The following is a 144,179-nucleotide window of genomic DNA, read 5'->3' on the forward strand; positions in this document are numbered from 1 at the left end:
GAACGCTGGTCGTTTTTCTTAAATTTTTTTTTCTGGGACTTCTATTGCGTGGGGTGAAGAACGAACGCGTGTTTCATAGGTCATTAGCGTTATGGATCCGTTTTAAGCGGTATTTACGCAAAATACAAAAATTGTTGCGTCGCTCCTTTAAGGACTGAACTTTTCGCGCGCCCTTAAATTTCGCGAATTCTTCAATTCGTGAAATTCGCGAAAATTAAGGGCTCGCGAACATTAAGGGTTTTACAGTAGTCCAAAATTGGTCTGATAAAAGAAAAATATAATGTTTGTCTTACGCTACGAGATGTATTCTTAAAATTCCTCCGAATAAAAAATAACGTCTTACTTGCCTTTGCTACAATACTATCTATGTGGTCATTCCATTTTAGATTATTCGAAAAATAAACTCCCAAATACCTGTGTTTATTTACCCGCTCAAGTTCATAGTTTTTTTATCTTATATGTAGCCATGCTAACAATAGATCGAGTTGACCGTAAAGTGAGGAGTGGACGCGACCACCTTGCCCAGACAAGTAAACCAAAAGAAGTATCGTCCGTACCCTCGAAGACGATACTCTTACCGCCGAATTCTGAAACCTCACTCAAACTACACTCAAACTGAAGGCCCCTCCAATTCCTCGAGGAAGGCGTGAGGGCCGGCGCTGGCCAACCGCGACGGCGGATCCGTCCTCGCGATTGGGCAGCGCCGGCCCTCGCGCATTCCTCGAGGAAGTGGAGGGGCCCTTCAGTTTGAGTGTAGTTTGAGTGAGGTTTCTGAATTCGGCGGTTAGCCTCGCGCCGGGCGCTTGTCAGCCGTGCCTTAAGAGCGTGCTGGAATGAAGTAGTGCACATCAAAGAAAATGAGAATTCGACCCCCCCCCGCGCGAGGCTGCATCGTCTGTTACGCGGGTTGTGAATTCGCGAATCGAGTGTGTACGGACCCTCGTTTGATGTCTGTGCATGTGGCCGGAGACGTCGAAGAAGTTGGAAAGGGTGAACGGCGTAAAAGACAAAACACGAATAAACATGAAGAGCTTTCTCCTGCCCGGGAGAAGAAGAAAAACACGATGAACGGTGACGGAGAGCCTACTCGGCGTTGTCTCACTTGATATTTGTCTTCCGTATATTTGTACATGCCTTGCCCGTTTTTCTAGTGGTTCTAGAGATCTGTCATACAAAATATTGTGTTTTCTTTTCGGCTATTTTCTCCTTCCTGATGCTCTCTAATCTGTTGAACTTGCTATCTTTATGCTGCTGGATGTTCTGCTCGTACTGCTCCGGTTACTGTAATATGGACATATTTTTAAAAAAGTACCGAGTAATTAAAGTAATCCGTTACCAATATTTTGTAACGAAATTACATTACAAGTTACTTCCGGAAACAAATTACGTGGCAATTACAAAATTACTTGAAAAAGTAATGGATTACAAGTATCCGTTACTTGTAACGGAATTTTTCCGAAGTCTGTAAAGGAATAAATAGTTTTCGAGCAATTATCATGCCGCGTCAAATCACTGCGCAATTTGGGTAGTTGACCAAAAATAATATAGTTTATTTCAGGTACAGCAATGTGGACATTTTTATTCATCTGCATTCTTAAAAAGTGGTATACTCAATAGGCAAAGATGTGACACTATTCAGTTTTATATCGAACAAAACGTGAAATCTCTTTTTCCGAAATAAAGTCCGATGATTTGTCGACGTTCGTGGACTTCACGTCGAGTTTAGATGTCTTTGCTGTGTTTTGCTCAAGCGGGAGAGTCCTGAAGGGGGGTGAGTGGGGATGGCGAAACCATAAAAAGCAAGGCGGAGTGCTTCTGTCAGGTGCCAGCTTACAAGATGCTCTTTCTCGCTTTTATTTTTGCCCACTATCCTTTTCGTTTTCTTTTTACAGATTGAAAGACTGGCCACCTAGATCATAACGAATGGTCTCTTGGGGAAAATTTCGTTTGCGGAGGAACTCTTTGCGGAAGAAAGATGGTGTACGTTGCGTCGGATTCACCCAGTCAGGCACGCGCCGAGAATACATGAGAGACCCATCTGTTTCGTGGCGTTCTTTGCAAATTTCTTTTTCCCCCGCCCAGTAACTTTAGTGCGTGGTCTGTCCCACTTTGCGAGTAAGACAAAGTTCAAGGCGTGGGAGCTCTTTTTTCCTTCTCGTTGTACTCCTCTTTTCTTCGTGTTCATTCACCAAGAAAGTGGGTTCCATTTCTTTTTTTTATATATCTTTCTTCATTTTTATTTTCTGTATATTTCATTCGCGCGCTCTATTAGGGTCTTACCAGGGTCTTACGAAGTGCTTCTGTTTGTATTGGTGACGAGATGTCTCGGTGGCTCTCTCTAATGGTTCATATATGTGACGTCGAGAACTTGATTATAAGTTGCCAGCGACAATCTCCACGGTGTGCGTAAAAGCCCGGTTAAAGCTTAAAGTCATCCTATTCTTAAACTAACAGCGTACAGTTGACAGTTTGGCATTATTCTTATCTCCAATAATGAAAGTATAATTCATCATACTCAAGATGTAATAGTGAGCTTTTGGGTAATCATGAAAGGCCGACCACAGCGACGCGTTTGGTCGCGCACGTCGTCAGTAGTCACTGGAAGGATGAGAACGGTAGCACGTCCGTTTCGGATGCCTGTAGCCTCCAGCACGCGCCCGCCGCCTGCCGACGTGCTCTGAATGCGCCGCGAAGCTTGAAGCTCACGAATACGGACAGATGACCCCCGCCCGGCGTTGTTTTTCTTACCTTCGGCAGAACAAACGAAAGACCTACTAGAAAACAATAGACAGGCGAGCTAGTGAATTTTGGATATTCCAAGACCTTATAGAACGAATAGTTTAGACAAAACAAACTGGCGTGTTGCAAACAAATCGGGGAGGCTGTCAATTATAGTACAAAAACAAAAACAAAAAAAACAAAAAACATAATAAGTTTAGGTTTTTAAAGTGGCAGCTGGCGTTTTGAGAAACGGTTCGCCAAATGTTTACGGGAGGTTCTTTCTCAAAAGTGTTCCTGTATGCTTTGACAAATTGTTTCTTTCCCAGTCACCGGTATTCGCAGTGTTAACGATCGATAGTCGACAGTACAAATGAAAGATGATGAAACGCTTACTCGCTTTTCTTTCTTTTCTGTGTAGGTACTACGCCATCATGTACCCGCTGAGCTTCCGTTGGACGCGGAAGCGCGGTCCGCACATCATCCTCATCATCTGGGTGGTGGCAGGCCTCTTGTCCAGCGTCCAGTTCGTCCACGGCAGAGCCACAGAGTTCACCTGGGCGGGGGGCACTTACTACGACTGCAACGAGAACTGGGAAGAGAGCTCGGGAAAGGTACTTTAGAAGCCTTCAATCGTCTTTGCCATTTCTTTAAACTCTAGCTTTTTAGGCCCAACTACGATCAAGGTCATGTCGGCAAGGTCACGTACAGACCGTTACTCAAGTGCAAGGTCGCCTACTTAGGGTCATGTAATAACGTGGCTGAAGTGCAAGGTCGCGGATCAAGATCACGTAAGCGCCGGTTGCGCAAGCTCCATGTGCGTAATCGGCGGTCGCCTAAGCTCATAACGGCAGGTAGCTGAAGGCGACGCGACCTGACATCTTTGACGTCGTCCTCGAGTTCGTCCTAGATGCCGCTTTAGAGGTCGTCCTCAACATCGTCCTAGACGCCGTCCTTGATGTTGTCTCGATGTGTGCAAGGCATATTACAAACATTTCATCAGTGTAAAATTTTCCAATTGTTTCCATTAACGATGTTCCTGTAAAGCTACCATATTTCATCACGTTGGGTGGAATGAACGTGCGTGTAGTTTGTTGCGTGAAGGCGAAGGGGGATAACGCTAAGGGGTATAGTGCCTGTCACGCAGTGCCCATGATGATCTTGTCTAGAACTCCAGCATCGTCCAAGCCCGCGCATAATCCCCAGGGAGTCGGAATTTTACGGCTGCCGCTTATGAAAACATTCCTGACGCTTTCTCCGCTCCCCTCCCGGCCCCCAAACACACTCACACGTTTGGACAAGTCTCAAAGAATAGGAATAGGTGACGACCTTTATTTCCAAACTCATATACTTATAAGGCATGTAATGGAGCGTTGAAGGAGGGATCATTTAAAACTATTTAGAAGACATCAAACCGCCGTTTGGGGGATGTGATGAACCTTTATTTTGTATCGATTTTCCCGGTACATTCAGCCAGACTTGTGCCCGTTACTTGTAAAAAGTAATTAATTAGAATTACAATTACTTGGCTATCAAAGTAACGAATTACCGTTACAAATTACTGGCTTTAAAATGTAATCGATTAATTACTTCGTTACTTTACTCGATTACTTTTCAATTACTTTAAGAAATACATGCAAAAACGCGATTTTTCACTTATTATTCCTGTATGCGGTAATAAGGGAACTTATTAGCTATACGTAGACAAATATTACTAGCAGCAAATAATGTAAAAAGTTGTTTAAGTTTTGTGTTTAGTATTTATGCACATCAAGAGCAGTTGGCGTTGGAAGTTAAGGTCGTTCATCTTTCCTCTCTTTCGAGAAAAAGAGGAAAAATGAACGGCCCTGACCAACCTGATTGGACTGCACGAGCGCGCGTGCTTGGCAGTGTCACTGAAAGCCCGGAGCTCGCTTTTATAGCTTCTGCTACGCTCACACTTAAAGTGGAAACCGAGTATGGTTCGTTTTAGAAGATCAAATATTTTACCAAATCGCACACCCATATCGCTCATGTCACAATGGTATGCGTAGAAGCAGCATTATGAGCTTATGCGAAAATACAATTTGCGTAAACTCCATCAGCAACTCGCCGAGGCTCCTCTGAGCTCAAATAAATATCAATATATTTATAAACTGTTCGAAACGTACTTTACGTCATACGTCAGCAAATACACTCGGGCTGAAAAAAAAAAGGCAATGTTGCGAGTGTAAATTTGGGATGCAAACGCCTCATTACGAAATACACAAAATCTTATTTTCTAAATCACTGCCTTCCACAAAAAAAAAAAAAAAAAAAAAAAAAAATTAAAAAGCGCTTATTTTTGCGTGTTTCAGTCGGTTCGAATTCGTGGACTTCACAGATAAAAGAAGCTTTCTTTCGGGGAGACAGAGTAGACACTGAAACTCTTAATTCTCAGTTCCTTTGGTGCCTTTCAGTTCATAATATGGCGTTGTCGTCACATCATGTCTCTTGCACTGTCGCCATGATTCTCCAAAGAGGGCCGTGGAGACAGTGCAAGAGACATGCTGAAGGCTCACTGCTGGTACCTCTCGCGTATTTTTAGCCGTGGATCAGCGAGCTAGAGGCGGGACCTCAGTAGAAAATATTTAACAGCAGAAAAAAACAATCCATATAGATAAAACATTCCTACATAAGTAGGAAGAGAAAAAGAGAGTTTAGAGAAAGACAGGATTTGACAAGGGCTACACCCTACTAAGACGACAAAAACGCAAGGTTCTTGTAAAAAAAAAAAAAAGCTAAGTAAGAGAAACAGAAAAAATTCCCAGAAAACTCATCAGCGGGTGTGGTGACCATTGTGAGTATCGTTCTCCAAGACGACACTAGGTTCGCTTGTAGGCTGAGCTATAGGGTTCTGGTGTTTGTCTCTACTTGACCAGAAAGATGGAAAACTAGAGTCTCCAACACGGGAAGGAAACGACATGCTTTCTTTGCCGTGTAACAAGAAAAGATAAGAAAAATGTCACGTAAAAACATCAGAAGGCACTGGAGTTTTAAAATCCTCCTTGGAACTGGACGGCATCTGGCCTTTTGTCCCGTAAAGCCCCGTACTTGGAACTCACGGCGACTTCGACTCCTCCCCCGCACAAAGCGCAAACAAGCAAAAATAGGAGGGGAGGCTGACTCCCCACCGTCCCCCATGCACACGAAGTTGTAGTGGCTACTGTTTTTATTTAAAGAAAAAGACGCGAAGGAAAGCTATTAGTTGAACTTCAAACTTATTCACGGGGTGTTGCTTATGCCTTAACTCACGTCCTTCCGCTTCTGAAATCGGAGCGCGGGCAGGGACTGGATCGCACAAACTTCCCGATAATGATCTTAGCAAAAAGAAACAGCAGACGCAGCAGACCCACCCCACAATTCCAGTTTGGGAGATCCGTGTCATGTGACATTTTTATGGGCCATTACTCTTCTATTCTTCTTTCGCCCCACTCCGAATCAAGTGCCCAAGGCTCAGAAGGGGCTTCTCTTTTAGAGAAAAAGCAACCGAGACGCGACGTTTTTGCATCGTGTAAGCGACCCTACGGTTGTCTTAAGAAACCTCTTTAGCTGTGTGAAAACTCCCGTTTTCTTTCTTTGTCTACTTTTGTCGGGGCCCTCCTCTTGTTATCGTGCTAAGGGGACAGCAGAGTCAACTCCCCCCTCTATTTCCCTCTTTCCACCTTCTTTCTTTCTTTACCGAGATCCCGTCACAAGCTTTTGGGTTCAGTCTATGTGCCCCCCCCCCCCCCTCCTCCTCTTTCCGCCCCAACTCGGTGGCGCTACTCAAAAATCATATTGTTACAATTATGCTTCAGTTATTAAAAAAAAATCGAAATAACAAAAGAATGCAACGAGTAACTTGTGGTAATCCGTTACTAAAAAAGTAATGAAATTACGTTAGAAATTGCATTTCTAGAAAAGTAACGGATTAATTACAAAATTACTCAAAAGTAATTAATTACAAGTAATCCCGTTACTTGTAACGGATTACTTCCAAGTCTGCATTCAGCTGAGAGATCGGGTGCATAAGTCACGTGGCGCAAATATTTATACTCGATTTAGTGTTGTGACATTTGATGGATGTATCACGTGTCGTCAGGTCACGTGCCTTCAATTGCCTTGCTAAATTTAGCGGGAAAAATGAATTGGTGTATATGTCACGTGACATCAGTTCAAGTGACGTCAATATTTCCACTAAATTTAGCTAGGAAACAAAGTTAGTGCACGTCTCATGACGTCATCTCGCGTGAAATCAAAATTGCCACTAGATTTAGCGAGGAAATTGAATTGGGGTATAGGTCGCGTGACATAAATTCAGGACACATGACCTAAACACCACTTAAGTTTCCCTGTTAAATATAGCGGGAAATAAACGGGTGGAGGGACAAAAGTTTACAGTTGCAGGGTTCCGGTAAAAAAATATTTCATGCCTTAAAAAAAAAAGAATGTTCCAGTGGTGGTGTGAAACCGTAGAACCATACACAATTAATTCGTTCGCGCAAAGCATTGCCGTGTATCCACACCTGCCGCGAAGTCTCAGTGTCCTCAGATAGCAATGTCAATTCTACTCTCAGTGTCCTTCAAGCACACTTTCACAAGTCCCTGCGTGTGTACTATTGCCCCGCGATAACTTCCAAACACCAATATTGAATGTCAATTTTCATCAGTAACACACGGTAGCCGCTATTATGCTTCAAAGGTCACGCGTTGTCACCGGCAAAAACAGGTCTAATCAGTTGGCACCGAGACTGCGTGATAATTGTAGCCCGATAGCGCTTGCGATTCAATTGGCTAACCTGAACTTTCAATGATTGAACTTTCAAGTGTATCACGGAGCGGTATACTCGTTAGAACTTCTTAGAATGGATCATACTCTCATACACATAACGCTGTAAGCAAGCCCCTTACGCGTAGTCTGCCAGACTACGCGTACCATTATGAAGCTGGTTATGATGCGCCTCTAGTCATGCCTTTTCTCGGATCCGAACAATCACCCCTGACATCAACGATACCCCTTGCATTATGCATAATTAAAAACGCATTCCCGTTCATTAAGACGCGCCTTATAGGTCTTGCATATCCGGAAAGTTTGCGTGACGCAAAAACTTCCCCCTCTAACCTTGTGGCTGTTCGACGCGAAAGTAATTACGAGAGTAAGTCTGCTCCGCCGAGGAGGGTCATTAATATTAGGTCAAATCCGCACTATTCGACGCATTTCCCGATTTCCTTATCTAGTGAAGCCCACCTTTCCCCCGCGTGGCGTGCTTCTCTCGGGATTTGCGGTTCTTCCCTAATCGCGTCGGACACCACTAGGTGTCGCGCCGAGATGAGCCCCAAACCAGTGTGCCTAGATTTTGGAGGATGTCCAACATTTTGACCGGGGTCACGGAGTTTATGGACAACATTTGCAAGCTGTGAGTTAATGACCAAGACGTTGATCGTCTCCGAGCGTCTCCGCAAATACTTTACTAGTGGCAATAGGGAGTTTTTGTAGACTGTTTTCCCTACTCCGCTAAGCTCTCCGCAACGAAGACGCCGCCAGGGCGCATGCGCGCCTCTGGCCTTGTTTGCAGAGTTTCGGATTTTGTAGCGGGTTGCAGAGAGCGCTGCGGGACGGAAGAAACGATCTACAAAAACTCCCTAATATACGACACTCCCCGTGAAAACCGTACGCTCGGCGTGGGACGTTTGGATGGCTGGGTGTGTTACAGCGTCGGGTTTTTTCCCTTTTAAAGGGCCGGTAACCAAAAGCCATCTCTCGGTTTAATTTTTTGACCACCGGGCGTCTATTTGGTGTGCGCGCTGTTCGATTGCGGCACCCTAATCTTTTCTTTAGTGAAAAAAAAAATCATGATGAAAATAATCTTCTATTGAATTCGAGGTATACAAATACGCGGCGTGACCTTAATGTCTCCTTCGGCTCCACCGACTTTAAAATGAGCACAAAGTATGTTACTAGCATAGGCAACACTTTAGCAACTCGATAAGCGGGTGTAACAGTAAAATATTTAAATGAGTACTCATCGAGCAGCTCTTTAATCTGCCGGACACGGTCATTACTGCGATGGTGCCAAGGAGTGTGGTCAGCCGTAATCGCCTTTTACAGCAGTGAAAGAAAATCACTGCGAAGGAAACTTTGGCGACACAAGAGAAGCGTTTAGCAGGCAGGTTTAAAAGTAAAGTATTGGTAATGTAACAGTTGCGAGAGCACCCAACGACAAAGAAACGGTATTAAGCAAAGTGTTAGGTATCTGCCTCCCCGCCGTTCGATCCCCACCGCCCCCAGCCGTTTCGACCTGGATGAGTTTCGTACCGGCAGGCGTTCGTGTAATCACTACTGCGTGATGCATGGTAAAAACCCCAGTTTAGCGGTAGTACTGCACTGGCTAGATTTCTCATCTACAGCTAAGCGACCGGTCACCCGTTGAGGCGTACCAACATCAAGGCTGTATAAACATACAAAGCAAGCCAATTTTGCCTCTGCATCCGCTTTCCTTTCTTTTCACGCGACAGCTCGGCGCACGCGCTCTTGCGACGAATCTGCACGCAGGAAGCATTCTTCCTTAAAATGCAAACCGTCTTCATGGTTTTCAGTTGCTCCCTCTCTTAAATCTAGGCTCTCTGCCCCAAACTGCGATATTGACACCAGCTCCTAAATTGGGAATTTCTGCGTCAAAGAAGCCCTCGAGAGCTACTATGCAATCCACATGGAATCCCGCGTCTTTGAAGTCCACCAAAGAATTTTTTTTTACAAAGAGTTTGCTACAACAATGCTTGCGAAAGATAGCGTTCCGCCTCATTAAAGTTGATGGTACCTTGGCGGACGCCGGAAAATAAATTGAAAAGCTCTTAAAGTCTTCTAGTAGAAAATGAACGCAATTACTTTTTTTTTCGCTGTGTGTGTGTATGTGTGCTTATCACACACAAACACACAATGACCCTGGCGTCCGAAAAACATTCCACTTAACTTGGATGGAAGCTTTTCAGGAATCCCGAGCCGCCCTTGGGAGCTAGAAATGAAGTTGATGGTGTGAAAGGGTCGTATAACCGGAGTTAAGCCGTGGCTTGAATTCGAGCGCTTTTCGACAACCGTGGCTCAATTGCTTTCAAACTGCCTTGGAAGGCAAGGGGTGCCAAATTTTGAGGTTCCAGTGAGTTTACGGTTTGTTTTGGTATTTCCCCTCATCGCATTCTGGGACGCGAATATGGTGTCGTCAGGTTATTAGTTCGTCTATTTTTTTCTTCATTTGCTCTATATTTATAGCTTGTGTGGACGTTGTTGTCGACCTCGACGTGGTATTAATACCCTTTTCTCGTGGAGCTATTTACCGCAATGGCGTGCGAGCAACCTTACACTGTTTCTAACATCATTGGCGCCGCAAAAACGGGGACGATGATGGTTAAGATGATAATATTAATGGTTGCGAGTCGCCGCACACTTGACTTTTTAGAGCGCAGCTATTAGGCGCCCGTTTCCGGCTTAAGCGGCGTCGGCGTCGCCGTCGCTGTCGCCGTCGCCTTCGGCGTAACCGCGAGGTCACGTGACCCCCCAAGGTCACCCCCAGGTCACGTGACCCTCAAGGTCACGTGAAACCCCAGTGGTCACGTGACCCCCAGAGGTCACGTGACACCCAAGGTCACGTGACTCCCCAAGTCACGTGAGCCCCCTCCCCACGAAGTCACGTGACACCCCCCGAGGTCACGTGAACCCTCCCCCCGAGGTCAGGTGACCCCCCCGGAGCATATTCAAGAATGAGGGGAGGAGGAGAAGGAGGAGGAGGAGGGGTCTACCCTCCCCCAGTACCCTTCCCTCCTCCTCCTCAAGAGCTGCGCTCCAATTCGGCGTTACAGGGAGTTGTAAACGGCTTTCACTTTTTTTAAAGCACTGCCCCATGTAAAATTAATTTGGTGTACAAATTGTTTAGGGACGTTGGAAGCAAGAGAAATGCTTATTTACTACTCACTAAAATCCAGCGTCTTGCTGATTACAAGTTGTGATATTTTCCTCTAAAACTAAATCTTTTTTTAACCTGCCAAAAATGTAAAAATACGACTTGTTTTTTTAGAGCGCAGCTTTTAGGCGCCTGTTTGCAACTTGAGCGGCGTCGGCGTCGCCGTCGCTGTAGGCGTAACCGCGCGGTGCATTATGGGACATTTCCCATGACGCACCACGCGGGGAGGAGGGGAGGAGGAAGGAGGAGGGGGAGGGGAGCACGAAGGGAAGAGGAAGAGTAGGAGCGCGAGGAGGAGGAGTAGGAGAGAGGGGAAGGAGGAGAAATGAGGAGGGGGAGGGAGGAGGAGAGGAGGAGCTTGAAGGATGGGGGAGGAGGAGGTGAAGGATAAAGGGAGGAGGAGGAAGCGGAGGGAGGAGGGGAGGAGGAGTAGCATGGAGGATGAGGAGGTGACGAGGAGGGATGTGCGGTATACCCTCCCCCAGTACCCTTCCCTCCTCCTCCTCAAGAGCTGCGCTCCGATTCGGCGTTACAGGGTGTTGTAAACGCCTTTCACTATATTTTTTTCTATTTTTCCCACCTATCAATTTAACGTACAATCATATATTGTTAATAATGAAATTCAAGTCATGAATATTTTGTTTCTTAGGCTTGTGTTGAACTAAAAGTTTGGTTTATGCAGGCATGTATTTTATATTTTCTGGCACAACAACTGTTAAAATATCGCAGATTTTTGTCTCGTTTTATAAATGTGATAGTTCGTCCATGTACCAGCTGCTACTCCTAATGTGCTCTTCAACAATTTTAGGAATATGTGTTTGTTTTTAGAGCGCAGCTTTTAAGGCTCCATGGGACGAATATGCCGCTAAAAATCGATGAATTTTGCCCGGCGGCTTCTGCTCCGCGCGTGGAATCAGCACAGTGGCTGCTACGTCGCGCGCAAGGCGAGCGTGCCGTCAAGCGTCGTTCGTCAGTTATTCGTCCCATGGAGTTCAGCCTTTAAGGCTGAACTCCATGGGACGACTATACAGCGAAAAAGTGACGAATTTTGCCCTGCGGCTTTTGCTCTGGGCGTGGCATCAGCAGAGTGGCTGCTACGTCGCGCGCAAAGTGAGCGTGCCGTCAAGCGTCGTTCGTCAGTTATTCGTCCCATGGAGTTCAGCCTTTAAGGCTGAACTCCATGGGACGACTATACAGCGAAAAATTGACGAATTTTGCCCTGCGGCTTTTGCTCTGGGCGTGGCATCAGCAGAGTGGCTGCTACGTCACGCGCAAAGTGAGCGTGCCGTCGGGCGGCGTTCGTCAGTTATTCGTCGCATAATTCATTGCCGTCGTCGTCGCCGTCGGCGTAACCGCGCGGTGCATTACGGGAAATGTCCCACAATGCACCGCGCGGGACCCTCGTGACGTCACTCGTGACATTTCCCATGATGCACCACGCTGGGAGGAGGAGGAGGGGGAGGAGGACGAGGGCGAGGGGAGGAGGAGGAGGAGGAGTGGAAGGGGAGGAGGAAGTGGGGAGGGGAGGAGAAGGGAGAAGGAGGGGAGGAAAAAAGGAGGGAGGAGGAGATGGAGGAGGGGGAAGAGCAGGAGGAGGAGAGGAGGGAGGGGAGGAGGATGAGAGGGGAGGAGCTTAAAGTAGGAGGGGAGGTTTAGGAGGAAGAGGAGGGGAGGAGGAGTAGCAGGGAGGATGAAGAGATAAGGAGGAGGGATATGCTCTCCCCTCAGTACCCTTGTGGCGACAGAAAGACGTTTGCCAGTTTAAAAACAAATATTATCACCACAATTATCAAAGGAAAAAGGAGCTGCTAAAAATCCATCCTGCTGCCGCCGTGATCCCAGCCAGTCTCGCCGTTCGGGCAGGGCTCGCGATTCATGTCTGGTACGCGCCACTGCGTGCGTCACACGGCGTTGGATCACTGTCACGCGTCTTGGCGTGGCAGGCATTCCTGTAGTTATCGCTTGTCCGCTACACCCTTGCCTCCTCTTCCTCAAGAGGTGCGCTCTAATTTGGCGTTACAAGGTGTTGTAAACGTCTTTCATTTTTTTTTAACATCAACTCTAGAGGTATAGTGATCGGCTCATGATCATGCTTTCACGATATTTCAGGCATATACCACAGAGATGGCATAAATATTGAACAGTGTGCTTGAAACAATTAGTGTTCAACTTTACTTAATCTGGGTTGAATTTGCACAATTCTTCGTAGATTAGAGCGCAAACGTCCGACCCACTGCTTTCAGTACGACGGAATATGTAGGCGGCTCTGGGTATCACCATCTTCACTGGTAGAGAAAATAGCATATTAAAAAAGAATATGCATGACAAAACAAAGAAAATGCAAATGAGGCTTATGGTGGACAATTGAAGAAATGCGCGAAGAGTAACAATGACGGCTAGGACAATTCATTCCTAAAACTATAATAGCATTTATATATTTTGGAGAAAATCTCAGCAAATGCACATCTTCCGCAATATCTAGGATCGTAAAAGTAATAATAGCTGCAGATATAAGCATGCAATCGGTGCCGGCGTTACATTTTTATAAAGTTTTCAATTGGCTGATTGATTGGACCAATAACTGTTTCTGGCCTTGATGTCGCTTGTAGTCAAGTGATATTCGAAAAACTCATGGGTCTCCCAAAAAGGTTCCTTTGCATAGATGCCGCCCGCTCCCCCCTCCCCCCCCCCCCTTTTCTCCTCCTTCTTTCAGTCTGAAGGAGAAGTTCAAATAAGCCAAATTAACAAGAGTGTCTGAACTTTTGAGAACCCTTTCATTTAAATAATCGTTAGAAGGATCTGGACAAAGAAAACGTTGCTTTAAACTTGTGCATTTGCATTGATTATTGTCCTTCGAATCGTCGCACAAACGCTAAGGCGGAACTCTCTCCTTTCAAATGCCGTTTTAAGTATTGGCGTCTCTGTTTTTTCTTGTTCGGAATAAATGCAGCGCGGAGCGGATTTGAATCGATCACTCGCACACTCACTCTAAGCTGCATCGCTTGGTAAATCAGGCAGAGTTCTGCTCATTTGATAATGAATTATGCAGAAGTGTATACAGAGTCACAGATGGGGAAGTGCTCCTTGAATTTTGAATAGGAGGGTAGCCTCGAATCGACAAATAAAATTCGAAGGAGCTTCTCGATTTGCGTCGCATTGTTCAGAATGCACGATACAATTTTTTTTTTTTCAGCACCCTGCCTTGTCTGCTGCTGCCAAATTAGCGCGAGGACTGGGTTCTCGGGGAGTCCCCTTAAGACTTAATTTCAAGAGAGCTGCGTAGCGCTGCTCGAAGCTTCGAGAGAATAATTCCATGACATTGTGTACTCGAGTGCCAAGGATGAACGAAGGACTTTGTATCATGAGAGAACAGATTATTTTATTTTGTCGCAGTAAGATGTGATAAAAAAGTATACAAAAAATGGAAGCCGATTACAACTCCCTGTAACGCCGAATTAGAACGCAGCTCTTGAGGAGAAGGAGGGGAAGGGTACTGAGGGGAAGCTATATCCTTCCTCCTTCCTCCTCACCTCCTCATCCTCTCTGCTACTCCTCCCTCTGGGCGGCGTCGCCGTCGCCTCACGAGGGTCACGTGACCTCAAAGGGGTCACGTGACGTCCCTGGGGTCACGTGACCGCACGGGGGTCACGTGACCCCTATGAGGTCACGTGACGATGACGATGCGGATGTCGATGACGTTATCAGTGACGTCACTGATGTCGTGATCAATGACAATGTCGATGACGTCATCAGTGACGTCATTGATGACGTTATCAGTGACATCACGCTTCCCATAATGCTCCGCGCAGTTACGCCGACGCCGACGCCTGTCAAGCCGCAAACGGTCGCTTAAGAGCTGCGCTCTTGAAACCTCTGCGAGTGAACGCGTCAGGAATTTATGTTATGGTCACTGACAGCTTAATGAACGCAGGGTATATGCGAACCTTCGAACGGTTTTCTTATTATTTGCCTGCAGCCAATCAAGAGTGCGGCGTAAGCTGATAGGAAACCGAAGAACGAATCACAAAGCGAGAAGTGTGGACTTAACATGACACACCCTGAGGTTTCTAAGCGGTCAGTGACTGCAAAACTGTTTTTAAAACTTCCGCTTTATGCCAATCAAGGAAGACTTAACCTGCATCGTGCAGTGATCGTCACACGAATGATAGTAGACGGCGCTCGAATTGAGTCACACGTGTCGTACGTAATTAAAATTTTGATTACGGCATCTGTCGAACTGCGGCGTGCAGTCTGCTACTCAACTGCACCTTATAGGACGGCGCAGACTTCAATGAGAAGTCGTTCGTACCTGAAAATGATTATTCAAATGACCGCTTTCTCGCACGCGCACGTAGTCACTTCTGAATATTTCAAGTAGTAAGTGATCGTCTTTGGATTTATCAAAGCGGACCATTCCTTTATGTCACTGGAACACGTAAGCTCACTGAAACACCCCACGGGCTAGCGCATCTTCACTTCCTCCATAAATTGTATCACTGTCATCCCACTGTCAGAAGTTTCTTCCGGTAGGCTCCTTTATGCACGGCCCTCTTTCCGCCTCTACAACTCCCGTAATTTTCGGCGCAAGTCAAGTTCAACTAACGTATAGTACAACAAACCCTTTCTGTCGATTACAGTTCCGGACTGTAACGGACTTTCAGAGCCGATAATTTTTCATTACTGCCCCCAGTTATTGCGCACGAACAACTCTGTAACAAAAATAGCCAATCCGTGTTAGAATCGCCACCCACACGAAGTAAATACGCTATTCTTGACCGCCTTGTACTGGCAACGTGATACAACGGCGGCAGTGACATCTTGCGCCTTGCCGCGCTTGATTCGCAAAGAGCACGCACCGCCATGGACTCCTATCTAGGACTACCAGTACTGCGCCTGTACCACCTAGAAGACCAAAGGCTGCGCCTTTTGATCCTAAACATGATCACTGAATGAATGGTTGAATGAGAACGGTTAAACCCTTTTAATCCGTCGCGGCTTGTTCCACCTAGCTTCTAAATCTAACAATGAACTAATCTCATATTAAATTTTCATTTTACGTTCGCCCCTGGGGCGGGTCGGAGATCTACCGATGATAACATCATGTGCAGGCCTTGTCTTTTTGCGGGTATTGGCTGAGCTGGGTCGATGATTACGTGTTCACCCTCATATGGATCACGTCTGCGTGCTACACCCCGTCGACTGCGTGCGAATAAATTAATTGGACCGAATTATGTGGCGAACGCTAGTGCAGAACACATTTCCGATATGTGCGCCGCATATGTGATGAGGTATTAATAAAATGCGCAGACGAACTTCCAATTGTTAAGGGACAGCGTTTTCACGTTCTGTGGGTCAGTTAGAGCAAAGGACGTCACTTGTCCAGAAGGACGCCTGCACGTCGACGGCACGTTGTCACGTACCTCGCTGTGATGTTCTAATTGGCTCGCCGTAGCCGTGGATGTCATCGTTTGTAAAGTTCTTTGGCGACGCAGAGCATAATCATTTCATTAGCGCCGACGCTCATACCTTGAAATGAACGGGTGTTATGCAGACGCACTACAATTCAGGAAATCGCTACTGCGTAAAGCACGATATCGACACCAAAGTTTCACCAAAAAAAGACTATGAAGCTTGGTTTGCACAGCGAGGCATAAACGCAGGCTCACTTTTCATTGCATATAAACGTGCAAAGAAACAATATATAAGATTTGTACCAACAAAGTTTTATACACAAATCACAATGGTAATCAAGAGGACCGGACTAGTAAAAAAATAAAAACCTCTTGTCCACCATTCTACTTTGAATATATTATTTTCGGTTGCTTATTTTAACGAGCCATTAACTGTAAGTAATACAATGCCGGTGTCAGTGATTTATTCCTGGACGATTATTCCTTCTTCACTTTAACACATACTGGGAATGACTAAGCTACGAGGTTAACCCGTCATAACCAGAGAATAAACAACAACCACAACAACAACAACAACAACAGTAGGCGTGAGTGGTTGGAAGCGGATAGCGATGCGTCATTCATAATATTTTGCAATGCCAGTGACACTCACGAGATACGGGTTCTATTTGAGGAGTTGAAGGTAGAAATGACGCTAGACTATTCGATCTGAAACAAAAAAGAAATACTGACACACCCTTAATTATTTATATGTATCAACTGTTTTTTTTTTTATCTCAAGGACACGGTTAGCTTTTATGGAAATGTCTTCTATTGGCCCGTTGACCAGAATTGTCTCGATACCTTCTCTTCAGGTCTACACGGCGGTGATCTTCACGGTGACCTTCATGACGCCCATGCTGGCGCTCACGTTCACCTACACGTCCATCGGCTGGAAAATGTGGAGGCACACGTCTCCGGGCAATGCGGACGTGCAGAGAGATCAGCAGCAGTTCTCCGCCAAGATGAAGGTGAGTGCATCCCTTTGCCGGCTGTTGCTCGAATTTTAGTGCAAAAGCATTAACTGTCTCATGGAACGAGCTGATGTCACCAGTCTGAAGCGCGAAAGCGTCTCCTAGTTTCTGCGATCCCAATAAGAGCGATTCGCCTTCGGTTTCATTGGTTGGCGCGAGTCGATGGGGCTCCCACTGGCCGCTGCGCCATGACCTCCGAGATCCCGAAGCGCGCGCGCGCTAATTAATGCGCAGCAGACGACAAAGGGAACGGACGAGCGGCTTGCGTGCTTTCGCATTCACAACTCATAAAAAATGCTAGGTGTACCTCGAGTTTTTTTTTTTCTTTTTTTTTTTATGTCTGATGTGGGAAATCCGTCTACGCACCCATGTATCTCTTGGTCCTTCGTGCCTATTCGATGAAACGGAGAAAATTAGCTCATTCGGACGTCGGTTACTTTAAAGGAAACGTGTAAATGTGAGTTGAACACACTGTATAACAATTCCTAAGGAATGCATAGTAAGATATGAACACTAAAATGCATATTTTCACTCGCGAAATGTCGGACGCAATGAGACAAGCACAAGAAGAAGAAAGATAGTAAAGTTATTGCAGCGGGGTTGGTCTTATAATTATGCAAAGTATATCCGGTGAAATAGTCGTGTTCATTTCTCGGAAGGGCAAGCCTACTAAATTTACTCGGTAGGTTGAGCGCGGATTATTTTTCTCAAATTACACTTTTCGTCGAGGCTGAGAGCTATGAGGGAGCTTGTAGATATATTACATGCACCATTTTTTTGCTCATTCAACTTGTTACAAAGGAAATTTATTTTCGAAAATCTAAACATTTAAATATTTATTTAAAAAAAAATAAGAAAAAAACGCTGTTGTTTTGATTTTCTTTTCTCAATTTTTGTGTGTGCAGCACCGAGTAAGAAGCAGTTCACTTACTCGGGGGAGTTTCAGCGTCAAAGTATTTTATTTGCCATTAGTGTCAAGACACTTGTGCGTTTCACTAAAATCGAATGAATTGTGCACATTCATTCGATACACGGGCTAGTATCATTGAGGTATGATCCACCTCGCCTCATCATGACAATGGACATTAAAGTGAGGCCGTCTATCGCCTTTAAAGTGCAACCCCGGTCAATTCCGAAAACTCAGATGTAACGGGCGATTATCGTGTCAAAACTACAAATACAGGGCTCTATTCCGTTCGTTTTGCGAAAAGTTAAACAGTATTCTTGCAATCCTCGTTTAAACTAAACTCACAAAGCGACACCGAAACCTTGCCCGCGGCAGGCAACATTAGTCCCACTCGTCAACTACTGGACATCACGTTTTAAGAATACGTCGGCCATGTCAAAAAAAAAAAAAAAAAAAAAGAGCGGCAGACGGCGCCTCATACTTTCTTATTTCTCTCTCGTCCTTGAGTTCCGCACCTTGAAAAATAAGAAACAAATTAATTCTTCCCGTTGTGGACGTTCTGCGAAGCGTTGGCTGTGTACACACAGCGGCGTTGACTGCGCTGCTCCGCACGCCGCGCGTCGCCCGCTAGATCGAGCGGTTTGGGTGACCATGGAGCCGCTCCGACTTGGTTGGACGGTTTAATAAACTTTTAGGCGGAATTTCTTCGTAATATCTTTTTACGTGTAAGCTTTTCAGATGATACGATGTAGGACCGCGTTGTTTCCTCAACACTGAAATTTGACTGTAATTGTCCTTTAATAGAAGACCAAAACTCAGAGTACTTGCCTCTCTTCTGACGAGCAGAGCCGTTGTTTGCGCTCAAAATCCCAGCACCTGTAGTTCTAGGGATATCACGATATATACACGCAATGGAAATCGAAGAGCCAAGATAGTGCGAATACATACACCTAAATTCAGAAACCCGAGGTCTTAAACATTACCGTGTCACGTTACCTTAAACTTCGGAGATCCACAAATTCACCTGTAGAGCTACTAAATAAGTACCGGCATTCCACTCCCCGATTTTCTTGTGGGCGCCGCCATTTTGGCCCTGGCTGCAGAGTGGACGCCATTGACGATCGTTGCACTTCGGAAATGAAACTTCCCGAGTTCTAGATACGGTGTGGGGAAGCTCAGGCGATATCGTTTTGCCCTGTGCAGACAATTTTGACATTTCATAAGGACAAAAACAAAAAAGAAAAACGCTTCCTGTGATTTCAGAAAATGTTTAAAATAGCTGGAAGTAATCATTTTTATAAAAACGATGGCTTTAGTGTCTTAACTATGAAGCATAACTGTTTTGATGGCTCTACAGTTTTCTCCAAAATGAGCCGACTATTTTTGTAAACACTGTCTAACCTCCTTCCATTTAATTACAATGTCTACCGCCGAGTCAGTTTGGGTGTTCCGGCTCAAAAGTGTAGATAGCTTAATCGCACCAAGCAATACTTGGTGCTTTTTTTCTTTACCCCTGAGACTATAAATCTGTGTAAGCACGCGTCTTAAAGCGGACATCTGTGGACGTTCTCCAGAAATGTTCAGAGACAATGAAGGTTTCTGTGGTCCGTGTTACGAGCTTTTTCTCTTCATCTGTGCGCCTTTATGGCGCTGTCCCATTACGTAAGCATAAAACACAAAACAAAAACAAAAAAAAAACTTAAAAAAAAAACAAAAAAACATAAGGGTTTTTCTATGGACGGATGTCACGCGGAGCAGTCTGTTTCGAGATGAAAGCATGATTATCGCGTTTTTGTGCTTTGTTCAGTTCGAGCTTAGAATACGCGGATGAAATTACGCATAATTCGATATCCTGGCAAAGTCATTGTTTTATTTTGTAGTCTTATGAAGATTCACCTACACCAGTGGTCTCAAACTCATTTGAGTGTGGGGGCCAGACAGCCCACACCGGAAAGGTCGAGGGCCAAGCTAAGACAGGGGCGGTGGGGGGGGGGGGGGGGGGGGAGGGGGGGTAGAATATTTTAATTAGATGTGACCGCCTGACCTATGCTTTTTGTAAACTCACATTTTTGCCAGTGACATTTTTAAATTTTATTTGTTTATGACTACTTTGGGACCTGCCCTGATGTGATAACAAGAATTAAAATGATACCGCCCCGCCGACGTGCTGACAATTTTAATAGAACAAGATAGCAAGTAATCTGTCGTTCAGTAACCCTACTGAACGACAGATTACTTGCTATCTTGTTCTATTAAAAAAACGTTGTTGGGCTAGTTGGTTCATCTTAGTAAAACATATAAAATAGCACAAGAAAGACAAAGACAATGTTAGCGCCTGTCCTGTATATTTCTTGTCCTTGTGTTTTTCGGGCTATTTTATATGTTTTACTAATCTGTCGTTCCCAGCTCAACATGTCTTTAAGAAACAATCAGTTAATTTGACAGTTCTTGCATTCCTCTCAATTGCTATTATAACACTCTGAACAAATACTCGTTTTCTAATGGTGATATTTTTTTGAAGGCGAGTATTCCGAGCTCATAGATTTATCTTTGGCACTTGCCCCTGCTAAGCGAGAGTTTGCCCAGCCGACATGCATCCTTCAACGAATAGCTCGCGCTGGCATACTAGCAGCGGAATTTTGCGTACATTACAAAAAGCTGGGAAGCAAGAAATAAAGCGAAACAAAGGGCAAATGAACACATGTAAGTATAAAATATATTAATATGTTAAAAGAGCAGAGGTATTTTTCGAGCAAAAATAAATCGACGAGATGAGATTACTACGACGCGGGTCATTTCTAGCGCTCGAGACATATAGAAACCGGGACTCGCAGCCGGTTGCCCTGCGGGCCGCTTCCCAGCGAGTCGAGGGCCGCATGCGGCCCGCAGGCCGCGTTTTTGAGACCCCTGAATTAGACGGACAATTATTCCCGACACGCGGATTAAAATCCAATCGAGAATCCACGTAGACACTTCCGTGCTGCCTCCTACAGGATTTCAAATGGCAGAACTTTGCCTAAAGTGTGGTTTCAAATGCTGGCTCGAGAAGCGGTCCTTCAAGCTCAAGAAGAGGGGCGAGGGCTTAGCGTCTCCTGCGACGCTTGGCAGACTTTACATAGAAACTTCATTGACGCTGGCCTTACGCAAGAAAAGAAAAAAAATCAATTTGTTCAGAGTGTTTTAAGTCAGGTCTCGCTGTTTTGGACACCGTTAATATAAATACCCTGCTATATGTAGAGACAAAAAGTTTTTTTTTGCGAGGGTGTGGGTTGGGATGGGGGAAGGGAGGAGGTGTTTATGTTAACGAGACATCACGGTACCTATCACGACGCGTTCCACATAACTGGTAGGGAAACATCGCTTATGCTTTTACCTAAATATGTAGGAAGCATTACGTTACGTAAATTGTCAATTCGATTTATCTCCGCTAGCGTAGAGAGCGCAGGTTTGACGTTTCAGTTTAAGTGCATAAAAAAAGAAATGTAAGACGTTTACAATTCTCTGTAATGCTGAATTAGAGCGCAGCTCTAATTCGGCATTTGGCGACAAATTTTCGCTAAATTTCTCGCCAAATTTAGCGGGTAAATTTTTCCGCTAAAGTTAGCGAGGAATTTTTCGGCTAAACTTCTGTTTGCTAAATTTAGCGGGAAAATTTTTCCACTAAGTGTAACGCGGAATTTTTTCCGCTATGTTTAGCAGGAAATTTTCTCCGCTAGATTTAGCGGGGAAATTTTTCCGCAAAATTTAGCAGGGAAATTTTTCCGCAAATATTAGCGGGAAATATTTTCCGCTAAATTTCGGGGAAAGGTTTCTCGCTAATTTTAGCGGAAAACATTCCCCGCTAAATATAGCGAAAAAAATTCCCCGTCAAATCTAGCGGAAGAATTTCCCAGCTATATTTAGTGAAACAAATTTCTCTCTAAATATAGCGGAAAAAATTCCCCGCTAAAACTAGCGGAAAATGTTTTCCGTGGACTTCAGCGAGGAAATTTTTCGACTAAACTTAGCTGGGAAATTTTTTTTTAAATTTTTTTTGCTAAATTTAGCAGGTACACTAGGGAGTTTTCGTAGATCGTTTCCGCTGTCCCGCAACGGCTCTCCGCAACCCGCTACGAGATCCGGGTTTCTTCAGTCAAGGCGAGCGGCGCGCAGGCGCAGGAGTGGCTTCTTCGTTGCGGAGGGCTTAGCGGAGAAGGAAACGCAGTCTACGAAAACTCCCTATTGTTCCGCTAAATTTAGCGGGGAATATTTACCGATAAATGTAGCGGGGAATTTTTTCTAGTAAATTTAGTGGGGAAATTGTTCCTCTAAATTTTGCGGAGAATTTTTTCCGCTATGTTTTGCGGGGAAATTTTCTTGCTAAATTTAGCGAGAAAATTTCCCCGCCAAATTTAACGGGGATATATTCCCGCTAAATTTAGGCGCCCAGTGACGTCACTCGTGACCGTCGTGACGTCACGTGCAACGTCCTTATGGGAACGTCTCATAATGCGACGCGCGCTTACGCCGACAGCGACGGCGACGCCGCTCAAGCCGGAAGAGCTGCGGTCTAAAATATTTCGCAAAGCGTTGAGAGAGAAGCCCCCCTTTTCCTTCTCTCCCCCCTAGACACAGGAATAAATCAATGCTGAAAGCAAGTCGTCTGCTTCTTGCACAGGGGTTGTGGTGACGTCAGAACGACACCGAGTTCTGATTGGCTTTGATTGGATTGATAGTGGGTAGACCTTAATGCTAGATGCCTCGAGGTCTACCCACTATTTTTTTTAGAGTGCAGCTCTTAGGCGCCCGTTTCCGGCTTGAGCGTCGTCGCCATCGGCGTCGGCATAACCGCGCGTGGCATTATGAGATGTTTATGATAATGACGTCGCACGTGACGTGACGTATGACGTCACGAGGGCAACGAGTGACATCACGAGGGTGACTAAGGACACGAATGACGTCACGAAGGTCACTTATGAAGGTCAAGACCTTCACAGTGAAGGTCACTCGTGAAGGTCACGACGAAGGTCAGGACCTTCACGAGTAACGTCATGATGGAGGAGGAGTGGAGGAGGAGGTGGGTAGGAGGTGAAGGATAGAAGGAGGAGAGGAGGAGGAGGTACGGAAGAGCAAGAGGGGAATACCGTCTTCTCCGTACCCTTCCCTCGTCCTCCTCAAGAGCTGCGCTCTAATTTGGCATTACAGGGAGTTGTAAACGTCTTTCCTTTTTTTTCAATCAGCCAACAAGACTTCGGCGTCATTCTAACGTCACCGTGACTTCTGCGCAAGAACATACGACTTGCTCTCCGAATAAGATTCATTTCGTTCCTAAGGTGTGATGGTGTTTACAGAATTACATAATGTTTTTAAGCGAATAAGAAGACTCTTGATACGGGAAAAGATACTCATTTCTTGGAAGCGTGCTAACTCTATTTCGCTACAAGATCGTGTGTAGCAGATAGATGGATGGCTAAGCTCGTCAAATCGGGCTGCGCTTGTGCCACCTAATCAGTTTCTTTTGTAGCATAGTTAACTTTAACGTAATATATGAAACCTTTAATGTTGAGCCCCTCTATAGCATCACCACTATAACACTTTCATCCATGTAACAGAAACTACTCTCAGGAAATGCCTGGACGTAACTTTCATCATATGATCGACTGGAAAAAAGAATAATAAAACAATAAAGCACAAACACGCATATTGGTAGGGAAACATCGCTTATGCTTTTACCCAAATATGTAGGAAGCATTACGTTACGTAAATTGTGAATTCGATTTTCCGGCCAAAAAGCAAAAACGCATCAATCACAGCGCCATTATTATACAACTCTACTAATATTGAATTCGTAACATCGTTTAAAACTCTGGGAGTAACATTCTCTGAACACATGACGTGGGAGCACCATATAAATTTAGTTTGTACAAAGCTAGCACGTGCTGTTAGGGTCGTTCAGCGTCACAGATTTATACTTCCCACCAAGGTAAAACTATTGCTGTACAACTCTTTGTTTTATTCACATTTCAGCTACGGGTACCTTGCTTGGGGGACGACACAGGTCTGACCAACTTAGAAAAAATACATCGACTACAAAAGAAAATGATACGCGCTATTTGCAACTCCCCTTATCAGTCTCATTTATCAACTATATCTTTCGAAAGCTTTCCGTAATAACAATTTTCGATTTATACGATTACAGGCTAAGTCTAAGCTATATATGTGACATAAAAAGAGGCACTTCAGACTTGACCTCACTCGCGTTCCTGACTAAAAACACGAAAGCATATGAAACGCGCTGCAGAGACTACTGGAAGGTTGAAAAATGCAGAACCAACTATGGAACCCCGATGATGAAATATCTACTCCCAAAGTTAATTAACAGTCATATTGAACAAGAAACTGACTTACGCAACATTTCCGCGAGAAAACTGCGCTTAAGTTGTGCATAATTTTGCTTCGTCCTTGTCCTTGATTTAATATTGCTTCCATTTGCCTCTTTCCGCGACTGACGATTTATGTCTGAAGAGTGATTGTATTCTTGCTAATTCCGTGTGCGCTTATTTTTACGTTGTATTTACTACGCATTGCATTTAGACATTTTTTATTTTTTCGCGTTTATTGTGCTAGCTTTTTATACCTGGCGTTGAATGTTTCTCTTTTTTTCTTCTATTTTGTTACTTGCCCGGCATTGGCCTTTTGACATTCTTTTTATACCGGTTTTTGTTTTTACATGCTACGCATTTATAGCGCATATTTTTATTTTTTCCTTGACTCTTTATATTTATTCCTTTTATAGCTCTTTTTAGATGTTATAGGACTTTTTAGAAAGTGGACGTTGCAATTTTTTGTTTCGTTTTTGGCACTTTGTGTTTCTTAGTGTTTTTTTTTTATCATGAATATTTTCTGTCTGTGATTGCTCTGCGAATTTGTAGGTCACCAATGACCTAGTGTGATTACCTTGTAGGATGGCTCCTATGTTTCTGCATTTCTGCATCAGTGACTCGATTTTGCTCCTTATGTACACTAACAAAAACTTTTTGCTCAACCACTGTCTGTAGGGGGTCGAGGACACGTCAAGCTACTCTATAACAGCTGTTTACCTCGGTTTCCCCCATCTTTAATGGAAATAAAGGCAATTAATTATTATAATTATATTTTCCGCTTAACTTATGCCACCAGTCAGATAGCCTCTGGTCGGGTATGTTGGCCTTCCGAACTTCTATTTTTTAATCGCTGTCCTTAAAGGGATGCTGAACCAAACATTTCAGTGTCCATAATACGTGGCACACGATCTCTCCACGAGCCAGCGGCCGCTGGTGTACGTGAGCATACGCAACGAAATTGACGTCATAGTCCTCCCTTCACGCTTAAGATGACAGGGAAATGTGTGGGCTCCGGGGAAAAGGGGAATAAAGTGACCGGCCTTTCATGTAGACACTGAGGTCTGGTGTAAAAGGTGGACAATTAATAGGGCTAACAAGCACGTTGCTTTAACTTGCAGTGATGAAAAGCCGGTCTTTATTTTCCTTTTCTCGGATACCATTCGTTTCACTGTCAAAGTCAACATCAAAGTCAAATAGGACGTTTAGTGTTTATACAGCGTAAGGTCGGTCTGCCAGGATGGGGCGACACTGGTTTACACTGTAGATGAGCATTTTCGCAAGTGCAGTACGACTGCTAACCTGAGGTCTTTAACGTGATCACGCAGTAGTGATGCTCGACCACACGCCGGTATGATGCTCATCCAGATCGAAATGGGCAGGGGTGGGGCTCGAGCCCAGGATCCCTAAGTTCTGTAGCACTAGTATTCGCTACTCGCGCGTCGAGCTGGGAGTGCGCTTTAGCCCTCTCGGCCACCGATCCCCCCCTCATGTTTCACTATCATCTTAGGTGTGCATGGAGGCACGACGTCGATTTCGTGTCGTGTGCTTGCGCACGCCAGCGGCTGCTGGCTCGTGGAAAGTTCGTGTGCTACTTATTATGGACACTGCATTGTTTGGTTCAGTATCCCTCTAAACCTCGATGCACTTACAATATCAGTCTCTCCTTCAGAAACTTCAGAGCGAAACCCTTTACAATAAAACGACCCCTACGCTTTTAGCGTGTCATGCGGAGCACGCGCGCTCGTGTCGATAAAAAGAGAATTCAAGACAGCGTGCGCGCTTTTATCACTTCAGCCTCGCGCGAACTTCGCGTGTTAGATGCACGCTTGTTGTTGCTTTGGAGGAACTGTTTTAAACTGAGAGCTATGTAGGATCTGCCCCTTCGCAGCTTCACGCAGTGCCACATTCACACAGCAGTAAGGTCACGCATAAACATGCGTTGGTGCGATTTCAAAGTTTTTGGCGATTTTCTCTAACCGAGCTCAATAACTACACAAAAACCGCAAACATGGTTTTTGTTAAAAACATATTCGCGATTTCACTACCACAGACGCATCTCTGCGCAATTCTTGCAACCCTTAAGTCTGATTTACATAGAATGTGTTCGTGCCGCGAATTAGTAGCATTAATCTACCGCAGATGCGTAAACCCGCGTTTACTTTCTCATTAAAGTAAATTGCTGAAGCACTTTTCAGGAAATCCGAGTTAGCAGCGGGCTTCTATACTCCACCGGTGGCGTCACTTTTGCTTGTTTTTCTTTCCGCTCTCGCGTTTTCCTACCCTCGGTGCGCCGCAACGGGCGGGTCTACATCAAAATTTGAGTTGGCTCTTACGACAGTCCTACTAATAGAGCGAAAGAAAACCTAAGAGACATCATTTTTAAGGTGTCGACTCGTACATTACAACTTTTACTGTTTGTTAGAATTCAAGGATATCTTCAGATTCCCTTTAAATATTGCCAGGGAACATAAAGCCGAGGTCACACCGCTCGTACACCCTACAAGAACAAAACACGGTCTTCGCTGCAGGCATGATAACAAAATTATCTACGGGCCTTCCTCAAGCACTACTGGAAGCATGTCTGGTTTGTGCATATATGTATGCTTTGAAACAAGGCTGCAGGAAGCTTTTGTGTGACCAATGAGACAGGACGGTTGTACGAAGGAGAAACACGGTTCAGACAGTGTCTGCAAACTGCCGTGTGTATTATATATTAGCAGCGTGCCCGCGGAATTACAAAACGTTGTGACGAAACAGCAACAAACGCCTCTGGTGCATGCGGCTAAATGCTAGACCACAGGTTTCCAAAATTGTGGACTTCCACGAAAAAAAGAAAAGTTTGAACACCAAAAGATAAGTTAATTCGCTAAAACACCCGCGACTCTTTTTTCGCGGATGTGAGTTATAATACTATAGCCACTGTGACACGTTGGATGAGGCGCATTTGTTTTACTGAGTATTTGCCCCGCCGAGAAGTGCGGTGCTGATAATGCTGTTTATAGCAGTCCATGCGCGGCTACGAATATTTCAAAACCACAAAAACTAATCTTTTTTTTTTTTTTTTTTTTTTTTACGAAAGACGTCGTTATTGTGGAATCTCAACTGAGGTCGCTCCATATAAATCAGGCTTTCTGCTAAATTTATGCGATTTAATATATTTAGATCCGATTCACTTCATGCGATTTTACTTGCAATTTCACACTCACGAGGACACTCGAGCGGCAAAAACAACAATAAAAAAAGACGTGGTTTACTCAGTGGTGCTCAACATTGCAACTGCAAAATCGCTACCGAAATTGCACCGTCTGAATCAGGCTTTTGTAAAAATAATAATCTTAAAGGCAGTTACATTCTCACGGTCCCAAATACTTTCATTTTGTAACACCTATCGAGAGAATATCACAAGGTTCTGGAATGCAGTGGGTGGGAGTACAAATAAGGCTATTAAAATAATCGTAGATCGAAGACCATGTATTTTTTCCTTTTTAGTATAAAGCTTTTAAGCAATATGTTGTTAATAGTCGATTGAAAAAAAATTCCGTGGAAGCTTTTAAGCAGGGTTGGGCAAAATACATGCAAATATGTATCGAAATACAAATGCAAAATACTTCGTCAAAAATGTATTTCATTACAAATCTAATTACATTTCCCAAAAAGCATTTAAGTACAAGATACAAATACAACCAAATGTATTTGGTCTCCTCCAAATACTTTTCCAAATACATTCCTCAAAATTTGCGTCAGCGATTTCAGGGCGCCTGCAACGGGTTTCTGGGTACCTCATTTTAATTTTGCATCGCACACTCGGGAGTTAGTGTGCGAGGCTCTAGTAACGTAATAGAAATATAATCACAAAAAAATGTAATGAGCTTGGACGTAATAGGTGGAAAAAGTACAAAGCTTCGAGCAGCTTTTTTTTGTCGATTACATTTTGGTATAGACCAACGAAGAACCGAGACGACCAAGACACGCAGCACTAGCTAGAGACTTTTTTATTGTTGCAACTCGCACTAGTTACAAAAATCTGGACGACTCGGCATGTAGAATGTTCCAGGCTAAAATATGTATGGAAATCAGGCTGGAAAGCATCACAAGTTGTAACAGGCACTTATTTAGCCAGTCTGCTTGTGAACGTCGATTTCGTCACTATTCTTGCCCTAGACTAGCACCGTAATCACAAAGTCACTAAACGCTTGTGCTTGATTGAGAGACACTGCATTCGGTGCAGAACATAGTTTTCTTCCTGCTCTGGACAGTGACAATAAATTAGAGGGATGTATTTTCGCCTACAAAATTGTATTTAATTACAATTGTATATGAAATACTCACATTTTAGTGTTTAAATACACACGCCAAATACATTACCCAATTTGTAATTAAATACAAATGCAAAATACACAAAGTATTTGAAATACGTATTTAAATACTTGTGCTTGAAATACTGCCCATATCTGATTTTAAGTATCAATCGGCGTTTTTATGAAACTTAGATTCGACAATCGAAGGCAGTGTTTGAAAAAGTCAAGTTTGTTATACTCGTTGCCACCTCAACAAGAAAAACAAACACGTCTCGCGAATGGTTCGTAGGATGCGTTAAATACTTCCTACAATATTTCATTGTAAACAAGTAAACACGACGATTGTTGTGTCTAAAAAATGATATTTTTATGAAATAACGGGTCATACACCTTGAATCCTCAATCAAGTATTTCAATGCGTCACATAAAAGGAGAAACGGAAAAAATGTACACGCACGCGTGGAGCCGAACCTTTATTTGTTGTGGCTGTTGAGGCAAAATGGAGCATAGAAAATTCAATTTGATTGCGTAAGCATACCTTCAAATTCTTTTTAGATAAAACAAAATACGGTTTGCATAGTGATGCCTATATTTCTTCTTCGTACTGCACGGCCTTTAGAGAACATGCTAGAGTCTCCATAATCTGAATCTCGCATTGCAGCAGATTGTTTTAACGTATCTCGACAATTTAAAAATAGCGCACCTCCCTCCTTTTCAGGATCTCAGCCTTAACCCTAGTATGTTGAACTGTAGGATGGGGGGCAGAGGCTATATCAGGCATTGTACGTGCCTTTATCTCTGCACCCTCTGCGGTAACTAATCCGGAAAACAAAGAAAGGAAAACACATTCGAACAATCCTAAGTCATTATGCGTTCATGTTGAACAAAATCGGAAATAAAGACGCCAGGAATCCGGCGGAATTGAGGAGCATTGGTTCAATTAGGCGCTCCAAATGGAGCTGAAATGAGCCATATCTGGCCGTTCACCGCTCCTGCCGTTCAAGGATTCGAGAAACTCCCCAAATTCAATCGATTTTTTTTTTTCACTGTGATTTTAGCTTTTAAGAAGGTCCAATTTTGCGGAGACCAGATCCCGGAGACAAAACGAAAATGAGAGCAAGATTGTCGCCGGAAAGGGAGGGGCACGCCGCCAGGAGTTTGGGCAGACGGTGGCCTTAACGATCGGTTCGCAGGCACGTCGCTCGGCGGGTGGATTCAATTACTCCGCTGCGTCTGGTGCCGGCCCCGACCACAGTGAAAGCCATTAGGGACACGAACGCGCGCACATACGCACTAGGGGCGAAAGTGTTGGTTCATATGGATGTGCGCGCGCCAAAATATATTGAGGATTACACTCAGAAACGCACAGGCATAAATACACGCCCACTCACATGCACAAACACGAACATGCATATATGAACCTACGCACAATCTCTCACCGACGGACGCTCTATTACACGTGACACAGCACGCAACTCACCTTGCACACACACACATTTACACATACACACAAGGGTGCACATATGAACATGCACTCATTCTCTCAGCTATAGATGCTCTATCGCACGCGCGATTACTCTCTCTCTCTCACACTCACACACACACGCGCGCACACAGACACACACACAGAGTCAGCACACGTGCGCACATGTACAAAGACACAGGTATACACTTTACGAACGCGGACGAAACAAACGCACACACCTGGATATACCACATGCACGCGCACAATTCTTTATTTATTTATTTATTTATTTATCTCTTGATTTCACTTACTACCAGTCCTATGGAGGACTATAATAGGTGTGGGTTATTCAAAAATACAGAATACAATTGACAATAGATCAACAATAATAAAGAAGGCTATTACACTGCATAAAAATATTACACAGTGCAAGTTTGTTATCAATGAAATCACTACCACAAAAACACACAAACTATACGACATGACTCAAGAAGCCTATAGTCAGATACAGACACGTAGCCAAGATTTTGATTCGGGGGGGGGGGGGGGGGGGGGCGCCCGTGACAAAATGCTGTATGAAGGGGAGGGGGGAGATAAGGTCCCAGCAAAATGGAAGATTCCGGGGGGGGGGGCCCATGCCCCCCCCCCCCCCCCCGGGCTGCGTGCCTGGTCACATACTACCTAAGAAAGACAGGGCGTGGGAGAAAAGAGCGCGTACACGAAAAGCCGTAGTAGAAAGGAAGTCGCCCTTTCCCCTTCAGCTCTCCTACGTGCGCGCGTTTTCCCCCTCGCCCTGTCTTTCTTAGGTTGTATCTTACTATAATAATACCAGGAAGCGTCATAGTAGGAATCGATTCACGCGCAAAACGACCAAAATGACTGACAAGAAACAAGTCTCGGGGAGTTGATTCCAATCGCTGATCGTCAGAGGAAATAATGAATACATAAAACAATTTTTCAGGCATTGGTGCTGTTGGAGTGTGTGGCTTTGTTTATTTTTAGATATTCTTGACTCATGCATTGTTAGATAGCAAATTTTGTTCATTAAGAGCATATCATTCTGTATCATAAACAAAAATTTCAGTGTTTTGTTCTTCCGTCGATATTTAAGTAAGGGAAGGTTTGCCCTTGAATGTAGAAAAATCCAGTCTCCGGAACCTTTACAAAAACATAACGCAGAGCCAGGCGCTGCACTCTCTCTAAATTTATCACGTCATAATGTGTGTGGGGATCCCAAACCTCTGCCGCGTACTCTATAGTGGTGGTCGCACCAACGATTTATACGCTGTTAGTTTAGTATCAATAGAACTTTGTTTCATGGTTCGTCGCTGAAGTCACAGTCTTGAATAGCCTTCTTAATGATGGGAATAATGTGGGACCCCCAACGAAGGTTGTGAGATATGGTAGCGCCTAGGTATTTGGTTTCTGAAACACAGGTCAGTGGTTCCCCGTCCAGGGTGTGCTGGATGTTTATGCCTTCATTTTATAGGTGACGGTCACAAAGAGTGACATATTTAGTGGTATTTGCCACTCCTGACACCAGTCACTGATCTTATCTAAACATCGGTTAAGATTTATCTGATCCGAATTATTTTTAAGTTCGGTAAAAATAATGAAATCAGCGGCGAATAACATAGCCTGCACGGTTGCGTTATTCGCCTAAGTATGAATAGGTTATTCGCCTAAATTAAATACGAATAAAAGCACATGCCCCAGAACAGACCCCTGAGGGACAGCAGATTGAACTTCACACATATTCTATTCTTTACCATTTATGTTTACAAACTGCGTTCTCCCACTTAAAATCTATTCAATTCATTCTATAAGCCTAGAATGTTTAAGCATTAGTTCTAAATTCATTAGTAATTTTCTGTAAATGACTTTATCGAATGCTTTAAAATCTAAAAAAATTTCGTTCACCCGTCCTTTTCTATTAAAAAAAATGAAAGCCGTTTACAACCCCCTGTAACAAAGAATTAGAGCGCAGTTCTTGAGGAGGAGGAGGGAAGGGTACTGAGGGTCACGTGTTCTCGGGAAGGGCGGGGGGGTTTACGTGACCTCGGGGGAGGGGACCACTTGACTTGGGGAGGGGTCGCGTGACACCCCCCCCCCGAGGCCACGTGACCTTGGTGGGGTCACGTGACCTGGGGGGGTGTCACGTGACCTCGGGGGGTCACGTGACCCCCAAAGAAATTTTTCCGGTAGATCTTTTTCCAGTAGATTTAGCGGGCAAAGTTTTCGCTAGATTTGGCGGGGAAGTTTTTCCGCTAAATTTAGTGGGGAAACTTTTCCGATAAATTTAGCGGGGAAATGTTTCCGCTAGATCTAGCAGAAAAATTGTTTCGCTAGATCTAGCGGGGAAATTTTTCCGCTAGGTTTAGCGGGGATATTTTTCCCCTAGATCTAGTGGGGAAATTTTTCCGCTAGATATAGCGGGAAAATTTTTCCGCTAGATTTAGCGAGGAAAGTTTTCCGTTAGATTTAGCGGGGAAATTTATTCGCTGGATCTAGCGGGGTAGCGGGGAAATTTTTTCGCTGGATCTAGCGGGGTAGCGGGTAAATTTTTCCGCTAGATTTAGTGGGGAAATTTTCCCGCTAAATTTAGCGGGGAAATTTACCCATAATGCACCTCGCGGTTACGCCGACGGCGACGCGGACGCCGACAGCGACGCCCATGGTGACGCCGACGCCGCTCAAGCCGGAAACGGGCGCCTAAGAGCTGCGCTCTAAAACTTCCGAAATGTTATTAACTATTTCGAAGAGCTGTGTCGTGGCGGATAAGCCTCGCCAAACATCGTGTTTGGTAATCATCAAGCAATCGATAGTCTGATAAAAAACGACGTATATGTACTGCTACTACATGTCCCAAAAGTTTCCCGCAGGTTGATGTCAATGATATGAGTCTGTAGTTCTCTACGAATGATGCATCACCGGATTCCAACATTGGAATGACTTTGGCCCGCTCCCATTCGAATGGCACTATCCCCTGAGAAAGCGATATTTGAAAGATTATCAATAGATAATTACTGAGTGACTCTGCGTATCTTCGCAAGAAAGCATTTGGAACTTCATCCGATTGAGGGGACTTCTTAGTATCCAGATTTAGTTACAAGTTAAAAATACATTTTTACGTTAACTTAGGGTCAGCATTAGCGGGTACGTTTTCCGGCAAAGAAAAAGCTAGTGAACTGCCGTCGTCACCTAAGAACACGCTCGAGAAATATTCATTGAAGCAATTTGCAACATCAAATTCAATGTGTATCACGTGGACATCAATATCAAGTATCTTCATACTGCTCTTCCGTGGAGAAAGTTGTCCATAAAATTTAGCAGGGGGGAAGTCATAGATCGGTTCATCGTTTTATTCTAGTATATATATATTTGGCATTTTTAATCACAGCTTTCAAATTCCTACTCAGTAGATGTAAGTTATCACGTTTGTGAGTATTAGGTGCTTGTTTGCTATAGAAACGGCACCGCGAGATCTTTCTTTTTTGTTGAATAATTTCTCTATTAATCTATGGTTTGTGCTTGGCTTTCATCTCATTTCTTGTGAGGACATAATTTTCCAGACATTCTGCAATTATGTTTCTAAAGTGAAGCCACACGTGATCAATATGTAATGCAGGATTTTCAGTCAAGGGCTTAAACTCGTCGAAAGCCAGTTCTAGTTCGTCAAGCACTCCCTCATTGTCTGCTCTGTCGAAGTCTTTTTACGTAAACAAACGCGCGTTCCCTCATTCCAGGCACTACCTTGCACTCGCATGAAGTTGGCAATATTGAGCCACTAACAAAGAGTGAGTGTAATATTGAACTCGATTGACCTTGAATCCGCGTGAAGTCTTCAACAAGCTGGGTAAGGTTATTAGTAAATATTGCCGCGCGCGCAGCTGGCCAAGTAGGCAGCGCGCGCGTGGCCTAACGGTTATCGCGCTTGCCTTACACGCACGCAGAAGGCCAGGTTTCGATTCCTGGCCGCGGCTACACATTTTTGTTGACAGTGTAATTTGATGTTCTGGTGAATTCGAAAACCATCTTGCTGATTCGAGGTTAGAATGTTCTACGCGCCGAACCTTCTACGCCGAACGATCCAGAAACCCACGAGGGTACATAAGGGATTCCGCAAGGCGAGCGGAGTCAATTTCGCCCCAGCGTTCGACTCTGCTGCTACGCCGACTTTGACGCCCGCGGCGCTCTGTTATTAGGGAGTTTTAGTAGACCGTGTTTCCCCCTCCGCTAGCCCTCCGCTACGAAGAAACCGCCACTGCGCCTGCGCGCCGATAGTCTTGGCTGTAGAGTTCCGGGTAGCGGAGGGGCTTAGTGGAGCGGGAAACACGGTCTACTAAAACTCGCTAATATCTTTTGTACCCTTTTATTTTTGGCACAAGTTCGCCACATGAAACGTTTATTTATTCCTGTTTATTTCTTGTTTATTAGTCACCACCCGTGACAATATCAAGTCTAGAAAGGAAGAAGGGCTCACTGATTCTCGGGAGGTCAATACAAAGCCACACCAATCAGTGTTATGGAGATGAAATTTCCAGCAATAATAGCTGTCCTGTTTTGAACCTCTAATTTAGAAAAAAAAAATTCTTGCAACTCCCTCACAAATTATATTGCCATACTAGGAGGTCTGTATATTATTTCAAGAATTATTTCTGCCTCACCCACTTTAAGTTTACACCATTTCTTCTGTATGTTTGAGTTTCCTTGACTGTCAGTACAAACCAAGGAATTCCTGACAACGATAGCCACTTCACCACCCCTATTTGTTCGATCACTTCGAAAAATAGTATATGTTGGGGAATGAATTCACAATCATATACAAATTAATGCAACCATGTCTCAGTTATTTTTGCAACGTGATGAATATGCGCTATTAAACTGTGCTCAATGTCAACAACTTCATTCGTAATACTTTATGCATTTCAGTTGATCACTATCAAGTCTTGATCACCAAAAGTTTACGTCGTTGCGCTCTCCTTTCTGCGAAGTTATTTCCTCCTTGTCATTGCTATCTTCATTCCAGTCGTTTGCTGCGTCCCCTATTTTTAACTTATCAAACGACAGTGTGACTCTTTCCTCTTTAGCTTTATTTTCGCTGGCACCGTTACAGAATTTGTTTCCGCAAGTTTCGAACATAGGCAGAAAAATCCTCGATAACAAAAATAGTTGTACTTTTAAGTTTTCGAAAATTTCGAAGGGCATGTCTAATTTCCAGAAGGTTTCTAAGCATAAAGAAGCTAGACCGTGCCTTCCCTTGCTGATTTCTGCCAAGTCTGTGAATATTTTCCACACTTTGTTTACTTCTAGGACCATGTTGTATTTGAAAACGTAGTATTTGAATACCGCGTTTATTAACATATGCTCAGTCCCCTGGCCAGCCTCACTGACGCCGTATAGTACAAGGTCGTCGAGTCTACTTCTCTTTCCTAATTCATCAACCTTTCGTTCGAGTTTTCTATGTCTTCCGAGGATCTTATCTTCTCTTCTGATTGCTCAAATTTTGCAGGAAGGCCTTTCAGAACAAGTATAGACGTTTGAATAACTTCAAGTCGCATATCTAAAGTTCCTATCTTTTATTTTAACTCCCTGATGTCAGCTCCTATTTTGTTTTGCCCATCATGCACTTGTTGCAATGGATCGGACTTGGGATGAGATTTAGAGGTCCAGGATTTAGTTCAACATTTCCGTTTAGTTGCAGTAGCAACCGCAACATACAAAAACACTCGTTAATTATTTTTAAAAAGTAGCCGGACCTCGGCAGCACTAAACACAAGTAAGTTTCGCCACGTGGTGGCTTAGCCTTAGAACAATAACGGTTTCTACCAACCTGCGTAAAGGACACGAGCGGATTATTCATCCCGTTCGGATTAGTACCGCCAAGCCCACTGAAGCCGGTGGTCGCATGCTCCTGATGTTTGTAGAGCGGCGATGACGTCCTAGAGGGCGTTGCTGCGGTTCCTCGCACACTCAAAATTTAGCTCAGACGCACTCACACGAACGCGCAATTAAAAAACTCAGGTGCACAAACAAACGTACTCGCGAAAAGTCAATTACCCTTCTAGACAGAGCCAGCTGCTACGAACGTATACAAACGCACATTCGGAGAAATATATAACACCGTGACGTGCCGCAATTCTGACCCTTGATTGTTTCTGTAAGGTCACGACCTTGGTTGAAGTTCAGGGAATCTCTCCTCGTTCATCGTTACCGTGGCATTCCGCTGCTTTGAGGCGAAGATCTCCCGGCAGACTGAGTGGAAAAGCTCCAATCGCTTGGGACCTGCTATATATGGGATATCCTGAGAGGCGGCTTCGGGGAAACTTGGAATGCCAGCTTTTTTTTTTTGTTTTTCTGGTTCTCTGGCTTCGAATGAACGAGTGAGACCCACGACGTATTCCCGCAGACGACCCTCGGTTCCTCCCGCTCAGATGGGGATACCACGAACACTTTCCTGTGAATGATCTTGCTACGCACAGATGGAGATTGTTCCGAGAGACGGCAAAACATAAAGCACAAAGAGTTATAACTTCCAAGGCTATATTGAAGGAAGAAAGATGACTGTTTTTGTAAGGTTAACCGAAGGAGCAAGAAAATTAATAGGCCCATCGTACTCCGAAGCTTGGCAGTCTCAAGTGCGGTAGCAGTTGCGATAGGCAAGAATCGATTTCAATTTCAAAGTTAGGCTCAAAGTAAATACAAAGTGCTCTTTATACTTGGCGTTTTCAAAAGCACGCGGCGCATAAACATAGTTCAAGGAATCATGCAGCTTTGTGACTTTTCGGGATGCAGCCATGCCTCTGTTATTACGCTCAAAAAGATGTCACTTGATTTTATACAGGGAAAGCTGGGCACTTGAACAATGTCGGACTTTCCTAATTTATTTTTTCTGTGTTAGCATATTAAAGTAATAAGCTTAGAAAAAAATAACTTGTTTTGGATCCTTGGAATATTGGTCCGTTGGCTCATCTCTCTTGACGAGCAATAAAAGCCAGGCTAAGCACCTAACTACTAAATTGTCTGGGGGGTTTTACACACACAAAAAAAGCAACATAAAATGCTGTTTCATATGATAAAGTGGAAGTGCACAGATTGTGAAGTCAATTTTTTTTTAGTGTATTTTACGTATTTGGGGCACTTTATCGCGGTAAGCCATTTTTCGCTTCCCATCCTTTTGATTTGGGGAAGCCATGGTGGGACACAGAAGGAGCGCATTTTCTTTGGGGTATCGTTTTTCTGTTAAAGTCTGCGGGGAAATTGAATTGGTGTCTAATGGTAGGCAAATTCAAAACTTATTATATTTGGAGGAAAAACTGCGTGGTTACACTCCTGCGTTACACTTTTTATGCGGAGACTGATTTTCTTCTTTTAAGTTACATGCGTCCCTAATCACAATCTGCGTAAAACAATCTTTAAAAAATATTCAAACGTAAAAACACGTTTTCAAAGGCAAGACGCAGCAAGCACAGAGGTGTTGTTTTATAAGTCCGTAGTTAATGTTATGTAACCGAATGCGTAACAGATGTCTCTTAACTTTTCTCCGTACCACGTGAAAAAATTGTGATTTTTGAAGAATAAAAAGAACTTTTTTATATTAAGAGTTATTCAGAATATATATAATGATGATACAACAAAATATAGGCAAAACGCTCACCTTTAGAAGAAAAAATACACTAATGTCTGTAAACGAGTTGTCGAACTTAGTGTAAAATTAAAATAGATGCAACATTTGTAAAAAAAAAGAAAAGAAGTTTAAACATTTGCGGCTGATCAAATTATACTTTGACATTACAACAAATCTAAATATACGAAGTGCGCCCCCCATGCACACCATTTTTACTTCTGCAAGTTAGAGAGATCTCAATGAAAGTGTTTTTTTGTTTTTTTTTTTTGGTACGTCGGTAAGCGTGCTTTATGGCGTCATGCAATTAAATACATTGCCGCTTGCAGATCTACGTACATGTCCTCCATAATATATTTTTTTTCTTTTAAACCTTGGCTATGCCTTCTTTTTTGCTGTTGTTTTTATGACTTACGACACGCATAAATAATGTGCCCCGGCCACGGTGTAAGATATCCAGCCCCGGCTTATGGACAGCCTAGAAAGCTAGAACGAGGCTTTCCGACGAGTACTTATCCATATTCTGCAACTCGCATATCAGACGCCACTGTTCCAACATCATTCACAGTCCTCAATTCGGCTGTCGTCAAAAAAAAACAAAAAACAATCAGCAAAAGCAGTTAAATCGTTCGACTGAGACTCTTTGTAGCGGTTCCCAATGGCGGCAGGACGCCATGCTTAAAGTGCCATCGCCGCTCAGAGATTTAAGGTGCGTTTAAACTCCAACGTAACGTCGACGGGCGGGCGCGCCTGACCTCTTTGCGTTACGTTGCTGCGAAAGGAACGTCTATACTCCGACGACAGTCAAACGTAACGTAGCGTAGCGCGCCTCGGCGACCGACGGCGAATCTTTCGCCGAGGTAGACCCTGCTCGAATCTCGGCGTCGGCTGGCGACAGTCGTTACCCAGAAGCCTTCACGCCAGCTGCCGTGTTTGCAGTGCTCCCGTCGTTGCCCCAGTCGGGCAGCGGTCGGGCTGTGTTGTATGTTCGTCTGTCTCCCGTTCGGGCTTGTGTCAGGTAGTGTAGCCGCTGGTAAGCTGGATGTGCTTTTTTTTTTTTTTTTTTGGTGCTTAGTTTGCTTAGTTATTCTGTTTATTCCGTTCGCTCGGTGGCGTAGCCGTCGCGTCGACCTGTACCTGTCTCGGAGCCGAGAAAAATGTGTTGGCCTAACGATACCGCGGACGCGCTTGAACCACTTCGACGGACATCGGCTTCACATTTCGGTGTTATATCCGTAAGGTTTCGACACAAAAGGTTAGTTAAGAGGTTTGTGCACAGGATATATGATAGAAGCTGGTCGCTCCGGACCACCATATGTTTTTTCGTTGATATTGGCCGACACGACGACCGGCTGATATCTTTATTCGCCTTCTGCTGACCACGCATGGCTTTCGTCAGGAAATAAATGCTTTTCTACGCAAGTTATCTTCGTTATTTGTTCGTTTTCGAGCGTACCAGAGCGCGGAGGTATCAACTGCCACGAATCGCAGCTTTCAATACATTGAACTGCTTTCATCATCACCGTCGCAGGGCAGCGCTCCAAGTTGCGAAAGAAAGTGGAAATAAGCCACCAACAAGACCAAACCACGCGATCGCCATGGTTACGCGCATGTGCAATGAAAAGCAATTCGTTGGAGCGTGTTGAACGACGCCAGACTTTAAACACGATTGACACTTCGTTTCGCAGCGCAGCGCGACGAAGTGTCAACGTCATCGGACGTTAGGTACGTCGACGTCGGATTATAGTCGTGCTTTACTCCTGATAGCTCAGTAGCCCTAGAGAAAGCAAAAAGCAACATTGAGATCGAAGCTGGAGTTCTTCGGGTATCCACTATATGATAAAACGTGTTCCTCCGCGCCAAATTAGAATTTGGACGGCGGACGGAAAGCACCGTTCACGGGTGATGGGTGGCCTATGAGCGTGGTACGGAAAACGTTAAAGAAAATGGAGCTAAATATTTCGAAGTATTCAAACGGGAATAAGTGTCCAGAAGGCTCTAATAAAAAATTCCGAAGCACAGTGAAGTACGTTTGTGGCACAAAATGTGTTTAAAAGCATAGAAAAAAGTGCGTCGCTAAAAAAAAAAAAAAAATACTGTCACACGTCCGCGAATTAGCCGACTTAGGTACCACAAAATTAGGCGGTATGGAGATGTGTTTCGAAAACGCATCTCCGAGAACGGATCTCCCTGGCATTGCGAAGGTAGTCGTGGGTTTTCGTCAGCGTGGCTTGAGGTACGGTCACGTGATCAAACTGGCACTTCATGCTGATGCGTGACCACTGAGTGTCTAGTTGGTCACGTATCTGCCTGACGTGAAACCAGCAACGTGACCATATCATGCGAGTGCCAGAGGAACCACGTGACCACGTCCCTTGACATCCGGTGACGTGACGTCACGGTGTAATATGTATCATGTGGCAGCGTTACGCAACGTGACTTACAGCGGCACCGACCCCGTGATCGTCGTATGGATTATGCCATTTACTCTTATATACTAGAAAGCATGTTATAACATAAAAAAGCGGCCAGGGAAAAGGGAGAGTAGAGGCGGAGAAAGAGGATGCCGAAGCGTCCTGGAGGGACCAACTAGAGGGATCTCTTGGCGGCGCCACCACACATCCGAAAACGCTGAGGTTCTTTTTGCTGAAGTTTGTAGAGGTAGAGGAGAATTAGGGTGTCAGCATACACCCTTCTCCTCTACCTCGGTGCAACGGCAACACCGCCTAGAAGACAAGGCCGTAATGCTTTTCCCGTGACGTCATGGGCGTTGGCTGACGAGTGCCGCGGTACTGTATAGAAGTGAGCGAATTGCGCGTGCATTTGCCGCCGTACGAACGACTTTTAGTGGACAAAAACAAGCCTAGTGAGCTAAACGTCAATCTATAAACAACATTTGGACTCGGAAACATATTTTATTGCGCAGAGAGCGATGGAGCGCCGTCTGGTACGGCAAAAATAAACGACTTCTGGAGTGGAGGAATCATTGTATGAACGATGTTGGATAGTCAAAACTTGTTTTATTACATAAAAGGCGAGCTATAAACGATTACTGAAACACAAAATATGTTTAACGGCACACAGTACTATTACTTTGCAAGATTATTGTCATCATTCATAAAAGAATACACAAGACAAATATGTGAACATTATGATTCTCAAGACCCATACGAGTGTTTTGTTTAATCAGTAATCTGGTGTGATTATTGCTGCAAACCGTGGACTTAGTTTATCGTGACATTTGCGCGAAACTGGAGCAAGAGGAAAATAATTTTACAGTGGTAGAAAATATAAAGAGGAAAAAACACGTCTCCCAGCCAAATGGTTTCATAAACCACCTTCTTTACAAACGGATTCACTGCGCCACAGAACGGATAACTGGTAAGAATAAACTTCCACCAGCTCGCCTGCGCACTGTATGTATATTCGGAGGCATGGTGTCTACTAGGAATAGTATTCAGATGCGTACTCGGGTCCCGAACTGTCTTGTAGCAGAAAGCGTAATTCAGCAGAACCTAAAGAAGTTAAGGCGAAAATAACTCATCTATATTTTAGATATTTTATTTCTGAGTTTCAGTAGACTTATTTATGAGAAAACTATATGAGTAAGACGACTCACTTGCTCCACGACACAAGATTTGCATTAATACGTCTGCTTCACCACTCGCGCAACAGCTAAAAAAGTATTCTTGAGGCTGCAACTGCACTTGTCACCTGCGATGTACTTGCTGCACTACTTGTTGCATTTTATAGCCTTCAATAGAATTAGTTTCAAGACACTTGTATTTGTGGGAGGGGCTAGCACAACAAAAATAAACTGAAGAAAACTTAAGTGTAGTTGTAAGTCAGATTTTTGTCATAGCGCCGACAAAAGCTGTGAATATTTTGCCCTCAAATACTTGGTGTGCATCGTCTTTAGTGCTACATAAGTGTTAAAATTTGTCTAAAATGACATTAATCAACAATGCTGATAATTGAAAAAAAAATTATATGTAATCTTAAACATAGTATTGAAAGTCTCACAGCTTCAAGTATTCACGTGGGAAGCTGGAGAAGTAAATGGGTGTTTCTCACCTTGAAAATACCTCTCATGTATCAATAGCGTGTATTCCATAAGACAACAAACACATAGGCCAAACCGAACCACATATGGGTCCATAGCACATGAGCGAATGACGTTATAGCGAACAGCGGCATTTGAGCGAATCGACGTTTTAGCGAATAACGGAGGCGCATGTTAAGCCCCCCCCCCCCCCCCCCCCCTCTCCGCGCTGCGCTTACGACGCTTCGCGGCGGCAGTCTGCGGCGGCTCATTGCAACAATGTTGACCCATTTGGTCCACCCGTAAACGCCGCTTCGCGGCGGCTGACTATTAGCTAAAATGTCACTCGTGAATCGTCGGCGTTCGCTAAAACGTCATTCGATCAAGTGAGTGCCTTCCTGTACGGATGCGTGCCCGGTAGCGTCGACGACGTGAGCATTCTTCCGGGGCACTTCAGCGTCCGTGAAGTGAAGCTCGGACACCTAGAGAATAAAAGCGCATTCGTGTAAGCAACGGAAAGCGCGATCAAAGAGGCTAGGAGAGTGAACAAACGAGCAAAAGTAGCGTGCTTCAGTCGTTCAACGCGCTCGAAAACCGTTGGAAATTAGTAAAACGACAAAACCGTGGGTCAGAGGAGAGCAGTAGTACCCGCAAAGCAACGTTACGCGCGTTGATTTCGGTAAGAACAAAGCACGACACGCTTCTCACATTTCGGAACGTTATAGTATTCGCGGAGCCACTCGAACTTGTACTTTCACTCCTGTGTGACCACGTTCCTTCCTCTTTTTCGTAACAGAGCAAACACTGACCTGAAAGGCGAGGAGGTTCTCACCTCGGATGGCTCGAGACGGCAAGGTTGTCCCGCGGGATCGCTCGTATCCAAGCATCACGAAAATCATTCTCGTTCGGGGATCTGAACATTCTCACCCTCGGACCTCGGCACCGAGGGACACAACATTTTAAACGGCATCGTTATGCGTCTTCAAAGGAAACGTTCTGCCGTTGAAGACGTCGAAGGCACACGTTTAACACGACGCTGTTAAACAAATAACAAACGTTTTGAAAAAAGCAAAAAAAAAAAAAAAAAGCTTGCGCCGCTTTTTATTGGTTGTTGAACGCCGACGGGCATGCGCACTCTTTATCCGGGAGCTCCCCAGGCGTCATTTGAACCTGAGAATTTTGCCGGAGCATTTCAGTGTCCATGAAGTGGACCTCAGTCACCTAGAAAATAAACGCGCATTTGTGTAAGCAACGGGAAGCGCGAGCGCGCCTCCGCATCTCCTGAAGAAGGAACGGTCGCTTCACGCAGTGTGGCCTTGGATCCAGCATGGTCGCCCTGGCAGCACCATTGCGATATCCTGATTTTACAAGCGGAGCATGTGCAGTTACTCTGATCGCCTCCTGCGCTACCACTGGGTTAGCCGATTGCCGCTTCTCTTCTCTCTCTTCTGGCGACTGGGCGTTCTATTGTTCCGTCGTCAATTTGACGGGCCTTCCAGTATATAGGAGGTTATGGTTGTGCATACGACGAGCTTGGTTGCAAGCTCATAAAAAGACACCCAGTGTAGCTCAAAGCACGCTGCACATTCTAGAATTAATCTGTAAGATTAAGTTACATCTTGCCTCAAAACAGCTCGTAGATACCTCTAAATCAAACGAATATTACGTGACAAGCATAAATAACGTACCAAACGAATTGCACCAATGAAATGGGCTCTGGAAGCTATTCTGCACTTCAAATGAACAAATGCGAATGCGCTTGGCAAAACGAATATACACGATATTATTTATTAAAAAAAAAAAAAGAAGCGACTTCTTTGAAAGGTCGCACGTTTTCCATTGGCACAAGAATCTCGTGTCAAGCATGAAACGCAATCAATCATTAGTTATCACGGAAATCATGCACGTACTGCGGTGATTGTAATGCTAATTCTAGTCCTAGACACCGGAGATTGAAATTGCGATTGGGCTGAGAATATTTTGATTTCCTTTCCCAAGTTTGAGGTTATTTTCGCGTCATAAGAGAGAAGTGTGTGCCTTCCGTACCGAGTAATGAGAGGTTGGAACGTAAACACGCAGGTTTTAGACCAACTTTTCTAGTTAGGACCCCGTGAAGTCGCCAAAAACATTATTACAAAGTGAGTGCCGAAGGATGAGAGCATGCGGTCGAGGGTGCGCTTGGATGTATATTTAACGCGAAATTAAAGGCTTGAACGGGTGTTTTAACTTCGGGAAGAACGTGATCACTGTGTCGACACCTCGTTTTTTCTTAATAACTGCGAACAGAAACTGGTAATTTTAACCACGTGCTTGCGTCATGTTCTTCGGCGCAGACTGCGGCATCGATTGTAATAACGAACGAAGTGAACTCGAGCAGTATCGCCAGATAAACGCCTAACTTGACTCAACTTTCGCAATTTCAGGAGCCAAACTGGGGCCTAATGACGTTTTGCTCCAAGGTGTTAGTTTGTGCGAAAGTAATTTTCTTTTACTTTTTTCGCGGTTTTTTTCTGGTTCGCCCCAAAACTGCAGAAGTACGAGACATGAGCAAAAACATTTACCAAACAACCGTGCAGTGAGGCCTAATTATGGCACTTGTTTGGAAATTCAGGCTCGAATTTGCCGGGCGAAAACCAAACAACAAGAAAAAAAGTCTAAATCTTGCATTTCCTCAAAAACTGGGGACGAAAAGCAGCCAGACGAGAGCCAAATTGTATGTTGCAGTTTTATTTCTTGTGATATTTACTGCGTTATGTTTGTTTAAGTTAATTCTTTTTATGGCAAAGCTCGAAATAAAAAAAGAACGCTAATATGTGTTTCGTCCTCGGATGATTCGTCAAGTTCTGTATGCTCGAGATAATAACTGTATTCTGAACTGTCCGCCTCTCAATCACCTCTATTTCTCTCTTCGTTCTCACTCGTTCCTTGCATTTGTACACTGTTTATCATTTTAACAATCTTATTAGAAGGTGTAGTGTATAAATATGATATCAGCATTTTCGAGATCTCCCTGTGTTAATCAGGAGGATTTTAAAATATCGTCAATACTGCCTCCAGCACATTCATAATCCTGTACTCTCTAAAAAAACAATTATTACGTTATTTTAATTTTTTTTTCTTCAGTTTCAATTTTTCTTTTAATGTTCAAACTGCAAGCATTTTGCCAGCGGTCTCCACCATAAAGCCGTTCTTGCCATGTCGCTGCACGCGCTCGTCGTAAGCGTCTTTATCGCTCATTTTTCCTGGTTTTACGATATGGCTTGGTTCCGCTGAACGAGCTGTGAAAACAAGACTAGGGCATGCACGTTGCTCAAAACCCAAGAAGTAACTAGACGTCCATAGTCTTTGAGGTTTACTAGCCTTCAGGTTCAGACCAAGCTTTACGAGCACCAAACACATTTGGAAAAAAAAAAAAAAAAAAAACACGGATAAAAAATAAATTTTTGCGAAGTCTCCCTCTAGACCGCCATAAATTTTGGAACATTATTTTGGATTCACGGCGTTACGACGAGCAGTAAAGTGAGCCGCGACTATCCGGTTCATCTTCCTACCTAATTTTAGAATAGCACCGTGCGACTGGGGGTAGGATACACCGGGATAACCTTGTAGATTTGACAACTTCATGTTTTTGATAATTGCGCCTTTCATGAAATAAATAGTATGACGGAAGCTGTATAATTAAAGTCATTTTCTACGCTATCTAGTACTACAAGTTATCAGGAAAATAGGTCTCGGACCATAACTCACAAAAAGTACACTAAAAATGTGTGCATATGTTATACTTGCCTAATGCGTGGAAACTGCGTTAGACACAAGCATCCCACCCGTCGTGGTCTTTATTTGGCTTCTCAAAGAATACTTAGTTATGGCTCATATTAGGTGTTAGTTGCCCGCTCCTCTTAACTTTCATGTTTTAAATATCCGTCGCAGTTTAATTTTTTTTTTTATTTTTTTTGCTGCGAACGAATGGTTTAGTAATTCGATAACAATTTCGTGTCATGCGTTCCTCTAGAATCGCCCCAAAACTAGTGATTAAGGAACGTTGGATATAGTGAACCATTCAACGCATTACAGTAGTTAATATCTCATCGAAGTGCAATGCGTCTTAATGCGTTCGCAGTAATCTCAAGAATTAAAAAAGATAAATAAGGGAAGGTCTTTCCGTTTGAGGAATGTGAAGTTGCATGATTGGGGGGGGGGGGGGGGGGGGGAAGGCGTATTCCAATTCAGAGTGCATTGTTGGACTATCGTTATTTAATTTCTAATTTTCTGCGCCCCATTGAAAGGTATTAACATTTCACTTGCCGTGTGTGACCCGATAAAGAGTGCACAGGATTTTATTAAACCGTAAAGCAAAGTCGAGTACGGATATCCTCTTCATTGATATCGGCGGAGCAAGCCCTAAAATCATCTGGTGGACTAGTTGAGTAAAAATCACAAAAAAATAGCGCAAGGACGACGGAAGGAAGAACGAGACAGCGGTTTTTCCTGTCTTTTCGTTCTGCCCTTCGTCGTACTTCCGCTATTTTTTTGGCGGAGCAAGCCCAGTAGAAGAATGAATCTGAGGAAATGTCTGATGCAAAATGTTACAAATACCAGCTATACATAACGTATCTGAGACGTCACGGTATCGGTAACCATTATACATCAGATTTTCCAGCCGAGAATTTTATTTGAACCGCTTAACAGCTGCTCAGTGCGGTCAACCGACATCTGAAGGAACACAATTGAAGTGAAAAAAAAAAAAAAAAAAAATCAATCGTGGAAGTTGGTTACTTTGAATAAAATATAAAATAGCACCAAATATAAAATATCCCTAGAGCAGTTGAGGAAACAAATGCGAAAAGAGGCATAGTTAACAAAACCCTTTCCCAGAGTACCACCACGTCACGCTATCGGTGAATCCACAGGATTGGCCGAGCATCGCCCCTTTCCGCCCTCCCGCAGCGCCACTCTTCCAGGTCAGGGATCGATCGACTGTCGTAATAAATTACGAATCCTTTGCTAGAATCTAAAAACCAGGCAACACAGACTTGATGGGTTTGGACTAATTTGGGCATACATTTAGACTGAGGCCTACCCTACGGAATCATAGGTCTAATTAAAGAACCCGATAAATAACTTCATGCTATTTTTGTAGATATAGGCTCATTTGTTCGCTCAGCTTTTACCGCACCTAACGTAGCCGACGACAAAAGTAAAATAAAAAAAAAATCTAAAACGATGGTCATATCCGTACTAACGTTCGTGCCGGGGCTTCACACGTCAGGAGTTGGAAGCACAACCAATTGCTCTTGACATTGGGAGGAGATTTTCCCCGTTTTCTGGGTTCTCGACAATGTTCGGTAGAGTTGACGATGATTCGTGGATTGCTTGTCAGAAGAAGCGATAACCAACTTTTAAGCTCCAGTCGCACTGCTCATATACCAAGCAAAAAACAACAAGAAAACATGGTGTTCGTTGCGGACATAATAATGACAGAAGCATATCTGGACACGCCCCAAACATATTCGAAGCCTTTGTTACATTTGTATGCCTGGAACATGATTGCTGTACGACTAATGTGACGTCACCCAAGATAGAAGCACGTCTCGGGCAGTGTTTGGAGGCTGTCGTTTGTAAGTTGTATTGGCAGTGTGCCCGTGGCTTTTAGTGTTATCCGAGCGGACATTTCGTCCGCAACACCTTGCTTTCCTCCGGCTGCCACTCTTGTCGAAGTGTGTGTTAGTATGTTCCCCAGAAATCGCTCATGTTGTATATATTTGTCACAACTCCGACAACCTTCCTTTCAGTCACCTACATTTTCTTCGCTTGGCATCACCGAGTAGTAATGGAACGGAAGGAGGTGTGATATTAGGCCGCATTTAGGACATATCGCAAGTAGCAGACTGACGAAGAGCCTCTCGGGCTCAAGACGCAGGTATCCCTGTTCCATTTCATCTCACACTGGGTTGCGGCAGGCACGATCAGGTTATTTCATATTCGAAAGAAAAAAATATAAACACGTAACGCGCTTACACGCAAATCTTAACGCGTCGACTTCTTTTTTTAAATATATATTACGTATTTCCTCTCTTCCTTCACTGCCCACGCGTGTCCGCGGTTCATGTCAATATTGCGTTCATTGAAGGTCCTTTATTTACTTTAAGCATATCAAAGTACACTCGCGATGGCAAAAGATACCGCGAAGCACCCAACTTTGGGGGATTCTCAAACCACAGCACGACTAGAGTCACTGAATACTTCAGAAAAAGGGGGTGGAGCGTTTTATTATTATGTTTCTCGCTTCGTAATTTGTCGTCCAGTGTTCTTATCCGCAGATGCTGCAACCCTACCCGGAGAACAAGTTGTCGGCCTCTAGTGCAGGGGTTGCGGTGACGCCACAACGACGCCGAGTTCTGAGTGAAAGGATTGTGGGTAGACTTCAATGCTAGATGCCTTGAAGTCTACACACAATTTTGTTTCTATCAGCCAATAAGAGCTCGCCGTTCCAGCGTCATCGTAATCCCCGTGCAAGAAGCAGACGAACTTGGCGCCACATTCACTGCGGATCGTTAACAACATGCCAAATGCTCGCCACGCCCTGCGTTTTTTAAGCGATCGGTGACTATCCAGAGCGGAAGTCGCCTACTTCTTGCGTAGGAGTTCCGGAGACTTCAGAACGACGCCGAGCTTACATTGGCTCTGGTTGAAAGGATAGTGGGTTTACCTTAATGGTATATGCCTAGACGTCTACCCACTATTTTTGTTTCAATCAGGCAATAAGTGCTCGGCGAACTGACGTCATCGCAACCGGGGGCAGCGGCGGCCGAGTGGGCTAACGAGTCTCAGCTCGGAGCGAACCCAGGGGGTATCGAACCCCCTGGGTTCGATACCCCCCCCCCCCCCCCCCCCCTTGTTCCTATCTAGATGAGTTTCGTACCGGCACGCGTTCGTGTATTCACTACTGCGTGGTACACGTTAAAGACAACAGGTTAGCGGTTTTACTGCATTGGCTAAATTTCTCAACTACAGCTAGGAGACAAGTCACCCGTTGAGGCGTATTATATCATCGAGGCGAGCTAAACATTCAAGCAACACACTTTTTTTTTCATCGCAACCCCTGAGCAGTAGGCAGACGAAGTTGCGCTCCACACAGATTTCAGCTATAATTCTGGTGAGACGTTTCTCGTCGCGTATTATTTGGTTTTCGCTAAAATGCATTATTTTCTTCCTGGCAGTGACTGCATGAATAAGCTCTCCCCCGCCAACCCAGCTTCCTACAAAAAAAAAAAAAAAAAAAAAAAAAAATTGGCGCTTAATATTTTGCGTAATGTTTCCAAGGTCAGCGCAGCTTCTGTATTGCTCCAACTTTGTCAGAGCTAGTTGCGAGCGTGCATGCGTATGAGGCATAAGACTAAGCAACGTGCTCTCGCAGTAATGCGCGGTTGCAACACTGTGGAAGCTAGCAAGCCTCGACAGCGTAGCTCAAAACAGTTCATGCCAAACATAGTCCCACCCGAGCTCACATGCTTGATGTATTTTCCGTGGCGACAACATATATAATGGACGATTGTTTGCCTCCGATCTTGACCGGATTCACTTGGCCACCGGACGTTTCCATATAATCCCCGGCGGTCGCCCGGGGCACTAAGCGAGCACAAGGACTCTGGAGCGGCCGCCATGCTTCCAATTTCCGCCATGTGCGTCTTAGCACCGCGTCGAGATCGGCTTTCGGCTGTCGACCGATAGTCGGGAAAAGCTCCCCTTTTGGGAGTCGACTTCCTCTTCGTGCGGCGCGATTGATTGTCGCACGCGCGTGATCTCGCCCGCTATTCCTTCGTATGGGTTTCCGGTATTATCCTTCGCGCTCGCTGATTACCGCTCTTCAGGAAGCGGTCGTCATCTAAAAAATCCATTTTTGCGGCGGGAATTAGCATTCTTACTTGTCAGTTTTGACTGTTATTAGCGCAAGCTATTTTCCATATTTTTTTTCGGACTGAGGAACTGAGTATTAAATTCAGCTCATTTATTTTCTTATCCTAAGGTATCAAAGAAAAAAAAGAAGGAAGCGGTTAAATTTTTTTATGGAAAAGGAAACATATTTTTGTTTAGGTAACTCACTTCTAAAAAACGTTATACTTTATTAGGACATTTATCTCCCCCTTTGTGTCACTTATATTTTCTGTTTCTTTCGTCTCTTTACTAAAACAATCTTTTTAGAGCAACCCCTAGGTACTGTGTTTCTGCATAAAGTAAAAACTAAATGAGAATCAAACTTTTAAAGGCAAGCTCAGAAAATAAAAATGCATTCTGTATGTTCTTTCAAAAACTTCTGAATTTAGGAATAGCAAAGAATATGTAAGGTTTCGACAATGTATGTGTGGGCATGGCGAAAGGGACGGGGGCACGCTGTGTTTGCTGTGTGAGCGATGCTAAATTCTTCATCAAGGCGTTTCGTTTTCTTTTTCCGTCCGCTCCTGCGCACCAAGTCGCCTCAAGCGTAAGAAGGGCGAAAAGGCGTTCAATCTGCTTCCAAAATTTCCGAGAATTCATCAAAATAAAGAAGCTTTCTTCAGTGGGAGAGGAAGGCAGCCTATAGAATCAGATCCTTGTGCAGTTGACAAGATAGCCCCCGACCTGCGGTATTCTAAAACGAAGCTACAAACTTTAATGTTTTTTTTTTGTGCTTGTATATTTAATTGCGATTAGGACTAAACTCTCGGTGTAGTTATGTACAAAAAATAAATAATCCACGCTGATTGACTGAACCTTTAAGGATTTAGCATCCCCAAAATTTCAGGATCTGCATAATTCAGATCACGATTGAAAAGCGAAAATTGATATTAACTTGCTCTGGTGCAAAAAGAATTTATTTTAAATATTCTGCGCCTCATAAGTGCCGTTACACAATTTAGTTGCTGAAACGACGCGTCCGAATGAAAATAAAATATTTTGTTATAGAGAAGTTCAAAACAAAATATTCAGAGCAATGCGGGGAAAATTAAGCCTCCAGTTTGGCATTGACACAGTGGAGCGAGCGATCTCTTTGTTGTGCAGTCCAACGAAACCCTCGGGAACACCAGAATGCTTTTAACGGCAGCGTACTAATTCTCCATCTCAAATTTGTTTGCGTAGTTTTAGATCTGGGCATCATAAATTTTGTTTCGTTTCAATGCGCTTTGTTGCTGTACGTCTACTTGCTCTTGCTAGAGATTTTTAATTCAAAAGAAACGAAGAGAACGTAAAACAACGCCAGCAATTTGTTGCTTAAAAATACATTCATTCCGCGAATAAGTCGGCAAAATGACTCCTGCTTTTTAGTTGAAAAGGGAAAACAACGTTGGGCTTTCCAAAATCTGGCATGTGATTCGTCCACGCTTCAAAGATACGTCTTTGTATGTCTACTCTCTTCGAAGAGACCCATGATGGTGCAGCTTCGGAGATTTAAAATAACGAGCACCAAGCAAATAAAGATGATGGCATTATCTTGTGAGCAGACACGCGACTTGATGCAACAATACTATAACGTATCACGTTCGTAGTTCGCGGTGGCTGAGTGTGTGGCCTCGTAAAAGCCTGACAGAACGTGGAACAAGAGTTTGCGCTATGCATGCTTTAGTCAAAATCCCTCACCCGATGTCATTAATCCCATATGAAGGGGCCTTTTTGCTGACGTCCACGCGTGTAATTAGTGTCGCGTGTAGCACCCTAACGACCAGCAGCTTAGCAATCGTACTTCCGGATTGCTTCTTTATACCTGGGGATTTGAGACGCCATTTAGAGGCAGCGGCTATAGCTCGTTTCAGTAATCAGCTTTTGCACGCAGTCATCATTGCTTGATGAGCTGTGGAACGTAATCTGAGCAAACGCAGTAGTTCTGTTCGAGGGAATGTCAGTCGACTCGTAAGCGTTCACAGGCCAGCAGAGGTCGGCATTTTATGTCGCCCTCACTCACTCTCACCCTCACAGCCACACTCACCTAAGCCCCTCACTCACCCTCACCCTCACAGCTACACTCACGCTCAGCCCCTCATCCTCAGAGTCACATTCACCTTCAGTCCTTCACTCACCCTCACTGAACCTCACGGCCCTCACGCCCCTCACGAACTCATGGCCCTCACGCCACTCACCGCCCTCACGCACTCATACCCCTCACGTACTCATGGCCCTCACGCCACTCACCGCCCTTACGCCACTCACCGCTCTCACCCACTCATACCCCGCATGCACTCATGGGCCTCACGCCACTCATGGCCCTCACGCCACTCACCGCCCTCACGCCCCTCACGCACTCATGGCCCCCACGCCACTCACCGCCCTCAGGCACTCATACCCCCCACGCCCCACACGCACTCATGGCCATGACACCCTTCACGCACTCACCGCCCTCACGGCCCTCACGCACTCATGGCCCTCACGCCACTCAGGCCCGCTTCAGACGGAGCAATTTCGCCCAGAAACTTGACGTAGCAACACCAGCAATACGGGCCGCCCGCGTTCACACGCAGCCACCAACTGCCGCAGTTTGCCATCATCATCATCATGCAATTTTATTTTTCTTGCACTATTTAGACAAACGATTGGGCGCTATAAACGTGTTCCTATGCATTTAAATCTCGTTGAGAATACTAATGCATCTTTCTGAAACAGTTTCTTTTCAAAAACGATCAATTTCAAACCAGAACCAAGTCTTTTGTTGTCATCATCACCGGCACGAGGTATCACGGGAAAATATCGCTCCCTGATTGGATGCAGCCACTTCAAACGTCTTCGAATTGCTCCGAGTTGCTCGCTTGTTTCGAGCCGGACACGATTTCAGCAATTCGTGTCGATCTAGGGAAAGCTAGGGAACAACCCGCCAGCAACAACAAAACTGCTGAGAAAGTTGCTCCGTCTGAAGGGGGCCTCACACACTCACCACCCCCACGCCCCGCACGCACTCATGGCCCTCACACCCCTCACGCACTCACCGCCCTCACGGCCCTCACGCACTCATACTCCTCACGCCCCTCATGCCACTAACACACTCACCGCCCTCACGCCCCTCACTCGCTCATGGCCCTCACACCCCTCACGCACTCACGCCACTCACGCCCTCACCACCCTCACGCCCCTCATGCACTCATGGCCCTTACACCCGTCACGCCCCTCACGCACTCACCGCCCTCACGGCCCTCACGCACTCACGGTCCTCACAGCCCTCACGGCCCTCACGGCCCTCACTCACCCTCACATTCATGAATTTTCCTGGTTCGGAAACTCACTCACCCTCACCTCACCTGTGAATATGAGGGTGAGTGAGGGTGAGTGAGTGCGCTCATGAGTGAGGTTTGCCGAGGCATGCAGGCCAGTAACTTGGCATTTTTTCGGTCTAGGCGTTCAGCGCCGGAAAGGCGTATAGCTTTCCGCTATCTCAATCTTTACCCATATGTATGTCGAACTTCCATTATGGTGCTTTAGATGGAGAGTGCTTAGTCAGCTGTAAAATAAGGTTCGATGTCAAGGAACACAGTGATCAGTGACTTACGACTGATAACCTGGGGCTCTAATGTGCATCTGACCGAGTTGCCACTAAAAGAACGTACGCCGACGCAACGTAGGAGCCAAATCCACGCCGGCATACGTCAGATTTTAATATTTGAGTACGCGACGTCAGAGCTTAAGTGGTTAACGTTCACCAAAAGTTCTCATCTGTTTCACTATTTTCAACAAGTAGTTGGACCTTCGAAAGTCATACATAAAACAAAAATATAATTTTTCGATTGACATATGCTCAGGGTAGAAGCATAAAACCGAATTTTATAGGCTTGTTTATTAGTTTTCTTCTTTTTTTTGTATTGACGCTCCGGGGATTTGTGGAGATTTATCTTGTTATTTTCCGCGCTCTTATGGAGGACGCGGAACAACGACAAGACGTAAGCTACTATATCCAACGTTACCCAATGCACAAAGGAGACTGGAAGTCAATGCCAATTATCCTAACTACTCCGGACAATCATCAGTTATGTGCCATCGATATCGCGAGCGGGAAGAACACAGGAACACAGGGCTGAACTCAGTCCACGTTAAAGACATCCTCTCCGTGGCTAGGACAGGGATACCCGATAACTTGCAGCACTGCTTTCGCAAGCCACCATTGCTAGGAAAGCCTGCTCCGATGCCCTGTTTTTCCAGAGAACTCCCCGTCGCTGTAAAGTTGACATAATAGGGGCTGATGATCTAAATTGGGCGGTCGTAACCCCCTGAATTCGATGATCGTACGGCAGGCTATAGGCGGTAGTTCGCGTCAAGGTACTTGCGGCTCGTCTGGGGTCATTTAAGTTGAAGTTTTATTCGCGTCTTCTACTTTTGTCGCCCCCCCCCCTCCCTTCCCCTTCCTCTCCCTCCCCCTGCCCCCTCCCTCCCCCCTTTCCTTCGCCTTCCCAGAAATCCATCCTCCTCCTTCATTAAGCAGCAAATAACCCCAAGCACGCGGCCTTTCTACGCGTATACAGTCTAATATTTGACGAAAAGACGAAAGAAATTCTGTACATTGCGGTTGGCTCTCCGAACTAGTGTAGACGACGTTTATAAGATCGGCTATTTATGTCATGTTTCATCTATTGTGACTTCACCTGTGGGGGGTTGAGGTTCGTAAATTTTATAAGACATCACTTATGTATATACTTTCCGGTTAATGTGCCATATCGAATTAAAACCTTCATCGGTTACTCTACCAAAACCTTAATACCTGCCGAAAAAAAAGTTATTAAAAGTAGCCCGTTTTATCCGTCGGACGAAGTTTTGTGTTAGCATCAACTAGGAGCACATGGGTGGACGGAACATATACAGTAGATTGTCACTCTGGAACTGCAAATAGAAACGCACCGTTCTTAAAAAGAAAAGGCCTTTTTTGTAGTTTTATGTGCATACGAAATTTTTGTTGCTATACTGCACCAAGAGCCTGCTTTTGTAGCTTATTACAAGTTACTTTAAGCGGAGTTCGAATACCGGCGCTTCCTACTTGAGATCGTAGGATCCAACGGCATCTCTCCCGTAAAAACCGTGTGCCTAAAATGTGGCCTGCGTTTTTTTTTGTTTTTTTTTCCTTTGCATTGTCGCTGATTTTATCTTTCACCGGGGTTGATGTGGACCTCCTCTGATCCGAAACTTACTTACTCCGCTGGTTTCTTTTTGCATGGAAGCGCCGCGAAGTGTTGACGTCCTGGGAATGGTCGCCTACGTGCTTTTCGGCGTGCTCTTAGTCCGCCAAGTATCTTCTCGTCTCGCGAGGCGTGGGGTAACGGAGAAGAGGTCCGCTCGAAAACACATTGCCGCTGTTGAAAGTGTTGCGCAGTGATTCGAAAAGGAGGTCAGTGACCCCTACCTTCTGCCGAACGTTCGTGTTAAAACGTCTGGCGGTGAAGCATAGTTTTTTTGTTTATAAAGAACCGCTCGAATGGACTCGAAGTTTATTGGATTTTGAAGTGATCTCTACTGCTGAAGGAGCCTGTCGTAAATTGTGTAGGTTGTGTGCCCGCTTTTGTTGCGTCCCCGAGGTTGCCTTAATTTTATTTTCTGTGTCGTTAAGTTCATGTTTCTTCTTTTTTTTTTTTTGTAAACAAAAACGCGAAGATTCGTATTATTAAAAGAAAAAGAAAGAAAAGAATCGCAACTCTTTTTTTGAACGGGACAGCATCTGCAGGTGTCCAATTTATTATTTTATAGTATATTCGGAAGATTATTTACTCTTGTACTCATTAAGGAAGTTGTTATATTGTAAAAAAAAAAATACCAAGTTTTAGATTAAATACAATTATTGTGTTTATTTTTCAGCGGACGTCAAAGATCTTGGGCGAGGAAACTAATGCTGGTAAATAAATAATGAAGAACGTACTTCTACAGATATTTATTGAAACTGTCGTTGTAATAAAACAAACTCTAAAAAAAAAAAATTAAGCTAGTGTATGGACACAGACAAGCTTGATTTACAGGCAATGTTTCAAATTGCATCGGATTCCGAGTTTTTGTCTCATGGCTCCGGGTTATCAACCTTGAATTTGTTCAATTTTTTTGTCTTTCTCAAAGACTATGCGTTTCAAGATAGCTTCATGAAGTTCTTAGCAAGCACAACGTATACAAATATTTGTAAAAGAATCTTCAGAGCAGCGGGCGTCGAATATTTAACGAATAAATAAAACTCTATTATTTCTAAATAAGCTAACACACCCTTTAAAGTCGACAGATGAGGTTAAAAAGAATTATGCTATAATTAAAGCATATAGAATGTGTCGCTTTTAATATTATCAGACTAGATATTTATATACGCAAGCACTCTTCAAAAGGTACCTTTGGAGTGAGAATAATGGAGTCACGGGATATTGACCATGTTTCAACTTTTGCACTCAAATGTATCAGAAACGCGCCTGAGGATCATGCCACATATTAAAACGGGTAAAAGTAAAAAAAAAAAAAAAAAAAAACGCATTAGTCACCTCTCTAGTGATATACATTTTATATATACATTTTAGAATAAATATAGGTCGGTCACGCCCATATACACGCCTTCAACAAACCAAAACGTACACCGCAAAATATTAACCAGCAACACGATTCAAACTATTTAAGTACACTGCCTAATTTCTAGAAAGTCTGCGGGTAAGTGTTCTTTTATTCTATCGCGTATTTTTGGAAACTTTTTTCCACGATGCAAACAATATATGTCAAGACAACAGGCCACTTGGACAAAATTAAACAGTTATTTTTATTTTATTTTATTTTATTAATTTCTACGTGTGCTGCTGCACCATCACTCTCGGAGTCCGACGAAACTTGGCCTGCAGTGTCGCGGGTTGCATAAGAGGTCTGCCCTTAGGCCAAACGGCCAATTTTAGCTAGAATCGCGGTTGTGAAAACGACCTTATGTGTCGCCGGCACAAAGGAACAATAATCTCCCTCTTTTGAAAACAAAACTTACTCCAACTTCTGCGAAATGCATTTGTACGACCAGTGATTAACACACGCTGTACGGTACTAATACGACCATCTCAGCTCTATAGCACCAAAAGAAGGCCGCCATATATCAAGTCAATCGGACTCAAAGACGTGTAATCTCCTAAACATGTATACAACAAGTTCGATTTTCTGACTGCTAGCGGGAGCAAGTCGACTAAGAAATATCTCCTGATCTGATTTCATTTCTCACCAACTCAACAGTTCCGGCTAATCTTCCTCGATGGACATTCTTTCCTTTCAAATCGCCTGAAACGCCACAGGATGCTCCGGATTGTACTCTTCTTTTGAGCAAAAAAGAAGCACGATAGAAAGCGCGTAATGACTCTGTAGAGATTGTCCATCTTGGCTCTTTTGTACGTTCCTGGCAGACGATGTAATGTCTTTTGGGGGGGGGGGGGGGGGGGGCGGGGGGGGTCCACTTGATCGATGTTGACGGGTTTTACCCTTCGGTGCCCGCGGTACCAGTAAGTGATCGCTCACGACGCAATCGGCTGGCGGAAAGCTGGTGGCTCTTTGTGCCGAGTTCCTTAACGGCTCGCGGGATTTCTCGCTCGGTCGGCGCTCACAAGACTACCGCTCCTTCCGAAAAACCCCTCAGTTCGGTTTCTGCTTCCGACGCTAACCAGTTGGAAGCGCTGCTTTCGATCTGATGGAGAAATGACAGGTTTGACATCGAGCCTGCGCCCATTCGTGAAATGTGATCGCGCTTGACGAAGAACTCAAGGTTAACATCGGAACTAAAACAAATAAAATGGATGCCTGCCTAGAATGATATTCACTCGTTCCTCTTTAAGACGCCGGGAGATTTCTTTTCTACGTAATCATTGTGATGTTGGTGAAAAACAAACAAACAAAAACTTTCAGTCAGTGACGTTTCTTCGCCCTGTAATATTGGGGTCGCAGTGGGGTTTTTAGATCTCAGCATCAATTGGCAAATCACTCAATGTTCAGCTCGAAACACACTTAGCCCAACGGCTGAATCGGCGCAAGCGCTCATTTTATCTGTATGGGTTAGTGTCGAGCCAAGACCTTCATCCCTCGTCCTACCATTGAAACAGTGCCCGAGTCCCTTCAGCGAGCTCGCTGGAGTTTGCTAAAGCAGGTTCCCGGCTCCGGACGCACGCATGCTCGTGAGTGACCTCGAGGGCCGGAGGTAAAGGCGACCTCTTCCCGAAGACCCCTAAGATGACAGTGCGGTGGGAGCTATGATACGCTCTCGCGAAAACAATTAACCGCTTCCCTTTCGTCACCTGACCCCTCTCTCTCTGCGCGTGGATATATGGGGCTGGGGAGCGATCACGTGGCGAACGATAGACGTAAAACTGGTCAAACTGAGCATGCAGCTTGCATGCACTGTCAACTAATAAGTGAATGGGGTTGCAAGAGAGAGTGAAAAGTAGGCGATCTATGCCTCCCATACTTTTACAACTGACACATTCCGAGATACAAGCAGGTGGAACCACGAGGACCGCGTTTTATGCGCCGAGTGGCAAGCAAATACCAATTCAGGGGCATGCAAATCGGCGCCGTGGCCGTGGCCAGCCGGAGAAAGGTTACGGGGAAGCCGGAGAGACTTCACTCTTCGCCACGTCACGTTTCGGCAAGCTACGGAGTCCCGCCCCGTGACGTGTTTCATGAAAGAAACACTGGATGCTACCAATCGCGTTCATGAGCGGAGTGGAGAGAAGGTCAAGGCTTCGGCGCGGCTTGAGTGTCTCGGGAGTGGTGCGTCGCGGCGTCGCCCGACTCCCGAGCGAGTGCAAGCACCGAGCACGTGGACGTAGACATTGGTGGGCGGGTGTGCACAGCAATAGGGAACTGTACTAGACCGTTTTTCTCCTCCGCTACGTTATTCCTGAAGAAAACGCAGCAGCGGCGCATACGCGCCACCAGCCTTGTCTGCATAGATCAAGGTCTTGTGGCGGATTACGGAGCGCTATTCGGGTGCTTAGCGGGCTGCGGAAACGGTCTACTACAATTCCCCAATGTCTCCGTCCACGTGCTCGGTGCGTGGAAAGAGACCTTGGTCTCTGTCCTCGCTGGAGGGCCCGTGGGTCGACCAACATCAGTGGGCCAGTCACATCGCTTCCTCCTCTCCGACTCACCACGGCTCGCCACAGCTCGCTCTTGTGTTCAAACAGAAAAACGGAAAGGGAGTCACGCTTTTTTGACGGAGCGGTGAGCCATTCACGGACCTCGCCGCCAGTTTGCATGCCCTTTAACTCGCTGTCGCGTCTCGGCGTATCAAACGCTACTCTGTGGACTGGTTTCCCGCTGATTTTCGTTTCACGGAGAGCTCGGGCACATTTCATGTGCACGTGCTCTTCGTGACTCTCCAAATTAAGTGAAGGCTATAATCAGAACCGCCTTTGTAAGCAGGCCCCGGCTGCACAGGCTGCATCCTCCGAAGCCATCCGGTCGCTCACAATTGTTGTCAAGAGCAAAACCTTTACATATAACTCTCATTTATTATACATTAACGCATGCATACGTTAATGTCTTCACTTAGCCATTGAAAATATGAAGTTGAGTTTGCGCTTCATTTAGTTTTTTTAGGGAGTTGAGTGATAGTGTGAATTGAAACTGTTTTCCTGGGGTTTTTGTTTGTACATACTTCCTTTATCTCTTTTCATGTCTAACTGTGCCACCAAAAGAGAACACCCTCCGAAAAATATTTCCGGCTACGCCTCTATTGAAGTTGATACGAAGAAGTCATCTAACTCTCTTCGAAAGCGGAAAGAAAAGAAATAGTGAAAGGGTAAAAAGGAAACAGCGGACACAGATCCATTACAACAGCTCGTGCGCACTTTGACCGTTTTTCTTTTCTTTGGACTTGGGGAGAGGGGGGGGGGGGGGCGATATTAAGCATTTTTACCTTGGGAGTTTGGCTAATATTGTTTGCAGAGAGAGTTCGGTTCTTTGTGTCAGTGTGCTTTCCTCTTCGTTGTGGGCGAGCAAGCTGACGAGTTACAATTTGCAAACAACCAAGTAAAAAAAAAAAAATAATCGAGAGTTGGTTTCAAGTGACGTGATGAAAGGATTCAAGCATCGGATGAATGCTAGGGGTTGCTTTCTCGAAGTTCAAGTAACAGCGTAATTGCGGTAAAACTTACAGTTACCCCCTTTAAAAAAAGAGACGAAATTAATTTAATTTTTTTTTTTTTTTTTAAGTTTAAAGTTTCAGCTTTTTTTCTTTCTGAATGAAAACTAAAATGTGACTGATTACAATCATTTCCTTACGTAAAAAAGTTTAAAAATACTTTACAATTATCTTCTAAAATATGTAGACATTTCCTTATAAAAATACTGATAAATGTAAGGGTTTACAAGTAATTTCGTTACTTGTAAAGGATTACGTACAAGCCTAAAATGGGTACGGGCCCAGGGAGGGAAGTACGCCTTTATTCCAGGAACAGCCCCACCGCTCGTCTGGGGAGCTATTATCAGTAAACTAGGCTATTTTTTTTTTAAGTTGGAGGGTTGCACAGTCTTGTTTTAATGACCGGGTTGAGCGGTAAAGCTAACAGTGGTGGCAAATGATAGTTCCATGACCACGGTAGTTGTGATCGATCTTCGTGGGAGGCTGTTCAGCGCACTGGCTCAGAACGTCGCCATGTCCCGATCATCCTAGTGCCACATGGTAATTACAACACGTGGTGCTCCATCACCTCTTAGGGCTTCAAGGAAGCTTAGAAACCTTATTTTTTTCCCAATACTTTCTTACGCAAGCGGCGCGCTGTCTCCTCGATCCAGGCACTATCACGCAGAGCTCACTTTTCCACGAGATTGTGGATCTATCCGCCTTTTCAAAGGATGAAACTTTTAAAGATGTTCATATTGTTTATTCTTTCTTTTTTTTTTTTTTGCTGGTACATTGGCGAATTTCTGAAACTGTTTCCTATCTGAGCCTGGCAAACTTTGTGATGGAATGAGTCTGGAGGCGGCAAATAATGTAGGCCACACGACGCTTCCCGTAGATTTCAATTAACCTTCATTTTAACGCCTTTCGCCAGACACGTGCCTTTTTGAGTGTCTATATTTGCACCTTTCTTTTTTTCCTAAATCAGTATCTTGACTCCCTATGAACTTCTTTTTGATGCGAGTCGCTATCTCCAACTTAAGACTGACAGCCTATGGCAGGTATCTTGAATTTATGGGATTTTGCGGTTTTCTTTTTACCTTGCATTAAATAAAGTCATGTGACAAAAAATTTCCTTGACTACTATTTTATGGCAGTTGTGTAACGTATTTTCGGGATACATAGAACGATAGGAAAGTGAATTTAACTTCCGAAAACGTACTGCTGGTTTATATCCTATAACCACTGCACTCTTGCTATTAGTACTTGAATCCGTGACCTGAAAACCGAACTGATTGGCTTTTTTTTTTTTTTTAATATATACAGGGTGTAAGAGTGATATCACTAAGAAACAAAGGGGCTTAAGATAAAGATATGTTTTTTTGTTCGGGAGTACTTTGTCCATGGCGGCAGACGTAGGGGTACAAGTGCAGAGTGCTCTTTAGGTAATTATTTAACGAAAAAATCACTCCTTGACTTTTTAATTATTTTAGCCAGATGAATAAATTAGCAATTAGCAAATCGGCCGAAACTTTCGATAAGCTTCGGCCAAATCCCAAATCGGCTCGCGGGAGCAGGCCTACAGCGGACTTAGTTTTAAGTCAACGTTTGAATCACGTGTTCACAGCCACCTACTCTCACTCACCACACGTCACACTTTGACGCCTCTATGAAAGCGAAGCTGTTTCCACTCCTGACGAGCTTTTTCCGAGTTTCTTTCGCTTTACCGGTGCCGTGATTTCCAACTTTCGCAACGGGATGTCTCGAAGTAAAATACATTTTTTATGAGATCTTTCAACTGCTTTAGCCTCAGCAAACGACGGGCTGTAAACCTCTTATTGAAACATGCTAGCTAAAACAAAAGTTACTTTTTTGTTTGTTAAATAAGGGACTTTTTCTGATTAGTAACTTATTGTTAATTAAGTATCAAATGAGCACTTTACACTTGCGTCCTTACATCCTTCGCAGTGGGCAACGTAATCCTGAAAAAATCGTATCTCTATATGGCAAGTTCTCTTTTGATTAAAAGTACTGTCACTCCCCTGTATTTACCTCAGGTGTTTGTGCACTGTCTGCTGTGTGGTTCCACCGAGGAAGTTCAACATGGCGACGGGTATTGTTTTCATCGTCAATTATTTTGATAGCCGAAAGCGCCCAGCAAACAGAGAAGTATAAAATACTCCAACCTAGATTCAAAAAAACACTCTGGGAGTCCTAAGGGTAGCTGCTTGTCTCCAAAGTTTGCAACACTGCAGCAGCAAAAAAAAAGAAAAAAATATATATATATATATACAGGGTGTTTTTTTTTATTCTTACACATTTGTTTACAAAAAATCGTGAAAGCTACACTAATGCGGCTTGTGCAGGTGGGTTATACGACCAGGCGGACATTATGTGGGTGGCTAATCTTTGCGATAAGTCGGCTAATTCATTAAAATTCGTTAATTAACTTTTTAATTAATGGAAATAAACATATAGTTTCAATTAGAAACTTGTAGGGCATCATCGAAAAGCTCTAAATCATCTGTTTCTGGAAGGATATAACGCCGGGGAAGCATTTTACGGCGGTCTGTAAAAGCGTTCCATTTGGACGCGTTTCTAGATTTCGGTTTCTTATCGGAGCGCATCAGCACGCCCGCGGTCCTGCTCCCCAGTGGCTGAGACTCACAACACACGTGCGCCGTACTTCCCTCCCTTCTACGAGGGAGGCGAGGAGGTAGCTTCACGCCGCGACCACCGGGGAGCAGGATCGCGGGCGCGTAGATGCGCTCCGATAAGAAACCGAAATCTAGAAACGCATCCAAATGGTGCGTTTTTACAGAACGCCGTAAAATGCTACCCCGGCGTTATATCCTGCTAAAAATAGTTGATTTAGGGGTTTTCGATGATGCTCAGCAAGTTTCTAATTGAAACCATGTGTTTATTTTCAGTAATTAAAAAGTTAATTAACAAATTTTAATTAATTAACCGACTTATTTCAAAGATTAGCCGCCCACATAATGTCCGCCTGGCCGTATAACCCACCTGCACAAACCGCATTAGTGTAGCTTTCACGGTATTTTTTAGACAAATGTGTAAGAATAAAAAAAAAACACCCTGTATATATATATATAGGGTGTTTTTTTAAAGCTTAACAGAATTGTTTTTCAGAAACCATGAAAGCTAGATTAATGCGGTCTGCGCAGGTGAGTTATCCGGCCAGGGGGACATAATATAGGAGGCTAATCGTAACGATCAGTCGGCTAATTAGATCAAATTCGTCAATTAACTTTTTAATTAATGAAATAGACATATAGTTTCAATTAGAAACTTGCTGAGCGTCGTCGAAAACCTCTAAATCAGTCATTTTCAGAAAGATTTTGAGCGTGTGAGACGCGTAGTAGTGCACTAAAGTTAGCACTCGTGGAGCACGTACAAAGCTAGCGGTTGCGATAAGGCGCCCGCGCAATTTTTCGGTCTCTTATCTAGCCCCAGCCTTGTACCTGCTCCACGAGCGGTAACTTTAGTGCACAACTACGCTTCTCACGTGTTCAAAGTCTTTCTGAAAATTACTGATTTAGTGGTATTCGATGACTCTGAGCAAGTTTATAATTGGAACTATATCTCTATTCTCAATAATTAAAAAGTTAATTAACGAATTTTAACTAATTAGCCGACCGATCGTTACAATTATACCCCTATAATATGTCCCCCAGGCCGTATAACTCCCCTGCGCAGACCGCATTAACCTAGCTTTCATGGTTTATTTTTAAAAATTCTGTTAAGCTTAAAAAAAAAAAAACACCCTGTATATATATCAGGGTGTCGAACCGGAACCGAACCGAACCAAAAACCGGAACCGAACCGGTATTTTTTCCGGAACTGAACCCGAACCCGAACCGTTATATTGTTATCGCGATGAACTCGAACCGGAACTGAACCGGAAAAAAAATAACGGTTACCGGCTCATGTCAAAACGGTTCGGCCACGCGCTGTTGACAATGAATGTGCTATCAATGCCATTTGTTTTTTAAGTGCCGTCAACTGACACACACCTCGCTTACATATTTTTCTTCTCCACTCAGTCTTAGGAATATAAACGCTGCATCCATGAATCTTGACAAACGCTGCATCCATGAATCTTGGCATAGGAACCAGTATTGCGCTGGTCGCGGCTTGCACGAAAAAAAAAAAAAAAATTAGAAGGCTGTGCAAAAAAAAAAAAAAAAAAAAAAATCTCGTCACGGGATTTCATTTTTCTACAATCTCGTAAATCCTAAATTCTGCTGTGTGCTCATTTCATAACACGTTTCTAGAACGTGATGTTGCAATTTTTTTTAATGTTATTTTGATGTTATTTTGATTTTGTTATTTTGATGTTGCAATTTGTCAGTTATAATTTACGAACCGGTTCGCGAACCGGTTCAGTGCCCCGAACCGGTTCGCGAACCGGTTCGCGGATCGAATTAATCGAACCGGAACTGAACCGGAACAAAATAAAGTTACCTGAACCTGAACCGTACCCAAACCCGTATTTTTTTCGGTTCGACACACTGTTTTTTTTTCGGTTCGACATATATATATATATATATATATATATATATATATATTGTTTTGCACTGGTTTGACAAACTTTTTTGTTTGTAGCTTCCAGCAAAATGAAAAAAAAAGTACTAAATACCCTTACCTGTAATTCAAAAACTCACTCTAGAAGTCCTCAGGAATAGGTGCATCTCTCCGCTGTTTGTGGCACTGCAGCTGAAGGGTGCTGAACACCCGCGTGTTTGCTTAAAACACTCGAAGTGCTCTGGGATGTCGTGACGTCTACATGGTGACTTCCGGGTTCATATGGCACCGGCGCCATCGTGTCCGTTCCAACACAACATGACCAAATGCGTTAATTACGCGGAGGTAACAAAATTAACCAGTCACTGTCAGTTAAAAAAAAAACGCAGATGAACTTACGTTTCTGAAACTTTTACGAATAGGATCACGCGTCTTACCTCGTGATGTTTCTCACGGCGTTTCGATCGACTGTTGTCGCAATTCTGTTGGAATACAGCGATAACAAGCTGCCTCGGTTTCTACTCACCCTGTATTTCTTAAGTTGTTGGTGAATTTTCAAGAAGGTTTCGTAGACCGTTGACCCCATCCACTGCGCTTTCTGTAACGAACGTAGCTACTGCTCATTCGTGCCGCCAGCCTTGTCTGCCGTGTTCCCGATCTCGTAAAGGGTGGCGGAGCGCGTAGCGGAACGGCGGAAGCCCTCTACAAAAGCTTCATAGAAAAACTGAAAAAAAAAGGTTAAGGCGTGCCGATTTTTGAACAACTTACAGGGGAGTTTTAGTAGATCATTCTGACTCTTATAACGATGCCCGATACTCCGGCGACGACTTTGCTCGCGCATTGTACGTTGATAGGGTATCGTTATCGGAAATATCGCAACGATCTACTAAAACGCTCTAATATGGCTCTGCATTCGATGGGATTACGTTGCATTTCGATGAGCTCGACGAAAAAGAAAATCACGAAACAAAAGAAAAAAAAAAGCATGAACATAATGAGTAGGGTTCTGCGTTTCTTAAACGTTCAGTGGCAAGAAGATTTCCTAAAATGGAGCGAGCGCCCAATCCTAAGGTTGAACCTTAAAGCCAGACTTCTACCTGTAGGCAGTTCGGCTGTCTTGTAGACCAAGAAATGAATGAATGAATGAATGAATGAATGAATGAATAAATGAATGAATGAACGAATGAATGGACGAATGAATGAATGAATGAATGAATCATTCAATAAATCATCCAATCAAGAAATTAGTTAGTCAATCAATCATTCAATAAATCATCCAATCAAGAAATTAGTTAGTCAATCAATCATTCAATAAATCATCCAATCAAGAAATTAGTTAGTCAATCAATCATTCAATCAATCATTTATGGTTTTTATTAGGCTCAATGCATGTATGGGTTACTCAAAGACCATCTGGGCCCATTGGGAATTTTGATTAGCTTGGCCGCATTTTAATAAAATATTACGATGACGCAGGCGCCGATATTGAAAACATAGCAAATACATAAAATACCGGAGTTGTGAATATAAAAAGCTCGCTCGTTTACTGGGCCTTCAGTTTTATTCAAGGTAATCTAATGAGCTGGGAACTTCTGGGACACATATGCGAAGAGTGCGTTATTTGCCAATGCTTGCAAGACGTACCTTTTTTCATTCGCCATTTCTTTTTGTCACGTTGTAGGTTTCATTTTGCACTGAGTATTTCGCGCCTTGTTCTGCACATCACAATAAAGACGACCACCGTTTCTTATATTTTCCTTTCTTCTTTTTTGTGCGGGCGTTTCTCGAAAGCTCGTCGTTTCACGTTTCTCTAGAACCGCGGGTTGCAGAGGACCAAGATGTGAGCCTGGGGCTGCAATAAGCTCCTTCTCTACGAACAAGTCCCACCTCGGTTTGTTACTCTGCTGAGCACTTGCATGAGTTGTAAACTTGGTGTCCCCCCAAAAAAGCTATATAAAAAAACAACGATACCCTGAGAAAAAAAAAGGTGAGGAAAGCGTTGTTACCGGGAACACGTGGAATAAAGGTGCGTTCGTCGCTAATCTGAATCTACTTGGGCCTTAGCGTAGAAGACGAAAAAAAAGGCACAATAATGTCTTCCGCTTAGAAATGGACATCACGTGTCTTGGCTTCGGGAGGTTCTTTCTGGATTTAAGTTGTTTCGCGCAAACAAAGTTTCATTTCAGTAATGCGGGGAAATGGTCTTCGTTTACAAGCGTTATGTGCGTGTCTAGTTTTATTGGTCTCGTATGTCTTGGTAGCGGTGCGTGTAATCGTACCCTAATTTGTGCTCAACGGCTCTTTTGTACCGCCAGTTAAAGTGGCCCCACCTCAACGTGCTTTTACGTCGGATATGTGAGGGCCGCCATTGGACGGAGCAATTCTTTACGAGTGCCACTGTCGCAATAGTGAGGAGGAGGTATACATAAAATATATCAGTGTCGGCAACGCGGACAGTAATGTGCTCAACGTCCTTGGAAACCTAGCCGGGAACTTCCTCACACTGAAATATTAGAAGTATAAAATGTTGATTATATTTAACTAGAGTTAAAAATAATAAGGTAATTATAAAGTACCCGGAACAAACCAGTTCCTTCCCATAATAAGGTAAAAATGAGCTGAACTACCCCAAATTAAACATTCATTATAACGTTGAGATGATAAAGCGAATGTTTCTCTAATTACCTAAAGCACCTAAATTCGGCTGCGCGAATTGTTAAATTACATTTTTTATGTCCTTACGTTATCCTTTCGTAACGGAATGACGTATTGAATGATCTGCTCTTACGTAATCTGTCATGGTAACAGCCTTCAACAGAAATTTACTTTTAGTTGTTTTGTCTTTTTATTTGGTTCTCCTTGTTTTTGGGATATCATTTACTTGGCCATCTGACCCTACAGAAAAAAGTAATCCATGATTCGAAGTGTCATTTTAGAGGTATTCATTGTTTGATAAAAACTTTCTTGGTCTTTAATGATATATGCAAACGCCGCTGCACATGTTCTTGGTTTGCGCAATCACCATTTATCTTTATTATATGAGAGCTAAGCGTACAATTCATCTAAATTGTTAGAAGTTTCTCTTTTCAGTGCTTGGTGAAATGCCTTTGCACCATTATGATTCCTTATACATAGGGTAGAATGGCAAATAACGATCGCAGATATACGCATGTCTAATGCTTCTAACGAAATGCTACTTTTTGTACTACTTTTATTTGTTTAATTTTTAAACTAATATTTGGCATTACCTATTCCGCGGTACCTTGGTGAGTGTCCGAAAATACTCTTACATTGAAATTGGTAAAAGTACCCTGGTAGTTCTACCAATTTCATTTTCGGGTACCCCCTAATTTCAAATATGACAATGCATCACATATTTAACCATTTACGTCTGTTATATATTCCATATATATGGAATATATATATTCGCTATGAGAAAGTTTGACTTCGAAACGTAGGATGAATAATTTAGGGCACTTGATTTTAATGTTTGCTTATAATCAAATTTTTCGCAGTTAGAGTGCAAGAGTTTTAGATTAAGGAAACCAAATCACTTTCCATTCCTCATCGTGACTTTTGTGACTTCCAAAATATTTAATCATTCAAGAAAACGAATGTTCATTCTCAGCAATTAACACATTGAGTTATACTTGATTTGAGTTAATCAATCTCTTTGCCCGTCGTTTGGTGATTTTACACAAAATTAGGGTGCAGAAATCTGATAAGAAACGTGATGAACGCACAATGCAAAGCATATGTTAAAAACTTCGGCACTGGCATAATTTTCCTAGTTCAAACCATACAAGTAGTCGATCACTTGCACATATATAAGGAGTCTAGGGAATGTTTTGTTTACTCACAAAACAGAAATACTATTATGGTTTTTCACGGCGCTTGCTTTGACCAAACGATACAAATTAAGAAATATTATTGGGACGAGTTGTCAATTTGTATGCCTATTTATCTTATAAAAGCATCGAAGAAGTTCTCATGTCCGATTGAGTGTAAAAGTTAATGAAAAAAAAAAAGAAACTATATACTTAAGAATTTTTTTCGTCCTTCTAGTGGTCGGTACGACAATGCAAAGTAAACGAAATGGCGTCTTTTTGTAAAAGAAGTTGTGTTCTGAACGACCCTTATGGTATCTCAAGAAGTGAGCAGAGATTTCACCCAACCACCGTGTACTTTCAACTCTTGGTGTTGTCGTTGCTGTCTCCAGGTGGTAAAGATGCTGGCCACGGTGGTGCTCATGTTTGCCGTCTGCTGGCTGCCCATTCACCTGATGAACCTGATCCTGTACTTCGACCGCGACGCCATCTCTCCGGACACGGACGAGCAGGAGTACCTGTATATCGCCGCCTTCTTCAGCTGCCACTGGTTCTCCATGGCCAACAGCTTCGTCAACCCCATTATCTACTGCTTCATGAGCGACAACTTTAGGGTGAGCTCTAGAGAGATGCAAAAAAAAAATATATACGCCCTTTAGAAAATGGTTTGTGCGTTGACATTTACGCAGATCCTTAGACAACGAACCACGGCGAACAGTAAATCGATTTCGGTAAATGACAAAACTCCTAATTCTATTAGACAAAAAAAAATGCAGTGTTGGCAGTGGCATGAGCATGGCGTTTCACTTGCTCATTATTCCTGCCCACATTGCATTTTTCAGATCTAATTTGAGAACAGCTTTATCATTCGCTGGAATCCTTCTACTCTTCGTCGGGATTGACTGTCTTCATGTTGTGCAGGAAAGTGAACGCGCAGACTTTCCTTAGAGTACGATGCCTTGTTTTAAATACACAAAATCTCGTAAAATGTTTTTTTTTTTTTTTGTGGTCGGGCAAGCTGTTTTTGGAAACAAGTGCGTGCCGATCCTTAACGATAAACATTATTTCGTCTTACTGTGGCATAGCGAGTTTGTTTCGAGCTAAGCCAATACCACTCGCAAGACATAGGCGCACAACAAACAATATTGGCGTGGACCCTTGACCCACACCAAACGACGCAAAAAAAAAGTTTTGAAACTGGAGGAGGGTGCACATTCGGAAAAACTCAGAAACTTCCGTTTTGCCGCGCAGCAATTAGGTAAAAAAAAGAGGAGAGCAAAAAGAGAGAAAAAAAATGTTTACCATGGCGGCCTGCCTCGGGAGGGTCAAAGGCTTCAGTCTACGGAGGATGCTCAAAGGATAAAAAAGCTAGAAATATGTTTACTTGGGAGAAGAGCGTGTTGGTTTAAGTCATGGATGAAGAAAGACTAAAACAATTAAAACAGGGACAACACAACCACATCTGAAGAAAAATGTGGTTGTGTTGTCCCTGTTTTAAGTATTTTATTCTTTCTTCATCCATGAAATATGTTTACCCTCCCCCTTTTCCCCTTAAAAAAAAGGAAAAAAAAGAAAGAAAAGGTTTGCGTTGAGACATTAAGCATGACGTTTCCCGAGCTACGTCACATCCTGTGTGAGAAAACATATTGTCTCTTTAGGTCTAAACGTATTTCCAGCCTCGCCGTTCATCGATTTTCCTCTATAGATTGCAGTGATCGACACTCAGAAGTACTCAGCGTGGGCTGTGCCCTCAGACAAATGTAGCGTCGGTTAAAATATATTCTAATTACTCTTAGGACTTGAGCTACTTCTGCAATAAGTTACATCAGGTTCGGGTGGGCTATAGCGCCATAAGTAAAAAAAGCATACTGGTCCTCGAATAAACATAAACTAATGCAACTGCGTTCCTTAGACATCCGGGTATCGATATTTCAATTATTTTTCATTGGGCGTTGGATAAAGAAAGTGCAATACGTAAATTATCTTAAGCGACTATCGGATATAAGAACAGTTTATAATCATTTTTTTGAACTTAACAATTTTACTACTTCATTTTAAGACGACAAAACAAAAACAGGTTTACTGAGGTGTACTAATGGTACGCATAGTGTTAATGTGACAGCTGGTTAAGCAACTGTAGTATATTAGGAGAGCAGTTCCTGAAGTTATTCGTTGAACTTAACAATTTCACTGGTCCATGTTAAGGCGAGAGAGAGAAAAAAAAACAAGTTTACTTAGATGTACTGATGGGACACATACAGGTAATATTGGCGCGTCGTCGCCAGAGATCGTTTGTGCTTTTATGCCTAGGTAAAAAAAAAGTCTGAACCTGCTTTTATCTTTGGTCTAGTAAAAATACGTAAGACCTGCATTTTTATTGGTTGAATTCTTATCAATATATGCATTTTTAACGTGAGCGCATTCTCTATGACATAGCTCTGCAGTGCAAGTTCCCGTGGGTGTTTGAAAAAGTTGTGTCTCAACACGGCTATATTTTTTTTTATGATTGGCTTTGTTTTCCTCTTGTGAAACCATGTCTTTGGTACCCGATTTGCGGCTCACTCAAGTAACTCAGTCGTCGAAGAACGTTTATTCACCCTCTGGATGATAATCTTAAAAAACAAACTGGAAATGCATTAATCTTGTTTTTCAGATGCGAATACCGGTCAACTGAGGGATAAACTAAAAATTAGGACTGAACATCATGAAAGCGTGCTTCAAAAGTCGTTGCAACTTACTGGCGCGCAACCGGATAAACTCGCTTTTTGAAAAGCGTTGGACATCAAAGCATCTGCAGACTGTGATTGAGGCGTACAAGCCCAATACAACATGCTATTTTGCAAACACCGGCTTGCTGTGTTCAAATGTCCCCTTTTGACGAGTTTATTTTGTCGGCTTATAAAGTTGAGCATATGCGGTTGTACAACATTGAAAGTGCAAGTGCACTCTGCTTTAATGTGACTGTCAACGCGGTAGCCGCCCATAGATATTACAGATTCACCAAAGCTTGTTATGTACGCCGATGACACAAATGTATTTTTCTCTGGTAAGACAAAATTTGCTTTAGAAAAATCAGCGAAAGAATATCTAGCAAAGTAGTCTTCCTTGCTTCAAAATAACAAATTACAACTAAACGATAATAACCGCAAATATATAATATTCAGACCAGTAAATAAACCTAGCGATGGGTCGACTTCTATTAACTATAAAGATAATATAATGGAAGAAGTGCTGGATCAAACATTTTCGGGCGTTTGGTTCAATGAAGAATTATAATGGACAACCCATGTGACAAAACTCCATTCAGAACTATGCAGATCGATAGATTGCATACAGAAAATAGCAACGCTTGTTTCTACCTGGCTAAATAAAATGCGGCATAATATTTTGATCTATATTCTATAATATGCTACGGTATTCTGGTATAAGGCACATAAGATGTTTCGAATTATGACAAAATGATTGTTGTACAAGAAAGAACGCAACGCTTGCTCGAAAACTACGAAGAAATTATAATCGAATTTAATAGTCACACAATTTCACCAGACACGTGATCACTAAGTCAAGTCAAATCTGTTACTTTAAATTATTCCAAGTGATATATAAGAAAACGTCTCTATGAAACAAATCAAGAGAGTTCAAATTATCGATTTGCATTTCGACAGGACACAAGAGGAAAGCCGAGAATGCGCACAAACTATGGCAAAAAAAAAAAAAAAAAGTTATCAGGCACCAAACTTGCTCAATCAGGTTGGCACCCATCTCGATTTTTCTGTGCCTTATCCAAAATATAAACAAGCTGCAAAGAACATCCTTATATGGCACAATATCACTTACTCATAATCACCAAAGCCTGCCGAACTATATATTACCTTCATGAGTCTGCGGTGTTTATATATTTAACTTTACGTCACCATGTCACCATTCCCTTGCTTATCTGGGATGTGTCTTTTACTCTAGCTTAGACCGAGTTCTTGGTTTTTTACTTATGAGCCATGACCATATAGGCGTTCAGTGAAATTTATTATTTTCAAAATGTCCATATTTTTATATCTCTACTTGCCATTCAGACTGTTACTTTTATAGCAACTGAGGGCTGTGACAAGTGTTGCTGTTGCTTCTGCTTCCAATTTTATTGCATTCTACCCTGCGGATCTGAAATGGCTCTTCTAGTGTGCTTTAGACCATGTTCTTGTGTTTTCCTCATGACGATTTTGGTGTTAAGTGAAACATTTTCTTCTTGATGTTACTGCTTCTGCTTCCAATTTTTTTATATTTTATTTTAACTGCATTGCTATTTTTATATTGCTCGGCGCCTTAGTTATGTAAAATTTCGCTGCCATATTTTTTTTTGGCGTACCAAATGTACTGTTGCTCTGAACCGTATAGGGGGAGGGGTCCCATCAAGTAACAATGCCTTTTGCCCCTGCCTCCCTACTTGGTGTTGCCGGTGACATACCAAATAAATAAATAAATAAAGGGAGAGATAAAGAGAAAGAAAGAAAGAAAGATAGAAAGATATTCTCCCTTCACGCTCCCGTCATTCCCGAGCAGGAGGTTTGCGCTAAAGGCAGAAACATCAGAAATACCGACATGCGGTGGCACTTTAATGCGTAGATCGTTCTGTAGTGGAAGCTGTCGGCCGAAAGGCGTCATACATAATGCATAGTGGGACGTCTGGTGTTCACTAGGGGCATTCCTGCTCTTGCTCTGTAAAAGAAAAAAAGAAAAAATACGCCGAGCTGGCAACGCAAGCAGATGTTTACGTAGTTTCGTGAAAGTTAGGGTTTTCAGGTTCTGACCAGAAACCACAACAAAATAAATAAAGAATAGAGTAAAAAGGGAAATAGTGCAACGTTTCTTAACAAGCTTGTTATTTTAGCTTTGGATAGGCGATCAACTTCTCATTTCTAAGACGAAATTGTATAGAGCACATTTCCTTCATTTGCGACATGCACAAATAGCCCCTAAGTGATAAGGCTCGTTAAGGCAGTAGCGTTTGACTGCGTTTGACTGCGTTACAACTGCTTGCGTCGAGCTCTTGCTATTGTGACCTTTACGACGAGCAAATGGGGAGGCGCTGTGCAGAGCGACGCAACGCAGCGCAAGGCAGCGCAGCGCAGTCAATACACATCTGTGAAAGAGCCTTTAGAGTTAAAAGTGAGGCACGCACGCATATACTTAGCGCGCCAGCAACTGACAGCTGCACGGTCTGTGAGTCCCGCCTTTTATTTTATCAAATTGTTTTCAAGTTCCCACATGCTGTACAGTTAGCATAAAGGCGGTTGCTCCGAATCTTAACTCAGTTACCGATACGAAAAGGTCATACAACATGAGCTGGCGCCATGTTTCCATAACCCCGAGTTAGGAAGTTTTTTTTTTTTTTTTTTTTTTTTTGGTTATTTACCACCGCTTTTTACGTGGCAGTGGGGGAAAAAAAACAATTGTCAAAACTGTCAGTGACCAACGGGTGTTCTCGACCATTCTTTGTCACAAAACCTGCTCGCGTCCCTAATGTTACGCTTACGCGAGAAACTCTATTGCCTCGATTGTTTGGGACAAATTTACGGCGTTTATCTTGCTTTAGATTTGAAGAACATGGCTTGGAAACGTTCGATGCGTATTTATAGCCCGCGCAGTTGATACATAATATATACAACGCGACTAAAAGACGTTAATTTCAATTAAATTGCCCACCCGCTTTGCAACGTGTCGGCTAGGTCAAGCACGTTTTTTTTCTATTTGTATCAATTGGGAAATAGAAATACTACGAATCTCTACGTTCAAAATCGTTCGGCTGCTAAATCACAGCATATTTAACTGAATAACCCTCAGAACGTAACTGGAGGTGCGATCAAACATTTCCAAGTTCGTAACGTAAAAAAATTATGGCCTTACGGTGATTCACGGGCTATGAAGGTCAAAGGCACAATGCCATACCTTCATATGGCATTGTGCCAAGGGGCGTCATTCTGCGAGCATTTGGAGCTGCGCTACCGAGTTTTGCGATCACGTGCACGAGCACATTGGTGATTTCAACATTTCAACTTTTTCGTTCAAAGGTTTCGACTTTTCCAAACTCTTAATGTAAAGTTTTACTAAGGTTCGACTATAGTTATTAACAGGTTTAGGAAAGTTTTCGAAAGAAAGGAGGGATGGGGAGGAGGAAGAAAACTAAACGCTGAAGAGAGGAGGAGATTTCTTTCTTTTTTCCCCAGCATTCCGTTTGCTCCCTCCTCACCATGAGTTCCTTTCCCTCGCTAGCTTTTCTTAACCTGTAACTGAATATAGTGTGCGCATGCGCGGAAATCACAAACGAGCTGACGCCAACTTGCGGAATAGCTTTGAAATATTTGTCGTGTGTATTTTTTTCAGATTAACAAATAACTAAATCATTAAAACCTGATGTGTTGGATTTGATGCTGCGCAAAATTTAAAACGAACTAATCTACGCACTGTTTAGTTTTTCTTAATGCAATTATTTTTGTTTATGTAGACGCCGGGCAACGTGTTGTTCAAAAGACAAACATTACCTAATTCAGCCAACAATTAGGCAATGTCCAATTCTGCCGAGCCCGTAGAACCTCTCAATCGCCAACAATCGCGACATCTCTATTTGGAAGACTGCCCCAGGATGCCGTCTTTGATCAGTTAGTTTTTCGGGCGTGATTGGGGAGGTACAAAAAATACGCGCTTCCAGTGCCTCGTCTGGCTTTGTGGACCTGCCCTTTCAGAAGTCTCTGATATTACACCGCACACAGATTCGCTTAAAGGTTCAAGTATTCGTGTTTTTTTATACATAATAAATTCGACCAATGTCAATGGCAATTCGTGTCATATTCTAATTGCCATGGCGTCTCACTGGCGAAACCTGTAAACACCTGTCGCGCTATTCAGACTGCATGACCATTGACGCACGATGCGGCTTGGCCTCCCCACTGGATAATCTCGGACAGCGCTTCGATTCAGTTTACACGAAAAAGCATCGGGGAGAGTGTCTTTTTAAAATTCGCGTGGTTACAAGAATAGGTAATCTCAACTCTAACTGAGGTCTGGGAGTTCGCTATCCTCCAGAAAACAGACAGTCAATCACGCAAAAAAAAAAAAAAAAATAGAAGGATCTCAGAGAAGACGAAACTCATAGTATTACTATACTCGTTTTCAAACCAAGAAAAAAAAAATTGTTTTGCGGATTTTTCATGCGCTCTGCGAAGTAGTTTAGAAAATTTGGTTGTCGAAGGAAAAAAAAATGCTTTAAACGTTTGAAACGTACACGTCTTGATAGAATAGCACAAAGCTAATCTATAGTGTACCCAATCATATCTTAACTAAACAGACGAAAAGAAAAATAATAACATTCCGCAAAAAAAAGTTTTTTTTATTGCGGTTTTCGGGTTGTTTACGAGTATAGAGCTAAAAGAGGTGATGTGCGAAAGGACGACGGGCATGTGAAAAGCTGTTCTCATTGCCGAATATTGCATTTCTCTCTTTGTCTAGTCGTGTTCTGAGCACAGTCATTCTCTGGGATCCTCGAAATGTCTAGATACTGTGATTCATTGTCTCGTGATTTACAGGAAAGTAAACATACAGACCTCTTTTTTTTTCTTTAGTGTGCACGTCTTTAAAGAGGACTGCTTCGCGGGTTATTTCAGATAGAGTTCCAGGGCGCACTCTTCGAGCTTTCGCTATTCAAAGAATGCCATTAGTAGTCGTATAAAAAAAAACAAAAAGCGAGCTCGTAATAATTACGTAAAAAAGGTTCAAAAAGATATAACAATATATCATTCCTCAAAAACTTTATACGTTAAAACAAAACACATCAAATAGAAATAAAATCCTTTGTTTGAATATGCTGCTTCAAGGGACCAACGACGGTTTCTAGAATAATGCTTGGCTTGGTCTTTTTTCATTCTTCGAGGAAGATCTAACATTCGGGCTTTCAGGTTTGCGAAAAGTCCCCAGATATGTCCTTTTTCTTTCTTGTGCACTGCACTGACTTATTTTACGTGTTCTCGTAGGAGCTCGTTCCTATTACGTCGTGAATAAGAAACGCATTTCGATTCATTTGATAACTTCAAGCTTTACGCTCTTTACGTCGATGGTCCGCGGGTGAGATCGATATGTTTCTTCAATAATACTTTGTTCTGAAGTCACTGACAGCTTAAGAAACGGAGTGCGATGTTTAATATGTTCACGCTTTTTGCTTCGTAATTTTCTTTTTCGATTGTGTTACAATCTCAAGAAAAAAGGGTGTAAAAGGGTGTATTGTTACACCCTTTGTCTTATATAATACACCCCCAAACTTCAATTCGACGTACAGCGCCCTACAGTCAAACAGACGGCCCGAAGTTTTACGAGGGGCTTGATAGCCGTGTGGTTCAACCTATTAAAATAGATAATGTACGTTTTACTGACAGCAAGAAAAATAATCGGGGTTTTCTTGGCCCTACTGTAAAAACTCGGTGTTTTCTTTATGTGGTCTTTGATGCGTACTTTAGCTATTTAAAATGTTGTGCCACACGTCTATCAAGCCCCTCGTAAAATTTCGGGCCGTCTTTTCGACTGTAGGGCGCTGTACGTCGAATTGAAATTCTGGGGTGTATTATATGGGACAAAGGGTGTTACGATACACCTTTTGACACCCTTTTTTCTTGAGAGTGTATCGACTAAGACCACAGTTCCATTGGGCGCGTTCAGTAGCGGCTCCAGGAGTCAAGGAGTCAGCGCTCCTTCCACTAGACGGCGAAAACCGACTTCCGGTGCACGTTACTCCGAGTTTTTGGAGTCACGCTGTCGTGCACCGAGTCCGGAGACGGTGCATGAGGAGTGAAAGGATCGCAGCATGACGGAATTCCAGATCGCTGACGAAGTTCCGGTGTTAAAAGGGAAAGAAAAAATGCTGGGAAAAGCCGCGTCGGTTCCGTCGCGGGTGTGCGGTTTGCTCGCTTTTGTTAATGAAAACTGCTCATGGTAAGACGAATACCAATTTTGAATTTCTTTTCCAGGTAAGGTTCTTTTCGGAAAATCCATCGGACCGTATTTTGTTTGGTTTGAATATGCTAATAAACCACGTAAATGTTGTTTTTTTTTTTTTTTTTTTTGACGCCGTGTCTTGATCGCCGTTGCACGGAAACTCTGTGAATATCGACGATAGTCCTGTTCGCGCTGAACTGAGCAAGGAAGGGTATGAACGGGACTTTCTAGCCGGTTGGACGCTCACGCAGAGCATGATCCCGATTAATGTTTTGTTTGCGTAGCTAAATCGGGTGTACGTTCGCTGACGCGATCGCTTCGGCCGACAAAACCTTGATCGCCAAATAGCGGTTAAGAGTTGAGCTTGTTGGTACATACTTATAAATATATCAGCTTGAATTTTAGAATTAAACTTGAACACGAAGAAAGAAGGAAGTATCTGGTGGAACGAGTTGTGTGTGTGTTCTTCGTATCCAAGTTTAATTCCAAAGTTCAAGTTGATATATTTACTTGATCGCCGAGCGCGGCCGAACTCCCGTGTGTATACAAATACATTTTATAGGAAGTTCGTAACTAAGGGCACAACAAACGCACTGCCGTATAAAAGTATCGCCAACGGCGGCGTAGATTCGCCAAGCTCCATATTTTGCGTTTGCTGACGAGGTTTTTGTTTTCGGTTTTTATAACAGAAGCAGCCTTTGCGCCGCCCTGCGAAGGGCTCGATCGCTTTGGATCGCTTCGAACAGCAGCGCTGGTGTGTACAGTCACTCGCTTTTCCTTTTAACGACCTTGTCAAGACTTTTTCAATACCGCGTCAAATATTTTATTCTGAGACCTTCTGGCCCAGGGGAGGAGGCGGAAACTGCCTAGAGGCAGCTAAGGCAACTGAAAAGCCGTGTCTTTTTTTTCCCCGTTTACTAGGCGCTTTGAGTTACTCCGTTCGGAGCTGAGGCAGCCGCTACCGAAGGCGCCCATTGGCTACGCAGGGATATTTAGACGCTTGGGACTTCCCACGCCCTCGATTTGTTAATCTTTTCGCGACTAAATTTACATGTGCAACCGGACGAATTGGGCGAGTGCGTTTTTTTGTTGTGTAGGTGACGCAGATGTTCACTGTGTAAAACTTTCGGTTTGAAGTATTCGCCAAAATGACACTATGATTTTAAAACATATTATTTTAACGAACGGGTAAAAAAGGCAATTGTCTTTGAGGAATTAGTTTACTGTTTGGTGAATATGTTTTATTTCTTTTTTTTTCATTATTCACCCGAGAGATCCAGATAATATATTAAGGTTAATCTCATTTAAAAAAAAAATGTTTCCTTCTCTGATATGTGTTATCATAGGGAATCAGCTGAATGACGGAGAAAAGTTCATTTACGCGACTCTTGATGTTGCCCTTAAAGGGGCCCTGCAATCATATTTAAGCGTCTATCTTTTTTCCGGTTTCCACGTCTCTTGGGGTTCGGGCAAGCCAGCGGGCATGGAGAGAGTAACTAAATATCAGTGCGTCATATTTTAACCGGACGACGCGGGAACCTTCTCTACCGACGAGGGCGACCCGCGGTAGCGAAAGCGCGCAAAATGTGGCACATTTGGTCCTGAGTTTATACTGGTCAGAGCTGCTGAAAGCTTTCTTTTTGGTCGAAATACAAAATATAAGTGGCGCGAACCGTTTCAATTATTTATAAAAGTAGTTTTTGTTCAGTATTTTAGATAGGAAAAGAAACGAATGCAGTTTATAAAGTACGGGATGAAGAAATGACCCGTTGACATACCCTCCACTAAGCGGTGGAAAAGGCGGCGCATGCTAGAAAGGAGTAGTGGGATCAGGCGCCGACACGGAAAGGTCTCGGATGTACGCGGTGGCGCTGCGGTCGTATGGACAGGAGCATCTGACCGGCTCCGAGCGTTCCGAAGGCCTTCGGCGAGAAGCCTTGTCTTGCGGTTTGGCCGTCTCGCGGTATGGCAGCGCGAAGTGGCTCTCATTTTGAACTGATCTTTACCCCGTGTTTGCTGTCGTTTTGTGGCCAATGAAGTGTCATGCCGAATTAGTGTTTAATCGCGCAGCAAATTCAATGAAAGCCGCTCTGGCTGCCCGCTGCGTAAGGCCTATCCAGAACATGCTTTACTGGCGCCGTGTCGCGGCGTCGACACGGAGTGTGGCAACCGTGAGCGCTCGATGAGCTCACTACCCCTCCTCTAGTTCACGGCCACTCAAGCAACCAAAGACGTCATGAGAGAGGTTATTTTTTGCTTGTTTTTGTAATTCTAATTTGCCTATAACATTTAGAATAAAGCGAACTTCGAGAAAAGAAAAGTTTCACTAAGTTACTACGTTCAGTGCGCTCAGGTTCGGTGCAAATTAAAAGCCAGTAAAAAAGTCCTTTCAGGGCCCCTTTTAGTCTATGGTTACACGACAAGGTTTATTTGTTGTAGGTGATTTATTTTAGCATTATCATGGGCGCTGAAATTGTACCGATGCACAAAGCGTGTGCCGTCAGCACGTTCGCCCAGGACGCGCTTTGGAGATGGTGAAGACGGGATTAAAACGACAACGTAACCTTTCTGAGCGTCATCGTGAGCAAGTTTTGCTGTACTCGTTTTGCGCCTAATCTTGAAATTAGACAAAAAACGCGAAAAATGATTGATGAATACCTAGAAAGCCATTTGTTTTGGTTGATTTTTTTAATTGGCACAGCGTGTAATAGTAATTGCTATCACTACTGCAATCGTATACTACGGCCCATCAAACCGTTAGATAAAAATTATTGAACACATTTCAATTAATCAGGGTACTGATCGTAACGGTTATGCTGCTATTTCATATCATCGATTAAAAAAAAAACACTTAACGAAGACGGCCATTATGTAACAGAAAGCCCCCATTTTAGAAGTAAAAAAAGAAAATGAAAGACGTTAACAATGCCCTGTAATGCCGAATTAAGGCGCAGCTTCTGAAGATGACGAGGGAAGGGTACGGAGGGGAGGGTATGCCCCTCCTCCCCGGCTTCCCTCCCATTTAGCGGAAAATGTTCGCTAAATGTCCCTTTAAATTTAGTGGGAAAATAGCTAAGCCCCCCGGCAACGAACAAGCCGCTACTGCGCCTGCACGCGGATGGCCTTCACTGTAGAGTGTTGGGTATTGTAGCGGGTTGCAGAGAATGTTGCGGGTCGGCGAAAGCGATCTACGAAAACTCCCTATTTACCAACATTTTCCCGCTAAATTTAGCGGGGAAATGTTTCAGCTAAATTTAGCGCAAACGTTTTTCCTCCAAATTTTACGTCACATCACATTCATTCACGTGACGTCACACGTGACGTTACGCGTGACATTACGAGGGTAAAAATTTTCCGCTACATTTGGTGGGAAATGTTTTCGCCATATTTAGCGTTAAACTTTTCCCGCTAAATTATGTGACAGAGAAAATTTGGCCGGGTTGACTGGCGTCACGTGTGGCGTCACAAGGGTAAAATTTTGCCGCTAAATCGGGCAGCAACTTTTTCCGCTAAATTTGGCGGGAAATTTTCATGCTAAATTTAGCGATAAAAAGTTCCCGCCAAATTTAGCGGGAAAATTTTAACGTGTGATGTCACAAGGATAAAATTTATCTGCTAAATTTAGCGGAAGAACTTCCCTCTAAATTTAGTGGGAAAATGTCCAGCCAAATATAGCGGCAAACTTTTACCCTCGTGACATCATTATGGGAAACGGCCCATAATGCAACGCCCCGTTCAGCCGACGGCGACGGCGTCAGCGACGCCGCTCATCCCGGAAACGGGCGCCTAAGAGCTGCGCTTTAATATCTGCTTTTATTGATTACCTAGTGTACAACATAAGTAATTAATTCTACATACGGGCCATTTTGGGTGGTAGACGAAGCGCCTTCCTTAAATCTACTAACAATGCAAGTCGTATGATGTAAGCGGGGACTACATTTCAGGATAATTCGCTTAACATACGCAAAGAAACCGTCACAGTCGCCTGGAAACTGTTTTTATACGAGTGGAAGGCATGAGCACCGTGGCGAACTTGAAACAGACGCCACGTTGCTGTTTGTTCTTTGTGCAGGCGGACGTGATGCAGTTGATATTCAAACGTAGCTTAACGGGGCTCGACTGGGCGAGGACCACAAAGCGTTGGTCTCAGCAGAAGCCCGGATGCTCCGTCAACGGGACACTTCCCGGGGATCACCCGCCCCACTGAGGTTAGTCGCCGAGGCCCACGTTTCGCATTCAACTGGACGGCTTGGAGCAACCCTGTGTGTCCGCTCAAACTTATCTAACGTATCTCTGTGTTGAGCGCCACAGGGTTAAACGACAACCAATTTGGATTGCAGGTTTTCGATAAATGTTGAGTGAGCAAACCACGGCGCACAATATAACGAAAAAAACAAACAAACGGCAACCTCACTTTTGAGGGAGGCATGGCATGCTTTGTTGAAATTTCATACGCTAGGCAACAGGCACCTTAGCAGACGACGAAGGTAATCTTAGATGCTAATTAACAATAAACACCAAAAATACCTGCTTTAAGCTTTAATTTGTTCTCTCGTTGCAAAACGTCAGCTGATAATTTTATACTTCCCAAAGAGCCAATCAAAGCCTCCTACGTTGGAGGGTTGAGCTCGCTGAGTGTAGTCAACGTACATTCTGTATATAAACACCGACTTCAATAATATGGGTATATATATTGGGTTTTTTTAAACTTTCCGGTCGACGAAATTTGTTTATTTATTTTTTTCTCGTTTTAATTTGTTTTGTCATATATGATATTGTATGTCATATATGGTATTGTATATGTACGGTATTGCATTGACTTCTTGGAACATCTATCTGCCTAAGGAATAGCACAAAGAGGTTAAACATTTACCTAAATATTTAAACAAACAGTTGGAATACGGCATAAATACCGCTCTGAGGTTGCTCCGAGTTGCTCCTGATGAATGTGCAGCGTTAGTACTAAGCCTGCTTGCGCGTAGTTTCTTGCACGGCAAGTAAATGCAGTGTTAGTTGAGCATGTGCGCACTGCCGGAATGAGCAAACGGGAATGTCGATGGCTAAACGTTTGCTATTTATTTGCATGGAATTTAGCTGCATTTGGCTTTGTGATGAACGTTGGTCCTGGTTATGGCCAATTTCATCTTGCTTCGTGGAATGCTTCGATCTATTTGCATAGCAGTGCTGGACGCCTGTTCTTTTTGAACTCATAAAAACCAAGCTCAGATCAACTTGTCGAGGACGCCATGGCACATTACTGATCCTGGTTTAACTAGAAGGGTCTGGAATCTGATGTTCCATGTTATTGAACTGTGACTACCAATAGAATTGCTTTTTGTCAAATTATACCATTAAATATGCAGTTAATTATAGCCGTTTGTGTATATTGATAAATTTACAAGGCGAAGGCTGGTGTGTTTTCTGAACATCTTCACTTTCGAGCTCTTGGGTTGCAAAATTAGGATGAAACGAGACGTCGGTTAACGGTTGTGGTAGTGTCTGTGGTCGATGCAAAATGTTTTTATAAAAAAGAAACACGTCACGGTTTGTAGGCCATCAGAAATAAAAAAGACAACGATTAAAACGCTGTGAAAAACAAAACAAAAACAAACAAAAAAACCGTCCTGGGTGATCACAACTTTACTGCCCCTATTCCAACAGCAACATTTTATTGAGCTGTGCATAAAGAAACTTTCGTTGGGAGTAAGTCTCGTAACTCAACTTCCTTCCCATCGGGAACTGAACTTTTCAGTGAGCCACATTTGATGGCCTTTCAGCATCACGTATTGCACGATAATTCGCAAATGCACACTTTGGATATCAGCAAAAAACAACTCCATAGTACCAGAAGGATCTAGGTTTCTAGCCAAAAACTTTACCACAATACCGAGAGCGTCTAGATAGCCAGCACAGGGGATACACTATAATACCGAGTGTCAAGGCATCCAGCAAAGGACAACACCATAATACAAGGAGCATCAAGGTATCCAGCAAAGGACAGCAACATAGTACCAGAAGCATCTTGTTATCCAGCAAAGCACAGCACCATAGTACCAGACATATTTAGGTATTCAGCTAAGGACAGCACCAGAGTACCAGAAGTATCTAGGTATCCAGCTAAGGACAGCACCACAGTACCAGGATGATCTAAGTATCTGGCAAAAAACTCTACCATAATAGCGAGAGTATCTACATATCCAGCAAAGGAGATGTACTGTAGTACCGAGTATCTAGGCATCCAGCGAAGAAAAGCACTATAAAACCACGAATATCTAGGTATCCAGCAAGGACAGCACCATAGTACCACAAGTATCCGGGTGTCCAGCTAAGTACAGCACCGTGGTAGGCCGCCAAGAGTATCTTGGTATTCAACAATATACAGCATCACAGCGCTAGGATTATAAGTGTTATTTTTATGACCAAGTGCTAGACCCAGATCTCAGAGCTCTCTCGACCACGAACCTCCCGTAATTTGGTGCAACAATCACCAGGGTCTGAGGGTGCGCCCAGTGCACCCACATCACTTTAGCGGTCGGCGAGGGGTGGTGATCGTAATCTTCCCTCGCCTACTATGTCCAGTGCCTCCTTAGTACGTGATTTTTCTTTTTTGCTTTGTAACGTCAGGAGCGTTATCAACAAGCGCGACGCCTTGTTTTCTTTAATTGACGCATGTCTTGCTGATGTAGTCGTCTTGACGGAAACTTGGCTGTCTGCAAAAGTAGATAATAGTGAGATTTTAAATTGCCAAAAAGAAGTATCGGTTTTACAGATGTGACAGGGGAACTCAGTCTGGGGGAGGCGTTTTGATAGCGGTTTGCGACGAGTTGGTTTCTTTTGGTGTGTCGCTTGCCTTGCCTCTAGAATTAACTTCTGTGCGCATTCGTCTGAACCACAAGGACGTAATTTTTTTGCGCTTGTTATCGCCCCCCTAATTCACCTTTTGGATTTTCTTCTGATCTATATGATGCTTCGAATACATTACACGTAAGGTATCCGTCATTGCCCATTTTTGTTCTTGGTGATTTTAATTTCCCTGGCGTTTCCTGGGACGCACATATTCCCAGCTTCGGCTCTCTTGAGTGCAATTCCTTTCTTACTACATGCTCGGATTTTAACTTGACTCAGCTCGTGAAATGTCCAACCCGTACAACCCCGACAAGTGCCACTGTCCTTGACCTAGTATTCACTACCCATCCAGATATTGTACAATCACTTTCAGTTTTTCCAGGTGTAAGCGATCATTCCGTCATTCACTTTAATATTCCGAACAGTTCGCCTCGCAAATGTGCAGCTTCAAAGGTATTTGGAGACTATAGGAGGGCTGACTACACCGGGATTAATAATAAACTCGAGATATTTTTATCAGATTTTCTTTAAATAGTTTCTGAGCAATCGTTGGAAGATAATTGGCGTACGTTTAAATCGAAAGTAACTGAGCTTACTAGCCATTACATACCCCTTCGTAAAATTAGAAATACATAATCCCCCCCCCCCCCCACCTTAGTATACACCAACATTAAAACGGTTATCAAACAAAAAAACCGCCTTTTTCGACGAGCCAAGATATCAATGATCCCAGAGAGATGGGCAGCTTATGATTGTACAGAGGATGAGTACGCACGTGCACTGTCTCTCGCCAAACATACTTTTTTTAATCAAACCCTTCCATCGCTACTCGAAACTAATCTGCGTAAGTTTTGGCACGTTGTGAGCGGAAGTGAAAGGAAACCAATTGAACTTGCTACGGATAGTGAATCGGTCGTTCCTAGGGAAAACTGCTGCGTTGTTTTGAACTCTGCATTCTCATCGTCGTTTGTTAACAGCACGCCATATATGTTTCCGATGTTTCGATTTATGATTTTATTCCGATGGATCCAATAGTTATTGACTGGGCAGGCATAATGAAATTAATTCAAAATATGAAGCTCTCCTCTTCTCCAGGTGATGATGGCATTAACCCCAAATTTTTGAAGATCACCGAAGTGTATTCATCTATAATATTGTCGAAGATTTTTGCACAATCATTAGAATCCTGTACGCTCCCGAACGACTGGAAAATGGGAAAAGTGGTTCCTCTGCACAAATCAGGTAACACTCATTGTCCCAATAATTATAGACCCATTTTATTAACCAGTATACCGTGCAAACTCATGGAACATGTCCTATACTGTCATATGGTGTCCTTCCTCGAAACTAATTCTTTTTTTAGTATGCATCAACACGGCTTCAGAAAAAATTACTCATGTGAAACTCAACTACTCGCCTTTACTAACGACTTATTTTCTGCTGCAGATCACTTAATCACTGTTGACTGCATTTTCATCGACTTTTCTAAAGCATTCGATAGTGTCTGTCATAGTCTGCTCCTCTATAAATTAAGTCAACTTAACATGGACCCTAATATTTTTAAATGGATAGAATGCTTCTTGTCTAATCGCACGCAATATGTAACCGCCAATGACCATAACTCCCCTCACCGTCCTGTAACGTCCGGTGTCCCGCAGGGGTCAGTGCTAGGGCCCTTGCTTTTTCTTATTTATATTAACGACTTACCTAGCTGCATTTCTTCATCTATAAAACTTTTTGCTGACGACTGTGTTGTTTATCGCAAAATTCTGGAACCTGCTGATCATCATGCTCTTCAGTCTGACCTCGATAACATTTCACTTTGGTGTGACACCTGGCTAATGAAACTTAACCCTGCCAAATGTAAGTCAATGAGAATTGCACGTCATTCAAATCACATCCTACCGTGTGACTACTTACTTAACGGTGTTCGCCTAACGCAAGTTTCGTCCTACAAATATCTTGGCATTAACATTTCTGCTAACCTTTCATGGCCAGATCACTTCGACTACATCACTAGTAATGCTAATCGCGCACTCGGTTATCTACGGCGTAATTTTTCTTTAGCCCCAACTAACTTGAAACTCATACTTTATAAAACTTTAGTGAGGTCAAAGCTTGAATATGCATCATCAATCTGGGACTCTCATATTAACTCCATTATTCTTCAAATAGAAGCCATTCAAAACCGTTCCGCGCGTTTCATCTTCTCAAATTACTTTCGAACTGCCAGTGTCACTTCTATAAAATCTAATCTTAACTTACCCGATCTTTCATTGCGTCGTAAACTATCTCGTCTTTGTCTCTTTCATAAGGTTTATCATTTCAAGTCTCTACTCAGTGACTCTCTCTTTCTGCCACCATCGTACATTTCTTCCCGCAGCGACCATCAGTTCGAGGTTGGCGTCCCAAGCAGCCGCACCAATTTGCACTTCCACTCGTTCATTCCCAAAACCTGCACTGACTGGAACCATCTCCCCGCCTCCATCGCTTCAATCTCTGACACCGACCGTTTCAAAAGTGCCGTTTGCAACCATTTTTTGTAATCCCCCTGCTGTGTTCATGTTCATGTTGTATTTGTTTTTGCTTCACCACTCCTCTTTGTAATGCTTCGGCCTTGAGAGTAAATAAATGAAATTAAATGAAATCTAGGTATTAAAAAAAAAACTGCAGCACTATAGTACCGAATCCCGGAGGAAAGTTCACCGGAGAAAAGCTCGACACTTTTGTAGGGGTCAGGGTAAAAGCTCACCAGCCTTTTAACAGACCCGGGGAAAACCTCACCTCGTATTATTTATGTAAAGTGGTCGTTTTCATTTAATAGAAGTATTGCTACCAAGGTTCTAGGCGCCTCTCACACAGGTGGTACACCGTGCAACATAGTTAGCGCGAAGCGACTTTTCGCATTTCCATCGTAGTAGTAGTTTGGATGGTAACCTTTAAAATTTAAGAAAAACAAGAAGACAAGAATTCGTTCATGTTGGCAGTACGTGTCACGCAGTATACGCACTTCATATGAGGTCTATCGGCTGTAGGCAACGTAGGGAAATATAATAATTTAATAAGATACGATAAAAAATGTTGGTTATCTATTTGATTTAAATCAGATTAATATCACTGAAGAGAGAAACTATTGATTATTTATCAGTATATGCATTTTTCAACAAGGCAGGTTTTTTGATGGATGCTTTTAATCAGTGAAAACAATATGGAGAAAATAATGACTGCAATTTTAACAGCTCTTCGTGAAAACCCGGCCATACAAGAGCAAAACCAGCTTGGTGTTTTGTTAGCAAAAAAGTTGTATTGGCTTCTCTTTCTCGTGATTTAATTTTCTCGCATTACAACGTTAGTTCCCCAGTTTTTGTTTCTTTCTTTTGCGTTATAGTTTGACTGCTAAAATTTGACGTAAGTTACGAACGAAGTCGTAGTTAAAAATAAAGCTGAATGCATCGATTCGCTGCAAAGACCACTGCGTTTTGCTCGTGTTCACTCCGGCATAAATCTTTCTTGTGTGATGTTTTTTCTTTATTTAAATACACAACATATGCGGATATTGAAAGCATCAAATAATAAACAAACGGTGAATAAAAAAATATTTCCTTTTTTAAAAAAGGGTTGATTTAAATCATCCTAGGAAAACCGGCCAGATTTGAACGATGATTTATGTCAATGATGTCTTTCCTCCACCCCAGCTGTAGCCCCCGTTCATCCTTTATGTCAATCCGTTTTGCGTGAGTATCACCATATTTAAGTCTGACGTAAAGGGAAAGAGAAAATGCGAATTTTTATTTTTATTTCCGCTTGACCGAGGTAACCATTGAAACCACTGCTTCTTATACAAATGGTGAAATGTGGAGATTTGGCAATGCGGTGTCGGCATACTACATAAAAAGTAATTTTATAAATAATTATCCAGAAGCTACTCAAGCTGCAGCCCTTTACACCGATTATACTTTCCCCCGTTATTTTTTTAATAAGCGTTATTGAAATTCTTCACAATATCTTCGCCGGGCAACATGCTTGACATGTTACAGAACGCTTTTATATTTAAAAAAAAATACTGCTAGAAAACTGCAGAACGAGGTATACCGGCATGTGCTACAGTTGAGGGAATGAATTTCACTTGAGTGAGTGCTCGATTCCTAGATTCGTAGGTGATCTTTTCTCCGCATTGGACAATTTTGCGATTAACTTTTCTCCGGTGAGCTTTTCTCCGGCGAGCTTTTCTGCGCCGCTCCATAGCACCAGGGGTATCTAGGCATCCACGAAAAGAAAACAATGTATTTTGCAATTCTCGTGGGAAGAGCTATCGGGTGATTATTCTCTTAGCTGCAGGAGGACTCTAGTTAAATCTAAAGTTATCGCTCTTAAACGCAATGCGAGGTAGCACTAACTTCGAATTCAGGGAGGACACAACCAATAAATGGTGGACGTTAGTTGACGGAACTATTAGCCATGTTGAATTAACCTGAGACCGCGATAGAAGAGAAACAACAAAACGTAGAAGGAACAGAAAATAGACAGGACGACGTCTGAAACTCAGCTAATTCGTTTGTTTAGTTCACCTCCCTATATAGTCTCAAACTAAAGATCATTAGCGCGCCTACATAAGAAGACAAAGTTTATACAATTCGAGTGCCACAACCGTCATTAACTCAATGTGAGAATGGGGACAACCTTAGAGTTGGACACCCTAAGGCAACATCCATCTCCCTTCAAACTGGAAAAAAAGCATTTTCCCCTTCTGTTCTAAACACCGTTCCTACTTATGATACGAAATATCACGCTGAATTAACCTCATAATTAGCTTAAGAAAGATCATGTTGAATTAACCTCAAAAAAAAAAAAAAAAAAAAAAACCCACACCACGAAATAACCTTTGAGCCAACTCAAAGTTGGGACACTGTTCACTCTTCAGGGCACAAAAAACTGAGTGTAACAAGCGTACAGCACTTTGGTCGGAGGCGGAAATCATCCACAAGGAGCGAAGCGATGTAAAAATAGTAAAGCTAGGCGTAAATTAAAATTGGTAACTCAATTAATCGCCACTCTTTATTCTATTAATCGGTTTCGTTATTTTCCATGCATAATACTGTTATACAAATCAAACTTTTTTTTTTTTTTGCTTTTGCTTTTGCTGAATTTGTGATAAACAAGCAATATAGAATTTCGATTATGAATCAATCTCGACGGGAGTTAAGAACAGTTCAAAGGCACTCACACACACAAAATATTACTTCTGCTGCATTAGGCAAAGAGGTTGGCTGATACTATCCGGAAACAGTGACCTGCCTTTATTGTTCACAATAGTCTTCGCTAAACTCTAAAGGGACACTCGCACGGCATTGAAGTAGCCGGGACAAGCGTAACCATCTACACTTGCCAATAGTTACAAATCTTGCACCTTCAGTTTAGTTTACGTAAAACGTTTACCCAAAGTTTGCCCTTCTTTCAGGTGTGCTCGTCCTCATCTGCGTGGTGAGAGCGTTTAATATTTACTCTCTTTTAATAGTTAAAATTGCATCGATTAACCGGTTAGAGAAATTAATGCGATAAAAGCATTAATAGATTAATTGGTGGATTAATATATCAATTGACTTGCCTTGAAAAATGTAATAAATCACTCTGCGGATGAAATAGAAAGCAATTGTAGATTTTTAAAAATGTAATGCCTTTTTTTTTTTTGCTTGTTTGCGGGTTTGTTTTGTCTTCCATAGTGAACAGTGAACCCACGACCTGGTTGCCGGGAATGAATGCGGGGCTCTGTTTTTTCACTATATATTTTTTTGTGCTTTGCCGTTTTAATGTTTCCGAACATTGAGTTGGCCCAAGGGTCGTTTCGGGGTTTGGGTTATTTGGGTGGCGGGAGTCTTTCGCATCAGAAATGGGGAGGGTGTTTAGAATAAAAGGGGTAAAAATGATCCCATTGTTCAAGTTTGAAGGAGGATGAGTCTTGCCTAAAAGGGGAATTCACCTGTCGTTTTGGAACGCGCCAGGATCCGTAGACGAGATTCGAGATGGAGCACGCGATCCGAACGAAGTCGCTTCGCCTCCGGGATCGGCGGATGCCTTCCCGTCATTCACCTTCCCGGGAATTCCCTTCTCGCGCTTCCGGATGTCGAAGCACATGTTACGCAATTGCGGCGCTAACAACAGGTGTTCAAAGCGTCAGTCAAGTTAATCATGATGTGAAAGATGCGTGTCGATAATAGCCGATTCACACGACGGACTGATCCGCGGACGGATTGATCACGTGACAACATGTCCGCGGTTCGTCCGGTTCCCAAGCGCATCCACACGAAGGAGGCGACGAGCAGACGCCAGCGAGGACGGACCGAACCTGTTCGCCACCCCACAGTGCCGCGAAACCCCAACATCGCACCGTGGTACCGTTGTCCAAGAGAGAAATCGACGTTTGCTACCGCGATAACGAATCGTACGCCGCTGTTACGTACAGATCGAGACAAAACACCGGGATAGGCTTCGCGCAAAGCGCCACTAACTTTACTAACCGAAAGCATGACAGTCACACAGGCATGGTCCTGCTCGAGAAAGCTTCGCCGTAGATGCGACGAAGTTCTGGGCTCGCGGAGGGGCGCTTGGAGATGCCTTCACGAACTCCGCGCTCGTGCACAACACTCAAGCACACCACATCCACAACACATCCACAAGAGAGGTCTTGCTCGGGGAAATCCTGATTGGATGTTCAAGAATTATTGCAGCGTGCGAGACGAGTTTTGACGGGAGCTTCTTGTGACGGACCCGGAGGAATACCGGAACCTGCGTCGCGTCAGCCGGACAAAGTTTCTGGAGTTTCTTTCAGGCGTGGAACCAAGAATCGCGCGACAAAATAAACCAACGAACGCACAAAACACAACGATGCGCCATTTTTGTTTTAAACGCCCAGCATAAAGTAATATACACAAGGTAAAGAGCGGACACTGCCACAGTGTTGCCAACCTATTTTTCGAAAATACCCCACAGCAGCGTCCAGAAAACCCTACATTACCCTACGAATGTTTCTTATTACCCTACATTTTACCCTACGAGGCACGTTTTTGCTCAAATAATACTGTTGCATGAATTATGATGATACAGGGTAATATTACTACAGTACAAAGCGACAGGGCACGCATGCACGCGCATACCTGCGTTATTCTAGAACACTATGCCTGTATCGTGCATGTGCGCTGTGTAGGGGTCCATATCAAATGAGCGAATGACATTTTAGCGAACAGCGACATTTGAGCGAATCGACGTTTTAGCGAATAACGGGGGCGCGCGTTAACCCATCCGCCGCGCTGCGCTTTACGCCGCTTCGCGGCGACAGTCTGCGGCAGCTCATTACAAAAATGTGAGCCCATTTGGCCCACCCGAAAACGCCACCTCGCGGCGTCCGACTATTCGCTGAAGTGTCATTCGGTGAAACGTGGGCGTTCGCTAAAACGTCATTCGATCAAGTGAGTGCCTCCCGCTGTGTAGCATCAGCGCAACAGTGATGTAGCGAGCGCAGACATCCCAAACTAACATGTTTAGTCGATTTGTCGTGAAATTAAAAACTGGGCTACGTGGAACCAGCACTCGCGGCGTCAGACAAGGCGGCTCATTACAAAAGGAAGCTAATCCGAACGGTATATTAGCTTCTTTGAGTGTACCGCCTAGGGATTCGTCAAACTAAGGTACTATTTCGACAAACTAGGTTTTTACACCGGGGGAGGATAGGAAACCGGCGGCTCCTCCGTATTCCTTAAAGTATCATTCGATGAAACGTCATGGTTTCGGCTTCGTTCGCTAAAACGTTGTACGCTTAAGTGAACGCCTCCAGTCCCCGGGATGCACTCACTTGACCGAATGATGTTTTAGCGAACGCCCACGTTTCACCGAATGACACTTTAGCGAATAGTCGGACGCCGCGAAGCGGCGTTTTCGGGTGGGCCAAATGGGTTCACATTTTTGTAATGAGCCGCCGCAGACTGTCGCCGCGAAACGGCGTAAGCGCAGCGCGGCCCCCGGCAGGTCCGTACCCACAAAAAAATTTGGGGGGGGGGGGGGGTTTCGGGGACAACGGCGGCCATTTTGAAAGTGTCTGTTGTCTTATTTTCGCCTATGAATCATGTGCATCGGTGGCATATAATGGAGAGTTACAGCAAACCGGAGAACCGGTCCCGGTTTGGTACCCGGTAGCCGACCGGCGCCACTGCGCGTGCGCAGAGGTGGAGATTAAAATCGGCTGGCTGCCTGTGCACCGACCAGGGCCGTACCCAGAAAAAAATTTCGGGGGGGGGGGGGGGGTCAGAGCCCCCCCTGGTTACGTCCCCGGCCCCCGGTATTCGCTACAACGTCGATTCGCTCAAATGTCGCTGTTCGCTAAAACATCATTCGCTCATGCAATATGGACCCGTCCTGGTGGGCTCGGGATGGTTCCGCCCGCGGTGCCACGTGCTTCGCAGGTGTAACAAGGACCGCCGGATGGACCAGTCATCAGAAAAAAATTGGCGGGACCATTTCCCTTTCCCAGATACCTCTTCTGGCTCCAAACTTCCTAAGCGCAACTCCACTTCCTCCCTCCTCTCCCACTTGCTCCAGCTCTCCAATACTCTCCAACTTCGGGAGCCTACATACTCCACCTTGGTGTGTGGTGCTCTCTGTTAGCACGTCTTGCAACTTGAATTTTTTCGTTTTGCACGATGTTGTGGTGCGGCAGCACACGGGTTGTAAAGCTATGCAAAACTTGCGCAACAGCTTTTTTTTTTTTTTTTTTTTTTTTTTTGTAATGCTTGCCGTGTAAGAAGCAACGTCTGAAAATACCCTACTTTTAGTAGGAAAAGGGCCTGACGGCCCTACAGCCCTACAATATACCAAAAATGCCTAAAATACCCTACAAGTAGGGTAATTACCCTACGGTTGGCAACACTGCACTGCCATAGGCCCCAGCGGCCCAGATAGACCAGTGATAGGTAGCGCTCCTAGCGGGCGGTATTAAGCATAATCTCATTCCGTTTCTGGTCAAGTTAGTTTCGGTTTCGGTTTGGGCGTTTCTGCTCCGGTTCTCCGGTACCTTTCTCTCTCCCCTCCCCGCCTCGCTCGGCTCTCGGGAGCTCTTTGACTCCCGAAGCCGCTGTCTTTTTTTAGTTTCTTTTTTTTTAATACTGACGCACTTTTGGTTTATTTTTACGATAGAGTCCTTGCAAAATGTGTCAAACAATATTTCAACTTACTTCACAAAGCAGAAGTATATATATTTCTTGTTCTTTTTCTATTGTAAAGCATTGAAGTTACACTATCGCCGCATTGACTCCTGGATGGTGGAGCATTTTGGGGTGAACAACAGTAAGTGGTTCGAACACATTTTATTGGACCACATTCATGTATACATGATTTACTTCACAAGCTAGGTCTGTATGTTTTATACGAAAGAGATGGATACTCACAAAAATAAATGAATATGAACGACTTCGGCATATCGTACACTTCGTAACAGATTCTTAACGGAACCAAGCTAACAAAACCTTTCCACGGAGAACATGCTGTATGATACATTCACTTTCACGCCGACTCGGGTACGGGAAGTAAGCGAAAAAATAAATAAGACATCGCTATCATTACCAGTCATAAGAGCATAATAACAGTACGAAGCACACGCCGGATAGTACAAATTCCCGATTTCCGGCAAATATAAAAAAAAAACAAAAAAACAATTTGCATAGCCTCAAACTCATTGGAGGCGAGCCATTACCAAACAATGAGAACTCTATTCGAAATCTGACAAGATTCAACGTCCCTAAACATTCCCCGAAATTGTTTAGAAAAGAAATATGGCTTCAGAAAAAAGCGGCTAAAAAATTATGGACAGTGATACAAAAGTGGATACATTTTCTTTCAAATATTTTTAGCCTCTATACACTATTTTCTATCGAAATTTTGTAGAAAGTGAACAAATATTTTTGTTAGGGAGCCGTGATACACATTTGCTGGAAAAAGGGGAAACAAATATTTGGAGAGCAAGCTGCACCGCCCACTTAATAAGCACTTTCTGTTTTTGGTTTGGCAAACGCCTCTGTTAATACACTATTAACAGTTAAACCTGTCTCGTTGCTTACTAGCCACTAAAGAGTGCAACCGAACTTTTTCCAAATTCCGGTTAAGAAGTCAAACATGTCAACACAAGCGTATTCTGCGAAACAATTTTAAAAACCCTTTGTGGTACTCCTCTCGGCAAAGGCTAAAACCACCCAGACCTCAAATTGTGCTATACAAGGCGGCACACACTCCTCGAACATGTGTCACACTCTCTATTATGGGAAGAAAGTGATTTTCTAGTTGCTGAATGAAATTAAAGGCAGCCTGTGGTGGTCCTACTAAGTTCCCGAAGAATTTTCCAGGCACGTGGTATGCTTTAGGAACAAGACAGTACCGGTGAGGCCTGGTCAAGTTACTAGACTCATCCGATAGCAGCTGAGAACAACCACAGCTGTAAGTTGTCTGTTCAAGCAAAAGCTTGATCAAATAGCCCCAAATGTAATAAAAAAGTGGACGAGTCATCAATTATGTTAGACCTGATGTCTGATGCCAGGTCAGAAATATCCTCTAGTGGCGGGAAGTTATCAATTGGAAGACATTCCACAATGTCTGAAATGAAACTTTCATGGTGCGAAGATATTTGCAACTCCCTTAGGAAGTCCCAGCCTTGTCATCCTCTACGTTTTCATTGTCCGACAGTTTGAACAGTTTCTTTATCGAGAGGTGTTTTAGTCCTGAGGTGAACTGATGCACATTTGGGTTTGTGTTGCAGCCCAGCATTTGTCGTATATAGCTCCAAAAACGTTCTCAAATGTGTCTTGCTGCAGGCGTCGTGTAAGTAATAACTTAAAGTCACGGCTGCTTGAAAGGTCATCCCAGAGCGTGAGGACACTTTTTATAGTAACTTGCCACCCAATGATGGCTTATGGCTGCCTCCTACTTTGGAACTGCCATGCTGAAATTCATCCGAGTTACTGGTGGAGAAAATCAAGTATTTAAGATTCTCCCTTCAGAATGGCACGACGCAACTTCTGCCCTGTCTTCTTGAATTTTTTAACTATTTAGACAATCAAAAAGTATGCACATCCTATCACAGAAATAGGCTGTAGCCATGGCTGCCTCAGGAAGTTTTTTGCCATAAACAATGGATATGATTGCAAGAAAGAGTGAGGCACTCAGTACCTGTGGGGAACAATTTTCTTCCATGTTACAGAAAGGTTCCTGAAAAAATGTGTTTCTCAGTAAGTTTTGGAGCCAATTGCAAGCTCATCTCATGGATTGAACAATAAAGTTCAACAATAGAAGACTACTCAATGACCTCATTTCCAATGCAAAGTTTGTGGGCTTGGAGATTGCTCTTGGTTGTTTTGGGAAGGTGCGGAACATCAAAGACAAAGTAAACGTGTTCGTTGTCAACTTCAAAAAATGGCTTATCAACACACACACCAAGCTTACGTTTGAAGCCGCCTAACCACAGACCACAGCCTTTACTGTGAAGCCAACAGTCTTAAGCTCCCGAATGAGAGAAATGAGGAGACTGCGTTAAACAGAAGACGTTGTTGGAGTGTGCACAACAGTGTATGCAAGCGGCTAAACGCACATCCTGGAAATTTCAGACAGCATAACAACCAAGGCTCTATCTGCAATGTTAGAGGTTTGTTCAACACCGTCATCTGTAAACCCATGGATAATGTCGTGTGCAGGGTCGTAAGTTAAATTCTTTTTTTAAAACAATCTCATCGAAAATCAACATCCACACACGTTCAAGTGCAGCCAGACAGCCCGGCAGAAACAACAGCGCGAGAAGCTCGAACCGATCGGCTCCACGAATTCACGCCGAGCATGCGAACAAGCGGGCGGTCATGCGTCACCTTGATTGATGCAAAGTCGACCGAACATGATGCAGCAGAAAGCACAGATGGACGGCACGCACGGCACTGCCGAACGACGCAGGGACGAGCAGAGGCCATGCAGAATGATGCAGAGGCGACGGCGTGCAGGCAGGCAGACCATGGCAGGCTCCATTCATCACGTGGTTTTTGTGACGTATTTGATTTAAACTATTTAGTCGTTTTAAGTACTTTAAATCATTTTAAAGCACTGCCATTTAAAAAAATAAATAGTTTTCACAGAAAGAGTTTTAATTCATTTTAGCCGAATCGCAGAAAAGCGCCACGTAGCGGAGGGTATTAAACGCATTATCTGGGCCGCGAATCGGTTCCTGTGTCCTCCATCTTTACGTTTAATATATTACTCTATGCGCCCAGAGGCAAAAAATCAAGAAAACCGTGTACCGTTGCCAGACTAAACGCTTTTCAAGTCAACTTCCGCTAAAAGTCCGCGAGTGAAAAAAGCGCTCGACTTTATCAGTTTGCGCGTTCGCGGACGAGGCGCGGATCGCAGGAATCGGTGACGTGCCGGTCACGTGGTACACAGTCCGCGGACGAAAATCGCGATTCGGTCCGTCGTGTGAATCGGCTATAAGCGATGTGCATCAGCGTAGCCCACTTGCCTCTTCATCGGAATACTCGTGAACGGTGCCTACCTCTATTTTCGGCCTCATCTGCGGAGGTCCAAAAAGGCCGTCGAATTCATGCGGGACATACACCCAATCCTCGTCCTTGCTGCTACCAGTGTTGGGGGCGTCGCCGAAAAAAGTAATGAAATACGTCACTCGTTACTTGCAAATAAAAGGAACGCGTTACCATTACCATTACCGATAAACAGTAACGCAAGCTACTTTTGCGTTACTTTTTAAATTATGAATTAACACGTTTTACTGTTTTCACGGTACAGGTACGCATAAGCGCGATATTTCAAAAAACGTGTTCATGCAGAAACTGAACTTATTTATTTTATATTTTTTTACGGTTCGACCTAATTACTCACGAGAAGAAACTCAAAGGAGAACGCAAAAAAAACTCGAAAATTCACGCTTGGAGCCAAAAAACACAAAAAAATTTAAGCGTAGCTTTTTTTTTTAATTTGGGAAGTAACGAGTAACGTAGCAACGTCACCCGTTACTCTAATTAAGTAACGTAAGTACGCTACCCATTACCGTCTTGAAAACGTAGCGAGTACGTTATTACGTTACAGAAAAAAGTAACGCGTTACCAGTAACGTTGTTACTTGTAACGCGTTACCACCAACACTGGCTGCTACTTGAGCCGCTGCTCCTCGTGGAGCTGCTCGAGCAACTTGACGGCGAACTATCATCAAGCGGCAGCAGCAGTAAAGCGGGCGGCACTTCGCACGCGGCGGGAAAGGAAGTCACGTCTGCGCGCCGAAGGCTGGTCAGGCTGGCTTCCGGTCAAATCCGCCGAAATCGGCGGAGCGACTTTTCTCGGATCCGGATCGAGATCTGGAGTGGAAGCTGATCCGAAACAACAGGTGGAACATGTCCGTCCCGATCCCGATCGCCCCGTTAGATAGGCGCGCTCCAGAAAAGTCGATCCCGGTGCGCTTTAAAACGACCAGTTGAATTCGCCGTTAGCGTGTCTACTTGTAATGTTGTTCCCATTCTTACCATTGTGTGATGGTGGTTTCGTACACATTTGAGTTTGAAATTACATAGAGAGGTGGACTAAATAAACGAGTTAACTGAGTTTGAGTCGTCGTTATCTTTTTTTTTTTCTATGTTTTGATGTTTCTCTTTTACCCTAGTCCCCGATTAATTCAACATGATTAATATTCACCACCTCACCTGCACCCTTATTATATCTTTTCTGGCTGAACTATTTTGTTTTTATTGAGGCTTGGCCCCGGAATTAAACTTTTGTAAACACGAAAACCCGCCCCTATCGCATTTCCTGCGCACTTTGTGGGCTGCTGTGCATATACTTTCTGTGAATTTTTTCCTTGAAATTTATATGCGCACTTCGGTTCGTATTTTTACATTTGTTTGAGTTTACAAAAGGAATATATTGGTGAACCGCTCTTGACTTGCTGAGAAGCCTCTATTTATTTATTTTGGTCTGCAGAGAATATTCTCTTTACTGTCAGTTTCTGCCAAAATGTCGGAAGTACGTACCCTCGCTTTCATATACCCGCCAAGCGTCAATTCCTGAATGTCATAATTTTTTTCCTTCGTTTGCTAGTTATCTACTTGGTGCTTGAAGTAAAATTCTTGTAACTTAGACTTCAAAATGTTCACTTTTTTTCTTGATGGCTTATAAGTACGATTCCGTGTTTTCGGAGTTCATTTCTCGTGACGTTTGGAGTGTTTTTCGAAATTCACCTTTCGCTGAAATTTTAGGGTTTACGTAGATAATTTTTGTTAGATTGCTATCTTTTTTTTTAATATTCGGAGCTTATCCTATTGTGTTCTAAAGTTTTTAAAAAATTCAAACGAAATAAATGAAGTTTGGCTACAATGACCGGTTCTCCTGAAAAACATTGACAATCTAAAAGGCAAACACGTTTTGTAAGTAGTTCGAGAATTGAAAGAAGCTGCATTTCTTAATACCCCTCACCTTAATTATGCTTTCATGAAGCTTATTCGTAGAACGCCCTCTTTTTTGCTTTTTATTTTGGAGTTGTGACCTCGAAATTTGAAGTTTTTCGAATAAATCTGTATTGACGGAAAATTTATCGGCACGTGTTTCTGATTTTATTTGTTCACCCGGTAACATTGCAGCATACTTATCAGATAGGTCACGCACTTTGACGTGATTGCTATCAACAAGGAACGTGATTTTGTTGCAATTAAAAGCGTGTCTTTTTTAAGGGTATTTGACAAGACTGCTTAAATACTTGGCTTAAAAAGGTAGTGTAAAATTTTCTTGAGAAGCGAGAGCTATTTCTAAATGTGCCACACGACTTCGATATATGCATGTATGTTACCGCATAACGTTTTAACCACTCGCGGGCTAAAACCACTTTTAATATTTTTCTCGGTGATCACGAGTAAAATTGATGACCTATTGATACTCGCATGGCGGTTTCAATTCTCGGGCTAGATGCTTGTAGTTTACTGGAGGCATTTATTAAGGTAAATTTAGATTGTTTAAGGTAAAGGCATCGTGTAACTGAGATTTTTCTCGTAGGTCAAAAGATCCGAAGATATGGTCCTACCTGATTTTCAGCTCTTCTCGGAAGCCTATCAGCTTCGACCCATATTTAGTGTTTTCTTAGATTTGTATCAATACACCAAATAATTGAGTAGCTATAAACAATATATGAAAGGTTTTGATGTTTCGTCCTGACAGCTTGAAAGCTTTTTTCTTTGTTTTTCCTTTTTTTTTCTTTTCATAACATGTAGTTTGCTGTTTACATCTAGTCCACAGCAAGCTTTAAAACTTTGGCACCTGGCGGCTAGTGGAACGTTTAGGTGAACGTTGAACGTTGCGTGATGTGTAGTTTATTTCTGAAGTGAAAAAAGCACTCTTTTTTTTTTTTCAGGGACAGCTTGGGCATAAATAACAGCGCTAACCACGCACGAGTACAGCCAGCTGTGCGTCGCGTTGTTGATTTCCTTTTTCATAACTTACATCTTCCAGTAGAACCTCAGGCCTTGCTGAATATTTACTTTCTTGTGGTAGTTAAGTCATTATATAAATATATTGTTTAATAAAATATGTATAGCTTGTGAATCGGAAAAGAAACTCGCTATATTGGCATTGGTTCAACTAAGCTCGCATTTTCAGATTTTAATTATTTTATAAAGAATATTTGCACAAGAAACTCGCAGAAACTATTGCTCATTGTTTCGGAGAAAGCAAGCGCCAAAACGTATTATAAAAATAAAGGATATAAACTAAACAAAAAAAAGTGTAGGGTAAATTAGAGTTTAAACAATAGTATGTTACAATATAATACTCTGAAAATATCCCATGAAACGTTATTGTAAAATGAACAGAAAGGTATACACAGCTACAATTAACGTAAATAAATCTTTACAAAGCACAAAGAACCAGGGTATTGCAATTTTATCAAGCGCCCGTCGATGATTATTAGCATGCGGTCAAAATATACCGCCACTTATTTTTCAGCCCACAGTGGGAACTGAACAAACAGCCTCGATGCAATCTGCATAATTGTATTGACTAAAATGTTCAAGAACAAATATATTTTGGTATATTGTAACAACAGAAACTGCCTGCACATTTTGAGGCAGGTTTCAAAGAACCTGCTCTAGTGTTAATCTTGCGAAAACCTCCTATCAAAGACGAGCCCACTTATATGCGGAAGCACGTAAAAAAAGCTAGCAAATTGGTGTGAAAAACAAACAAACATCCATCAGTTGTGTGTACGTTTTTCTCTACACATGTAGACTGTCAAGGTTTAGTTAGTATCGCCGCTTTCATTTGCCCGTCCACTGGCCACACGTTATATTGCAACACTTCTCCTCCACCGTTTCGTGGCCGTTGTTGACATCTGCCCGTTCCTAGGAACTGACAACCTGAAAACTAAGTAACGGCTGACCGGCGTCATCTGCTGACACTGACACGCGGTGATATATGCGGTTTATTGTGTGTCTGCCAAGAAGTTGTCCGGACTCTCAACAGACGCGACGGGATGTCAACGCGTCTGTCGTCCAAGGAAACGCTGAGAATAGAGCAAAACCGCCAGCCAGCGTTGTCTGACAGATGCGCCGAGAGGTTAAATGGTTTTGTGACTCTAGACCCAATTCGAAAGAGCTGAAAACCTTACGCGCCCAGTTGGAATTCAGTTTCAATTCGGGGATCATATATACGTGTGGTTGAAGTTCCTCTTAACTTAGTGTAAACATGAGTTCACTGAACATCGCCTTTGTAAAATAAACTATCGGTTTACGGCGGCATACTGCAATAAATAAATAAATAAAACAGGAGGACAAATAACAGCTATACGGTGGAGCTGTTGGTTGATCCAGAACGTTTTTAGAACATATATGAAAAAAAAATTGTATAAACTTTTCAGTACGACGATATGAACCTGTCTAGTCAACTGGACTAGAAAACGTTTATGCGATCCTAGAAAATGTGTCTTGTTAATGTTTCTAATAAACTTGACCATAGAATGTGTACTTGCATGCTTATCATTTTTTTTATTTGTGACATTACCTCGCTACAATTTAAATGTGTTCCTTTTTGGAAGTTCTTTTCTTTCCATAACAGTCGTTGAAGAGAACTGTTTATGCGGACGTCTTTTTCTGGTAATAGTCGCCTTTATATTCTTTCTATATGACCGACAGCCATGCACATAGTCTACGTTATTTTGTATCCTTACCTTTACTTGTATGGTTTGTCTTGTCTCTTTTCTTTCTTTTTTTGCAAATACAGTCGGTAATGTAAGAAATGCCACAGCATTATAAAGTGCACTAATGAAACGTAAATTATTTGTTTTTAGTGGGAACGAAAGAACACCGGCAGATATACGATGGAACCATGAGCCTATGAATCTGGATGGTCGGCGGGGTTAGGGCTGTGCACTTAGAAAGAAGAAATGCCTTTTCAAAGGTATATAGTTTTTTTTTAAATGTAAGTATGCAACAGAGAAGCGGCCATCATGTGCCATATAATCAGATGGTGAAATGTGACATTTCAAAAATAGATATAAAAAGTTATGTTCAAAATGTGAGAACTATATTTTTCTTTAGGCTGGTTGCCTCAATGCGTATGGCCTACATATAGATCTTAAAAAAAAAAAATTGTTGGAGTTTGACTTTCTGGGATTCTTGATCTCACGAATCACACTGTCCTTGTATTAAGGTCAATTTGAACACGAGTCTCCCATACCCTTCTCTAATTTGCTGGCGCGCGAATCCGAAACGTTGTCTCGCAGACACGCAAACCGTTTTCATTTGAGAAGGGCAGAATTTTTAGACTCCCATTGTTTGCCGAGTCATGAGACGACCTTATCTAAAACACGTTTTAGAAGAATGTGCATTTTGTTTGCATGCGTAATCTAATGTCGGATATGCGTTGATTCCTGCTTGTTACTTTTTGATTCGGCTACGAAGCAAGTTAGTTATTTTTAAACACCGCATCACATGGTACGATTTTTCGAAGTTATCAACTATGCTTGCGTCCTAGATTATCACCCTCATATATATTTCCCAACCAAAATTCTGGCGCACTCTCTGCGGTGTAGTTCCCGAATTATGGATGAATATCGAGCAATGTGCGACACCCTCGGGTCTCTTTGGAGAGTGCTGTGCTTCCGTTTTGTTTCGTTGCTCTGCCGAAGGCGCTTCCTCGCTCCCTCAAAGACCAGTATACAAAGGCGTAAGGATCTGACGGGCATGCTTCCCTCTGCTGCTTGTGTCCAGGTAGATCTTCGGCAGCTGGCTCTCGGTTGCTGCCCGACGCTCGCAGCGAAGGCCGGGCGAGCTCTGAACAAGCGCAGCTCGTACGGGGGCGGCTCCCTACGCAGCAGCACCGTTATCGTGTCGAGCGCCGGAGGGGGCGCCTCCAGCCTCCACCAGAACCACCAGCGCTGCAACGGCTTCTCGTCCGTCAAGTCGCCCACTTCCGTGGTGGCGCTCAAGACCCTCGGCAGCTGCGTCGTGGACCAGACGCCCGTTCGCTTCTCTGTGTACGAGTGAGAACCCGTTCACACGAGCGGCGAGGCCAGCGTTTGGCGGCGCACCTGGCGAAGAGAACATCGCCATTCTCGTGATACCGTACGCCGGCCAACGTATCAGTCGCGGAATATATGAAAACGTCCAGGGCGAGCGCGTGGATCCTAACACCTCCAGTGTCATCTAAGGGAAAAAAGTCGAGCTATTATCGAGGCTATTGTGTGAACGAGCGGCACTTCGGCAGCTGCTAGATTTTCGTTGTTACTTTCCGCTTGGTTGAAAACGCTTGCTGGATCAATACTACCGACAGTAGTGAGTGCTCGGTAAAATAAAATAAAAGAAACCTATCACTCTTTACTCCCCGAAACTAATAACAAGTTTTTCAATAGCGTACGCAAAAAAAAAAAAAAAAAAAAAAGCTGTCTCCATCGCTCATTTGTGATATGGGAATAAATAAATTTATTTGAATTGAAATAACGTCGTTACCACTACGCATACGCGGAGCCCGAACTGCTCTTAAATTGGTGTATGGTGACGACGCGCGTGTGCAGTTTCAAGCCCGCAACGCTAATACAAACGCACAGCGCTTGCGTTTGGTCCTATACGCAATGCTGAAACTATATATTATCAAATTTTCGAAAAAGGATCACTCAACCTGCCGACCCGGTAGATTCAGCCACGCTGTATTTCGCCTTTTTTCGCGGGAGGCCATTATATTCGGCGAAATCAACATGATCTAAACAACAGCTAGTTTAGCGGGGAGTGGCGACAAAACTTGAACAGACGCGAAAGCCTCAGTAATGGTCTACCTGTCTCCTGTTAGACGGCGCGGCGGGCCTTGTGAGTCACGCGTTGGCCTGGGCTTTTTCATATCGTCCGCGACTGTGCGGCACCAACACCTCCTAGACATCTTTCAAAGCTTGCGCGTCACGTGACATGACGTCACGTCCTGGAGGCCTGCACGGGCGCTGATTGGATGCGAGTGCTGCGTCAGCGTTCGCGTGGGACTCGTTTTTTATCATAGTCCCACGTGAAGGCTGACGCGGCACTCGAATCCAATCAGCGCCCGTGCAGACCTCCGGGATGCGACGTCATGTCACGTGACGCGCAGGCTTGAAAGCTGTCTAGGAGGTGTTGGCGGTACCACGGTGACCATGAAGCAAGCGTCCCTTGCTTTTTGGCTGCATGACCTAACGGTTTACAACAGCCACTCAGCGAGGTCCGTTTACGTCACTTTCGCCCAGATATTAACGTCACGACAGGCGCCAACTGTGTCTATGACACGTGATGCGTCAGGACTCGCGGCAGTTCATGTGCGACGGCAACGAAGGATGTCACCTGGAAGGTGTATATGTGTAAATCTGGCAGCGTTCCTGTAATCACGGGGCGCCTGCACTGCCTTTTTAGTGGACGCAGAGAACCCTGCACATACACTAAGTCCGTAGAGCTACTTTCCCAAGGAGCTGTCGGACATCCAGTCACTGCGACATAGAGAAGAATTACTACGAATGACAATGACGGACGATGCCACACTGAGCGTAACAATTTTGCATGCTTAAGACATGCTCAATTTTATGTTGTAGACTTTACTCAGAGGCCAAAATGCTTCTTTCTAGTCTCGTCATTTGCCTGGCTTTCCTTCCATAGACTGCGGTGATTGTCTGTCTTAGTGCTCTACGGGAAAGTAGACGTCCGGGCATATTTTTGTTTAGTGTGTTCAGGGTTCTGCCTAATTGTGTGGGGCTTAAAATGCTTTCTGGGAGAAGTGTCGTTGTATTCACCAATAATATTTGCATTCATCATTGATGTAGCTGGGAAAGGGCATGAGCAGATAAGCAAAATAGGTTCCGGTATATACCAAGAGAGGTTCAAAGAAGTTCTGCTTGAAACAGGTGCTGCTATCAAAACAATTGTGCCGCAGTCATTTTTTACTCAAACTTTCAAGGACTGGCCAAATAGAAAAAAACAGTAAAAATGTATCCCCAATTTTGGAAGTTACAAAAAACATGTGCATCGGGTGTTTTTCCTTGCTTATACTGTAGACGTTCCTTCAAAATCGGCTCGCTTGTTGGCAGCCGGAATCTTTTGTGTACCAGGAGTTCAATAGCCATCTGAAGACGTTGACTGTACAAGCCAGGAAGTACACGTTATTATCGCTTAAAGCTGTGCGTTTTAAGTGCTTGGTCCGACAGACCGTTACAATGCACTGGTCTGTGATCACTGTGCGGCATACCAAAAAGAACGAGTGTGTAAGTTGATTACCATCGTCATGTCTTGCTGTTTTTTTGGTGAGGAAGTTGCAAGCATCGGATATTCGTGACAAGTAAAGCATCCACTGTAACGTCTAGCGTGTTATTGACAGTTCGAAATCGCTGGGGCAAGGTTAACTTCGAGTCGATCTACGAAAACTTTTTATACATCTGCTTTCCCGTAGAAGACTCGAGAGGTCACTCACTGTAATTGAGGACGGAATCACCGCTGATTAGGATGTCGTAAAAGCGGCTTTAAAAGTGTACCAAGTCTGTGTTGTGACAGTGTGAGTGACGCCTTTATACGTGTGTCCCTGCTCAATCTTAATTTTCCTATCTTCAACCGACTTATTTTTTCCACGTCATTCGATTTTGTTCTGTCAATCGCTGATATAAGTTTTTAATGTTCTATTAAAAAAACGGGCAGTAGTTTTTATAGTGCTTTTATTTTACTCCCGTAACCCATTCAATAATAACATTCAATAATGTCACAGGGCACGACAAAATGTGCGGGATGAGGACGCCTTAACAATCGTTTATCATTATACCATTGCCTCAGTACCCTACAGCTTCAGAAGGATGGTATCCATCATCTGATTGTCACTGGGCAGCCAATCAGATATGAGAACCACTCGATGAGAACACATAAGGATAGAACTCCACCCTCATCAGCGTCATTCTAATTATCCTCGCCCTGTCACTTTCGATGTACCAGGGGGGAATCTATCAAAATGCATAAACTACAGAGAGGCTCAGGCGTCACGCCGAACGCCCAATTGTCAAGCCGCGTTATGCATAATCAAAGTTTTGTTTTTGTGAAAGTTTCTTTTTGTTTTGTCTGTGGGCTGAATAATGCCCTCACTTTCTTTGCTGTCAGAAAAGTTGTGTGTTTGTGCCGAATCGCACAGTGACCCCATTTTTCTCCTCGGGTATAAAAGAGAGTCACTTCTCCAGCTCTTACCTTCCATCAGACTAGGTACTCCGAACTTTATATATTTAAAACACACTTGCTGAAAAATTTATCCCGCAAAGAAAATGACGGTCGCAGTGGAAATAAAATCTCCGAAGTAGATTTACAACGAAACCCAGATTAATACTAAAAATAACGCCGCAGAACTGTAATTGTGCATATTACTGCAGAAGTGTGGTAAGTTGGGCTAGTTGGTATGACATGGTGAACAGTACAGTTTTTGTACTGCTCACAGAGTGAAGGGACATGTGATCTGTTCGTGAAAGGAGAGTAAAAAAGATAGCGAAAAGACAGTGAAAAGAAAAAAAAAGTGAAAAGACAAGTTCACTTTCTCTGTCCTTGTGTTTTGTGCGCTGTACTGTTCACCACGTGAATATTGCCTCACCAGCCATTCCGATAGTGCCACATTGGGCAAGAAAATCCTCGACGCTGCACTCAGGAACGAAGATGCTTTACTAACCCTTCTCGTGTCCGGCAATGCTAACATATATATGTTTCGGGAAAATAACACCCCCTACTAATATTTGTTAACATTCGCACCTAAGTGATTTACACACACCACCCCCGTTGTAAATGGGTTATTGACAAATGCTCCAGAGCTGGCTTTCCGTATGCCGATGCTACCCTATCCAACCAATTGTGCCAGGTTGGAAGGAAGCAGAGGTCAAACGCAAGTCGAGTTAGGGAACGTTTTTTCCTCAAGTAAGCTTGGCGTCAGTATATTAATTAATTTTTGTTTAACAAAATATATATTCAATGGAATTTTTGTCTCCATCACATCAGCGGTCACTCGCCTGAACGTTTCGTCCTGTACATACGCGTTTAATCATCCCACCATGCTCTGCTCTTGCAGAGGAATTTTGTCACGTGTGTATTTGCTGCTGACAAAATCGAATAAAGAAACAGGGTGAAAACAACATGCCTGACGTAAAAAGCAAGGAATGTCTTACTGATGTTCGAAAATGTAGGTATTGAATGACTATGCTAATGTTCTGAAATCGGTATCATGTCCAAATACAAGGTGGGCAGAGGGATAGATGTAAAGATATGTACGATGAGTGGGCTGTGTATCATCTGCTCTTGAGGATCAGGGGGCTACGTCGAGAAGTGACAAGAACATCTTTCGGTGTTATTGATGTGGATCCACGAGGGAGTCGTCTACGTCCTCGTAGATTGGCAGGTCACAGTTATGGGAAAGCTGCGCGTGCGCCCAAGAGACCGTCGAACTTGCAGTGCTTGCGAAGTACAGAGTAGAAGTTTTGGCATCGGTAACGGGGCTCAGTGTCGGTGGACAAGCAACAAGCGCAGCCGCCTTTTATGGGGTAATGAAAGAAGTGAACCAGGAACAGCTGCGTGATAGACCAACACTACCTAGAAGACAAAGCTTGCGCCTCCTACCCCCCCCCCCCTCCTCCCACTTTTCCCTGACTTGTGTCAGCGTCACCGCCAGCGCTTATCCCAGCGTCTCACAGCGAGCGCGAAGCAAGTGCACGCGGCGACGCCGAGATGGAAGCGTTTGTTACTTGCAACATCTCTCTTACCGCTCATTCACACTGGAAGCGGATCCGCGTTCACAAAGCGGTTGCGAACGCGGTTGTATAAAGATCCTGTACAATCGCACGCCCACTCGATGACATCAAGTCCGCGTGCAATTGTACTGGATCTTTATACAACCGCGTTCGCAACCGCTTTGCGAACGCGGATCCGCTTCCATAATGAGCGGTTAGAGCTTCAGCGTGTTAGCCGTTTGGGGCGGATTGCGGACGTAGTGACAATTACATCATTCGCATGCCTCGTCATCTATAAGTAGTAAATGGATGGACGCTTCCGTCCCAATCCTGCAGACTCGTCGTACCTTTGCTCAGAGGTGGAAGCAGAAAAGGGACATTATCGAGCTGCTGGCTGCATTCGACGACAGAGTGCGCGGCTTGGCGTGCGCTGTGCGTCTGAGCTATATTGTCACGAATGACAACTGATGAGGCGATAGTAACTGAAGAAGCAAAGCGTTTAATGGAGCGAACTTGTGCCCAAAAATAAAAAGGGAACAGAAGAAAGCAGAGCGTCGCGGGCGTCGAAGTTGGCGTGACAGCAGAGTCGAACGCTGGGGCGAAACTGGGGTGCTATGTTGCGCTTTTTGCACTCCCAGGAACTTGGAAGAAGGAAGTGACGTCAACGACTAGTGCAAACGCAGATTGGATGTTGACAGAAGAAAACAGAATCAACATCCAACATGTATTTGCTGCGTTGTTGACGTCACTTCCTTCTCCCTAGTCTCCTGGGACTCGCAGAAAGCGCAACATAGCCCCTCTGACGCGGAGCCCTTTTTGTACACGCGTGGGCTTCTCGAACAATCGGCCCTAGAAGGATCGCGCATAGAACATTTTAACCTCAAACATGCAACAGTGTTCCGGAATTTTCGAGAGCAGTAACTTGCGAGAATAAATAAAAGACGTGCCGCGACTAGGAATCGAACACAGGCCGTTTGCGTAGAAGGCAAGTGGGATAACCGTTAGGTCACGGGCGCGCCGCCTACTTGGCCAGCTGCACTCGCGGCAATATGGCTTCCATCTAATTCTGGGTCGGGGGTTCTACCTTCATCTGAGTTTCAACTACCGGCTTTCTTGGTCGCTGCAACCTGCCGTAAAACCAAACTTTTGGGCGTCCGGGACGGAAATAAGCATTGAAAAGGTGGTAAGTCCGTTAGGCAAACGGTGTGAGCCGGGGAAGGAAGACGAGGGCGACGCCCCAGCTACTTTATAGGGCGTTGCCAACTGTCCCTGCGAACCAGAGAGCCATTGAATGGAAGGAGTGCTGCAAGTTCAAAAACGTTTCCGAGCAAAGGTAGGAATCTCACATACCTTTTTTTTTAATTTATGAGTTTTGGCTTTTTTTGTGTCCATGTAGGGGGGGGGGGGGGGTGATGTATCGGTAAAGTTGAAGCCCTGGGCCTCTTCTCTGGCGAGGAGTAGGTCATAACTCTTGTCAACCTCGTCAGCCCGTCAGCCCCCCCCCCCCCCCCCCCCCCCCCCGGCCCGAAACAAAATCATGGCTACGTGCCTGCCAGTAACAGTGTGGATGCCGCCGCCACATTTAGCGCTCCTATTCTAGCAAAGCGAAACAAAACACGTTTAGTTCCATAAATTTGGCTTCGGGCTATTCTTGGAAATGGAAATGTTTTTCCTTAAGTTCTGTGAAATTACGAAACGCTCCTTCCCCAAAAAGCATGCACCCCCTTTACCCACATTACGAAGCCATGGCGCATTTTCCTATTGCCAGGTTCCGTGACCTGCATCGATCGTTTGCAAATGCGGTTTTCTAAAAGCCGTTTCATGAAAGACGATCGGTCCGAGTTCCCGATCCGTGATTCCGATTGTTTGGACTCTCGAACGAGTTTTATTCCGGTTCCCTAAAACTTTCTATTGACTAAGCTCAGAATATGATTATAACCAAACATTCGTTGTCCGCAACAACAAAGAGCGCAGTTTAATTTGCTTCAGCTGTAGCTTTGAATGCAAAAAACGATCTATGAGCTAGTAACATGGTTTTCAAAATTCTTGTGTCTGAGCATTCCAGTTTTTAAAAGTCAGGAAGTATTGAAAAATGAATATATATGAACTGCGAATTTGGCTGATTTCGTTAAAAGACCAGGTTGTTTCAACATGATAGAGTGACGATCACACAACCCGGTCTTTTTTCTTAGTTGTGCCGATAGCTTCTCTCCATCCTAGAACAAAATTCCGCCCCTTACTTTTCCGCTCTTTATCCGATGGAAGCAAAACCCACGTTTTCGTAATATCGGCAAAGACAAGCAGTTGCGGCCGTCCCAGCGCGTCCTTTATTATTAACAAAAGAGACTCGCCAATGTTCCAAACGAACACGACAGACGTCGCCACAATACACTATTAATCGAGTGTTTCGTTTATAGCTCCCACTACGAAGCAACCTGCGTATTAGCCTGTGCCCGCATGGTGGTATTTAGGACGTTTCTGCACTTAGCATGAACTCCTGCGTGGGAGTGACGTTAGCATATGCCTTTCTGAAGGGTTCAAGGTAAGTGAAAATAACTTTCGCTGACCGGTACATTCCCATATGGTATGCGCTCATCTTTTTTCTGCGACAAAACGGGCTCATGGAAAAAATATTTCTGAACATAGTTGGAAGGGAATTTACACAAAATAGCGAGATCCCAATGTAACAGTGGTATTTCAGCACTTATAGCATGATCAGAAGATGCGTCAGTGTGCGGTGTTTTTAAAAAGCGAGTTCATCCGATTGCTCCACGAGTGGGCGACAACGAGACTTGAAGTATGTTCAACTTTTTCGTGAAGTTCACTTTTAATTTTACGTCGGAAGCGGTTCTTGCCGAGTTTTTGTAGCGAAACCAGTGTGCGTTTCGCGTACGTACATTGTCACCCGCTAAACTTAGAGATTATGTTCCTCTATCAAATTTAGCCGGAAATCATAGCGTCGGAACTTAATGACGTCACAGTCACGTGTCGTCCCCATTTTTTCTTCTAAATTTAATAAATAAACGTTTCAGCTAAATTTAGCGGCGATATAGTGGTACGTGACATCTTGATGTTACGTGACGTCACAGTGTAAGATGAACACCGGCCGCTAAATTTTGCCGACCTGCGTCTCGCTCAGTCTAAACATGGCAGTGTAACAGTGTGTATCCGTGTGCAGCGTCTCGGCTGTCGCCGCAGTTGTTTTGCTGGACACGGCAAAAAAAAACGGGAACATTTTGTTTATCGCTCAATTGACCTCTTACAGAAGCGCGCGCCATCTAGCAGCTGCTGCGTCAATTATTCTAGCGTCATTGTTTGAGCACGTCCTCCGAGCATGCAGTGGACACGAGGGAGGCGTTATTATTCGGCGAGGAGTCATGTCAAATCACATGCTTCGTGCCCGGAAAATGGCGGGCGCCAATGTTGTCTGATCTGGTTTTGAAAAAAAGGTCCATTGACTAACACCCGTCTCTGGGTCACAAGATTACTTCGCTTCGTGTCTAATTTCCTGTATTACAATCCAGTGGCAGTTTGACTTTTCTTTGACGACAGAATTTTTGTGTAAGTATCGAATCAGGAGCCCAAGACACGTTTCCTCAGAAATAACTAAAACAGCTCTATCGAGGACAGAGCTGTGACGACACTTCCCCTTTTCAAACTTACACGGCATTCTGAACCGTGCTGTTGCGTATATTGTATTACGGATGCTATCACACTAAAATTATAATAAATCTGTCTTCGCGTTAAACTTAGACGAATTGCTGTCGTACACAACCGTACAAAACACCAAAAGCGAAAGTTAATCTGATTTTTTTCTTCGGCTAGTTGTGAAAGCGGAAACTATATCTGACGGTGAAAAGTCTTCTTTGCTGTATATCACGAAGCACTCAGTATCGAGCTTTTGTTCTTGTTTTTTTTTAGTTCTATCATCTTCCTCCGGAAGGGCAACGTTCACAAAATGTCATTGGGACTTGTGCAAACGCTGAAGTCTAAAACCATACAAATAGATAATACGCTTTCTATGTGCCTCTTTATTCTATCTAGCGCGCAACAAATGATTCATCGAAGCATTCATATCCGGGACTCTAAAAAAACACCGTTGATTAAAACACGTTCAATGTTGACGACAAAACTTTAAGAAATATATCTTTAATAGATTCCGCTTCTGCCCGGACCTGAGGTACCCGATAGCTGAATTTATAAAGGAGTAATAGGATTGGAGTAAAAGGTCAGAGCATTCAACTATAGTGAGTCGCGCCTTTGAGCGTGCCTTCCGGCGCTAAACTCTTTTGAGTTCGATTCGATTATTTGTTCCTTCATCTTCATCTTAATCTTAACCTTAACCTTAAATTTTATTTTTACAAGAACAGCGAACGCAGGAGGCGTGAGCGGCTGGCAGTAAGGTCAGAAAACCCGTAAGCTGGAGCGCCTGCGAGCTCCTGCTGCGAACAACAACAACAATCGCACATGGCACCAAACGCCTGAAAGCTTCTTCAAAATATTTGGAAATTCCGCCTTTATAGAACTTCTACTTGTAAGAGCTCGGACAATGCGTGCATTTTGACTTGAAACTTTGAAGATTTAATCATCAGCTAGGAACGGAAGAGACGCCACCTCGTCGGACGACGAAAGTCGTTTTGCTGCATCATGGGTCATGATTTAAGACTACCCTGAGACTGGGGAAAACAAGAAGGACAAACACGACAAAATCTCAAGACACAGCTGCCAACAGGCTGCTTTGTTTCGAGATTTCGTCGTGTTTGTCCTTTTTGTTTTCCCCAGTCTCAGGGTTGTCTTAAATCATGAACGTAAACCAGCTCACCTGCGCCCATCACTCATTTTAGTAACAATAGGCCATATCTGGCTTGGCTCGGAATTTTAAGGTGCTATACAAACTACAGCAATCCTGTCACCAAGTTTGTGTTCCAAATCTTTCTCAAAAGGGTCCGAGTTACTGCGTCGGATCATGTCACGTGACAAGACAGATAGAGCAACGCTGTCCACGGGTAGGTTTTTCAAACGCCAAGGTACGGGATACTTAACCTAAAGTGAGATCGAGTTAATTTTGGAACACGCCCTCAGAGTTACACCTTTCAACCCCAGTGACGCGCTGAAATTGATTTCGCTTTTACAGTTTGACTAATGCCACCTATAGTCACTGACAGAATTAGAACGGCAGGCAGGCCCTTCAGTTTCCCGCCTCCAGTGTGAGCTTTCTACCTTCGATGACGCTTGGAAATCTCGTTAGCCTAGAGCGTGCGCGCGCAGCTAAAGTACGACGGAAGACAAAGAGCGCGTGCCGGAGGAGGGGCATCGGAAAGAGACGCCCTGCCGTTCTCATCCTGCCAGTTACTAAAGAACAGAAATTCTGAGTCCCTCTTAGTCTAAGTGCCATCCCAAGTGAATCCACGCAGGCGGCCTAGATCGCGTCCGCATCGCTGCGAGCGCGTCCCTAATCGGATTTGCATTATCTCACTCTATGCGTAATGCCGACGTGAGGTCGGACGTTAAGATACTTTTTCGCGTACTTTGTCGCGTCATGCTACGACGTGTTTGCAACTTGGGACGGCACAGGAGTCCACTGACAATGACGTGATACGCAAGCCTTGTCTTCGTGGGGATGCTCAGCTCGAAGCTACCCGGTCCAACCGAGAAAATGAATCCCGACATATCGGACCGCATAAATAAACTGCGCATCGCAGGAAGCTGAATTTCGTTGAGATTGTGCGGCTATAGTGGTGGTGATCGAATGCGAACGTTTAGAAGAATAACGTTATTAGTATCTAAATATACAACAGAGAAGAAAAACAGTCTATAAACCGATATCCACCTATGCCTAATTATTTTTTTATAATAATTTATATATAAATAATAAAAAAAAAACTTGTCAGCAAGAAAGATGGTATTGTTTCATTTTGCTCACAAGTTTATTTGCTTCTCTTTTTCATGAATTTAACAACCCTAAATTCGCCTGAACCTTCAGCATGCCATACTTTGAAGCACAGATTAAAGATGGACCTTCCATAAAAAAGAAATAGAGAAAGACGTTGGGTGAAAGTCAGTCGTAAAAGACGCCGAAATGGCGTGCGTTACACTCTGTTCACCCTTAAAAGGGCATCCGGAAACAAAATGTTTTCACTTATTTCCTTGTACACAGGGTTGGACAGATCGAAATACTCAAAAATGTATATGGAAATACAAATACTGGGATACATTAAAATAGTAGCTAAAATACTGATGCTAAAATATATCTGTAAAAATGGATCGCGATACGTATCGGAATACATTTCAAATAGAGGCAAAACGTATTTGGAAATACAATACAGGAATACATTTTCGGAAGGGCAGAAATACAAATACAGAAATACTGATACTGCAATACATTTTTCGAATTTGTTTTCGACGCCAAATGAGATAAAGCTTGACTTTTGAAGTCAGAGTTTTGATCCCGAGATTACTTTCCCGTAGGCTTGGCACTATGCCTCGAAGGTAGTGGTTTCGAACGGCGAAGAGTCTTCAATAAGCTAAAAAAAAAAAAAAAGTTCCATTTAGGATTGACCGTAATCCCTTCTCTGACATCCTGTCTGTCTGACGAGGGATGCGAAGAGACTTCGACCTCTAAATAAATTTGATGTCACCCTAAATCCCATCAAAACGTCACAACGCCCCTAGCTGTCCAATAAGGATGCCCCTGTCAACATTGATCACATGACGTCACGGCGCAATGAACTTGTATTCTTTATCTGTAGGTGTGGCCTTGAACATGAAAATTTACAACGCCGTTGTATGGAAGGACAATACGTACGTTCGTTGTAGGTTACCTCGTTGAAGATCGTGCAGGCAGTGTCATTTGGAATTTTCGAGAATAGTGGACCACCTGAAGCATTCTGGAATAGTGGACCACCTGAAGGATCCTTATCGTCTGTTACGGCTGAAAAAACGATACGGCAGCATCCCTGTTGCGAAGGTCCTTCCTGCCGACCCTCCGCCACCGACGCATGAATTGCAGTCCTCAAGTCTCGCCTTGCATCATCCAAACAGAGACCTCGTGGATTGCTACCTTACACTGCCGGCACAGGTACGAGCTCTCCGAGAAACAGCGCACTTGAGACGAGTCGCTGCTGTACGGAGTCTGAGTCGGCACCGCGACGCCACGTCTGGCCTCCTTCCTGGGTTTTGGATCGCCAGAGCAGCGGGTCACGTTCACGTCGGCTGATGACGTACCCTTGAGCCCTGCAATATTATGGGCGCAGCCGCAAACGCATTCGAATATGTGTTGAACTTCACTGCGTGAGTCATCCTACTATTTCAAGCCAACCACCGTCCGGCTCGTGCTGCAGCAGACTGTGACTCAGCTTTACCCGCTGGGTGAACTGTGTACGATAAGGCAAGAGAGACGGTTAGCAGCGGGCATTGAATGCCAGCAAACAATGACTCAAGAAATCCCTACCCAAGGACCTGCGGCAGAAGATGCTCTGACTCCACTCCTGGCACGCCACCTTGTTAGAGTCCCCGACTACGCAGCACTTCTCAGAAGAGGGAAGAGGAGGCATAGAAAAATAGTCTGGAGAATCGAAAGGAACATTAGTCAGCATACTAACAATGCCCCCAGTACCACATTAACCCTGGTGCCCTCAAAAAAAAAAAGCGGCCGTTTTTGTTTCTTTTTTTTTTTATTGGGGGGGGGGGGGGGGGATTTCTCAAGAAATGTAGCGAAATACATTTCATCCTGATTGTATCGCGATACAAGGAAACATTCCAAATGTATTTAGATAGAGGAATACAGATACTGGTGAAAAAAACGTATCGCGATACAGAAATACAGATACGAAATGTATTTCTGAAATACTATCACGATACATTTGTATCGCAATACTGCCGAACCCTGCTTGTACAGATGTTGCCCACGTTGTGGCGGCAGCTCAGAAACACTACCCTAGACTACTGTTTCTTGGCTGCTGACAGTGAATTCAAGAAAACTAATTTTAATACGAATTAACATATTTCAGTACTGCGTCTTGTATCGGTCTGTGAAGCTCCGTTGGAACGCCGCCACATCATGAGTTCCTACGAAGCAGGGCCTGTTGGCGGCGGTATGGATCCCTCGTGGAGTTACATAGTCCCTAATGTGACTCGGCGGAGAACGCTAACGAGTTTATTATGTTGTATATGTTAAAGCTTCCACAGTGTTTCCACATAGTACATTCCACACCATCAAGATCGCAGTTCTTTGTAGACGCTAGGTATAGGAGCTTGATCTGAACATGCGGCATCTCTGCCAAACCAACCATAAAAACTGTCTTGAAAATGTTTAAGCGTTGTCATATGAGATTAACAAACATATAGACGCCGTTTCAAAAGTTTTTTTGTGAGTTAATGAAGCACTTGTAGCAGAAGAAATTCCAAAGCGACGTCCTGTCAATTACGTCATTAAGGGTGCATGATTTTTGTCTTTCTTCATAGAAATTCCTTTACACGACAGTTAAGCTAGGCTTGTTGAAACCTCGCAATCTGCATCTTTACTATTGGCACTTCTATGTTTGCAAAACCAAACGTACGTTCCAAGTCTCGTAGAATGATTCGAGGTGAAACTATCAGTTCGGAGAGCATCGCGCCGCTTCGGCGCTCGCTATCGCTCTTGTGAATGGAGCGCGTCTTCCATATTTTCGCCCTTTTTATATATATTTTTCTTTTTGACATATGAGTACCTTCAAGGTTATCATAAGTTGTATTGGCTATTTTCTTCGATGGTAAGTGGGAACGAAAGGGCAATCCACGGGCCGAGCTGGTCGTAGACATGCGGCCGCCACCCTTTTGAACTCTAGGAGCGTCGCATCCCCTTTTTAGATAGCGGTCGTGATTGTTTATTTATTACAGACAGGGTCACTATGAACATTAGAAACGACTACCGTATGACGACCGCTGCACGTGATAGATATAAAGAAGATATAGACAAGTTGTGATTACCAGGAGACACTACCGGGCGGCGGAGAAAAGCTCACCGGAGAAAAGCTCACCTGAGAAAAGCTCAACGGAGATAAGCTCACCGGAGAAAAGCTCACCGCAAAACCGGCAGATGCGGAGAAAAGCTCACCGGCCTTTGAACAAATGCGAAGAAAAGCTCACCGGTTTTTTTTTTTTTAACTTAGCGGATTTTGCGTGAAACGTGGCGCATTCGTCACTTCATTAAACGTATATCCTGTTTTTTGTAATATTCTTGAAGTTAATTGGAAATATTTACTAATTCCACAGAAATTAGTAATCACCCATTCCGTATATTAATGTAGCCGCAAGTATAAAATCAGAACATCGTACTCCGGTAAAAAGTAGCAACAATTTATTGATAGCTGACAGTGCGCCGTCGGTAGCGCTGTCAGATAAAGAGGTTTGTTTCTTGCGGGCTAATGTGAATAGCGGTGTGGTGACCAGTTTCAGCTCCAAATATTTTGTTGTGCCTAATATATAAGTAGGTATTTGTTGATGCAGTCAGTGTCGCCTGCACTGTTTTCTTTCTGTTAATTTCACTAACAAAACTTTAGTTGCGAGAACAGCTTCGTCATGTCGCGTTTGCTGTCTTCACTCCGTCGTCGTCGTTTGAGCCGTTTTCATCATGTATAACGTTTACCAACTCGCTCTATTCGCTACCTTACAGAAGACTTATACAGGTCACGAGGAACAAAGGTGTCAGTGTGCAGCTCTGAAGGTCATGAGTGGCGCACCGTAGAAGGGCACTATCACAAAAAAACAACGTGAGGAAACACCAGAAGGAACGGCTGGAAAAAGTGCATGTCCGTGGAAGAAAGAAGCCTCGATATCCTACTGATTGTTTTATCCTGTTTTCAAAGGTTAACAAAAGCTTCAAAGAGATTTTCAGGCACCGTGTTGTTGCGCATGCACTTCCAGATTTTCGGCATTTACAGTTTTGTTTTTTAGGTTTTAGGCAGTCATTATTAAGTTTTCGAACTTTTTCCTGTTTTTGAAGTTCATAAAGTTTACAGTTGGGCTTTCGTTGGCGTACTCTCTGTGGCTTACTCTCTACAGAGAGTAAGCCACAGAAAACACTCGCCCGCAGTTATTAATTTGGGGGCCATATACCCAATCACCTGAACAAATAATACAAAAAACTACATTGTCTTTTTTACAAAGCTGACGAATTTTGATGATAATAAATTTATATATGTTACGCATGATTCAACAGCCTTTATGTAGAAAGAAGAAAAAGATCGGTGAGCTTTTCTCCGCATCCGCCGGTTTTGCGGTGAGCTTTTCTCCGGTGAGCTTATCTCCGGTGAGCTTTTCTCCGGTGAGCTTTTCTCCGGTGAGCTTTTCTCCGGGATTCGGCACTACCAGAGCTAAAGCTCATGTGCCGCCACATTCGAGATGGCAGCCTTTCCCTTTCGTTTTTCTCGGCTTGTAGGCTCTATGCTGTCCACATATCGGGCTTCTCATCTCAGTTTGTTAGACAGTGTTAATCAAAACCGAGAGGGGGAGCAGCCATAATAAACGTGGGCGACCAAAAATTTAGTCTTGAAGACATTAAGAGCCTTTGCCATGTGTGTTAACCCAACTAAGGAGTCCGTTTGTTGATCTGTATAGGTGTGTCAAAAAAGAGATGGTTTAACCCTGGAATCGTCGCCAGTAAAGGAAGACAAATAAATCAAAGTAGCTTTGCGCGATTCAGTGACCTTAGTAAAGAAAGAAATGAGAGCAAACACGTTTTGCAATGAGCTGAGAAAGTTAGTAACAAAGTAATTCCTCCATTAATTCATCCGACATGCTCAGCGGCTTGCTATAAGCTCAGAAAAGTCGCATCTCAAGTCTCATACCATCGTATTGCCTTTTGATTTTGCGGAAAACTGGAGCGTCGTTCTTCTGCGAGCGACACGATGATTTAATTGGAAGGACCAAATTGTGTCTATCTTTACCTGCGTCGCTACAACGGAGCGCAAAATCTACAGCTTCGGATTTGCCAGCGACGACATCGTGCACAATACAGCACACACACTGTTCGCACTGCGCACAGTTGAAAACTGGCTGGAAGAAATCATTCCGATATATACAAAACTTGTCCGCATCTCCGACGGGGAGGCTACATATTCCAAAAATAGGTCTCAACTGTACGAGATGGCGAAGCGACGAGGGGGGACCACATTGATTTTTTTAAGCTACGGGACCCGGTAAACGTGTGTGTAATGGCGTGGGGACAGTCCTCAAAAACACAGCCTCCTTCACAACCTCAGATCGTCAAAACTAGAAACAGAAAGTGCTGATGATTTTTCTCGTGTACCGGCCCCGAAAGTACCTGGCATCCTACTCCTCAAAAGTGAAGCAGCACGCCTCGCCCAATACCGTGACACAGTAAAAAAAAAAAAAAAAGAATGTAATTTTTTTTTTTTTTTAAACATTCAATCCTGCCATTTGTGGATGAAGGCTCGAAATAGATACAAATTTTTCAATGTTTTTATAAAAAGCGAATTTTTTAGAGCAATGTTAACCTCCCTTAAAATTACTTTTTCATCACCATAAATGTCACTGTGACCTTATAACACTAAAATATATATGTGGTGTTACGGATTTCCCTCGTATATCTTAATGATTTGCTTTTGCCCTAAATAGAAACAAAGTCAAAGAGTTTTAAACGAGCCTCGCTAGTATACGTGAAAATGCGGCCGCATGAAAGAACCAAAACGCCGCACTCGGCCCGCTAGGTTTTTGAATATAATTTGTCTCGCCCCTTCATTCCTTGGCAGGGACGGGCAGTATTTCAAATACGAGTATTTGAAATATGTATTTCAAATACTTTGTGTATTTTGCATTTGTATTTAATTACAAATTGGGTAATGTACTTGACGTGTGTATTTAAATACTAATACGTGGGTATTTCAAATACAATTGTAATTAAATACAATTTTTTGGGTGAAAATACATCTTGTTTTTATGCATGTGGTAAAATATAGTCTCCATCCTTTATTCGGCCATGGGGCTTTTTTGTTTTTCTCCTCCGGCTTGACTTTAAAGGCAGTGTCCAGAGCAGGAAGAAAACTACGTTCTGCACCAAATGCAGTGTCTCTCACACGAGTGCTTAGTGACTTTGTGATTACGGTGCTAGTCCAGGGCAAGAATAGTGACGAAATCGACGTTCACAGGCAGACTGGCTAAATAAGTGCCTGTGACAACTTGTGATGCTCTCCAGCCTGATTTCCATCCATATTGTTGCCTGGAACATTCTAAATGTGCGGGCCGTCCAGATTTTCATAACTGGTGCAAGTTGCAACAATAAAACATTCTTTAGCTAGTGCTGCGCGTCTTGGTCGTCTCGGTTCTTTGTTGGTCTATACCAAAGTGTAATCGTCAAAAAAAGCTGCTTGAAGCTCTGTACTTTTTTCACCTATTGAGTTCAAGCTGACTACAATTTTTGTGATTATATTTCTTACGCTACTAGAGCCTCGCACACTAACTCCTGAGTGTGCGATGCAAAATTAAAATCAGATACCCAGAAACCCGTTGTGCCCTGAAGTCGCTGACGCAAATTTTGAGGAATGTATTTGGAAAAGTATTTGGAGGAGACCAAATACATTTGGTTGTATTTGTATCTTGTACTTAAATGCTTTTTTTGGAAATGTAATTAGATTTGTAATTAAATACATTTTTGATGAAGTATATTGTATTTGTATTTCGATAGATATTTGCATGTATTTTGCCCATCCCTATTCCTTGGCATAGAGATTTGCGAAACTTAATTATTATGCTTGTTAAATAGAAAAAAGAAAAACGTTTCAATAAGTTTGTTTAAAGCTGTGAATAGTAAGATTTTATAAGGGAACTGGACAGGCATCAACATTTTTTAATTATTCCATGGCAGTCATGCCTCATTTGTACTAAATGGTACATTATGTATATCATAAATACTATGGTCACGTTACAAGCAATATATATATATAATAATTAAGTAAAACGTTTTGGCAACGGCCCATACCTTTTCATCTTTGAACGGAGGTAAAAATATGTCTTCTTTTCAGACGAACTGCTTAATATGATGAAACCATATAAATCAAGAAACTGTATGGCATATATAAAGACACATAGAAAGTTTTCATCTAAACAATTAAAAAAAACATTATTAAAAATGACATTGAATTTTGTGTTTTTATCATTTATTCTCAAGTTCACAGTGTTTTTTTTCCACATAAACTATACCTAAATTAACAATATTATAATTTTTATTCGGCTCAGATAGAAGCTTTTATTATTTGTGTCTAACGTATTTATTAATTGTACACCGGAAACTAGCTAGATTGAAACACTTGCATGTTATTGTTGAAAATGCAAGATTCAAGTATACTTATTTAATAAAATAAAAATACTTCTGTAGAACTCTAGCCCTTGTATAAAAAGTTTTAAAGCAATAAAAAATTTATGATTGTAGTGAAAAAATAAACAATCTTAAAGTTTCGAGACTTAAATGGTGTCACTCGTGAAAACTGCAACAAATGGCAAGACGAACCTTCTGCCTTTTCCCCAAAAACTCAAGGACAAAAAAGTTCCGCTGATCTTATGTGGAGTTTTGTTCTAGTAACATCTATTCTACCAAGTTATATGTTTTTTGCAACATTCTTTGAACACCCATTATCTTTTCTTGCGCAATTTGAGATAAAATCACCCACATTATAATAGGGTGATTTCAGATAAGATCGACCAAAGGGTGGCTGGTCGACATTTTTAAATCAACTGATGTTTTTATATGACATTGTCTAGTGTCTGGTATAAACGAATCCACACTTAGTTTTGACCAGAAAAAAAATTTGGAGACAAGAAAAATCGTAAGGCAGGGAGAGGTGGACAGTTGCAATAACGCGCACTGATGGAGGGGGCAAGTTTGAAAGTGAATAATTAAAAGAATAAAATTAGGAGAATTTTAAAACTTTTTACAAACAAACTATGGGTACAACTTGCTTGTAATATAAAGTAATAATATTTATTAAAAATTTATTTAGTTTTCTAAAAATTGCCAAACATGCCTGTTCGAACGACAAATGGCAAACTTTGGAAATCTGTATCTCATGAAATAATTTAATCATTATTACATAACTTGCAGACATTATTTTACTAATATATGGCTATTATTGAAAAAATAAATAAGGTATCTGAGTGACACAATAGTTACAATATATTTAGGCAAACATGGGAAAAAAATCAAACAAAGAAAAATTCCAATGCGAATAAAAAAAAACACCACCTTCGATTTTTTTAAAATTTGGGTATCCTGTTATACTCTATTTCGGCATTCATTTCTATTAAAAACATGTTGCATCATTGCACTGTGAAAAAAGAAACAACTCCCCAAAGTAGGGTCCTTTTTCAAAGCCTACACTTAGCAGTGTCCTATACAAGAAGTGACTCTGAGTTCCAGTTTCATGAAACTTGCACAAATCTTTTATATACATTTATTCAGATGAGGTCATTGATAAAAAGAGCGATCGGTCACACAGTAAAAGGGAGGAGAAACTATATTCAGCATTTTACATAAGCGTACAAAGTGGTATCATATTAGAGACTAATGATTTGAGAAAAGATGATGCAGTGTGAAGTTGTACCTTCCGGTATATTTTACATCTAGAGTAAAATAAATAACTTTACTTCCACACACAAAAACAAAGATATAATAGTAAGATATTTAGGTTGGCTGTGTATTTACGATTACAAACAATTTCAGGTGACGGATGCCATAGTGCCTAACTGGAGCAGCTTCGATGCTCTCGGTGTATGAATGAATCGTGGCAAGCCGATATATATTATCCTGCTCGAGGATAACATTTTGGGATTTTTTTTATAGTGATCAGATAAAAATTATTAGTAACCACCAACAAAAACAGTAGGTTAAATACCCCGTGAAGAAAAATGTGATGAATAAGATGTCCCTGCATTCAAAATGAGCAGTCCTTGGGAAATCAAATTCGGCACTTTACGCTAAGGTTTTCCTCGCTGTACCCATTTAATAAAGTTGCTTCCAAGCAGATCCGACTGTCCGTGCTACATATACGTCACAGGTCCCTTCTGTTGATGACTTGCTGAGCCGGCACGCGTGCCAAGACTGAATGCCAGGGAAGGCGCGCAACGTCAGCCACTCTTCTTTTTTTTTTGTTCACGATACCGAACAACCTCATTTTCGTCCAGATATACAAGATGCACGCCTTTCAGTTTCTTTGATAGAACGCTCACCATTGTCCTGGCCGTCTGAATTGCGCTTACTGAACGTTCTCTCAGGTTGTTCAGCGTGGCCTGGTGCTTCACGAGTCCGCCAACTCCGTCACATGCATTTTTCCCATGTCCAGATGCAGAAAATAACCACTGGGCTTGTGGGCAATCGTCCTTTGCAAATTGGTGAAGCTGGTAGCGATTCTTGAAATGACTGGCGGCGCCGTCACTTACGTACGTCACGTACGAGTATACAGCAACGTTGTCTTCAACCCACTCCTTCACTTTTTCTAGAGCCAAGCAAGCGTGAGCGGCGTCGTGACACAGGTCCTCACTGATGATGGCAAAGCTGTTTGTAGATTTTCTTGTCGTCACTACACATGTAAATATTGAAACTTGTTTTTTTTTTTCAGTGATATGCTTGCACTTCGTCAGGAAGCACGATGGTCCAGTTTTCAGCAAAGTCAAAATGAAAGACAATGCTCCCGCGTTGCATGCACTGTTTTTCATCGTAGATCGCTTTACCTTGCGTTTGCCGGATATGGTTGTGAAGTACCCAACTTCCAACCGTCACTTGGATGACTTTTAGGAAAAACTCAGGTTCCAAAGTTTTTTTCACAAGGTCGCCGCACTCCCATGTTGCAAGCACAATCTCTTCATCCTCCGGGATATCAAGTTCCTGGAGAGTAAGAAACTGGCCTTTTGGGCAGTGATCACAGTCTCCTTGAAGGCACAGTTCTGTTGCTGGGTCGCACAGAAATGCCGAGTTCATTTCACCAGTGTTGAATGTTGAGCCTGTAACGTTCTCTAGAGCGGCAATACAAAGATAATAATTGGCGCAGCGCACACAAACGCACACTTCCTGGTGTGGAATACATTGGACCCATCTAGGGCGCAACGAATAAACTTTCGTTAGCCCAACGCCGGAATCGGGATGCTTGTCTTTGTATATACGGAAGGCCTCTCGTATTGAGCGTGTCATGAAGCGCTTTGGCACGAACGTTTTCTCTCCGTTGAGCATGACAGAGATGACGTCCTTCTGGTTGGGACTTTGGCGCGAACATTGTAGCTCGTCTTTTGTGAAGTACTCTAGGGCAGCAGACAGGTTCTCAGGGCTCACCTTGCACCTCGTGTAAGGATCCGGCTCATACCACACGCAATGCTTTTCCTTGAGTTTTCGGGATTTACTGATGAGGTACATTGAGGCCTGTGGAATCATCTTTTGAACCTCATTCTTCGTCAGTGTTGACGGCAGGAGTGTAAGCAGTTGACAACGTTCCCGGAGAGAGGTGGCGGTTTCAAAGGCCTGCCGAAAGTTGTCCACCCACTCAGTGCATGTGGAGCATGTTGGTTCGGACGACCCCGATGGTCCGTCCCTGTCGTACGCAATACGTAGCCTTGAGCGTATATTCTTGACAGCAACCTGCTCCAGTTCTGTCTGCTTTCTCTTGACATAGGCAGGCCTGTCCCGACTTCTTACGACGCTTGGTTGTCTCAGCGGCGACACATCTGTAGGTAGTATGCTGCGATTTAGATCTTCAATTGCTTCTTCAGCTGGCACAAATATGTCAGGGCACTGCTCTGAGCTTCGCATCGAGATCTCCTTAGTGATGTGCATGAAGCAATGGTAGCACAGGTAGTCCGTCGCACTCACTTTGGTGGAACAGTCAGGCGGAAGAATTTGCTTCAACGAGTTTAGGTCCAACTCGCCAACACTTCGAAAATTCCGCTGCTTTGGTATAGTCTTTTTGTGTTTGCAAAAGTAATCTGCACAAAACACTCGTTCGGAGCTCCAGGACGTCTTTATAATGTATACATAAATAATAGAAATTAAACCCCAACTGATGGCATATAATTGCCAACTGAAAGAACTACTGGGTGCACAAGTGACAAGTCCGAGGCTGAGGAGCTCACTCACTGCAAACGTACATTTGAAAAGAGAGGTCACAACTGAGGCTGTCGGCAAAGCTTGATCCACGTCAAAGGAAGAAAGAGGGAAAGTCTCCAGACAAAAAATTGTGTGTCAGCGGCCTTCGAAAAAGACTTTCCGGAATCGCACTGTCGTCCCTCCACGCGCTGATATGAAAGCACCCGAGCTTCTACCACGTGGTTCATGACACAGCCTGAGCCATGTCGGCGACCGGTTCGCGAGGGGTTGGCGGTGGGGTTACGTTGATGGTCACTCGGATTAGCCCTTGCTGTACTGAGCTACCGCCTGCAGTGCCTTATCGCCGGCTGGTGTCAACAACGAGAACACACACACCCTGTCTACACCAAAACTACAAGCATTCACCGCACACGCGTCGCCGCCGCTTTTAAGCTTTTGTGAAATTGCTTTCTTTTGCCGCGGAGAACCGCCTTATCTTAACTACGCGCCTGAAATCCTTCCAGGCGGGCGTACACAATATCAAGCGTTTCGAGAAATGTCCGTGGAGTAGAACTATGGGAAAATTCGGAGCCCGCGATGTCGATATCGTCGCCGTTGTGTTAGTACGCCGTCGCGTACTGCAGTCCCCCGTTGGGGGAGGGGGGGGGGCGGTCTTACTACGATAACATGGCGACAGCGTTTACACTCTATGTATTTACGCGAGGCTCGAGTATTTGGGGATAATGCTGCCGGTTGGTGTGCCCCTTTGTGCCTGATATTATCGCCCGTGACGCCAGCGAGTGAGATGGCGACAGGCATGACTGCTCAGTAAACAGGCGTCGGCGGCCATGTTTTGCTGGTTGAAGCGAACCCCCTTGTCCTTGACAGCGAGCGGGGAAATGCGAAAAAAAGATTGTATCGGCCGTTTTGCCAGAACTAGCGACGAGTGTCGTCTGCGGTTTCCGGCAAATCTTTTTCCATAATCGTGAGCTTAGCGAGGAAATGATTTTTGCTAGCCACAGAACACTACCACGCAGAAAGGGAATGCTTGAACATGTTTTTGTTCTGGATATATATCAGGGATATATATGAGAGAGAGAGAGAGAGAGAGATGAAGGTAGAGCGGAAGAGGGAATAGCATATAGTGTCGCAGGAGAATAAAGTAAACAAAGTTCCTAGTGGCCGATGGCTGCATGATCTTTTCTCGGATCACTAGTCCGTAATATGATACCTCTTTGTACACAGTAGTTTCTCCTTAATTTAAGTGTGTGAACGATTTCTTTAGTTATCATTGGCCTCATCTGAATAAAAATATATAAAAGATGTGTGTTGGTTTCATGAAACTGGAACTCAGAGTCAGTTCTTGTATAAAACACTGCTAAGTGTAGGCTTTGAAAAAGGACCCTACTTTGGGGAGTTGTATCTTCTTTCTCAATAAAATGATGCAACATGTTTTTAATGGAAATGAATGCCGAAATAGAGTATAACAGGTTACCTAAATTTAAAAAAAATCGAGGGTGGTGTTTTTTTTTTTTATTCGCATCGGAATTTTTCTTTGTTTGATTTTTTTTTTCATGTTTGACTAAATATATCCTAACTATTGTATCACACAGATACCTTAGTTATTATTTAAATATTAGCTATATATTAGTAGAATAATATCTGCAAATTATATCATAGTGATTAAATTATTTCATGAGATACAGACCTTCAAAGTTTGCCATTTGTCGTTCGAGCAGGCATGTTTGTCAATTTTTAGAAAAATAAATAAATTTTAAATAAATATGATTACTTTATATTACAAGCAAGCTATACCCATAGTTTGCGCCTAAAACGTATTAGAGTTCTCCTAATGTTATCGCTTTAGTTATTCACTCTCAACCGGGCCCCCTCCATCAGTGCGCGTTAATGCAACTGTCCACCACCTCATGCCTTACGATTTTTCCTGTCCCCAAGTATTTTTTCTAGTCAAAACTAAGTTTGGATTCGTTCATACCAGACACTAGACAATAACATATGAAAACATCAGTTGATTTGAAAATGTCGACTAGCTATCCTTTGGTCGATCTTATCTGAAATCACCCAATAACTCTATGCGCTGAAACGAGGGGTAGAGAGCTCGCGAGCACCGTCATTTCGTTTCCGTGCCCCTTTAAGCTGAGACTGCAGCCAGTGCCACAAGCACCAGAGATCGAGGTCGCTGCTTTATAGTGTTATTCCCCAGAAAGAGCACTCCCGCGAGAAATGCATCTCCTAAAGCCAGGAGCCCCGGGCTAGCTCGCGCTTCTAGCTATGGCTGCAGTCTAAGCTTAAAGGTGAACGAAGCACACACCCTTACAATATTTTCAAGTTTTCAGCCCAGCGTGCGGTCTCCTCAGCCTGGCACACGTGTGTTCGTCGCTTTGGAAAGCGAGCAAATCACGCGCCATACGCACGAGCACTGGAAATGGAACCCGCCAGGATCCTTTTTGTTTATATAGGTCTATAGGAGGTGGCACCGCGACAGTAATGACTTTCGAATAAAACGGTACAGCCAAACAAAAAAGGCTATGGAAACATGGAGGTGAAAGATAACACAGGTGAAGAGCGGAAGTGATATGAAAGGGTAAAATCTATGCGCCTTTTTTTTTCATTTTGATTGCTGCTTGAACTTTGAAAGTACATTTATTTTTAGACTCGCTGAGTCTGAATAACCGTAAAATATCTCTTAAGTTATAAAAATGCTGAAAGTGAAAAGCAAACGTTGCATTCCTTAAATAGCAGTGGTTGTGTGCTTATCGTTTGCACAGACCCTGTTTGCATTAAAAGAAAAAGGGTCAACATAGAAGAGCCTTTATTCCTATAGTTATTGAAGAAACCGCAATTTTTGCGTTCTCTCGTATACGCTCCACTCTCGTAGAACCGTTTTATATGGTATGCCTGCTTGAAGCTAGAGTGATTACAAAAAAACGTTGTAGGCGATAAGAAGTTTTATATTTCGTCAATTAAAAAAAAGACATCGTTTAAAAAAATAACAAGATCTTAAAAAGGGCTGTTTAAGACTTTCTTTTCTAATTTAGATTAAAGAAAATATTCTGCAAGGTCAGCGGTTCAACAAACTAAGATTGAGCAACAACGAGGAGGTGAAAAAATAATAGAAAGAGCAAAGAAAGAAAGTGACACGCCCGGAATCGTTAACGAGATAAATGGCATAACAGCAGATTTTCGGTTCATGGTAATTACGAGGTAATAAGCTGCGAAAAAACGATTAGAGAACAATCTTTCCCGCAACACCTAAACACCGGAAACGGTTAGAAAAAAAAAAAGAAGTCTGATTTTACATCAGAAGGTTAAAGAGAAAATGGCATTTAGTATTGACTAAATATTGAAACGACCATGTCGCCCATTCCTATCCTAATTGAACATTATTTGACATTCCTAATACTTGATTGAGAAGGAATTCTCGGAGCGTAGAGTCTCCTGCATTGGGGGGGGGGGGGGGGGACTTAAAGGGAAAGGAGGTATAAACGCAAATCGGCGGTAACCTTACCGGCGGCGTCTGCTTCACCTTTATTCCACACGTTTCGGGAATGCACATTTTTGTTCACAGTGGTTTATTTTGTATAGTGTTAGTTTCGTGTCGCCCATCCCTATCCTAATTGAACATTATTTGACATTCCTGATATTTGGTTGAGAAGGAACTCGGAGCGTGGAGTCCGCTGCAGTCGGCGGGGGGGGGTTAAAAGGAAAGGGGTATAAATAGAAGCCGGTGATACCTTTACCGGCGGCGTCTGGTTCACCTTCATTACACACGTTTAGGGAATGCACTCCTTTTTTCCACAGTGGTTTCTTTTGTTTGGTGTTAGTTCCCGGCCACCAAAGTTTACGGCTGGCGCGGGCGCTCCTCTGGATAGCGCACAAGGAACAGACTTGTTTGCAGAAGGCTTTTTAGAACAAACCAACATCCACATAAGGGTTCTTCTCTTCAATCCTGAGTCATGAAGAGTACGTGCAGCGACACGCTTTTTTGACAGAAAGAAAGGCAAAGGAAATTAAGGAAGGGTGGACGATGGATTCAGAATATAAAAACAAAACATGTTCCGACGATCGGAAAAAAATTGAGACTTCGAATGCGAGAGTACTGTGTTAAGGAACACTCTGCCACAATCGCGTGGGTAGAGTTTTCCTTCATCGATTGATGGTAGATTCAGTAAGTTGATGTAAAACATAAACTAATAAAAGCAGTAAAACTGCGCGAGATTTAATGAACTTGTACTAAGGGATTCGGTTCTAATCTGGAATTTGGTTCCAAAGTAGAATTTGGTTCACATGATGCATATTCCATGCAAAGTGAATTTGCGACTTTTAAAAAGAGGGCCGTCGTCATAAAGAGGGAAATATGTAAGCTTGGACACCTATACAACAGCAGCGAAGGTACGAGAAAAATTGTATACTCATCTGAACAAGGACGTGACAAAAAAAAATGTTTCGAAGTTTGCGAAGCATGGAGTGGCCCACATAATTTGACGCCCCTAAAACAAGTCCCACACAATGTTTTCATTGCTAAAAACAAAATTGGTTTCTATGCTTGGGTCTACACCAATTAAAAACAAAAAAAAAAACATGTAAAACCGACAGTTTGCTTATTTTCCCGAAAAAGATTTTAGCTTAGAACTAACTTAAGCTGCCCTATTTGGTATGCAATGGCTTCCAGCGTGCATCCAGCGTTCGAACCAGCTCTCTTTTGCGGCGCACATCGAGCGAGTTATTTCATACAACCTATACCAGACGATGCTGAAATCCAGAAGTCACACTATGAAATTTCAATGGTAGGAAGCGGATCCATATCTGCGTCCTAAACGGGTTTTTTTGTTGAAGATAACGTAATAAAGCAGACGAGCTGGTTAAAGTTAAACATTTCTGAAATCCGAGGCGGAGGAGGGTACAGAGAGGGGACAATTTTTGTTTGCCCGCAATTTCACAATGGCACTCGAAAAAAAAAGGTTGTCGATGTCCATAAGGGAACACGCATAACCTTCTTACGCATATTAACCTTGTTGGTATATTGTCATTTTCATGACTCAATATCTTCAAGGCGAGGCACTACATTTAACGAATCAGAGCTACCCAGATGATGTGTACGCCGTCACTTCAAATAGTGTGCCCATATTTTAGAGTGTTTCCAACTGTTCAATCGGGGTGACGTGGCTTATGAACCGCGTTTGCAACACAAGCTGCTAGGACGGGACGGAAGCGTTGGCCGTCTGCTAGAGATTGCGCCTCTACAACGCCCCCCTTTCCTTCTCGGCCCGGAAGAATGCAGGGCATGCACACTTGAGAGCGGTCCGCGCAGGAAGCATCCGTCATTAAATTGCAATCGCTCTCCATAGTATCAGTTGCTTCTTGTTTTAAAATTAAAAAAGCAGTTCTTCATTTGGGAAAAAACACTTAAATCGTCTTCATTGGGCCTCTAGGATCACAAATATCAAGATTATTTATTTATTTTTAATTTGGTGCACAGAGGCTGCAGGAAATCATTTTCAAAATACCGCTGTTGCCCCGCCTTCTTCGCGGAGCGTGACGTCATATCCAGATTTTTCGAAATCTCCGCTCTCGGGCGTCTTCAGCTGCTATCAAAGCTATGCACGCATACACTTGCTGTTTTCAAAAAAGGTCAGAAAAAGACGTCATGACTGGTTTTAGCGAAGGGGAATATACCTGGAAAACTCGCAATTGCACGCGTTTCCCACTCGAGCCAGAGGCGCTTTGGCGATCGATAGATCTGGTTATGCCATATCGACCCGTCGGAGGTCTTTCGCGTTTCCTCGCGTGGAGTTATATCTTAGGAAAAAAGAAAAAAAACGGAGGTGATATTCAGATTTACGGGATAGAAATACCACAGAAGTCACCTCTAACTCGTTTTCTTTTCTTCAAGAACCTCCTGAGCTCCCCTTTAAATCTAGGCTTCTCTACTTTTCTTCTCCCAAAAAGCAGGACTTCTAGTGGTTAACAGTGCGAACATGAGCCAAGCTGCGGGTTTCTCCCGAAGGAACCATCGTCTTCTGAGCGCCAGCCGAGCGCGAGAAACCCTCCTAGTCGTTGCAAAGCACGACAAGAACCATACGCTCCCGGCAGCTGATAGCATCATGATGGATGACTTAGCGGTACCGAGAACGCCCAAGGGTCAAGCCCATCGATGAATCAAGCGCACCGGAAAATGCGTTACTTCATCCACTAAAAAACGAACCTAAACACGATTAACTATATCTTGAGGGGTCGTTAAGCCCTAAGCAAACTGTATCGCTTCGTGGAAAGACGATGTAGATCTAGAGAAGTTTGAACCCAAAAGTTAAGCTTGTCTTTGTCAACAGGCGGTGTTGAGAAAGATAAGCCGGAACTTTTGAGTTGGGGAGGAAGGGAATCAGAGCTCTATAAATCTGTACTGAGGCGTTTCGCACTCCGTCAATATCTGGAAAGCTAGACGAGTACAAATATACAGGGAGCATGCCGCCCCCCCCCCCCTCCCCCACACACACAAAAAAAAAATCGCATTTTTTTTTATAGCGCGAAAAAAAAAAATTGCGCATTATCTAAGGCTTCTTTTCCGCCCAAAATGTAGCGCTGCGGTTCGTATCGGATGGCAAAGGTTCAGAAACAACCATTCTCTTATTCAAAACTTATAACTGATTTTCTCATATTTTTAATGGAAACCTTTTAAGGAATTTATTCCTTAAAAGGTGCAGCCCTTTTGAGGAATAAAGCTCTCAATACTTCACACACACAAATTATATATGTGCGTGCGTGCGTGCGTGCGTGCGTGCGTGCGTGCGTGCGTGCGTGTGTGTGTGTAATAATTGTTCTCAAATTCCGACCGACAACGATACGCATACGTCAAAAAAAAAAATCTAATAAACTGAACGCAAAGAAAACAAGTGGGTTAGCCTCTTGTAAAAGGGAATAAGAAGCGCTCAGATCGTAGAAATTTTACCACAGGATTCTTTCACAGTGGAAATCACTTCAAAATCAGATGAACTCCTCGCCCATCCGAGTGACATCTTAATAAAAACAAAAATTCGTCTTCGCCACACCAGATGTTTTAACACGACACTTCGGTTGGCAGAGGGACGGGGTCACTGACCTCCTTTTTGAATCCCTGCCAGGGAACACTTTCATTAGTGGCGATGTTTTCGAAGGGACATCTTCTCTGCTAGCCCATGCCTCGTGAGACGAGAAGGCATTTGGCGGACTAGGAGCGCGCCGAAAATCATGTAAGCGACCCTTTCCAGGGTGACAACGCTTCGCCGCTCTTTTATGCAAAACATACCAGCGCTGTAAGTAAGCTTGGGATCAGAGGAGGCCGACATCAACCCCGAAAAAAAAAGGCAAAAAGTGAAAAAAAAAAAAAGACACTAAACAACATGGAACATTATAGGTACACGGTCTTGACGGGAGTGATGTCGCTGGGTCGTGCGACCCCCACCAAGGAACGCTGGTATTCGAACTTCGCTTATAGTAACTTACGCCAAGCTACGAAAGCGTACTCTTGTTAAAGTAGCATGCAATCATTTCGTTTCAATTATTGGAACCATAGGAGGACTTTTATATAATCACAGAGCGTTCCTGTAAGCGTGTTTCTATCGTCGCTTACAGGTTTAGAGTAAAGAGGCAGCTCCACCCACCTTTCTCCCCTTTGTCAAAACCTTTGGCACTGACGAAAAAAAAAAAACGCGTTACAATAGTTGATACGTAATTCAGACGGAAATGTCACAATAGCCTATACGCGACTCGAACGGATGTTATCTATCATGAACGACGTCGATGCCAGTACGAGGTTCTATTTGCGAAGCGCAGCATTATTTTCATCTAGACCCCTTCAGGCAACATTTCATGGGCGCCGCCATCTTGACGTCACGTGACCCTGCCGCCATAGCCGCCCTTCAGTTTCTCGCCGTTCCTCCGCGTTATGTGCTGCACCGGCCACTACCGGAGCTTTGTTTTCGCGTTCTTTTACGTTCCGCGTTGAAGTCGCGTGGTTTCTTTAGGCGTTTCCGGTATTTCGGGCTTTCATTTAATCATTTGATATCTATATTTCAACAGGGCTCTTCTATTTTCTTATTTATGAAATGGAATCGGACAGCGAATGGATCGACGATACAAGATTATGGCTTCAGAGACCATGTAAGTTAATCCCATTCTAACGTTTTTATCGCTAATGAAGGGCAGTCAACACCTTTGCGACATATACAAATTTCAACGGACGCAGTAAGGCAATCCAGTCGTGCTTCTCGCTGCATGTGCGCGCTCGTTTCCGTAAAGCCGACCCGCATGTAAGCGATTTTTCGCGCGACGAGACGAGAGACGGCGAAAACGACGAGTCAGCGACGAAGATTTCTCACTGTCGCCTGTTGCATCGCTCGGTTTTTTGGGATTTCTAGAAAACGTCACTCACCGTCTTGGTCGTTGCTCCCGTCGCTTCCATGCGGTTTGCCTCGTCGCGCGAGTGACCCAGCGACAGCGAAGCGGGTCACCGTCGCTTGTCTCGTTGCTCGCCGAATCGCTTCTATGCGGTTTATACCTAATATCGAGGCGCCAATGGTTCAATGCTGTGTGCATGGAAATTAATTGAGCATAAATCGCATGTAAGCGATTTGGCGAGCGACCAGATAAGCGACGGCGACCCGCTCCGCTGTCGCTCGGGCAGTCGCGCGACGAGGCAGACCGGATGGAAGCGACGGAGCAAGCTACCAAGACGGTGAGCGACGTTTTCTAGAAATCCCAAAACCGAGCGATGCGACGGACGACGGCGAGAAATCTCCGTCGCTCGTCTCGTCGCACGCAAAATTGCTTACATGCGAGTCGGCTTTACGAAAACGAGCGCGCACATGCAGCGAGAAGCACGACTGTGATAGCCTTACTGAGTCAGTTGCAATTTACATATGTCGCAATAGTGTTGACTGCCCTTTATTAGCGACAAAAACGTAAGAATGGGATGAACTTACATGTTCATTGAAGCCTCATAATCTTGTATCGTCGACCCATTCGCTGTCCGATTCCATTCCTTCCATAAATAAGAAAATACAAGAGCTATGTCGAAATGTAAATATCAAATGATTAAATGAAAGTCCTTAACATCGAAAAGACCTAAAGAAAATCTAAGATTTCAACGCGGAACGTAAAAGAACACGAAAACGAAGCTCCGGTGGTGGCCCGTGCAGCACACAACGCGGAGGAACGGCGAGAAACTGAAGGTCGGCTATGGCGGCCCGGAAAGCGCACGAAGGGCGCGCCGACTGGTGGCAGCTCGAGTAACTGACTCGCTGAAAAACTAGCCTTCCTCACCCCACACCAGGTGCGGACGTGCGCAGAAAGCAGATTCCCATGAAGTGAAGCGTCTGGGCGTGCGCCGTCTTTTCAGAACTGCCACCGCAGCTGCGTAACGTCCGCAAAGAAAAACAAGAAAAAACATTACTTGTTTCGGCTTTGTGTTGTTTAATTCTTGAAGCCGGATTATCAGACAAGAAAAAGATTCGAAAAAAAAAAAAAAGCAAGGATAAACCTGGACGAACCTCAAGTTTACCTTGACGCAAGTTGAAGTCTGGTTTAAGCCTTCCATAAGCTCGTGGAATTAAGGGGGTTTACGGCAACTCATTGGAGACTTTCGGTGCCCCTTATATCCGGGTTACGGTCACAAAGGTTGCCCGTCGAGATGGGACACCGAGCAGCTTTCCTAAAAGGATGCCTTGCGAAACTTGCGCTACTTAGCGGGACTCCACGATTAACCCGGAGGGAAGGTCTTTAGCGTGAACTGGCTGAGTTCTACCCTGGGCTCTCCCTGTTTGTGACGTTAGAGGTCGCGTTTAGGGGCTCACCTCCGAGGAAGTTTCGAAGTTCGGGGTTCGGGACCTATAAATGGGGAACAGTCAGATCTGCGGGCTTAATTGACGTTGGTGTTCAGCCGGGTGAATTCAGTCCTGCAAAACTTCGCGGCACTTGTTTTGCCTCGGTGCACAAGCAACAATCGCCGATATCCACATTAGCCAATCAAAATTTATAGAAAGAGATCCGAACAAACGCGGATTAAAGTGGGTTCCTGAGCGTGTCGAATCTCAAATTCTCATTTTGCTGTTTGGATGACCTAGGATAGGTTTCAATGAGCAAAGCCATACATAAGGTGAACTTCAGTAATTCCAAGCACATAATTTATTTGTGTCTTCGCATTCCACTGCTTTGAATATTAATGCGATCGTACTTTGTGCAGGCGTAGATTCGTGTAATCGCTACTGCGCTACTCTAGTTGAATACTAAACTTTAACAGTCGTGCCTCACTGGTAAAAGGTCCATCCAGAGCGGTGGAACTATACTATGCAGTGTGATTCACGAGACAACGTCAATTTTGCGAAAACTACACACCGCACAAAATCAAAGAAGAAAAAAAATCTGATTCCATAGGCCTATTTAGAAAGATTAATACTGTTTCTAATAATTAAGCCATTCATTATTTTTGAGTAATGAACTTCTTTCATAACTAACTTTAAGGACATGGTTTCAATCATTGGCGGCGCACCCAGGATTTTGGTCTCCGCCTGCCATCCCGGACAAAAATCCTGTCGGGTTCGGGAACATTTGACAACTGAGCCGCGGCGGGCCCGGGTGGAAGAAGAATTAGGAAAGCTATGCAATTTTTTTGTATTTATTTATTTCAGACCTATAGCTTGCTATCCAACAAACTTCGACGTGCTGCGTGAGATTTCGGTGCTGCACGTACAACTCCGAAATCAACCAATTTCGAAATTGTTTTGCCGGAAAAACTTTTCATGATCCGTGGGGTAGTCGTTACCATGGGGTGAGATATTCGTGGGACTACATTTTTTGTAATTATCTTGAAATCGCGAAATCGGCCAAAGGTAGGTGTTAATCAGAACTAAGTTGTTTACCGTATTCTCCGTTTCACGTTTGCAGACGACAATAGCTGCGGCTCCTGCGACCCAATGGGACCTGTCAGAGCAGACCACATGTCCTGCCGGGGCTTTATCGTGTATGAGAAGAAAACTCGCCTACCTGGAGGCAAAAGTAATTTAGGTAGTCTTGAAAGGAAAAAAAATTCCCGTAATGTAATTACTTGAGCATTATTAAAATCGTCGAACTAAATACCCAGAGGAAAGGACGAGAAAAAATTTAAATTTTTACTTTTAAATAGTTACAAATTATAATCTAAGCTGATGAATTCAGTACACTACGTTGGGCAACGGAAGGGTTAAGATTCCGAAATAGGCCCACTTTTCGACTGGCCCGCGTATATTCCGAGGTCATTCGGATGTTTTTTTGTTTTTTTTTAATGTCTGGTTTTGACACGCCTGCCAAAATTTAATGTTACGCGGAAAAAAATATTTTTAGAGACATATTGACGGCGGGAGATTTGCTTTCACTTCTGCGCGTAAAGTCCATAACGTCACGAAATGGTCATAACCTCTTTCCCTCAACGAGTTGGTCATACGCTGTCTCCCCCTCAACGTGATGGCCAAGCCAGTCCACCTCTATTCCGCGCGCCGGAAGTGCCGAGAGATAAAACAAGTGCAAAGGAGAGGTGACTACAAACTAAATCGCGTCTCGCGCCGTCAATACTGCACTAAAAAAAATATTTTTGCGTAAAGAAGAATGTTTTTGACACGCCTTTCCTCCCAACCAGACTGATAAAAAAATTTTTCCAACCCCTTAAATGGCCCCTTTTTAGGGGTTGGAAAAAACCCGGCACTGAAGGACTGATCAGATGATTCTGCTGAGAACGATAGCGTCTGCTGAATCACCGGTTCGCGAATTTCGGGAGTTCCAGATTTCGGTTTTGATGCAAAGTCCGTTGTATCCAAATCTAGACTTTTTTTTGAGAAGGAGGTAAGCATTGTATTGGACTGTCGCTTCTGACAGCTTTAGGTGGTTTAACTCATCCTGGACTCTCGGATTTCCGACGCAGCAATCACGCTCGGAAAAAGGTTGCAGCGAGTGAACGGCATTAGGGCACAACAATTGGTAGTGCTTCGACGAGCCTGAAAGAAAGATCTAGAGGAAAAGTGAAAATAAAAGAAAGAGAGAGAGAGAGAGAGAGAGAGAGATACGGAGAGGGAGGTAAAGAACAAGATAGCGATGAGCTAGAAGACTGAGATGGAGATAAGAAAGTAAACAATATCTACATGCAGTAACTTGGGGCTTGTTGACAGGGGTCTGTCAAAATCTCAGCGAATCCGGAGGCTGCTTGCTACGCACCAAGGTGACTCTCTTTTTGTTTTACCCAATCATAGCCGCCCCCGCTTTGTGCGACTTCAATTCGCTATAGCGAATTGAAGTCGCAAATTGAATTTTCGGCAAGGGGGAGTATACTCCCCCTTGCCGAAAAAAAAGAAAAAAAAAATTCTAGCTGAAAAAAAAAAACAGCCTTTTTAAAACAGATAGTATTTCATTTGTTGCTAAAGTTAGAGGCGAGCGACACTCCAGATGTGTCTGCGAGTCAGTCCCCGAGCTTGCGTTTGACAAAGGAAGAGCTATTACACTGTTTGTCGGGCGGTCTTTTGCTTTCAGAGCAACGTCGAACTAACAGGTGGCACCTTTGTCGCGGTATAGCCCCACCGCATGAGCCACACGCGTCCTAAACTCCCCGCTTTTTCCGGCTTCTAAAGGGTATGCCTGTTCGCGACACGAAGATGCAGTGTGGACGTTTTTCACAGTGACACACTATTCATTTAAGAGAGCTAGCAGAGTGAAAGAGCCCCCTCCTTCTTTAAAAACAATTTGCATTTTTTTTCTGCATTGTCGGTAGGGTTTTGCATAAAAAAATAACCAAGAACTGGAAAAGAAAAAGAAAGATATGCAACAAAGGAACCGACAGTGGCATTGTTTTACGCGCTCCCACATCCGCGCCACGACCTTGAAGGCAGGCTTCGACCATCGGTGTCTGTTTCCACCGCTATGTTGTCCACACGAAACTTCATACGAGGCACGAATGCAAAAACAGGGAGCGCAGATCAAATTCGGTCAGAGCCAGTCGCCGGCGTTAGCACAAAAGGATCTCCCCCTTTCGGAAACCAGCGCAGGATAGAAGGGAACACCCGAAAGTCACTTGCTGCTTTGTGAATACTCTGTTGCACCCTACGATCAACTGCAGCGGACGCTCCGAGCCATTCAATGTCACGTGACCTTCCGAAGAGGCGCAGCAGCGACGTGCGTGGAACGAAGTCACGTGGTATACATTCGGTGCCCTGGGTTGACTGGAATGATACGTAGAGTCCGCTGCGGCTCAGCACAAGGTGAAACGAAACATAGACCGAGCTGAGCTAGATAAAAAGGCGATAATGTAAACAGATGAAGGAAAGACCTTGAAAGGCCAACGGGGGGGCCCAGGCGCTACAACTACAGACGCTTTTTGTTTTTCTTCTTTTTCTCAACAGTTTTTTGTACCCTTTCTAGTGTCGGTACCCTCTTTCCGAACGAATGGGCGTGTTTTTGAAGATTCCGTAACATGTTCGGCGATATCGGGTGGGCGTTTTCTGGCTTTCTAAGCCCAAGACTACTTTTCTTTTCTCATTTTTTTTTTAGCGGCGTCGCAGTGAGATTACACTTTTTTTTTGTATTTCCTTCAAAGCTGAACTATAAAGGAAATAGCTTTTTGTTCTCATAATTTTAGAGAATGCGCCATGCTACTGCCCATCCCCAGCCCGGGAACAGAATTTGCTACAAGTCCGAACAACAGCGAGAACACGTGTATTACACTGCCCAGACCGCAGGCCGTGCCGGGTCCAGTCCGGCATTTCGAGTTGTTCCCGTGCCCGTAGAAAGCTCTAGGTGGAAGATTGAAATTTGCCTTTATCTCTTCCACCCCTCCCCCCTTCCCACACACACACACCCAACGCAAACATCGTTAAAAAATGGCGCTGTTGGTATTTCTGGGAGGGGGGGAAAACAACCCCCCCCCCCTTTTTGAAAAAAAGGGGAGGGGGCGAGAGACCCCCCCCCCCCCTCCCCTGGACGCCCATAGTCCCCGCAACACTTATTAAAATAACATTTGAAAAACCTCACTCACTTGTTCAAGATTAGCCCTTCTCAGATGTTTATTCGTTAGATAAACATTTATTGAATAGAAATGAAGCACGTGCAATGTACAGGGAGAATCTGAAGGCGGCCAGATTTTAATTGAGCGCCAAGTCGGCTTTTTAAACGAATTTCGGTGTAAATAGGTACACAGGTATAATAAGGTAGTGCATTTGTTTAGTAAAATTATAAATTGATTGGTTCTATTGTAAAGGATCATAGAAACAAAAGTCAACATTTTCTATACTTCGATCGTGTGCAAACAACAAATTATGTTTGGGTCACTGTCGCGTTTATTGTGACACACTGAAGAGGATATCTGAGTAATTTTGCTTATTTTCTATTATACCTTTTTTTACATTTTTATAAACGCCACAATGGCCCAATATTCCAATTAATGATTTCGCACAAAAATGCTCAGCGTGGATTCGTTCAGAGGCAAACAATCTTCAGATTCTTTATTTATTTATATTTCATTTGAGGGGGCCTATATTTTTATTTAATAAATTAACCCTGCTGTACATTGTGTTCAATGTGATCGTTGGGTATTTTATTTATACCTTGCACTTGGGACCAATTGTTCCGAAACATTTTCTTCTACACCCGCTTTCAGTGCTACAGGAAAAAGTACTACGAATGTATGCTGCTCAGTCATAATGACGTATAGCATGTTCTCAAAAATGTCTAACACTCTGATGATTATAGCGAGTGAAATGAGCAGTCTGAGTTTCAGAAAGGTTCCAACCTGTCAGGCAGAAATGTATTTTTTCCTCTCGCCCTAAAAAACCGTAGGCATCAAGTAAAAAAAAAAAAAAAATAAGCTTTGGGGAAGGGGGAGGGCACGCCCCAGCGGAGGACTGAGGATTAATTTCGACCACCTGGGGATCTTTTGACGTGCAACCGAAAGCTCGGTCACACGGCGTCTTCTCCGCAATAAGCCTCCGTCAAATTGCGGGCACCTCGGCCGGAATTCGAACCCGCCACATGGGGATCCGTAGGCCGATGCTCTCGCCTCGGAGCCACCGAGGTGGCTAAAGTATCTTGACTAGAATACAAATACTTATAAATGTAATTCAATTACTTTTGAAGATACTTCCGCATTGCTTAATTTGTATCGACGTCAGTGACACCGACAATTATAAAGCTGCGCAGATCTGGTTTATACAATAGTTTATTAACACGCAACAACACAAAATGACAAAAAAAGAAAAAGCATCGTAGGGCTATTTTTATGCAGTCATACTATCAGGAGCAGGATATTGTCACAACCGACAAAAGATGAGGTGGCGAATAACTGAAGAAACTAAACGTTTAATGGAGCGAACTTGTGCCCAAAACAAAATAGAGAAAGGCTAGCGCCGCAGGCGTCGATGTCGGCGAAACAGCAAGCTCGAGCGCTGGGGCGAGACTGACTCGGGACCGCAACGCGGAGCACCTTTTGTACCCGTGTGGGTTTCTGGAACATTCGGCGTAGAAGGTTCGGTGCGTAGAACATTCGGCGTAGAAGGTCCGGTGCGTAGAACATTCGTAACTCGATCAGACAAGGCTCTTAAACTTACGAGACTGTCAAGTTGAAAGAATAAATAAAAGAGGAATCCGCTCCGTAAAATCGAGCCTGGAGCCTCCGCGAGAGAGCCATGCGCGGCAACTATTCGGCCAAGCGCTCGCTCGGCAACGCGCGTGGCAATATCACTGATACATATTACAAAACATTTTCCGGATAAAAAGAAAGAGGTCGCTTTAGCTATTGAGTGGAGGTCAGACCGTGGCGCCCCAAGCGGTTAACTTTAGAACTACATGGATGGGGACAGCAAATACAATGACTCGGCGCTCGGCTGACTTAACCGAACGCGGCGTCAGCATTCAGCTGGAGTTCGTGTTCTCCGGTGAGGGAGAGGAGGCGCTCTCTTGTTTCCACTCCGGCTTGCATGAACAATGCAGCATGCACAGTGTCCAGCTCAGCACAAAAGCCCAAGTGGGTGAAGCTCGCATACTCTGACGATTGTTTTCGGGAGAGATCCGGCACTTAACGTCACTTCGCTAATTTTTTAGTAGTCAACTTTCCGCGGGGGAAGGGGCCCGGTCAGGATGGTGACGACCGATGATGGTGTTCGCCCGATGGTAGTCCCCCGGGAAGTCGAATAAGAAAAAAAAAACTAAAAGTTGTTCGATCCCGCTGGACACATTACGACGTCGGTAGGTTTACGGTGGCCAGTGTGGCCACGTTTATTTTCAAAACAAAACGACAAGTCAACGGTAATACCAAAACTTCCAAAAATTAAAACCCCATACTTTAGTCCCCAGTCTCAAGAGCCGAATTCCCGAGAACCCTCTCGGCAGCCCTTTTCTAACCTCGTAGATGCCTCCTTTCCCTCCAGAGATGGACCAATCACTTCAAATTTCACCACTCCCACGTGGTACACTGTCGTCCAATGGTCGGCGAGCTGTAATCCTGTCGCTGTAACCGCCAAACCTAAATTCCTTGTAGGGTTGTTCTCTGCAATTTTTCCAGTCTGACTGGCGCCAACCGCTAAGTTATTGCATCGGGCAAAAAGCGACAATTTTACACTAAGCGGCGAAACCCTCTATATACAGGCACATTCGGCTAAAAGCCACAACCAGCTGCAAGAAGGGATCTGTCCGAGCAGACTACCGAAACCCGAGACGTTTCTTAACGACCGCGGGGAAGCCGCTCCCCACTCCCGGCCGCTCTGCCCCCGCAAATGCTCCCTCCAAAACGCCGACACTCACAAAGAAAGCTAAAAAAAATAAAACGATGCCGACGCAACTGTATAAAAATAGACTTTTCTAAAACAAATCTTACTTATTTCTAACAAAATCCTTCGTTACTTAACATTAGTATTCTTACATTACACTGTCACCCGCCCGCTATTAAAAAAAGTTAACATAAACATGCCCACGAGGCCTGTGGGCATGTGCACAGGGCTTGTGTTGGGTAAACATCGAGGTGTGGGGACAACAAACGGGATAGAGCGCTTCGCCAATAGTGACATCGCTTAATATCACGTCCTGCGGCACACCTTAGATTTTAGAAGCGTCGTTTAACTACAATCCATATTCCCTATATGGAGAGTTCACTATAAACGAACTTGGGGTACAGATATGAGTGAATGGATAACAAAGAGAACCCATATAACACCTTCTTTAAGTAGGTTGCGTTCAAAAAGGCACTCAATGCTGGGGGACGCTTTGTTGGCATTTTGAGTGGTCATCCAGCTCGTAGTTCATTTCCTGTCCTGTTGTCTGCTTATCAATGTTCGTTAACAGATAGTGATCGCAAGAGCAATAAGTGACGGACAGACGACAAAAAGAAACGAAACAAAATAAAACCTGGACGTTTTGCTGGACCGGCATCAAATATACTACAAGCAAAACAAAAATGCCTTTTTTGTGTGTGTCCACTTCTTATTTTATTCTATTTGTTATATTCTTGAAACTCAAGTCTGCATTGTTGTCGCAGGTCATTTCCCGGTCGGCGTTGCGCCCCAGTGTGGCAATCTTTACTTCCGTAGAACTACCCCTTTTGTTCTAGGGTTTTTGGGGGGAAACTCTAGGAAACAAAAGGCGCCTGTGGGAAGGCGAGGGGAAAACTTTTATTTTACGAACTTTGGTGTAGTGGTGGTCGCTTTTATTTATAATTTTTTTTCGACCGACAAGAAGCCATACCCCGCTCTGTATTTGTTTAGCCGCCTGACAGCGCCTCGGTCGGAAATGAGGAGGCGCTTTGGGAGATTGAGTGTCGAGTTTCAAGGGGTCCCGTGCCGTTACGAGTCGGAATTCTGCTGGCTTTTAGCTTCTCCTGGTATCGGAGAAATGGCCGCGGGCATGTCGCCCTCTTCGTTGCATTTCATGCGGAACCCCGGTTTTCGAACTAACGTGAAGGCACTTAACTCGCCCACGAGAGGCTGCTGTCTCAGTGCCGCGTACGTCTACCCTTGACCCTGAGACGCGGGGCCAGACGTAAAGGTTTGCCGGGGAACCCACAGCCGAGACATTAACACTTCACCGATCGCCAGGTCGTTTGCTGGGAGACGAAGTGCTTCAGAGCTCTGGTAGTCGTGTCTTGGAACTCTTCCGCGACGCCCGGGGACTAGGCGCTCCCTATATATTCTGCATATGCCTGGCGTGTCTTTCTTTTTACTTTGTTGCCAACGGCCTTTCGCGGTGGCACAGACGCGCCCCAGCCGACATGTCTCGGGGGTTCTCGCCGTTCGCGATTGTGTATCTTCTGTGGCTGATAGGAAAGCCATAAGTCGTATTTTATCCTCGGGCTCTGAGAATCAAGGCTTGGCTTATGGTTTACTCTAGGAGCAATGACCTCTCACCCGATTGGTCGAAAGTGCGTTGTGTGTAGGCGGTGTAGTTTGGTTCCTCTAGCCAATGGGACCAGCGTCAAACCCTGATTGGTCTGGACGGGTTCGAGCACGCTGGAACGGGCTCGTGAGCGACCCCACTTACGTTCAGCTCCCGCGGTCCGCCGCGTTGCCTGTCGTGCGCGACAGCGTCTTTGTTTTCGCGGCTAGAAGGTAGACGCCGTCCTTACCGTGCGCGGTAGGACCATCTGACGCCGAGGCATCCCCTGCAGTTTGTAAGCCGTGCGCGGCAGTTTATTACAGCGTGGGATCTGTTCACACTTTTCTTTTCTGTAACTGTTTATTTTTTTATCGAAGTAAAGTTTTGATAAACTCGTTAACCCTCCGAGTTGTCGGTCACCTCTGCATCTCCACCGACGCATCCAGCCCTGCAGCAACTAGCATCATCCATGATCCCCCGGTCCTCGACGGCAACTTCAAGGTGATCCATCGAGGTCGGAGAAAACAACCTTCCTAACATCTACTGGTGAAATATGAGTCCCAATCGGCACAAATGCGATGTTTTCACGAGCTCAATCAAAGTCACCGTAGCTAATCGGAGCTAGCAACAGGATTGAATTGCTAAAAAAATGTTCACGTTTGCTCGCGCCACGCCCACGCCACTTCATACCGAAAAACTCGGAAAATGGCGGAATGTTAAAAATGTATTAAAGATAATGAGTACAAGATACTCAAAATGTAATTAAAACACAGTATTAAATACTCTCGTTTAAAAGTATTTGCAAGATACCAAGTTACTTCAAAAAGTATTTGAAATTAATTATCTTGAGAAGAGTATTTGAGATAAGCACAAGTCTGGATTCTACAAGGCAAGTGTAGCTGCAATGTCTTCAAATTTCATCTCCTTCGAAACGACGAAGACCTCCGGCGGCAGTGGGTTGCGTCCGTAAACCGAAAATACTTTTAATGCGAAAGCATTAACTGCCCATGGAGTGGAGCCGGGGGCGTCAGTAACCGCGCAAAACATGCAAGGAATTCCCAGGAGCCGGCGGAATCTATAACCGTAGTAGTTACCGCAGAGAAACGCGAAAAAAAACTCCCAGCCGAACGGCTCCTATTAGCCCCGAGAAGTTCGCGTGGCGCCCCCTTACGGCGAACCGGGGTGACGTCACGGCGAGGAGAGAATTTTTCCCCGGCTCGCCCCGCTCGCCCTGTGGAGGCTGTGACGACGCTAGCTGTCGGCGCGCTCGTTTCTATTAAATTTTTTTTGGCGTGTTTTTCGTAGGAAGTGGAAATTTTTATATGAACCTTTATTGAGGTATGGCCTGTAGCTACAGGCGAAAGTTCAACCAACATTTTAAGCATGGTTGACAGGGCAGACAACGCATGAATCCCAGCTGGTATATAAAAATAAAGAAATATGGCCACAATTGC

General features: G+C 43.7%; 1 protein-coding gene across 1 annotated transcript; it reads left to right on the plus strand.

Annotated features, from left to right (window-relative positions):
- Positions 1–2,982: 2,982 nt before the first annotated feature.
- On the plus strand, positions 2,983–102,634 carry LOC8023653 (substance-P receptor). The gene is made up of 5 exons (XM_029986231.3): positions 2,983–3,053; positions 3,140–3,332; positions 16,939–17,094; positions 68,615–68,836; positions 102,316–102,634. The coding sequence occupies exons 1-5, from the start codon at positions 2,983–2,985 to the stop codon at positions 102,589–102,591; spliced, it is 918 nt and encodes a 305-aa protein (XP_029842091.3). The 3' UTR covers positions 102,592–102,634.
- Positions 102,635–144,179: the final 41,545 nt, after the last annotated feature.

The sequence above is a fragment of the Ixodes scapularis genome, unplaced genomic scaffold (assembly GCF_016920785.2).
Source record: "Ixodes scapularis isolate PalLabHiFi unplaced genomic scaffold, ASM1692078v2 PGA_scaffold3__209_contigs__length_174095766, whole genome shotgun sequence".
In the NCBI taxonomy this organism is placed as follows: domain Eukaryota; kingdom Metazoa; phylum Arthropoda; class Arachnida; order Ixodida; family Ixodidae; genus Ixodes; species Ixodes scapularis.

Excerpts from the sequence above, each read along its gene's own strand:
- LOC8023653 (XM_029986231.3), top strand. The coding sequence starts at position 2,983 with ATGTTTACGGGAGGTTCTTTCTCAAAAGTGTTCCTGTATGCTTTGACA. Across the intron at positions 3,333-16,938 it reads GGGAAGAGAGCTCGGGAAAG|GTCTACACGGCGGTGATCTT; the intron begins GTACTTTAGAAG and ends CCTTCTCTTCAG. Across the intron at positions 68,837-102,315 it reads TCATGAGCGACAACTTTAGG|GTAGATCTTCGGCAGCTGGC; the intron begins GTGAGCTCTAGA and ends GCTTGTGTCCAG.